This window comes from Netta rufina, assembly GCF_964035555.1.
Source record: "Netta rufina genome assembly, chromosome: 3".
Taxonomy (NCBI): domain Eukaryota; kingdom Metazoa; phylum Chordata; class Aves; order Anseriformes; family Anatidae; genus Netta; species Netta rufina.
In genome coordinates, this window is record NC_140125.1 from 83,216,240 (window position 1) to 83,360,418 (window position 144,179).

General features: G+C 40.0%; 2 protein-coding genes across 4 annotated transcripts; one reads left to right on the forward strand and one right to left on the reverse strand.

Moving 5' to 3' along the window:
• The first annotated feature begins 1,390 nt into the window (after positions 1 to 1,390).
• On the forward strand, positions 1,391 to 88,619 carry AKAP7 (A-kinase anchoring protein 7). 3 transcript variants are annotated; one of them, XR_014618312.1, is made up of 9 exons: positions 1,391 to 1,594; positions 3,629 to 3,784; positions 4,760 to 4,905; positions 9,366 to 9,502; positions 14,663 to 14,823; positions 28,589 to 28,701; positions 39,656 to 39,800; positions 86,355 to 87,069; positions 87,308 to 87,436. XR_014618312.1 is itself a non-coding variant. In XM_084284687.1 (9 exons), exons 1-9 carry the CDS (start codon positions 1,441 to 1,443, stop codon positions 87,318 to 87,320), a joined length of 1,224 nt encoding a protein of 407 aa, XP_084140813.1. In that variant the 5' UTR covers positions 1,391 to 1,440; the 3' UTR covers positions 87,321 to 87,456. The 3 variants fall into 3 exon arrangements, 2 of the variants coding, with proteins under 2 accessions (XP_084140813.1, XP_084140814.1); XM_084284687.1 differs by having other exon boundaries at positions 86,355 to 86,553; positions 87,308 to 87,456; XM_084284688.1 differs by lacking the exon at positions 86,355 to 87,069 and having other exon boundaries at positions 87,308 to 88,619.
• Positions 33,185 to 35,620, reverse strand: MSH5 (mutS homolog 5; the record flags this gene model as incomplete). Its single annotated transcript, XM_084284686.1, has 1 exon — positions 33,185 to 35,620. The coding sequence occupies one exon, from the start codon at positions 35,618 to 35,620 to the stop codon at positions 33,185 to 33,187; it is 2,436 nt and encodes an 811-aa protein (XP_084140812.1).
• Positions 88,620 to 144,179: the final 55,560 nt, after the last annotated feature.

Consider the following 144,179-nt stretch of genomic DNA (forward strand, 5'->3'; position numbering starts at 1 on the left):
GTTGCATCCACTCTTTGGTTTCCACAGGCCCCATGAAAACAGTGTGAAAGACATTGAGGGCAAACACAGCATGAGATGGGTCAAAAAGGTTGTAAAGTATTTCCAAACAAACTTTATCTCCCAGAAAGGGAAGGCACAGACAAGCCAAATACAGAAACTCATTTAATTTTCCCTAGTCTCTCAGGTTTGAACATCCAGAATGCATGCAGCTTTGCAGCTTCCTCCCTAATGCAGGCGCCTTTTTTTTTTTTTTTTTTCTCTTTTTTTCCCCTCCAATCCTACTCCCTTTAAAAGCGAAAGTAAGAATTTGTATATATGGATAAACAATCAGCTCCTTCAGATCTGGTCTATATGCACAGGCTGATCCGCAAAAACAGAAGGCGAGATTTGGCTTGGCTTCGCCCACAGAATGTAGTGACAGCGTTTGGCTTCCAAAGGGCACAAAGTCTTTATTTAAGCAGGAAAATAGTGTCTTGCATTCCTCGCCTCGGAGAAACAGCCTCTCGTGTACACCCAAGAGGTTGATTCCCAATAGGAGATTGTACAGCCACAGTAGAAGCATTATTGCCAATGGGAAGGGTGGGCCAGAGCTACGTTAGGAGACTGGGTGACTGCATAAAGAATGGATGTTTCAAGGAAGATGATGTTTTTCCCTGGACCGCAGCTAAAAGGATGAAAACTAGAGCTTTGGGTGGTATAAAATTTCTCTGGTGGTCCCAAGATACAAATGATTATTTTGAGGAGTCTGAGGAGTAGTCAGCTCCAAGCACTCCCGTGGAGTTACAGGCGTCCTGTTTAGCTGAGAATTGTTGGTAAAACAGAGTGAAAACAACAAATGGACATAACATACATGAGATGTATGTCATGAGATACGTAACATATATGGGATGTACGTGACATACATGGGATGTACATGACATACATGTATATGGGATGTAGGTGACATATATGAGATGTACGTGGCATATATGGGATGTACATGACATACATGTATATGGGATGTACGTGACATATATGAGGTGTGTGGAATATATGAGATGTATGTGGTATATATGAGATGTATGTAATATATACGAGATATACACAACAACCAATGTACATCTCGTATCAGGACACGCTATCTGGATGCCTTCACTGCGTACAGGGCAGCTGGACAACAGCACACCACAGAGTTCAAGCTGCAGGCAGACCATAGGGCAGAACACACACTCAAAACTCGAGCGGAGAACCCTCCGCCCCCTCAACACCGCCATGAGGGCCACCCCCTGGGCGGGACAGCGTCGAGAGCGGGAGCACCGCCATGGCGGCCCACCCCGCCCCTCCCGCCATGCCGCACGCGGGGCTCCGTGCGCGGGGCACGCCGGGGGCTGTAGTCCCGGGGCAGCGCCGTGCCCCGTGCTCCGTGCCCCGGCCGTCCCGCAGCGGGGCTCCCCGCCGGGCATGCAGCGGCTGCTGCGCCGCCTGCTCCCCGCGCTGCGCCCCGCGCCGCGGCCCCGCGCCCTGCTCGCCCCGCCGCGGCCCATGGCGCTGCTCCCGGCGGCGGCAGCGGCGGGCGGCGGGGGCACCCCCGGCGGGTCCCCCCCCCGGGAGCACGGTGAGGAGGCGGCCGGAGGGGGAGGGAGGGAGGGAGGGAGGGAGGCGGCCGGACTGGGCTGGGCTGGGCTGGGGTCGGCACCCCGGCGCCGTCCCTGTAACGGGACCGGGGGGCTCCCGGGCAGCTCCGGGCCTGATCCTCCCCCGGGCTCCGGGGTGCGGGTGGGAAGTAATGAAACGTGCCTTAGGGCGCCCCGCTGGGCGTGCTTCCCTGTACGAGCTAGGGGGATCTTCCTTGTCCTTATCGCTGTTTCCTGCTGGAACAGATGGCTCGTGAAGATCAGGAACCACTTAAAGACACATATAGGATCATGCAGGTTCCTGCTCGTTTATAAAACCCAGGCGATGTCATTAAACTTGCAATTAAAAAAGAGTTTCTCCTGCAGTAGCGTGGTGATCAAGGCGCTCCTACTTCTTGGGTTGCCTAGGTCTCAGATGACCTGCATTAAGTCAGGAATCCCTAAAAGTTCTGTTTTCACCTTGTTTTAGAGACCGGAACACACTTCTCGGACTCTGTTGCTGCTGTCTTCAGCGTGTTGTGCCAGGGATCTTGATAACTTCTCTGCCCTGGTTGTCAGTTTCATGGATTTTTGTCTTTTCCTTCAGTTCGTGATCTCTTTGAAGGATAATACGTTGTTTTCTGTGTGCTGGTGGATCACCAGCAATAACCTCTGTTGTGTACACTTTATATGTTAAGTAATAAATTTATGATTGCTTTAACATCTCTTTGTGGCACATAGTTTGTAGTGTCTACAGGGGGTACAAACAACCAGTCTAAATAGCTTGCTTCTTTTTACTCAGCCTCTGGCACAAAGTTAGGTGTCAGATCACAACCACGGAGTGATTTATGCCTCCCTACTTCAGGCTGGAGTGAATTAGCATTGAACCAACTTGTTCTTTTACTTATCATCCCTAGCATAGAGTGATACACGCACACAAAAAAACAAAACCCACTCTATAGGGCTCTAATAGCCCAGGCTGGGTCTGTACCATTGATTTTACACAGATAGTGCAGCTTTGCAGGGCACAAGAAAATAATACACACTTCTGCTGCCAAATTTCCCCCTTGGGCCAGATTTGGGCTATCTGCACTGGTCACAAGAGGAGCTTTGAAAGCGTGTTGTCTGTAGTAATGAGCTGTCCTGGGATAAACTGCAATTCTGACATAAGGCTTCTTCCACTACAGTAATCCCATTGTGGACTTGTCCCAGAAGAATATTGCTGGATGTTTGGTTACGTGCACATTTTCTGTTGCTAGAGGAGATTTTGATTTTTATCTTCTTACGGTATAGCTTAGTACGCAGCTATTAGCATTTACTGATGAAGAAATATGAAACAAGTATAGGGAAATGACTGTGCATAATTAGTACTCTTGGGGGGAAAAAGGCCTTTTTGAAAACTTTTTAGTGGAGTTCCTTCTGTCATTGTGGTATTTCTCTGAGATTCATGTTTATACATGCAAGATGAATTTAGATTTGTAGTGATTCCTTCTTAAATGTCATTAGTTTCTAGAACAGGTTGAAATTGTTGCTGTCTATAACATGTTAATGCTGTGTGGGAGATGCAGGAATAGAATAATCATCTCATTCTTGCATGATGTAGTCAGCTGAGAGTTCTTTGTTTTATGTGGAACTGTAGGATTCCCTTTGTGCTCCTCCATGCCTTATTTGCAGTGTGTTTACACTGCAGGTCATTTGCCAGTGTTCATCTGCATTCAATTTCATATGCCATTGCTGTTATCTAGAGTGAACTTCACATGATACGTAAAGGCTTACTGTTTTATACTTGGTCATAACTGTCCTCTTTGCACATAATTGCATTTACTCAGTACTGAACAAGAACAAGTTACTAAACGTAGAAAGCTAAATTCACTTTTTATGCTATTCCACATCGAGTGTTGAAGTCCTTTTGCTGATATGTTGACAAGGAAATGCTGGTAAATAGAGAAATTTATAAATTTTATATTGCTTGTGTATAATGCCACTTGGCTGTTTGTATTGAAAACTCAGACCCAGTGTCTTAAAATATATTACAGATGGGCTGGAAAATGTACAGGAAAAGAAGAAAATCTTTGCCGAGATTAAAAAAGCAACACAACAGAGAAAAAAGCCATGTCCATCTGCTGAATCAGTAGACTCTCTGATGGCAGAAATGCCGTTTGCCAACACAGATATTGAAGATGAATTTGCTCGTAAGTAAATCTAAACAGAAATTGTGTTTCTGTTCCACATGTGTTTCTTGGTTCTGCCTGTTGGAGCTCATGGGTGGGCTCTGTGCAAGGGGTGGTAGAGCTCCTGCAAGCAGTATCAAGCCTGGTGTATCCGTTGTTGGTAGGCAATCCTGTAGGTACATGAGCGTATTAAAAATGTACTATTTTATGATCTGTTTCAAGATTTAGTTGCAGAATAAAGACATCTTGTATGTCTATTTGCATTACTACATATGAACTTTTCAATTGATGGCTTCCAGCTGATGGTTGGAAGAGCTGTCTTGCAACGCCTGTGTTCTCAGCACATGGCTATAAATAAGTGCACCTGTCAGCGGACAGTGCATGACTGCAGTCTGGTCAGCTTGTGGATGTGTATACCTCCATGTGGTGGGAGAGGGTCTGCAAAGTCTTGAGGAAGTAAGCTGGGAGGGAAGTGATTTATGGTACAGAGAGAACTGAGGACATGCGCTTTTCTTCCTGTTGGAAGGAGCCTTCGGGAAAGGAGCCAGACAGTAGGTCTTGTTTGGATTAAATTTTCTTCTGGGCAGGGTTCGTTCTATGAACTATAGGTTGGCCAGTCCTAGTCTACTGCAATCTTTTCCTTTAATAATCCTGTGTATTACCTGGTTTTGAAGTCATGTCCATTTTCATGTGTGGAGAGTTGCAGGCCAAGTCCATTGCAGTGAGCTGACAAAACATGGGAGTAGCTTGGAAGCTGTGTTAGCAGTTGATGAGCCCTGCTTGGATATACAGGCTTTTATTTCAAGTATGGTATTCCACCTGGGTGACTGTGTTAATTCAAGTTGGAGTAGGATCCCAATCAGACAGTTCAGTGCACGGGCAGATCAGATGCTTCAGTCAGTTGACTGAAGGCAGCTCCTGTAGGCATGATATTATTTGTATCTTTGTTCCGATTTGTCCGTATGCTGATCTTTTTAATTCTTTTTTTCTTTTCAGTGCATGCCACCTCCGAAGTAAATAAGGAAAAGAAAAGAAAGAGGACTACTGGAAAGGAAATTCCAGAAGGCAGTGAGAGAAATAAGAAAAAGAAAAAACAGTATCAGCCAAATTATTTCATTTCTATTCCAATTACTAATCCAGAGGTGATGTTCTTTATGATAGTAATTTGGTATAACCAGAATTACTTCAACAGCTACATGTGTTTGTAAGAAGAGAGGTTTATATTTATCTTTTTATTCAGTTGTATGGGTTTCATACTGTTTTAATTGAAGCTGGCTTAAATTTCCCCTTTGCACTTTTCCAGTATTACATATTTGGTGTTTCATTTAGAATAAGGAAAAGAGACATTTCATTTAATAGGGAAAAACTCTGCATTATTTTTAGCTCTCCTTATAGGTAAGAATTTAAATTTGGATCTGTTGTTGTTTTAACAAGGCATTTTGTAGTTTAAAAAGTTTCCAGTAAAATAGATGATCTTATTTAAAATTCAAACAAGCTGTTGTTTTAGTGACAAGCTGTTCAAATGGATTCAAGAAGTGCAGTGGACTTTTAAAGAACATGTATTTTCCTATAGTTGGCATATGTTGTCTCATTTAACCTAACAGTGAACAAAGATGATGTTTTTATGTGCTGTGGGATGTGTCTGATACAGCTTTGGTATTGAGTTTCTTCAGCAAGGAAAGTAGGTGTATTATGTTTAAAAAGTTAAAAACAACAGTTTACCACCATTTCCAATTTTAGATTTATATTTTAATATCAGAAGCTATATCTTTCAGGTGACCTTTAACTCATTCTACATCTGTAGTGTTTTCAGAGAAAGTCAAAGATTGAGATAATCTGAAATTAAAAAGATACAATATAGATTTGAAAGTTACGATGCAGTCTTCGATGCTTCAAAAAGCACTGTGTGAAGAAGAGATTGCAGAGGCTCTATTCTTCGTCTTCAGAATAGATCAGGAATAGCCTGACACAAATATCTTTTATGCCATCTTGGTCTGAAGTGGCTTTTCTTTCTGTCTCTTCCATGATTTAACAGCAACAATTAATGCAAAGGTTACATAATCTGATCTTTGAGAATTGCTGCTCACAATTGTTATGTTGAATTGGTGGCTGAGTAGAAAAAATCTTAACTAAACATCCACTTTTATATGCCCTGTATTGTTTACAAAGGTAAAGAAACAACTCTAAATCTCAGAGCATTTTAGAAATTCCAAGACTTTGCTAAAAAGTTTTGTTTATACTTGCCTCAGATGTAGAGTTGTTATGAAAGTAGAAAATACACGTTGGAATTTGTATAGGCAACATTAGCCAAAACGTAGACTTAAGACACCTGGCTTCTTGATAGCCAGAGGGGATCTGGTAATTACTAGTAGCATTTCAGTTAGGAAGGAGGGGTCTTTCCTTTGTGAGGATCTAATTTTACTCCGGTGAATTGTTTTAGGCGTTAGTACTCTTTCTTCATGTTTTATATAGGCTTTTAGGCTTTACACAGAGAAACATTTTGTAGTAAGGAATATTTCTGGAACATTTAATGAACTGTTCCTGTTGAAAATTAAACATTTTCCTTGCTTTCATTTTAATCATGTTCCAAATCTTCAGAAGTAAAATGAGGTATTCCATTAATTTGGGATTTATATTTAATGTTTTATTAGTTCTGTAAGAATACTTGAATGTTATCACTTGGCAGGTTAGTCTTTCGGGCTCTTCCAGTCTTGATTATAATTTCAATTAATCTGTTAAATCTTTAAAGCTCACAGTAATCACTTCCCAGTAGTGTTCTTGCAGTAAGCAGAATCGTTATTTTATTACTCTTCAGAATAACATATCCCAGGGAATGGGAGAGGATACCTTGAAATTACTATTTGAGTCCTTATTTAGGGGGAAATTTTATAAATAATCTGAGAGGAGAATTATTGAGTATGATCTGCCCTCAGCCGTTTCTTTTTGGAAATGGATATGGAAGTTAGGAAATCTCAGATTAGATGAAGTTGTTGTCAGCATGACAGCAGTTGAAATTTAACATAAAATTTCATAAGGCAATGTAAATAGCAAGTAAAAACAATATAAAGTTTTCATTCATGCATGGGCTATAACTAGATATTACTGAGATTCAGGAAGAGTCCTGGCTAGCTTGATTAAAATTCAGTGCTCTCAGCTGTTAAATGCACATTCGATTTACCGAAGAGAACAGCATCAGTCTGAAGTAGTGGCAGCATGGCTAAGCTCTAGCTGTTGTGTTAAATTTTGATCACATGAGTTCTGGGAAAACACACTAAAAATAAATTGCTGAATTCACAAAAATGGATTTGAAAAGTTCTTTTATCCCTTCTCTCTGTACAACCTCAACATCTATCATACAGAATGTTGTTGCTCCAGCCAGAGAACACGATCACTCGTCCTTCTATTTTGCTGTTATCAAGAAGGCAGCACATTTCTCTGCTGGGTTCAACAACAGCTTGTCTCTGGACCTGCTAACTGTCCATCTTTGGAATTAATCTTCTTCCAAAGGTGCGTTATTCATTAGGTTTTAACCTGTCAGAGGTACTAATTTTCTACGGTGTTTTGTGGAATTTGTGGTGGTGAAAAGAGAGCTTTGAAAGAATGTGCGTGTGTTACAGGCTGCAGTGTGAGTATGGCAATTACCTGCTCTTTGAGATCTGACAGATGATGAATAAAAATATGCATATTTTTTAGGCAGTCAACCCCTGATAACTGAAAATCAGCCACAGCATGTGTTCTTTCTTGCCTGAGCTAAAACTGAGCTATAGGAGGGACTTGGGGGTAGTGCAGGGAGTTTAGGAAATGAGTAGGAAGGGATTTGGAAGTACTACTGAAGGGAACTGTATGGGCGAGGGAAAGTGGAGTGTTGGCTGAATAACTGAATGCTGAGTAGCGCTGATCTTTTTCTGAGCAAGGATATGGTTTTATCACTGTGATAACACAGCTCCAAACCTGTCTAATGTATTCTGAAGGGCGTGTATGCTTACACGTATCTTTTTTTTTTCTTTGCCAGCTCTCAGGTACGAATTAAATTTAGAAAGACTAGTCAAAAATAGTTGAAAATGGAACGAAACTGTAATTGTTATGATAGAGCATTTCATTTTTTTTTAATTTACTGGGGTAACTGCATTTGCTTTAGTTTATAAACTTAAATAATTATGCAGTCGATACACTGTAGCTATCAGGGATTGTGTTTACCAGTTTCTTGTGTAAACACGGATTATGTTTCTCCTGCATCTGAGACTACGATAGAAGCATCACATATTTATGATAAGTTCTGACTATGAAGGAAATGGTCTTATATTATAACAAGAGTTATAATCAGAGTGCTGGTGCAATTTTCTTCATGTGTCTCACACTACTAAAGACATGTCTGAGTTGTAGATGCCATATTACTTCTGGCAAGTGAGTTTCATTTCCTTCTCTCCACCCTTCCTGGAGTTGGTCCTCTTCAGCTATAACTAGTTTTTATTTATATGGTGCTTTACCTTAAATAAATAAATAAAGTGGTACTAGATATATTAGGTAAAACTCCTGCATGGCAAACCTCATCATAAGGACGTGGGTCACAGAAGTACTGACCACTCCCATTATAGTGTACTTTTTATGGAAATTTGTGTGTTAATTATCATCAGCAGAGTAACTAAATTGTAGCTTTTTATTTTAGCCTAACAGCTACTCAGCGTGTTATAAAAATTAATATATACAGTATATTCATTAAGCATTCACCAATGGGTTTCAAATAAAAATCAGATTCAAGTTTTCTACGTGCTTCTTTTAGACTATATACCCCAAAGCTAATTTGTCTGTAATATCTTTGCTTATCATCATTTAGAAATAACTCATTTTGTCATGTGGTCAAGGTTACTGGATTTGATTTAATTTCTACTAATATACTCAAGCGTTCTTGAAGTTTTTTTAAAAAAATTACTATAATACAAGTATTATAACTGCAGGCACAGTAAGCAAGTTGAATACAATTTGTAAAGCATATATAACTATACAAATAAATTTAATTGAAGAAAAATGTGAACCAAACACTTTTATAGAAAAAGACTGGTGGTGTTAGAACTGTATTACAGAGATTAATTAAAACGTTTGAAGAGATTATATAAATTATACAATCTTTTGGACAGTATAATCAGAATTGTAAATCTCCACAAATAGCTTACTGACTATTTGCCTGTTCCTTTTTTGCCTGATACTGTAAAGGCCCCTTTATCTTTTCAGACACTTGTCTGCACATAGCAGTATACATGTTTAGCAGACAGTAGAGAAGCTCCCTAAAGAAGCCTCTGATCTGGACTACTGGCAGTGTAAAATTGGATGATTTTAATCTGTTCCGGGAATTTATCATTTTATGGAACCTAGCTCCTGTTAAGATGTGATGGGAAGTGTCCTGCTACTTGTTAATCACTGCATTTGTACCCACTATGAGTTTACTCAGGCCAATTAGCACAGCTTTATCAGAGGATAAAACTTCCTTCTGCTAGGATGATTTCTACATAAACATTTGACTTCAGTTTGTGCGCTTTTGTGTTCACTTGCATTATGGGATGCAGTAATTGCTAACTGCTGTTTCTGTGCCTGTCTGTCTTTCCAGATTACTGACGGTATTCGGGCCGTCCAAGATGCAATAATACAAAAGGATCATAGGCTTTCCAAAGCAATGGTTCGCTGTGCCTCACTGCACGTCACCATGTTGGTGATGCATTTATCTGGAGAAGAAGAAATTGGCATGTAGGTATTTTGGTGTTAAATGTATAAAAGTAGTTTTGTTGGAGGAGTTAATAAAAAGACTAGGAGGGGTAACTGATGCTTGTTTTTTGTCATCCCTAAATTACTAGGGTTACTGAGCATTTAATTCATGTCTTAAGCTGCTAATCTTAATATCAGCCATTTTCCTAATTTATGGTATGTCATAAATTCTGCACAAAGTACTCTTTTTGCTTCCTTACATTTTTCATAACTGTGTGCTGAACTTGCATGCACAAATCTCATGTTTGCTAAAGTAGTTATTTCAAAACAATGTTTTGTTGTAGGGGATGTTGAGCAGATCAACAGAGAAGCTTTCAGAATTTTGTAGCTCAGCAGATACTATAGGCCAAATTAGTAACTTTCACTGAAAGACTTCAATGAAATAAGCCTTAGCTGCAAGGTAATGCCTCATGCAGTTGGCTTTTAATGCCTCTAAATGAATTTATTATACTCAAACTATAAGTACATTTTTAAAACAGAGTTCATTAGGCCTTATCAAAAGTATAATTTTTATATTGCTTCAGTGAAATAGCTGAGTTTTTGCTCATATAAAAGTTCTAACAGTCATGGAAAGGGCTATGTGTTACGTGATGATACCATGTATAAGTGTCAAATGTGACTATTTGCTTTATAAAAAGTGCAGTTCTTGGATGGCTTTTACTGTCTATCACATGCTGTATAGCTCTCTGACAAGCCTACTTTAAAGTACAAGTTCCATGGTTAATATGAAGAAATTCAGACTTTTAAGTCCATACAGCTATCATTTATGAACCTTTAGAATAATAGTTTGTGTGTCTAGCTGTACGTTTGACTTGAAAACATCCTTTGTGTTTCATAGTCCTACTTCACACAGACTTTCCTGGCAGTTGCTATTGAGATGCGGTGCCCAGTAGCCTACATATGTCATGTCTCTCTGTATGTGTACGTTGTAATTGCAGGATGGAGATGACAAACACTTGGGTACCTGTAACAGTGTTAATTAAAATACTGATAAATGGCCTGCTGGCGTTATACAGACATCTGGGAATCCTCCATTGCTTATGTATCAATTTTGAAGAGAATTAGTAATGAATCAAAAGTCCTTATATTGTAGTTTTGTGAAAGAAAAACGTTACTTATTCATCTACCCAAGATGAGTTATTTCAGGGGACTTCCATGATCTATATATTGTAGTCGTTTTCTCTGCAGTATTAGAAGACATGCAGTCCATATACTGAATTACATAGATCAAATAATGAACAAGTACAGTGAGACATTGCTTGCGTTTTGGTCACACAGTTACAAAATGATGTATATAATAAGTGTGTGCATTGAATCATTTTTCCCCCAGAAGGTTTTGCTATTGAAGTACAGGTTGCTCATAGGAAAGCCAGAATCCAAGGCGGAATGTGAGAACAATTAGTAGAAGGTATTTTGGCTGAAAACATTTATCACACCTAAAAATAATGATATCAATGTATCTAAATCAATTGCCCAGCTTGTTTTTCACACGTTTCCCTGAATGTTGTAATATTGAATCCTTGAGGGATCTATGCTGTCACCTCTTCTGTGAGGTTACAAATCTGTTGGCTTCTTCCTCCAACACTGCTCTGAAGGGAGACACAGACAGCCGGGAGCAGGGAATCGAAACGAGAGGAAAGGATTCTAGATTTGCTGGGCTCCCTCTCCTCTCCACGTTCTTTTGTCTCCTAGAGTTGGCACACAAGCTTCCTCCTTCTCTGGTTGATGAGTGAACTTTGGTAGCCCCTGAAAATCGTAGAGAACAATCACCAACTGTGTGAGCACTTTTTTTTTTTTTAAGGGTTTTAAGTATGAACTTCTGAAGAAGGCAGTATGAGAGGATACCTCAAAGGCAAGTATGCCTCCTCATGACTGGAGTCATGAATTCTGTATCAAAATGAATATTGCCAAGTTCAGTATTCTCAGCAACATCCTTTGCAGCTCTCTCTGTTCAGCTGCCACCTGGGCACTTACTTATGGAGTTCTTCTCTGCCTCTCCCAGCAGAACTCCACAGTCCAGGCATGCAGGAGCTGTCTTCTAGTCAGCAGCAGCTTCCCCAGGGATTCACCCCTTTCCTGGCCAGGTGCCTACTACAGGTGTCTAGCTCAGCTATCCTCAGGTATTCTAGGTTGCATTTCTATTATATGGAATTCTTATTTTTCTCATAACTGATGTTTTCTGCTTAATATTCTGTAAGTACTTGAAGAGTTAAAACTTGAATTTTCTTTTCCTTGCATCACCAATTTTCGATACTACATTAATGGAATTAAATCAAGATCCAGACTAGCAGAAGAACCTGTGAGTAATTTCAGATGACAGTAGTCTCTCAAACAAAGGGCAACTAGTGAACTCGATGTCTAAGAGTTCACAGATCCAAAAGTTTGGATGTGTTAAGTTACTTAGATATCTACAGTTTTTCTACTCTATATGCACAATAGTACTTCTGTCTGTATAGAAAAGAAATGAGTTGAACGCTATTTGAAGTCCAAACACATGATAAGAATGTTCTAAACATAATACTCAGTTCAGCACAAAGCTCTTTGTATGATGTTTTAGTACATACAGCTTTTGCCTTGGAAATAGAAGATCTGCATTTTAGGTTTCTCCTTCTAAGGGAATCCAGACCTACAATTTGCATGGGAATTTTCTAACTCATGGGCTGTAGTCTAGCCTTCATGAGGACACGTTACAACTGTTTTTATAAGACTGTATGAAATCAAGAATGTGAGGTTTAAAATAACATAAAGAAAACAAGCAAAAAAGAGTCATGACAGCACTCCCTTCAAGCAAAGCAGTTGTAGTCCATGCTAACAGCATGTCTTTTATCTATTTACTTTAATGTCAAATGCATTCGTAGCATACTTGGGATCTGGTATTGGAAATTAGGATACCAGCCTTCACAGTAAGTGCCTTTATTAACAGACTATAGCTTAAAGTTCCTTTTGTAACTTGTCAAAGACTGTGAATCTAACCTTTTTATTATAAATATGAAAGCTATTGAATTCTAAACTAACAGTTCAGAAATTCCTGAAAAGAATTACACCAAACAAATGCTATAATGTTTACATTAGAACAGTATAGAAAACGAGAAGCACTGCTTCTGTAACCCTTGTTTGTATACACTGAGAACATACTGCCTTTTTTATTATTATTTTTCCAGTTTGGAGCAAAATGCATGTAAGCTCTTTTGTTATGTTTGTGGGGTAGTTGCACTGAGTGTAATTACTGTTTGGCATTGTAAGTACTATTTGGTATGGAATAAGAAGAAAATACCACTGTTGTGTTCATTGCTGTTGAATTCAGCGGAAACGTTTGTCCTTTGTGCTTTATTCTTACAAAGCAATCGTCAGTTGTTATAAAATGATAGATGGAAAAGAAAAATACAAAATATTCTCAATAGAGATGACAGCAATTTAAAAAAAATAATTTAGTGTATTTAAAGATTATTAAAAAAAAAAAAGTAGAACTAAATCTTTAGCGACAGCAGTGCTAAACTGAAAACACACTGCTCTGTTTGAGTTGACCTTTCATAGACCTCATCAACTGGAATTGGGCTGGTCAGTGAGTTCTGCAGCACACCCTACAGTATGGAAATACAAGTCTGTATTCAGTTGGGGACCAGAGCTTTCCATGGCTGTCTGTGTACCAGTTCTCAGATGTAAAAAGTCCGGAGAGGGATTTTAGGGCATGATTTAGTACTTAAAAGCCCACTGAAGTCTTTGATACTGTTTATTAGTAATATCTGTATCTGTTTTGGAATGATTTTCAGGTTCGTGTCAGTAAATAAATACAGAAACAATAATCTGTGAAATAATCTGACAGGTATAATCAGTATTAGATGGTGTTTTTAAAAAGCCTTGAAGTATAGCAGACATGGAAGGCATTCAGAACAATCTTGTCTTAAGGTGATGAAGGTGGCAGAGATAATGCTTAAAAATAAATACCTTTGCCAAGGAACAAGTAATAGCATTGTTGCTGAAAGTGATCATACAGGAGCTAAAATACTTCCAGTTTGTAGCTTAAAGTCATAATAAAAAACTCAGGAGAACTATATCAATCAGAGATGCTTTCTTAATCTGGTCTTGATTTCAATTAACTGTATGGTTCCCATCCAGACTCTGTCTTGTTAAACATAATGGAAAAGTGAGTAGAGCTGTTTGTATGTGTACAGGCTTAAAAAATAGATTTCAGAAATCATGGTGATAGCTTTCATCCAGTTACTGTAGAGAGAATAAAATAAACTCTTGAGATTTTTTTAACCTTTTACTGCCATCTAGCGTTGATAAAGTCAACATTGGTTTAGTGAGCAGTTTAAATTTAGTTTTCACTGAGTAGAACTAAAAACTTGGAGCATGCAAGAGATTTTTAGAAGACACTAAGAATATATATATATATACATTTTTTTTCTCATGAATCATTTCAAAACAAGTACATGTACTTAATGGGGCTAATTAAAATGATTATTAACAGGTTACCAGGCTTGCTACAGTTTCTTAAATTACATGTAGATTATATGTGCGCACTACTTCTCCCTTAAAGAAAGTAAGCATTAATTTAGTATGTCTTTTCCTGATAGCTCTCAATGAGCTTAATAGTAATTTACATCTAATTACATCTAATTTTATCATTATATATATATATATACATTACATATAAAATGTCACTAACTTCTGTTTACAGTAATAAGTAATATTCTGTAGCAGGTTTGAATGAAGCAGCATCTTAGAGTGTCCCATTGCAATGTCAGGAGAAGAACAAAAGTAGGCTACTTTCAGAATGGAAAACCCAAATGCTTCTGAATTAGAGTCTTACTTAAATGGGATGCACAGAGTAATAGAAATATTGTCATCTTATTATCTAGTCACGTTGAGAATTGAGATAAATTCTTTCAAGGAATTGTACCTGCTGCTAAGTCTGCCTTGTAGTTTCCATGTTTTTACAGCAGGGCATATGAACCAGTTTACCATTATAAAATGATGAGAACGGTACTGACTGCATTGATAGGGAGTAGTGCAAAAGTACCTGAGTAGCTAATAAATTAATACTAACAGAGCTTTCTGAGACTTATGTATAGAAGGATTAATAGAAATGTAAACATTAATATTTGACTTTCACACAGGTGTTTTCTTTCTTCTTGACAGAGCAGTTGATGCTCTTTCAGACAGCAAGGATTTTGTAGAAGATCTCCTAAAAGGAAAAACTGTGGACTTGTCTTTTCAAGGAATTGATCATTTCAAAAATGAAGTTGGATTTGTGAAGTTGACAGAAAATGATCATACAGCTGTACTTACAGAAATAGCAGGTAAAAAAAAGTTATTTCTTACACATTGTGAAGACAGGCTCAGAGAGCTGGGGTTGCTCAGCCTAAAGATGAAGAGGCCCAGGGGAGACATTACAGTGGCTTTCCAGTGCTTAAAGGGGGCCTACAGGAGGGACTCTTTGTCAGGGAGTGTAATGGGAGGACAAGGAGTAATGTCTTTAAACTAAAAAGGATAGATTTAGATTAGATATTAGGAAGAAATCCTTTACTCTGAGGGTGGTACGAAATGTGAGAACAGGTCATCCAGAGAAGCTGTGGCTGCCCCATCCCTGGAAGTGCTCAAGGCCAGGCTGGATGGGGCTTTGGGCAACCTGGTCTAGTGGAAGGTGTCCCTGCCCATGGGAGGGGGATGAGAACTGAGTGGTCTTTAAGGTCCCTTCCAACCCAAGCCAGTCTGTGATTCTATGATTCTGTGATGTATTTGCACCACCTGCATGTGCACTAACTCTCAGTTCTGTCTTAGCAGTGGAGCTAAGGCTGCTTCATTTGCCAGTCAGGTAAAATACATCCAAAATATAGTTCTCAAGTCAGTAGGAATATATAAATTAAAAGGCATATAAATATCAGCTGAGTAACAGTAGAAAGTATTTAGATCAAACCAAGGTACAGTGGAGTTTTTTTTATCTGTTTACAAGGCTGTACTTAAATTATGTTGTTTACAGATATTAAAGAAAAATTATCAGTAAACAGTACTGTCTGTAATTCACCAGTGTCCTTTAAAACTATTCCAGTAATTCCAGCTATTCTTTGAAAAGACTCTTTAAAAGAGTTTTTCAGTATTGATGAATCATCTTTTGTGTTCTGTGGAATGTGAGGTCACACCATTTTTTAATAGTGCAATAACCCATATCAGGCATTTTGCGGAACAGCAAAGACTACTGTTGTCACGCTACATCTTGTGCAGTCCAGTACAGAGAAAAAAATGGAGAAAGTCTTCGTTAATACAGTGCTTTATCTAGCAGTTCACTAGGTTAATTTCTGAAGTGCATTTCCATAATGTTTAGTATTTTTTAACTTACATTTTGAAGAGACGTTGAAGAGAAGAGTGTGAGAGAGCTTTCCAGCTTACTAAATAAATTGCTTGTGTTGTTATTGGGCGATGCCTTCTTACTTTAAGCAATGTTTGATAGAGAAGTATTTTTAATATTTATTATAGTAGGAATTGAGCACTACTTACAGTTCCAGAGAGGCTTTGGTTGTCAAATAATACCATAATTATTTTAGGGATTTAATGTACCAAGTATTTTTTCAGTCATTTGGAAGATGCGCTTCCTCATCCTTGTCTTTGAGTTTGTCTTTACCTTTCTTTTAAAGGTGATTACTGTGTGTATGCTGCTTTATGAACAGTGAGAGTTCACGTATAAGCTGAGTTCCCTTTCAGTACTTCTTATGAAAGGAGATGAATGGTTTCTGTTAGTCACTGACTTTTGATTTTAAGGAATTTATAGTGAATTATTAATAATTCTAAAATAACTGAAGTTGCTGGACTCAGCTAAACATCTTCTGGCTACAGGAAACAAAGACATTGTTCTAAGTGATTTACTATATATTATAGTATATAGTAAATCACTTAGATTATATACTTAGTATATAGTTAAACAGATTTTTATCAGAATATTTGGTAAAAGATGAGGTCAGATTTCAACTTCAACATTGAAAATTTTTCAGATTTTCAATGTTGAAGGTCCTTCGCAGTGGATGAACTCATGGTACAGTCAAATTCAGCAAACAAGCAAACCTATGTTTTCTTAGTAAAGTATAACTGTCAGTACTCATTGGTGAACTTTCTTTGCTTATATTAGAACTACAGCTGTATCTTACTGTTTTCATTTAACATTGCTCTTTAGTAAAAATGTTTCTTATTTCAGTGCTTACTTTTGACAACTGAATGGAGTGTTTCTTGCCTTAGGACTGTCTTTTAGTTTGTTGACCTATGTAATGATGTATGTTTCATTCAGATTTAATTCTGAAACAGGGTAAGGAGCTGAACATTACCAGAAGAAAATGGTAAAATGAAATGGCTGAAAGTGTTAAATGGATATGACTTATCATATTCTTTCCTAACACTTCTTTACTGGCTGTCAGAACTGTAACTTCTCAATTGCTGCCGATTCCAGAATCTCTTTTGATGCTTTCATGGAAGTGCTAGTATTATTTCATAACAGGTAGCCTATATTTTGTGAAAGCAAATTCAGCTTTATGTTGATACTGAAGCCAGGAAAAAGTTTTCAGGTTTATAATCACTGGATATCAAAGATTATACAAGTTTCAAAAGTTTTCAAAAAGCTTTCAAAAGTTAGCTTAGTTGCATGTTAAATTAGTGGAAAGACCAGTTTTAAAGAAGACCTCCAGGGGTGTTGACTGAACCACTTCCCTGGGCAAAGGGAAACATCCCCATAGGTTCTGCTGAGACTTGAACTCAGATCACTGGATTCAAAGTCCAGAGTGCTGCCCATTACACCACAGAACCAAATCTGTGGCCAAGAGTAATTTTGATCCTGTAGCTCACAAGACTGTAACTGCTGTTTGTCATTTACTACTGTGTAGCCAGGCGAGGATAAGCAATTTAATTGATAAGTGAAGGCACCCCACACAGAGTACTTTGCAGGAAAGGGCTTGTTACTTCAAGGTAGTGCAATTTAGAATAGTAAATAATATGAAATAAAGGAATCTCTGTGAACTTTTCAAAACTGATGAGGCAAATGGGAGTCATTAGGGTCCCCCCATCTCCCAAATGTATCACACATATAGTTCCTTTAGCATAATGATGCACTTAGAGGGCTAATTACAGCACATTTACTTTGCAAGCAGTTTTTACAAAGCATTAGCAGACAGTCCTCTAGTGGCCAAAACTCCTACTATGGGTAGTGTATTTTGGAAAAGATGATGGAATTATAACAGTGTTGATCTGAGTGTTTTTAAAATCCTGCAAAATTTAAATAATGATGTATACATTTTTTTCCATCACATCCACAAGTTAGGAAAAAAGTAAAAATGCCATTGGAAATTAGGATCTTCTTGTGGTCAGTGGAGGATAGATGTATTATAAAAAAGGTATTTTTCAATTTTGCACTTCCAATAGTAACCAACTAGGTATGATAAGAAGGGAAATGCATTATAATCATCCTTCCTCTGCCTTTAGATGAGCCATTAGACGTGAATGAAATGAAATCAGATGCTATGGGCAGAGTTCAGGGAATTTTAGGCTGGCAGATTGTGATTGTCTAAAATATTATCCCTATTACTATGGAGAATCAGAGAGCAAGGTAGAGACATAGTAGAAGCTGAATGAGAAGTCTGTGTCTTGTTACACATAGAATTTTCCTGAGCTGGAAAAAAGGCAATCCTGGTTTGTGGGTTCTTCGTCTGTTACATTTCATGGTTGAGTTTTGTAGCACTTACACAATATAGTAGAACTACTTACTGTCAGAAAAGAGCTTAATGAACTTTCCCTAACATTTACAGCAAACAGTAATTTTGTATTGACATTGTTGTAACAAAACAATAGGCTTACATATGAGGCAAATCACAAAGCATCTAATAATGTAATGAACCCACTTTTCTTACTGTCCAGCGTTTTCTGGTTGACTATACAGACACTAAGCATACAGCTACTAAAAAAAAAAGTATGAATTCACAATTGTGCTAAATAACTGTTTTTTGAAAAAAAGACTAAATTCCTTGAGGCACAGTGACATTTTACATGATCCTTCACAAGCAGCAAGAATTGTCTTGCCTTTAAAAAAAAATAAAAATAAGAATTGTGGAACTTTCAAAATATAGTAACACACCATATGGAGGCTAGAGCTGAGGTATCCTTTTTTTGGCTGCCAGGAAGAGTTTTTAGTACTTGCACAGAAAGTTGCAAGTACAGTAAATGAAATTATTATTTGTCTCCATTTAACATTATGGTTTTGTAGATGGCATGAAAGGAAAATATCAATGGTTTTCTTTCAAATCTAAGGAACCAGAGATCTGATGGTACAATTTCACATACTTATGAAAGAATTTCTAATGTATCATTTTTATAACACTTTGAAGATAAGTTGGTGGAGTTTTAAAAATTCTGGTAAGCTTTAATTCTCTTTCTACTTGGAAGCTCTTACTTTAGTGAATGTTCATTTGTTCATTCAGCTTCATGCTGCACATAGTATATGACTTTTTTGTATGAATTGTCTTATCACAGTGTGAGTGCTCTGCTTCTCTCTTTCTGAAGTGGAAACACCTTGGAAACACCTAACACAGCCTTTCTTTATGACTACGGAAAATCTGAATTTTCTTGTCATTTTTCTCCTGGACGTGATTATACAGCTTATAGAGGGCTTTAAGAAGCATAAATCCACGTTTGATTCTGTGATATACCAGCTTCAATTTTTCTCCTCCTGTATTAGTTCCTCTTTTGTTGTCTTCTCTGTATGTTTTTCATGCCACTTTTCTTAGCTTGGCCTTCTTTTGAACCATCATTTCTAGACATCACACTTTCTGCTTTAGACTCTAATCTTAGAACCATTGTCTCCCCCATCTCCCTTTGTTATTAAAAATCTCATTTCCTAACCTTCATACAGCAGTTTACAATTACTTAAATATTTTTTCTCTTTTTTAGCATTTTTATCTACTTGTGGCATGCATTTTGTTTGATCTGGATTGATTCTTGGGCTCACCTGTGTGAGCTTTTATGTACAAGTGATAAAATTGTGCTCTACTATCAAAAACTGTGCTCTGTTGTACTCTTGCATGTTTTTGAGTTCAGAATGTCCAGAACACAATGTCTTGAATTAAATCTGAGTATGTTCCGCGTATTTTCTGAGTTTGTGTTTAGCTGGAATTTTGTGATCTTGGTGTTGTTTTTCAAGTCTTTGCGATGCTTTCAAGATCTGAAATATAAAGAGAAATCCTGACACAGCTTATTGACAGAATTTATAATGGGAATGTTTTTTCTTTGATGTTTTTCTACAATTTCTTGGCTTTGATTTCTTTTGTTTGAGCATGGCCTATTTTTGGAATATGCTCTTTCCCTCTCTAATACACTCAATGTATTCCAGTCATAGTTGTTGACCTTTGGCTCATATCATAGCCATTGAAAGGAGTGGATGAGTATTTTTTTTATTATTTTAACTTCTGGGACTGATATTACCCTTTGCTGGTTTGGATATATTGGATGCTTCATCTAACAGGTTGCACAGGTCCAGCAATGGAGTTTTTTAATTCTTATGTTGTCAGCAAAATGAGTCCAATAAAAATGATCGCATATTTCATCTACAGTTGTTTTCCTTGTATATTAGAGATTATATTTTGGTGCACTGCTCTGCTTGTAGTACTTGTAGTACTTTCTGGACTGTACTTAAAATAATAAATACATTCTAATGTAAAGAAGCACATCAGCAAAAATGTACCACTTAGTTTGTTTTTTGTAATACATTTCATGTATTCTGTCAAAAATATGCCTAGCATTCCTGCTTTGTGGTTGTATCCCGAGTACGTGATTTTATGGGCACAGCTGCCAGAGACAATATCAGAAACTCTTTGCTGCTGGGCTGCTGATACCAGGATCTGTATGACGAGTGCTGCTCACAGCCTACTGCTGTGATGCTATACGTGTATGTATGTTTGACGTAAACTAATTGTTGAAAATTTATTCTCTCTTCTAGTACAGCTTGTCTGTGATACAACTGGTGTCCCTGGAAAACTGTAGTTTTAAAACTGAAGCTTACAGAAATTAAAAAATATACAATATTGCTTGTAGGTTATTAATCATTTTGTTGTTGTCTGTGGAGCAGTAAAGAGAGATTGCTCCTGTAGTTGGTTTGATTTTTGGGAAGAACTAATTTTAGTTTATTACAGAATCACTGTTCTGCAACTTCAAAGTTATATATAGCTTCTCTTGCACTCTAAAGTGAATTCTGACTTAACCTGTTATTTTGTCTTCTGTGAAGATGTTGAAAGAAAAATATTGGTACAAGAGAAAATGTATTAAGTTCAAATCAGCTTTCTGTAAGATACCACTTAGTTCCATAAATTACATGGAAATTTATCATATCCAGACATTATCAGTATCAAAATATTATAATGATAAGTGCATGTCTGGTAGTACCAATGTAAATGCAAGTTTGCCAGAGACAAAAATTAAGGAAAAACAGGGTTAATATGGATCTTCTGTTGTAATTTGCTATTTATTCCTTAGCATTTATTCCATTATTTTATTCCATATATATATAGCATTTATTCCATTATTCCATATACCATTAACAGCATCCTGTAATTATCTACCAGAAATAACACAATTAGTTCTAAAGTGTTAAGTCAGAAGTTTGAGAAGTATTATCATCAATTTTTGTCCAAGACTTCATAGAAATCCTGAGCTAAAAGCTACGCATACAGTGATTTAATAAATAATTTCTTGTGCTTTTCTACACCATGGAATATTTGAAATACTAAGTGAATTTGAGAAATATAACAAATTCTTCAGCTTAAATTTTCATTTTTATAATTACATTAAAAATGCTCTTTGAAGCTGATAAAGTGAGTAGGTGAATCCCGTTTCCTTTTTTTAACCATAGGCTTTGCAGTGTTGGTTATATGAATGAACGATGGAGTTTATGCTCTGACCATTAGAGGGAGCCTGCATTCCACGAACAAGTTACTCTTCTGTTTATGTGGATAACCATTTCGTTTGCTTTTGATCCCTTTTTTTTAGTAAATATTGATTTGTTGGATTAAATATTTTAATTAGAATTACAGAAGGAAGACAAGTAGTCACTTCCTCTAACTTTTCTAAAACTGACATTTACTCTAATCTCTCTAAATTGGTTTTCTTAACAGTTGCTACTAGAGGGAGAAATGGAGAGCAAGTCACACTGCCTATCAGTTGCTTTAAATACATTACAGCTTTACGCAAGCGTAAGTTGGCATTGCCACCATACCAAAGCAGCCTTTATCCCTGTTGTGCTGGGGATTTCTGCCACCACACAGCGAATTCAGATGTGGTTAAATTAACCATTTGTCCTTTGCCAGGTAATTTTAACCTATTTGGTTCCCCACTGCAGTTTACTGAAGAGGTGCATGACTGTCAGCACAAAGAACAGGAGTGGTGGCTGGCATGGGGCTAGAGAGAAGCAGCCTGTTTTGGCAAGGATGGGGGTTTATGCACTTCTTTAAAGATTATGTAACCGCAATATTTAGCATCTGTTTTAGGGTGAGACCCTAGAGAAATAGTTTAATTTGGTTAATTTGGTTCACTTCAGTTCCAGATGGCTGAAGCTAAGATAAATGAATTTTGCTTCTTGTCAGTTACTCTTAAGTCATGTCATATGATGTAAAATTGAAGAAATTTATTTATGTACGAGAGAGATTGAAATATCTTTAGTTTGTCATGGTTTCTTATCTTTGCACCTTAACCTCATGGTGACTTTTATTGTCACTGTAACTGTAAAATACATGAAACAAACTAGCCATGTGCATTGCTCTGAATCTGCACGTTAATTTCTCCTTTTTCATTTATTGTGAGGTGGTTTTGATTGTTAACATCCCTCTGATGTTGTCTGAACACAGACAATTATCTGGTAAAGGCTGCTGAGCACTGCTCGATAGTTTAATGAACTGGATGTGCTGTTCACTGTGTTCATTACCTTCATTCCTCTAAAATACCTTTTAGTGATCTCCACGCTGGTTCTTTAATGCTGAAAATGTTGAGTCCCACGGTCCTTTGAAAACAAAGACAGCAAATGCTTTTTGGGTTTTCATTCACATTATTTTATGTAGAGCACTACCAAACACAGAATAACAGTCACTGTGATAAACATCTTATTAAAATGAAGCAATACAATATGTTTTTGTGAGTTAAAAGAAGCGATGTTCACCTACTTTTGTGATGGTGACAAACATTTAGGAAGTATTGAGATGACTTAAAGCCCTTAGGAGAACTGAGTTTTATCAAGAAATCTGATGTAAGTTTCTATTTCAGTCTATCACTTTCAGCCTTCACACTATCACTGTCTTGTAAGGCCTACCTTATTTATTGGCATCTGTGCACAGTGTGGATTGCTTGGTCCAGGTGCTCCTTGGATCCTACCTTATGAATGAGCACGTTTTTAATCTATGCTTCTGTGTGACAATGGGGTGAAAGAGAACAACCCACACATATTGATGATATGTGGTTGAAAGAACCATGTAGCTTGCTGATACGTGATAGTGGTATGGTATGTATGGTGACAACTCACTATAGAAAAGCCTAAACAATATATAACCAAGTAACCATGAAGAAACACTGGGAATCATCTTGACTGTGGTTTGCCTTCTGGCACAGTGCAAAGCTGAATGAATATTTGAGGAGAAACTCTAGGGATGATGGGGAGTAAAAATAGCCCTTTTCATACAGAGAAACAAGGTCTTTCTTTTTCTTACACCTTGGAGACAAAAGCACATCAGGTAGTTACTGACCCTGGTTTAACCACCGTATTTTTCCACCAGAGATCAACTATTGCTGAGCTGCTCAAGAGTCAATAGCTCTTGTCTGACAATAGCTAGGGTCACTCGTCAGTCTAACGCAATCCTTCCTGACCCTGTTAAGGGTCTTAGCAGTAAGGCAGTTGAGAGCGTGGTGCTTGGTGCAGTGTTTGACTATATATTCCAAGGATAACGTGATTTCTGAAGTAATTTATTTTATCACTTGGTACTTACGTCTCATGATTTATTGATGAGGTTGTGATAAATCTTACCATCTGAAGTGGTTGGTTTAAATTTCTTCGTTGGCTTACATGTTGGGCCTTGTGAGGCTTTGTACTTTGTTATGCTCAGTACTATTACAAAAAGTAAGGATAACTAAAAAGCTTCTTTATAAAAAAAACAAATTTCTGCCAATTGGTAACCAACACTCTATACTCTTAAATGCAAACAAACAACCGAAGAACTTAACAATTTTAACATGACTTGACATGCTGAAGTTACGATTGGAAGTTAGCTATGCTTAGCTTCCTCTCTGTCTTCCGCTTTGAGCGTATAGTCAGAAATCTTTCAGTAAAGAGACAAAATGCTGTTTCTAAATTCTAAATCTTTTAATTGACGTATGAGCAAAAATTAATAGACTAGAAAAAAAGTGTGTACATAGTAGTTTTTCATATTTAATGAAATCTTGGAAGATAAAGCTACTTGCTACTTACTTATGGAACATTGCTCAATATGCAGCTCTTCTATGAATCATTCTGTATTGATCTAGCTGTTTAAATTTTGGGCCTTTCCAGTATATAGCTGTTCTGAGCAAGCTTCATTCTGTAATATATCACATTTCAAGTCTAATTATGGGAAAACAGTCGTCTAATGGATTCAGCCACATCCAATGTAAGAGATGCAGATGACATTCAGTAATTTTGACATTATAAAAATAACGTACAAAATGGTGTTGCAGAGTACTTCAAATTGCATGAAAGATGCTCTGAAAGCTGTCCAAAAATTTGTTCCAGGAAGTCATTGAGAATGCAAAAATAGCCTTAATTTTTCAAGGGTGTACTTTGAAGCTGCAAACATCGGTCAGCCTGAAACTAATAAGGGAAAACACAGATTCTGTTTTGTTTTCCAGTCCAGCTAGTAACGTTGAAATCTGGTGTAAGGATGGCTGATCCTTATCTGTTAAGACCAGTCTATCATTCTTATAACTGGCCTCTCTCATTTACTCCAGTTTGGGCAATCTCCATCACAGAGTTTAACCTTCATATAGTTGCTCAGTTTTCAAATTGACTTTCATGCTGTCCCATAAACCTTCTCTGGCCCACAATATCCATGCTTCCTTCCCCTGTTCTTTTAAAACCCTCCTTGTCACCACCTCTTTAAAGGACTGCATGGATATTAATAGCATTGCATTATCTTTTACCCTTCCTGTAGTCTCAGGATAACATTTCCCTTTGTTTCTTCCCTGAGCCCACCACCACCATCCCACCCATCCCTTCATATTTCTTTCTATTTTCATTATCTTTGAGGAGGGGAATACTGGTAGTTACTGGTTTATTTATCACAAAGTGAAGATACCCAGGCCGTGTGGTTGTGGTTCAGCAACATGAAGTGTAGGGGCCCTACTGTCCAGCTGTAACACATATTGTATACCATAGGATTACCATCGGATCGTTCTACCCTGTTGAAACTGCCGTGCTTAAAATCCCATGATCAGATGTGTGGGGGCAAACCACTGGTCTGACACTGAGCTCTTTCTTAAAGGAGTTAGGGGGAGACCCCTAGATGTGGATCTTCACCACTAGAAATCTTAATTGCAGAGGTGAGAGATAAAGCATGCTGGCCATAAGACATGCTGGCAGAAAGAATTGAGCTTTTTAGGAGGAAAAAAACCTACAATTCGTTAGATCAAGAGTATCAGAGGGTAGCATGAACTTTTTTTTTTTATAAGACTAATCCTTTGCTGGAACATCAAAGTCAATGAGTCCCCAAATGATGCTGTTAAGGGAATGAAAGAAAGGGACCAGAAAATGGGTTTGTTACACATCATTTCAGTTTTAAGTAAATGTAACACTTTATTCAGCATTTACTCAGCTACCAACATCAGAAAATAAGCAGACCATCTGAAGCATAGAAATACATGCACAGCATTACTAAATGACTTGATTTGAACTTCTGTATCTCAATTTGAAGAAGCAGCAAACATTTCTTTATAGTCTTCTCTTTTGATATGTTAATCTGTTGTTCAACAGCATTTGTGTGCGCAGCTCCACAATAGTTTAGTGGGGATTTAGTGCAAATTTAGAAATGTTTCTTGCAGGCACAAAATAAACAAGTAGGTAAGCTGTATTTACGTATAGACATGTACCTATAGCTACAGGTATACAGTAGATCTAGATATATAGATCTAGGTATCTGTGGATCCACAGATCTACAGATGCCTGTGTGTTGTAAGTTATGCCTGCATATACATATATATGTAGATATGGAGAGAGAGGGAGGGAGGGGAGGAAGGAAGGAAATGGGCACAAACTGAAACATGGGAGGCTTGGGCTGAACATCAGGAAACACTTCTTTACTGAGCACTGGCACAGGTTGCCCGGAGAGGCTGTGAAGTTTCCCTCCTGGGAGATCTTCAAAAGCTGCCTGGATGTGGTCCTGGGCACCTTGCTCAGGTGATTTGGACCAGATGGCCTCCAGATGTCCCTTCCCACCTCAACCATTCTGTGTTTCCTTATTATATGCATATGTATATATACGCACACATATGCTCTTTTATATAACCCTATATTGTAAATAGAGGAATAAAACCAGAGGAAAGCATAATGACATCCATTATAACACAACAGGTTTGTTTCATTTGTGTAAATGAAGTCTAGGTCAGTTTTGAGCCTCGTCTCTTGGGCTGCATCACACCTCCACCTTCTTCTGTGTTACATGCCGTGTATACATTTGTCCTGCAGAGAGAGAGATCTTGCAGCTGAATTTGAAACCATGCGCTTAAAAAATAAATGTTGGTGCTCTTCTTCATCTCTGTTTTCTCAATGTTTATCACAAAACTTGTAATAAAAAAACGTTTGTTTACTCCATTGACTCCTAGATTGTTGTATATTACTAGGTAGTATAGTAAAAACTGCAAGAAATAAATGTAGATGATAAATGAGTGGAAAATAAAAACAAGAGACTGAAAACAAGTCTAAGTGCACTGACTAGCTCGGAGGCAAGTGACTGTTTATAGCATATGTTGTTACTTGTGCTTTGAACAGTGTATTGTGGATTTGCCTGAATTTATGTAGCTATGGAAGAAGGTGGTTTCAGTGCTGACAATTCACATTGTCCTACAACCAAATTCTCTTCTGTTCAGCTGTTCAGTTTCACAGCAGAGAAAACTAGCTAGAAATACTAGCTTCAAGGAAGGACTGAAAGAGCTTCATGAGTTCTCTGTAACTTTTTGTCTCTTTTCAATTGAAGTGTATCAGCTTTACTGTTTTAAGACTTCTGTTGTTTGGCAGGAGAGAGAGGCAAAATGGTTTTGATGCATTATATATTCTGCTCTACTGGTAAAAGGCAAAATTTTATCTTCTAGTAGGTCACTTTCAGTGTTTGTGATGGTAGTGTGACCCTGTTACCATTGTCTAGATGCTTCATGGTTTTTAATCCTACTGACTTTTCAGCTTCTTCTGAGGTAGAAAAAAAAGGGTATACTTTTTTTTTTCTTCTTCTTCTTTTTAAGTTGCATCGGCATCTTTTAAGTGGAGAACGAAACTTGAAAGAGAATCTTCAAGTGGGCTTCTCTAGGAAGTGCTGTTTGGGTCTTTGATTTCCTTGGCATCTTTCAAAATCCCAGCCTCAGCTGCATAGACTGTGGAGCCTAGGTTTATAAATCATACGCAGCAGAGAACAAGAAGTGAATTTTGATCTCCGGGCCTAAGGAGAACACTCTGAGGTTCTTTTAGAACTTTTTTTTTTTTGTGAAGTAATGCACAAGCCTGTAAAATCTTTCTTACTTGTGATTTCCAACTACCTCACAAGTACCTCACTGAAGCAATGAAAAACAAGGTACAAGTAGGGACTCTGGAACGATGTGTTACACGAGCATGAGCTGGCAGACTTAGGCTAACCAGCTTTATATGCCTGAATTCCTCTTCCTTGGGCCATCCCTATTTTTTTCACCCATCTTTGCTGTTCACTTCCCAGTGTAATGCATTTCCTTCCAGCCGAGAGAATAATGCACTGGTTCTTCCTGTTACAGCTGAAATATCCAGCCAAAAAGTAATACACTTTAATGCAAACACATCATTATAGCAAGGGTTGATTAAATTCATGTGATAGGATTGATTTTTTTCCCTATTCTGAATTTAGCTCAAGGACAGTGTGAGTCAACTAGACTTAGAGCCAGAGAACAGTGTAAGTTGTATTTGCAAAGAAGGAAAAAAAAATGCAGTTTTTCTGTTTCTCAGTAACAGAGATAGTCTATTTACCATTATTATTTTTGCCACAGGTTTTGTTAAATTTTATCAAAAACATTTCAAAATTACAACAGATACTTTTCGTGTAAAGTATTTCAGTTAAAAAATGAAACATAGTTCAAAAATGACACTAAAACTTACTTCCAAGAAATGAAATATTGTATAGGGTAAATAAGCTGCAAAATAGTAAGCTATGTCTATGCAGTAGAGTTGCTTAGGCCTTTGCTGAAGATAGGTAAAAGTGTACTTTAAAAATAGGAAGTGAGCTTCAAAGGCAAGTGAAGCTTAAGAAAAGCATAAGAAAATCATCCAACTTCAGTATACTTGATGTGTCCTCAAACTCTGCCATGTAAATGGCAGCTCAGCACCAGATTTTATAGCTTCCAATTTCAGATTTCCTTTGGTCTAACTGGGAGATTACCCAAATACAGAGTAGAGCTTGCCACAGAACAGGGTTTTTGAAGAGGGAAATTTCCATTATATACTCAGTTTTCCTGAAGTTTGCAAAATTTTTTCAGTGAGAGTAACTCCAGAACCATTTTATTTTGAATTTCGTAATTTGATAGCAAAAGCAGACAGCATGAACAGCTTTTTAATTGCCATTATTTTAATAAAGCCAAATTTGTGACCCATATTAACTGCAAATGCAAGAATATTTTCATATGGAATAATATGCACCTTTGAAGCTAACTAGAAATCTCTTTGCCTGATAGTACTCATGGTTGTTTTTTTGTTTTTGCTTTTAATGTGGTGTGGCTGTGACTCATTCTACAGTTGCACATTTTAAGCATTCTATCATCTAGTGTCTGAGTTCCTCTATATTTTCCTTCTCTCTTCAGAGACTATGAAGAAGATATTTCAAGAAAAAGGCATCTTGGCAGGAGAAGGAAGAGCTTTTAAACCCCATCTGACTTTCATGAAGTTGTCAAAATCAACGCAGCTACGTAAGGAGGTGAGCTCACATTTCACATAGCTCAGCAGCAATCTAGAAAGTTTAATTCGGAGACAAACACTGGAGTTGCTTATGCTGTAGCATCATAGTTATTATGTCTTTGTAACCAGCTGAAGAGGTAAGACTTTAAAATACTGATACTTTAGAAAAAAAAACAAACATTAGTACATCTACTGTGTAAGCAGTAGTCCTGTACTGTACTGCACTGCAGGTTAGTAAACTTGACGTTCTCAATACAGTAAAGTCATGGTCTCTTCTGTAAAACTACGCAAAGCCAAAGGATGTAAGTACTTGCTCAAAATTACAGAATTAGTATTAGGGTATAGATTATATATTTATAAATGGTATCACACTGTTTGTATGCAGTTTGTTTGAATAGTGTTGTTTTGTTACTGTATGAGAGAAAGTAAGCAAACGAACAGTAGAATTTGTATTTAGATGATGCATAATATGCAGACTGTCACTTCTCTCGATTGAATATGCTTTGGTGAATTCCAGGGTAGTGATGAAACACAGCATTTATATTCTTTCTTGCAGATATAGTATTTCTTGAGCATTTATTAGCTTTTTTGACAAGAAAAAGACAAATACAAACAAGTTACAGTAACTTTAATGAGAAGTACATAGACTCAATACTAGTATATCTAGGGTTTTATTTCACACTGGTTTATCAGTAATATAGTATTGACCATAAGGTATATCTCCATAAAATTTCTTTGCTGACACTGCATAGAATGTTTTATGTGACCCTTTGATATTGACCAGGAAAATAATTTTCAAAATAAATATTTTTTTAAAAATAAGAACTAAAGCACGTAGTATAAATATTTTAAGTTGAGTTAGCAACCATTAAAGATAAATACTTTAAAATTTTCATTATAATAAAAGAACTCTAAAATTTAAAGATGTAAATTTTAATTAAAGATGTAAATTTTAATTGTGAAATCATTTGGAAGAATGGAATGAGTTCTGAGATACATCAAGAAACTTCAAGGACATAACACATATCTGCTCTGAAACAGAAATAAGGACTTGTCCACAGGTTGTAGGTGGTATGTTATAGCTCTCAAAATTGTAAGTTCAAATAAGCTTTTGCTTGTATTAACAATTGCTTTTACAAGTACAGCTCTTCTAGAATATTAATTTAACTGTTTTTTTAAAACCTCTCAGATAACTAGGGTGCTTTTTTTTTCTTTTTTAATAGCTGTTTTTTATTATTTTAATGTTGATCTACCTTTCATGAACTATTGCTCAGGATAGATATTTTCTGTGTTCTGATATTCATGGCTACTGACAGAACCAGGTCAGTGTCATTCCAAATCATCTTCTTTAGTCCTCCACAATACTGGATAATGCATATAGTACTCAAAAGATAAACTGTTTGGAAAGATATTATATATTAAAAATCTGTAAATTATTTTAACAGGAGTTTTTCTCTGTCAATCCACTGTCTGTCATAAACATCATAACCATTATTTCTAGTTGCATTGTGCCTATGCATTCAGTAAGACAGTTTCATGGATTTACTGAAACAAGCCTGAAGCACAAAAGGTATAACTATTTTGTAAAACATTTTAACGAAACATTTAGTTGCATTCTCAGATCATTCAACAGTATGAAAAACAAGAAATGGGGATGGAAAAACAAGAAATGGTAGATGAAGTTTGAATGAAAACACATGTAAAAGAGCAAATAGAATGAGTTAGTTGACTGCAGTTCACAGCTACAGCTTCATAACTGTTTTAATATTTTTAAAATGTGTGTTTTCTAATTTGAAACAATACCTTAAGACACCCTCCCAATAATGACATCTGAGTTCCACCAACGTTTCCTTTTGGAAAAAAATTAAAACTTTTTCAATGCTTAATATAGATAAACACATTTAGAGATGCATATGTTCTGAAAAAGATTTTAACTTTCTGTAGTTGATACTGGTATTTAGAAAGAAAAGAGTGTGAGAATTCAGAATTAATAAAAGAAAACAGCTTTCTACTTTGAAGGCACAGCATTAAGCTAAAAATAGAAAAATGATAAATGGAAAAAAAATCCTTGGAAATATAAATTAATAAAGGGTAAAAATTTCAGATAATGTGGGTGAGGAAAAGGGCTGAGTACTCTTAGCTTTTCAGGTTAAAGAGCCATCTTAACTGCTCAGAAGTGGGAGCAACTCACAACTCAATTTGACAGTTCCAAAATCTCAATTGCCACGGAAAACTTCCCCACTTGCCACTGAAAATTAAGAAGGCACAGTGTGCCTGTGGGTGTCCTTGTGGAAGGAGATAAAGGGAGATAATTTACTTGCATGTGCTTAGCTGTTTCCACACTTGACTGGATGATAAGAATCTTGGATTGGTTCATTATCTTCTGTACAAAGAACCTAATGAAACAGTGAAAGAAGCAATTGGAGTTTTCCACTTAAAGAAAACATTCCTATTCCTGCTTCCCCTATGAGCCTGCTATGTTGCTGGAGGTCAGTCACAACCCCTCTGTTTTTCACTCACCCAGACTGCTGTTTATTTCAGGGAGTGGTGTGAGGCACATTTGATACATGCTGTATGACATTCTGAGATCCTTTGATGCATAGTGCTGCCAGAACTGCAGATAGGGTGAAGTGGATTTTGTAAGTGGATGACTGACAGCTACACTGCTCAGGTGGCATCTACTTGGTCAATAAGCAGTGTATCCTTAGCCTAGGCAGAGGCTGACAAGGAGGTATTCAAAAAATATCTTGTATGAATATTTATCATATTTAATATATAGTACATATTTAGAGTGCTGCATGTATAATTAGTCAAATATATCAGTGAGAAAAATCCTTTTGTATTTAAAACACTTCTAAGAGTTGTGCATGGCCTGTACTCTGCTACCGTTCAACTTCAACAGTAATATTGCCAATATGTTAGATAGTATCTTGCAGACGGTATTATTACGATTGTGCCGAAAATAGCAGGAACTGCATGATTCAGTCATTTACTCATGTGTTTTTAATGTGAATTATGTTAAACCTTTGTCACTATCCTAGTTTCATTAGAGATAACAAAAGCTACTTATTTTGTAATACTAAAGCACATCATAAAGGAAGAAATTCTGCACTGAATCAAAACCAAAGCAGTGTTTCTGAATTCACATTTTTTGGTGGACACATTCGTCTTTTTGCTATCTTCAGTGAAACATACCAAGCAAATAAGATGCTTAATACTGATAGTATGAAGATAATTATTTTTTCCTCATGTATTTTTTCTCTCACTGTATGTGACATTAATATTTTTGGTTCTTGAAATCTGATACAAGTGAAGAGAGATGTAATATATCTGCTGATGTCTTTTATGGGCCATATTGTGAGCAGTTATAGCAAGTTTTGGCAGTTGGTTAGAAATCTAATGTCTCTTCTGTCTTACTCTTAGATAAGGAATCTCAGGCACTTATCCCATTGCAGGGAAGGTTATTACTTCTGTGGTACTTAGATATCATGTCTGCTGCTTCATTAATTTGTTCCTGAATATTTTTGGCATACTAATTCATCAAACGCTGTGTTCAGTAAAGATCATGTGCACTGACAGAAGTGAAGGGGAATGCTATGGCTCTGGTATTATTCCCTTAACCATAACTTTTACTCAATACTTTAAAATAGACTATAAAATGTCAGTTCCTGTTTTACGTCCTTAGTATAGTTTTCCATTTCCTAGACTTGTAATTTTGTTTTTATTTATACTCATACAGTATAGATAGTAGTCTTACAATAGTCCTACAAGTCCTATAGATAGTAATATAGGACCTGAAGAGAAGAGAGTTATTCGCAGTAAAACCAAAGTGCTTCCCCTGTAATCAGTCCCTGCTGATTCTGACTTCCAGTATTCTTTTTATAGCAACTCTTGGGATCTCTGGCATTTTAGACAGAAATGCTGTTTTAAGAAAAGCGTAAGAAAAAGCCACAGAGCTCATTAAATTCCTCTCTATATTTCCATTCATCAGCCTTTACTTCAGAGGTTTGTATTGTGCCAACTATTACTTGCTGATCTGGGAGTCTGAGGCACTTATTTGTAATCTTTTGATGCTGATCTTAAAATAGCTGAAACAATCCCTTTGACACAAACACAAAACAATAAACACTTTGCTTATACAGTCTCTTGAGACCAGCAGAAATACTTTGTGATTTTTCTACAGTATTTTTTTCAGTCTGGGGATCTAACAAAAGGGGCTCAAAAAGCACAAACTGTATAATCCAACAGGTGGAAGAGGTTCTTGAATTCTCTTTGTTCAGCCTTCTTGTTTTCATATCATACACCATATTGCAGAGATATCCAAGATATATACACATCTCCAATACTTTTTTTTTTTAAACAATAAGAAAGGACGTACACTACAGACATTTTTTTACAAGTGAAATGTATTGTAAGGTGTTAGTCATTGTCATCATTGCTTAAATTACTGAACTGTCCTGCTAAACATGGTGGATACCATGTAATTCATGCTTTTACATGTGTTACAGAACTGAGGCTGCAGAAGGCAGCACCTCTTTACGCATGAACTCTTCTAAGTCCAGATTGGGGTCATCAAGGTCTAGGCAAAGAAACTTGTCCACAACAGACTTGCATTTTTCCATCTGGTCTCCTTTTGAAGGATGATCGATACGTTTGATAGCTTTTCCATTGCGAATCAGTTCCGATACTTCCACTCCTCTTTCAATAATTTTGGCTGGCATTCCAGCTAATGCAGCGATGTTGGCAGCATGACTGACAGTGGACACGCCTTGTTTGATCTGATAGAAAAATACCAACTCGTCTCCATCTTGGTGGGTCTCCATGGTCAGGTACTCCAGCAGAGGTGAGGCAGGCAGGAGTTCTAGCTGCATCAAACTGTGAAAATTCGTGGAGACAAAGACCTGCGGACAGCGGGTTCCTTGATTGATCCAGTACCTCAGCACGGCAGCCAGAAGGGACAGCCCATCCAGTGTGTTGGTCCCTTTACCAAACTCATCAATAAGCACCAAGGATCTCTCTGTAGCATTGTTCACTGCCTTGGCAACCTGGTTAAGATCAATCATGAAAGTGGAGAGCCCTACAGAAACAGATTCCCTGCTGTGGATTCTTGTGTAAATCCCGTCAATTGCTCCAATCTCTGCCTCGGCTGCAGGGACATAACTGCCAATCAGAGCCATAAATATTATAAGACCTACTTGCTTTAAGTAGACGCTCTTTCCAGATGAGTTGGGCCCTGTGATGATCTTTATTCGCCTGGCAGCCTCACCGCTGTTCACAGGATTGGCCACAAAAGTCTTTGCGCATAGTTCCATGAGCGGGTGTCTCCCTTCCTTGATGTGGAAGCCGTGGCGGTGAGTAAAGCGCGGCCGGCAGTAGGAGTTCTCCCGAGCCATCACTGCCAAAGCCAGCAGCACGTCAAGGTGTGCAGTGTACTCGATCACGCTGCTAAGCACATCAGACTTCTCCAAGATCTTTGTCTGCAGCTGGTGCATAATTAGTGTTTCCTGGTCTCTTATCTCACAGTGCAAGTCACCCAGCAGGCTGTCTAGCTCCTTAGTCCTCGCACTTCTGTAGTGCAGTTTATCCTCTGACAAAAACATGAAGTCCAAGCCTTCAATTTCAAAGTCACTCTTCTCCACCATAGTTGGTAGCCGTGGAATGGAGAGAAGGAACCCAATCAGAGGAATGTAGATCACACAGCAGGAAGGAATATGGTCGTCCAAGGTTTCCAGTTCTTTCCGTGCCACTTCTGTAAGGAAGTCTGACAGTCCCATGAGCCTTCGTTTCTTTTCATCAATGGTGGGATCCACATTAGGTCTAACAGTGAAGCGGTTCTCTGAGATGCTGCCTTCAAAGTCCACCACTTTGCTGATGAGACTGGCGATGTAGTGCAGGTCATCAGTGAAGACACGTGAAATAGTCTGAAAGAGTTCGATGTTAGTGGGCAGAGAACGGCACGTGTCTCTTAGGCACACTGCACTGTACAGTGTCTTATAGAGAGCCTGCCAGTCACTAACTTTTGTATGGGAAAGAGTCATTCTTTTTAGAATAAGAGGCACGTTTTTTATATTCCTGAGACAATCTTGAAGGGTGAGGACTGTTTCATGGTTCTGAGCCAGCAGGAAGAAGTGGATAACATCCAGCCGTTTGTTCAGCTCTGTCAAGTTCCGAGTAGGTCGTGTAAGCCACAGCTTCAGTAGTTTTTCTCCCCATTTGCACCTGCAGCGGTTTAAAATTCCATATAAACTGAATCCTTCTTTTAATCCACTAGACAGCTTGTACACAGAAGGATGGATATCACTTTTAAATATCTGTAGGACACAGTAAGCGTCTTGGTCCATATTCACGGTATCTGACAGCACAAACTTTTTAAAGGCCAAAATAGGAACGACAACACTGCTTTCTTCTAGCTCAATTCCAACCCTTCTCCTGTCTAGGAACTTAAGGAGCCCCCCTAGAGCTCGTATAACAAGTGGGCTTTCAAAAGGGATGACCGAGGACAAGTAGAGAATTTTCTCTGTTGCAGTCATATGGGATGGGATGAATGGAAATTGCCTAGATAGGATTCGTTGTTTGCTGACTTCTAGACCAAAGTCTGTGTTAGGAAACAAGACAATTTCTGGTTTTTCCACATCTTTATCACTATCACTAGCTGTTAGGTCAGCCAGGAATTTGGCAATATTCTGGTCCTGTTTTGCACTTGTCACTATGCATTGAGGATGAACTTCCTCAATTACTTTTTGCAGTAGGTCAAGGTCTTCATTATCAGGTGTGTCAGGCATGAAGTAAACTGAGCAGTCTTCTGTATCATAGTAAGTAACTGCAAACTGCCCTGCGTACCACAGAACAGACATATGCGTCTCAGAACACTCCTGGTCCTCTTGTTCGGGCACAAGCAGTGACGGCAAGGGACAGCTTGTGGTTGATGTCGAACTCATTCTGTTGGTGAAGAAAATTTTTATTCACGACTCATCCTAGCAGTCCTGGGAACTAACTGTAATTGACAACAGCAAGTTAACACTCATTCTCCCAACCGTGGAGAAAGTAATGTGCTACCAGCAATTAAAGACAGATGTTAACAGTTCCAGTGAAAGGATGCAGCCAATATCTACAGATGCATCTTGATTCTAAGCAAGCTGTAACTTGTAACTAAGTTTATATTTTTTCTTAGTATCTTTTGGTACTATCACACCCTTCAAACTCCTCATAATGCTGTTTGAACCCTTCTGCTACTGACTTGCTGTTACAAGCCAATAGATGGAGAAACTCCAAACCACCTTCAGGTACAGAGCTTGAAAGCTCATAGTAAATCCCATCTACCTTCAGGTTGTGTAGATTGTAATTAATCTAATCTCATATCTAATATGTAATCCCAGCAGGTATCTAATAGCCTGCTGTATAACTCGTTTCCATAATAAACTATAGAAATAACTGTAGAAGGTAAAAACTTGCTGTCAGCCATGTGCTGATGGTTAAGGTACTGAAGCAATTCACATGTGAGATGCCAACAGATCTGGGATTGTTTAGCCTGGAGAGGGCTCTTACCACAGCGTATAAATACCTGATGGGGGGAGTGCAGAAGGCAGAGCCAGATCCTCCTCAGTGATACTCACTGACAGGCAGAGGCAGTAGACACAAAAAGTACAGGAAATGCCACTAAAACATGAAAAAACAAACAAACTTTCACTGTGAGGGTGATCAAACACTGGAACAGGTTGTCGGAGAGGTTGTGGGGTGTACAGCTTTGGAGATACTCAGACCCTGACTGGACACGGCCCAGCTGCTGCAAGCGATCCTGCTTTGAGCTTGGAGTGGACTGGGGGATTTCCACAGGTCCTGCCCAGCCTCAGCAACTCTCTGATTTGTATCCAGTCTTTCAGAGATGCAGCTTTACTATATGTGTGCCCAAATACCCATCAGTACAGTAAAGTACGCTCACCAGTTTGCCCCTATGAAGGCCAAAGTCACCGTCAGCTCCCTGGCTCCAGCCCTCTCCCTGCCCAGTACTCACCCTCCTCACTCACAAATGGGCAGCTCCTCTCAGCTGCTGCTACTTCATGAAGTCCAAAACTCTGATCTCACCCCCTTTTCTCCCCTTCCTTCCCCAGACTGGAGCTTGGCTCCTGATCCTGTCAGGAGGGAGACACGCTCTGGGCCGAGCCCTCTCCCCATGGCCTGCCTCTGCCAGTGACTGCCACAGAGGCAGCCTGGCCTTCCGCAGGCCCATTTGCACAGGCCCGTCCCTCCACAGGCATCCTCCTCCTCCTCATCCAGCACCCAAGTACAGCATCTCTCTGTAAGCAGCATCTACAGCTTTCCCAGATGGGAATAGCTCTTCACTTTCTTCCCCACTGCTGCAGACACTTTCAAATAAATGAACTCTCCCATGCACCTGTGTTGTTTAATCATTTCTTTCACCATCTGCATCTCATTGCAACCATTGCAAGCAGTGCTCCATAAATTGCTCCAAACTCAGTTTTCCTTTGGCTGCTTTTCCAAATGTCTTTCTGTAGTGCATCAGAAACATAACTAACTCACTTTGGACCATTCAATATTTGATTCACACATGACCGATCTGTTTTTGACAAGCAAGTTCCCTGCCTTGTGTGAATGCTATTATTCATTGTAGCATATATAGGTTATCTTAATCTTTTCTTCATTTTTTTTTGATGAGTATTCAAGGCTTCACATTTTGACAAGTGTTCTCCTGTCTGAAAGGGTCTTTTTTATTACTAATTGATGTCTAAATGCATTTCAGAGAGCTGTCAGCCAGAGAGCACCAACTGATGATTTAATTTCAAAATAACTTTAGTACGTAGAAACCAATCTAGCCACAGAATATCATATTTTAAATAAAAATGACTATGGAGTCTTCCAGTGTGATTATTTACCCTAAATGAAAAACATCCACCACTAGATGTCATCATTTCAGACATTAAGGAACTGGAAAGATGGTTTTTGACCTCTACTAAATTAGAGTTCAGGGGAAAGAGAACCAGCTGTGTAGGTCGTTACTCAAGCATAGTGCTTCTGAATTTTATCTAAGTAAAAGCTCAGTAGAAATACCACCACTGAGCACATATTGCATGTGACTAATTGTGAAGCATCACCAGAAATGATTAAATGTAATGCTGAGATCAACTGAGGTAGAGTAAGGGTATGTGCAAGGGGAAAGCGTATGTCTACTTTATGGCGCCTGGTTGAGGACCTTTCCAGTGCAGAAGGGGATAATAAAAGAAGGGGGAAGCCACAGACAGCAGCATATAGAGACACAAACCTCCCTGTCATACAACTGGGAGATATAGTGGGGGCAAAAACTGGTCAGTCACACTGATTGCTAGGGTTCTGAAGAGTGTAGGAATGCTTATTTCTGTAGCGTCATCTGGTCGAGGGCCTTGTCAAATGGGACAATAAGGAAAGATGTATACCGAATATATGGAGTCACAGAGCTGTCAGACAAACCCAACAGGGACAAAAACAAGAAACAAACGTTATCCGTCTCACTAATTAACGATCTATCAGGAAACTGCAGGCAAAACCATACCTTTGCAACTGTTGGGGACATAAACTTGAGGGTGCAGGGTGTTTGCAGTCCCGCTGACCAGTTTGCAGGTCAGCGGGACTGCAAACTGATGGGGCAATGAACAGTGGGGGGAGATCAAGGAGGAACAAAAGAGGAACAGACAGAGGGTGTTGTAAAGGTGGCCAGTTGTGTGTAAAATGGAGCTTGTCTGACTTTAGCCCTTTGGCTGACCACTGCAGACTGTTCTGTCTTCTTACAAAGCCTCTTAACCATCTCTCTTTCTTTTCTCTCCCAATACTGTGCACATGGTACAAGGACAAGGTACCAGATACTGGGGTCTGGTGTGGGTGGATTTGGAGTCAGACTGGCTCTTTGGGCATCTCGGGCCTGGAGTGTCAACGGCTGGAGCCAGTGGGATCTCTGTGCCAGGCGCTGGGGTGGGTGGGGGTCTGTGTGCTCTCAGCCCTGTCCCTGGGGGCTGTCTGTGGCAGTGCCTTGTCTGTGGCGATGTGTGTGATCAGACATATCCACGTCCTCAGTGCTTGTACCTGTGTCTCAGGGCCACGTGCCCAGCTTCTCTACTGTTCGCACCTGCAAAGAGGAGAGCAGCTGGCACATCCACCAGAGACCCCATGTCCCCACCAGAGACCCCGCGTCCCCGGGGCACTGGGCTGGCTCTAGCATCTGGGCTGGAGGGAGCCCTGGGTGGAGGTGCTGCAGGCTGCGGCCCTTGCTTACATCCCTTAGCACACTGTAGCAATTTTTAAAGAGGAACTGCCATTATGTTGAAGTACACTGAAGGAGAAAATATAGTTTCTACAGAGATCATAATTTTTATTGAAAACATGATGGAATGAGGAGCATTAAACTGCTAAAACACTATTATTACTGCTGATATTATGAATCATTAATATTTATCATTAGAATTGAGTCAGTCTTTTTGATAGGTAAAGTTCAGAAATATAAGTAAGTTTTTGGATTTGCTGACATAAAAAGCCTCGTGTTGGTTATACAGAAACATGTTTTCCTGTTTGGTGATTTTAAAAACACAGAAAACTTTCCTTGACAAACATTTGAGATTCCTCTGTGTAATTACATGCCCGGTGCTGACAGAGAATTATTTCCAGTTACGTGTTCCATGAAGACTCTTGCAAGCTACTTGAAGTTAAAGCAGTTATAGTGTTGTACACAGCTGTACACAGGATTGAAGAGGGATGAGTAGACAGGAGGCGTAATGACACTTCTATTTCCATGTTTAAGTTCTGCACCAGATAACTGCTTAACTGAGACAGAAGATTTGGCACAATGTTGTTTCAGTATTCTTTTTGCATTTTGAAGCAATTTCCCATTCTAATTATAACTCTGGTTAAAACAAAAACTATAGGAATTAAATGTGAAAATTCAGTCTCCTAGCAGAATGCCTGATTGAATTTTCTGTTGATATTGAAAGGTGAAAAAAATTGACGCAAGCCTATATGAAGATTTTAAAAACCAGTATTTTGGAGATGAAGTCCTTCATCGCTTAGATCTTTGCTCCATGTTGAAAAAAAAGCAACCCAATGGCTACTACTACTGTGAGTCCTCTGTTTTTCTTGGTAAGTACATCTTCATTTTCTTCCTGTATCAATCATGCCTGTAAATTATATGCCTGAAAAGTCATTTTTTCTGCGGTGGATGTTAGGCAATTCTCTCTGTTGATTATAAAGATAGCCTGTGTGACTAAGTAAGATTAGATGCAGTAGTTTTCGATTATTAAAGCTAAATGAAGTGTGTGGTTTGGCAAAGATGTGACCTTACTCAGACTGTATTCCTATATAGAGAAAATTTCAAGGTACAACAGATTTAATGATAACTGTTCAGAGTATCATCAACACTTCAAACATTGTACAAAATACCTTGCCTAGATCATTGCAATGCTAGAAGTTACATTTGTGTCCTTCTGCTTTATCTGAACAGAAGTTTCACATCCTGGTGATTGTTCTAGGCTTGTCTTCTTATTTTTGCCATTTGTATACAACTGGCACTTCAGTTGGTGTGCATGGAAAGTCTGTGCACCGAGATTATGGGATAATTGCTGTATAATTAATTAACCACCTCTCCAGGGTGGTTAGCTCTCACTAGATGATAGTGGAGCTTGGAGTTGGGGTTAGTTGTATTTACAACAAGAGTTGTAAGATTCTTCAATGAAGTAACTCAGGAATGTTGAGGATTTTTCTTAATGCAGCCAGCCCTTTAAACCTAGGAATGTATTGTGCGATGTGTTGGGAATATCTTGAAAGATAGTATTCACCTTGGGGATCTTTAAGAAACCAGATGACATGGGAAGACAGGCAAGTAGTAATACTGCAAAATAAGAGCTTTTTTACATTAATTTTATTTTTTACTTTACTAATTTGTCTGGTTCTTTATATGTGCCATGTTAGATGTTGAGTCTTAAAAGAGGTTTATAGCAAGGAATAGGTCATGGTCTCAGGAGGTCAGTTGGTATTTTTTCTTATTTGTACTGAGTACAGCTTGATTTTTATGTTTTGGGCATTTTTTTCCTGAATTTGTGTCAGAGGTTGAATGCAGTGGTGTTGGAAGACATGCGATACTGACATTCATGCCAAAAGTTCATGTGAACTCTTAACTTTGTCTTTTTTCCTTAAAAATCGAGATTCAGAACTCTGTTGTGCATGTTGTCAATGAGCAATAGTTCCATTTCAAAAAGAATATGGACGGTCTTAATAAATCTGAATAAATCAAAGTCTTAACTCATACTCAAGGGAAAAGAAAACATCTGTTCTTGTATGGATTCTCTGACAAAAAGAAAGAAATATAAAAAATCTTTTTACAGGGAGCCTCAACAATAAAATACTTAAAGACCATGATGCATTTCTTCTCATATACTTTGCAACATTTTCCAGATCTCTGCTAATAAACAGAAATATTCATAACAAAAATTCACCATAAATCATTTCAACAAGCAATCATTCAGTGGATCTAACCTTTCCTACTCCAAAGCATACTAACCTTATTAATGAAAATATTAATGACCAAGGAACGATCGTATCCTCAGAAAGAAAGAACAAAACACGCAACATTAGGGAAGTTTTCCAAGACCGTTGCCATCCCAACTAGTTGAATAGAAACATCTTCACTGGAGTCTTTTCTTGTGCAGACAATTTAATAGAAAGACACGTCTTCACCCTTGAAAACTAAGAAATCTTTAAACAGATGAAAACAACAATTTGTTATGAAGATAACATCCTTAAGGACTAAAAAATCTTAAAAAGATGAAAACATCTATTGGTTTTGAAGATGCATCCTTAAGGACAAAGAAATCTGAAAAAAAAGAGGAAAACTTTACAGAAGTGCTGTGTCCACCCCCAAATTCTGCAAAACCCTTAAAGGCATGATGAGCATAAAATAAAAGGAAAACTGCTGATCCAGATACCTTTTCTGGTAGAGCTAATTTTGATGGAAAGATCCAATTTTCTAAGGCTTATAACTGATGGGATCAATACATTATACTCCATTTTTGCTTAGCAAATACTGTTCTCTCATCATCATAAAAACTGTACCGGGTTCACGTGCCTCATCTACTGTTTTTCAGGCACTCTTCGTTCAGCACCTGAATTGTTTCATTCTTAATGCTGTGTCAAAACTAATACTGTAGTGGAGACAAAAAGTGTTAATGAGCAACTACTACCAACTCTGTATTTCTGTAGTTTGGACCAGCTTTGCATAAGCACTGCTATTAAAAGGTGACTCTAATTACCAGGACTCCATGTGGGGCTTTGGTGACAGCTTGCTTTGTGTCTTGTGGTGCCTTGCTCCTCCTTGTGGTCCCCCTTGTAGTCCTTGTTCCCACGGTATTACTGGTGGGATATTACTGTTTTTGAGAGGACTGTTTTGAGGATTTATTATTAAATACTTATACAAGAATTTCAGCATTTCAGGCACTTTGTAAATGCTGAATATGATTTCCTGTTAATGATTTTGTTTGCACTTAGGCCCCCTTTATTTAGAAGAGGTATACTGTTACAAAACAAATAGAAAGTAGTTGCCTGCAGTACAGAGGAAAAAAAATTGTAGGATGGCTATTTAAATTTGTGACAATATTGCAAAATCCAGATCAGTCAAAACCAAAAAGAGATTTATTTATACATCTCTCTCTCTGTATATAATATTTATTGCCGTGTGTTATGTATGTCCCATATTTATATCTCTCTGTGTATATATATATATATATACGACGTTTTCTGTACACATTTGTACATTCAGTTAGGTATTTGTGTGCATCCAAATGCTTAGAGAAATTACAAGATGATTTAACATCATATATATATATATTTTAATTTGGATGAAATTAAGGCTCAGCTATTCACAAATACACTTGTTTTAGAATCTGTATCTGATTAATGAATTTGGCAAATACTCATTACAAATAAAGATGTTTAGTAGTATATTTGGTAGATATTGACAATGTGTTTTTGAAACATTTGTTTAAATCTCTCTTCTTGAACTTTTCTTGTTACTGACATTTCAGAATGCTAAAATGAGATAGTCTTTCATCTGTCTTTTGAGTCCCATTAAATGGTTGGTAACAGCAGTCAATCAACTGGTATTCAAAGCAAGAATCAGATGCTTGTTTGGCTTTGACTGAGTGGTGTTGTGACAATGCCTAAACAATTTATGGGAATTGTCATCTTCACAGTCTGAGCAAAATTCTCTGAATTATTTTTACATTAGTACTACATCTGGTTTTCTCAAGCCAAGAATATTTGAATAGATGTTCTTCACTGACACCACATTAAGAAAGTGTAGCTTCATTATCCTCGCCTCCCTCAACCTTACATGAATGTGGATGCATCTTGCTAAAATATATGCATCTTGTTTTTCTGGTTTTGAATACATTAATATATACTTATCTAAAGCCAAAAGGAGAGGGAAAACATCTATATTGGAACAGAGTTTAAATGACTTCTAGTTTAATTTCAGAGAAGGAGAATTGTTTTTTTTTAAAAAACCCAATATATAAAATATTTTAAAATGTTCCATGAACAGGGGTTTTAGTAACTATAGACAATTAGGGCATTAAAATGGGGAGAGTTAACCCAGTTTTATTAATACATCAGAAACAATAGAATTTGAAATCTACTTTATACAGACAAGAGCTGTATCCAGCTCTGGTTCTTTCTACATGCACATGGCACTCAAGCACTTGTCTTTTTTTTTTTCCTTGAAGTGCAGAGAAAATGTAACATCAGTATTTACTTTTTGTTACCTGGAGTTTGGGCCACATTTCAGGGTTATGCATCTAATACAATGAGAAGATCTAAAAAGGGATCAGATGTAATGTTAGAAGAGAAACAGAAATCCATGCACAATGAAGATCTATGTACTACCATTGCTAAGTGCCACAACACGTATCAGCTTGGTAGCTAGACATTTTAAAAACATGTTTAAAAGTATAGGAAGCACAAAAGCTCGATATAGATAAAGACAGAGGTGAAACACCTGCTGAGCTGCAACAATACGCACAGCAGGTAAATAAGCTTTGACAGCATGTTACAGAGAAACATCCACTATCTTCAGCAGAGCCTACAGACATCTGCACCAAAAGATTTCTCTCCATCTGCATGTCAGCCCCACAGGGTATGTATTCAGGAGTTAAAATTTGACTTGACAGTGACAATGGGGAGAAGCTTCATTCTCAAAGCAGAAATCAGTTTGTTCTTTAAAGCAAATAAATCAGCAAGCTGACAAAAAGTCCTTTAGACCACCCACCTCATGGCAGCTGTTGTATGTCACCTTGAATCCCAAATAGCAGTGAATGCTAGAATATGTTGAGCTTCTCAATATATACGCTTTCACCTGAATGATGAATGAGTTCTTTATGTCACAGTAAAGATGTTCAGTAGACCCTCAAAGGGAACATTATATACATCTTCTTATGTTAAACATGCCTTTGACATTATGTACCCCTCTTAAATATTTTCTGGATCCATGTATTAAGATTTTTATACAAATCTGTTTTAAAGAAAATGTGTTTATAGTAATATAATGTAAAATCAAATTATATGCACATTAAGGAAAGTTGTCAGACGCTAAGCTGTATTCAGCCTGTAAACTGCGTTAAGTTTCTCCTGCATGGCTGGTATGGAGAAGGTTAAATATGAGACTTCCCATGTGCCAGGTTGGAGGTTGAAGTGCTATTATGGTTCCCCTTAATCCTTGCAATCTAGCAGTAGCAATCTAGAAATCAAAATACCAGACCACAAACATCTAATTTATCTGAATGAAAGCGTAAAAATATGGTAAAAGTTAATGTTTCTTGCTCCTCAAATAATAACTCATACAGATGGGTTTTAAGTAGCAGAACATCGGTGTGTCAGTCTACATTTCTATGGAGCCACGTACAAGTTATGTCTAACTTCATCATCCAGGAACCTTCTGAAAGTCTCTCTGAAATGGGAGACACCTGCAGACAGTCATTCATCCCATCCTAAAATATGCGTGTATGACAGGCAAGATCTAAGAAGTGTCTAAGATAGGCAAGATTAGAATCTCAGATATATTACGTGAACGGTTGTTAATATTTGTTAATTAGTTTGCTTGTTATTTTTTTATATAGAAATGCGTAGATTCTCAACGAAAGGATGCATTATATTTGCAAGCTTCATGTTTCTGAGGTAGGGCAATAACCATACGAATGGAATGTGTTACAAGCAAAAAATATTCTTGCAGATCTCTGCTGTTAGGCCATCTGAGTCATTTAAGTAACTTTTTAATAGCCTTGATTTAGGATTTAGTGTTGCAGTTTATGCTTCCACATTACATTTTATGGTTCTAGCCAGGCAGCTACTCAGCACTCCCGTCTCAAACAAGGAACAAGATGCTCCTGCTGGCAGCTTATAGAAGAGCTCTCTATTTTGTGGATAAACTTGCCAGGAATAGATTTTGGGAATACTGACCAAGAAGAAAGGAATTACAAAGGAGGAAACACATCTGTACTGGATACAGGAAATAGATATGATAACATCACTTTTTGAACTCAAAGTAATACTGAAAAGAAATAGTAGACTTAAAATGAAAGAATTGGTGGCCAATGGACAGCTGGGAGAGATTGTCAACATCCCTTGGTTTGCTGTTTTAAAAAAATGCAGTGTCATGCAAGAAGGATGGTGATACCTCACCTTCATCAAGGAAGAAATGAGTTCAAATACAGTGTGCAATATGAATTCTTCCCAATTTGTCTGACATCTTTTTAAAGCAGCACTGGGTCAAATGAAAAGAAAGACTGGCATTTGTCTGCTTTACATACTGTCCTACTTCCCTGTCTACAGATGGTTTGACCTGACTGTGACTGATTTTACTCGTATAGCAATTAAACATTTTCTCACATAGGAAGCAGCAGTAGTAACGAAGTAAATGCTGTTTTGATCATCCAGATTCTACATGCTCCAAAAATATGCTTCTCTCATGTTTCTTTTGCTATCCATGCCTGCATGGCATTGAATTACTTCTAAAATGAATCATTCTTTGAACTTATCTGATATCTGTTCTTATTTCTGCTTCTTCTGTAAATTCCAAATATGCCTGTTAAATTCACTTCTTAATTTTTCTTTTCGTGATAATGTGTTTAAAGGCTAGCTTCTAACTTCTCTACTCTATATGGCTGTGATTAACCACTCTTGCGTTTCTTGCATACCTATGACACTCATCCTAAATTTTAATTAAAAACGATAGTCATACTGCTTATGGATAAAATGTCTTGGGCAGCTTACCAGGGGCTATTTCTTAACATTTGTAATTAGCAATTCATTCACTGTTTGTGATGAGTTTTTCCACAGCCGCTGCAATTTTGTGCATATAGTATGCTAAATAACTCTTTGCCTTACATACAAAGCAACAGGTATTGTGGGTTAATCTGTAGTCTTTCCCCAAAGCACTAATTCTTAACAGCATAATGTGGTCTAATACTGACTCATAAAAGTGATCCTTTAAACGCGGCAGAGAAACACTCATATTTTAGTTTATAATGTAGAAGTCAGACTCTATTTAAGGTGGATAGAAAATGGTGATCCAGTGGTTTCATACACAAATCAAGTATCTTGTATTGACTTCTGAGGATAGAGTGGTCCCCTATTGCTTCCTTCTCTCTGGTCTTACATTAAAACTTGATAGATGTTCTCTTTAGCTCTAGTGGTACAGCTCATCTTGTATCAGTACACTGGACAGTTTCTTCTGTACTTGGTAATTTTGTTATTGAAACATTAACCATCGGTACAGTATTTTTCTTCATGATAGAGCATTTTTATTTTAGTTTTTTAATACCAGTTTAATAATACCATTGTAACTTAGAAGTTACAATGGAAAATTCTGTGTAGATACAAAGGAGAACAAGTTGATTGAAGTTAAAATAACCAATGTAAATATGACTTGAAAGTGGAAATTTTCATTTCATAGTAATATTCAGTTGTTTTGAGGGCAACTTCTAATATCCACGACTTTGAGCTTTAATGTTGGCAAATGTGTTAGAAGCTTTTCATTGGAAAGTGACAATGAATTTTCAAGAAAGAAGCATGCTTTGTATTCAATCATGCATCTCTTAATACTGATGGTAAGGAAAACTTTCTCATCACCTTCCGTGATTGCAATTTGTGATTCAGTGATTATGGGGTATGTATTATTTGCTTTGTACAAGGTAGTTTTTGCATTTTTCTTTTAAGAATACCATATTGTAATTAGAGGGCTATTTAAAGACTAAATGCTGATATTTATCTTTTTATTTTTCAGCAAAAAGATGTTTGAATAGTGATGTGTTTTCATGCCAGTGCTGTTATCAATAGTTGAAACTAAATGAAAATATTTTCCACAAATGACTTTCAAAAATAAGTGCAGACAGTGGGATAAAATTGGTGAAGTAAATCTGAAGGAAAACACAAAAGCGTATTTCAGATCAGTAAGAATGTGACTTGTGAGTGAAAATTCTGTCAGCTATATAAAACAAACATTGAATTTTTTGCCCATGCTGTAAAGTACAATTTAATATCATCCAGCATCTTTTTTTGGTGCATTAAGTATTTCTGCTTGAAAGACATTTTTCCTCAAGCAGACTTTGGCTTCCAAACAAGTAATTTATTCCTAATTTTAATATATTTAAAATACTTTGAAAATAAGTAACGCATTAATGTCAAGATATGTTCATTGCATATATTAAAAAAAAGACTGCCAAAGTGGTGAGGAGCATATTAATTATTTGGTATTCTTTCATTGAATAGATCAGTAGAACTTAATTATTTTTTATTATTAAAATTTTCCAAGCTAGAATGTTGCTCTTCTTGATACTTATTTTATGCACTCTATTTTATTGTCGTAACATCAAAAGGAAGCTATGTTTGATTTACCATAATTTAATTATGCTCTTCTGCAGTACTCGTGAGAAGTGTTTTTCAGTAGTTCAAAGGACATGGACAGAAAGGAAAAACATTATTCCATTGTTATAACGTCAGTATTTTTCAGTTGTTGATGGTTTATATAGATCTGAAGAGTTTACACAGTGTGCAGCATTATTACATGGAGAGATTCTGCTATGCTTGCTCTAAAATAAAACATGGTTACAGATCAGTCCAGATCAGTACTTCAGGATAATACAAGCCATGACATAAAAGTTTAGTTGTTAAATAAAAGTGCTTTGTTTTGCTTATTACTACAATTCACGTTTGTCTTTTCAGAACACTACTCAGCAATGAATAGACACAGATGATAGTTTCATTTCCAGCACTTTCTTATTTTAGACTGTATTAAAAATATTTTTGAAGCCCCTAAAATTAATAATAATAATAAAAAAAAAAAAAACAAACAACAAACAATCAAACAGTTTTTTTCCAGTGGAGATAATTTCAAGATAAAATGTGACTGGTTTTAAAGAAGTTAAAGGTTAATGTGGTGTATAGCATCATTTTTTAATTCCTAGAAAGCAGCAATGCACTGTTTCTTATGGAAGTAGTAGACTGTAACAGCACTTTCCATTGCAAAATCACAGCAATCACAAGCTGAAACATACCACTATAGTCTTAAGAGTAGTCTGCCAAATCATGTGAAGTTTTAATCTGTTCTCAAACCCATCAGAAAGAACAATCACAGACCCTGCAGAAGGCATAGTACATTTTTATCAAACATTTAAGATCTGAGTAATGACAGGAGTGAAATCTGAAACATCCCTCTTCATAGGAGGGTTACACAGATCTGTTGGGTATGAACGGCTGGAGGCTGTTAGTCATGCACCACATAGAATTTCTGGGAAGGAGCAACATAAACATTGCTTTGTTGTACACAGAATGGTTTGGGTTGGAAGGGACCTTACAGACCATCCTGTTCCACCCCCCTGCCATGGGCAGGGACACCTCCCACCAGACCAGGTTGCCCAAAGCCCCATCCAGCCTGGCCTTGAACACCTCCAGGGATGGGGCATCCACAGCTCCTCTGGGCAGCCTGTGCCAGGGCCTCAGAGTAAAGAACTTCGTCCTAATGCCTAATCTAAATCTACCCTTTTTTAGTTTAAAGCCATTACCCCTTATCCTACCATTACACTCCCTGACAAAGAGTCCCTCCTGATCTTTCCTGTAGGCCCCCTTTAGGCACTGGAAGGCCACTGCAATGTCTCCCCTGGGCCTTTTCTTCTCTAGGCTGAGCAACCCCAACTCTCTCAGCCTGTCTTCGCAATGCGTAAGAAATAACTTTACACAGCCTTTCATGCTTTGTGAACTTTCCTCATCTGTACCACTGCAAGATTAAGTGAGTTAACCACTGAAGACATAAGCTATCTGATTTCACTTGAGTGGTTTTAGGTGCTCTGCTTGCATTTGCTGTGCAACAGACAAAGAACAATCAAGATTATGAAGAGATGACAGTGCCTCAAGATGTCCTTCCTGCTTCTCAAGTGCTGGCTGTGGACTTTGGGCTGATGCTATAGTGTTTAACTATGTACTAATTTGTACACAAATATCCATAACTCAAGAGACTTAAGTGACCAAAGCTGTGGTACCAGGCCTAGGTCATACATACTTACAGCCACCTAAAGTTAGGCTTCCAATTTTTTATGTTCCTAACCATGTCTACACGGTATTTTCCGAGTCGGTGTGAATTCACACTGCTTGCATTGTGAGCAGGTTGTCTGGGTGAGCAAGGTCGGCACAGCGCTGAGCGTGACAGTGTGAGTTGTCACCACAGGGTCTGCTCACCTGGTCTGCCTCAGCTCTGAGTACGGGAAGGGTGAGCTCCTCCTGTCCTCTCTGAAGGGCGTGGTTTTATTTTATCTTAGGTAAATACCTTGATTTCTGAAGTGCTGAGGCACTCCAGTTGAGCCTCTGGCTCAATAAGCTTTAATAATCTGTGCTAACTTTGTGTTTTACAAAAAGCAGATTTGTTTTAAAGAGTTCAGACTAACCGTGCACAGCCTACCAATTACAGCAAAAAGTAATTTCTGACCGAAGACTGTTTAAATAACCTTCTAAATTCAAAATGACTTATTTAGGGAAACAGTGGAAATGCATTTTAATACCTAGTCACTGTTTCCATAGCTTGTTAATTTTTTAAAAATGTTTAAGTTGTTTTGAATCAGAAACCCTAGATACTGAACTTCATAGCTTTAATCAAGAGAATAAACAAAAGGCTTCTTTACACATAAAACTGTTCCTCATTAAATACACTTGGAAAGTGGGTCAAGCTGAACAGGAACAAAGCACTCTTATTCCAAAGTAAGAGTGTTCACATATGGAATTATTCAGAAATGGCTCCTAGTGCTTTAAAATTCCCAACCATTGTTAATCTATTCTGTCTTTCAAATGCAGGCAAGCCTTATGCTTTTCCTTCTCCATTACTATCTATCATATCAGAAACACAAAACATTGCATGTTAAAACTTAACGTCACTTGATTAGGACATATGCAATCCTTGGCAGAAAAGGAGGCTTGTTAGAGTATATTTAATATTATAAATGCTATTTTAGTACTGTATTGAAGTTGTATTGGATCATTGTGAAGACATTTTCAGGATGGAACCTTTGCTTTTTATAGCTTTTTTTCTTTTTCAAGAGAGATATAACCATGCTTTGGTGAAAAAATATACTAGGAAGAGTTAATATAATATTAAAGAACAAAACAAAATGACATGATTGTTAAGATATGATAATATAAGCACATGAAAGCAAGTGAAAGCAATAATTACTTTACATGGCAAGAATAGCTGTTTCTCATGGATATACTCTTTTAGAAGCATACACTGAATTCTTTGTGATCTTTATTACTGATGAATTCTATTTACTGTAGTTTGTAACTTCCTTTCCTGACGTTACCCAAGACGTATAGATGCTAATCTCCAGATCTCTCAGTTACCATCCATAATCTGGCTTAGCTATTTGCATCATGTTTTGCATCATTGGCATCGTCCAGTTGTTTTGCAGTTATCTAGTCAGAGCTTCTCATGTATATTTTTTCTTTTGAGAAATACAGAGAACACCTCGATAATCTTAATAATTCACTGTCTGTATTGGTTTGAGTGTACTTAGGCTAGATATATTCTCGGGATAGTTACATTAATTATGAAGATCATACAGGTATACTGTTTTCCAAATGGTGTTTAAAATATTATACTACAATTCCTTCTGTATAAGTATGACAAACATATTTAAATGTAAACCTCACTTCATAATTTGAAATACAGGTATGTAAATACTAATGCCTTACTATTTTTAAATTTGTAAATACTTTCCTGATAAAGAGCCATCTGTATTTTTACTGCTTTTCTGTAGTATTGGGCTTTAATTTTTGATGTATATTACCAATTTACAGAGTGATGCTGCAATTATTGAAGTTGTTTATGAGGAGAAAGGGCTAAGAGTTTTTAAAACTTGAGTTATTTCTGATTTTTCATCTGTCCGTTCAATTCTAAACTCTCCAATCACTTTCAGTTCTTTTTTTCCACATCATTTTGGGACTTCAGGGCTAGCGGTGGTGAGATATACATAATGAAATTCTAAAGAAAAAAGAATATTTTGGGAAAATATTGTGTTTTAGGATAGATTTCAAGGTAACAGTTAAAGTGGAGTGCAATAGTCAAGTACAAAATATTTCTGAAAGATGAGATGCTAGTTAGTATTCCTTTTGTCTAGAGTCTAGATGAGTTGTAACTCTTAAACACATAGAATTAGTCAGCTGTTTATATTTAATAAATTCACCTTTTGTAACTGTAGCTATTCTAACATTTTTTTTTATTTGAACACTTCAGTCTTTATTGATTAATGTAACAGCAGAATCGGCAAGGGTTTGCATTCTGTCACACATACATTTTTCAATGTAAATTTACATAGAGGCACACAAATTCAAATGTAATGGTCTACCAGTGCAATTATATTAAAAATGTTGTGCTGTTAGTGCAATTGTAGTAACAATTCTCTCTACAGACTCTCTCGTAGGGTCTAAGGCTCCCTAGAGTCTAAGGGCTGTTCTCTAAACAAATTTGTACTACTAGTCCAGTCTTTTTTGTCTACCCGACTGAAAAGTGCATTTGATAGGTGTATCATGTTGAATAAATACATTTTGCACAGTCTTTGACTGGGATTGTTATCACCTTGACATATATCAAAGCTGCTGCCTTCCAGTTGCAAAGTACAGATTCCCCACTATGTATAGGCTTTGCACTGAGTACAGCCCAGATGTTCTTTTTCGCATGTGTTGTTAGTACGTGATTCATTGAAATGTTCTTTTACTTGGAAACAGCTAGGAAAGTCTCCTATACTGACGTTTTTAGGAATGTCCATTTAAAGGAGCATCTTTAATTATTGCATGTTATTATCTTTTGTATGTGATCTTATTTTTCCAGCTATGAAAATAGCTTTTTCAAACTATTGCATCCTTACATAAAAGCTTCATTAGCACATAAATGAAAAGTTCATGTTCAGCGTTATAATTAAAATAAATATATAAATCCCATTTTATCAACTTGGGTAGAACAGCAATTTAAAAATAAAAGCAAATACCTAAGGTGTATAACCACTGATTTCCACTACATAATTTTTGTTGCCAAGGATGAAAACAAATCTCTCTTTGCCTTCTCTAGGAGGTAAATGCAGTTTTAGTTTGTACAGTACACAAAAAATCCAGAATAAAAGGAACCATTTTACTTCTTTTAAAGGCTGTTTATACATGACTTCATTTTGTAAAAAAATATTTTCAATATGTTGAGGAAGGGAGAAAGAATTTGTTATTTCACATAACAGGTATTGTATCATCTCCTTGTTCTGATTGCAAATGCTGAATCCCATTCCTTTTTTGAAAATCTTTATAAATACCACCGTGTCCTTGGAGTGAAGAAATGTGTAGGAATGTTCACTCATTTACTTGTTTGTGCAGGGATCTCAGTCAGAAACCCCAGTTCTTGAATTCTTTTTTTTTAAGAATTAAAATATTTTTCTCAAAATGCTTTAATTTTTACACAAATAGAGCAGGTGTTCATATAAGAAACTAAAATTCTAGAATGCACTTTCCTCATAAATCTTAAAACCAGATTCAAAAACAATAAGCATGTTTCTACATGAAGATACAAGAAATTTTTACAGGTGTGGTGCCAGATGAGGCTTTTTGAGAATCTTCTAGTAAATCACTCCTAGCTTGGGGCTTACTTTTGACTCCATAGATTTCTCTTTTCAGATTATGATCTTTCTGTATTAACAGCCTGATATTAATTAGATAACACTTCTGCATCATTTGGTAGAGATGTGATAGAAAATCTTAATGGACAAGTGCTGGACTTAATGGACTTGTTCTTTCCTTTTTACTTTCTCCAGGTATAAATAGCATTCAGATTAATTGTTGTCAACATGCTTACATGTAATGATTTACAGAATAATTTACAGGATTGAATTTGTTTGAAAATATATGTATTTTGATTTTAAGTCTGTCAGTACATTCTGTTAACACTTGAGTCTCTCGAGTAAGTAGTGTAATTAGGTTTACATTATTTTAATGAACTCTAATGTTTTATCTCATCTCCAATGGAAAACAGAAAACCAAGTGTAACTATTTGTTTCATGCAGTATTAAACTGAGGCTGATGATCTGTAGCAAAGGAATGGCTGGATTCCAGCAGAAGTTTCTCTTAACATTGGAGCAGGGCATCATTTTTGTTACACAAGTTTTTCTGTGAAGAGTATATGGGAGGAATAAACTGAAAAGAGTTCAAAGGAGGGCCACCAAGATGATGAAGGACCTGGAGCACCCCTCATGTGAGGACAGGCTGAGAGAGCTGGGACTGTTCAGCCTAGAGAAGAGGAGGCTCAGGAGGGATCTTATCAATGCCTATAAATACCTCAAGGGAGGATGCAGAGGATGGGGCCAGGCTCTTTTCTGTGGTGCCCAGTGGCAGGACAAGAGGCTGTGGTCACAAACTGGAACACAGGAGGTTCAATCTGAGCATCAGGCGGTGCTTTCCTGTGAGGGTAACAGAGCAGTGGCACAGAGTGCCCAGAGAGGCTTTGGAGTCTCTTACACTTAGGGGTCACCTGCAAATGAGAAATTCAGTTTTCAGTAGACTTCCTGCAAAGATCTAGTAGTAATGAATGCATATTTTGCACCTGCTTGTGAGAGCAGATATTTTAATTCCATGCTGTTTTCCTCTCCCTTTTCATAGTTTTAAATAAAAGAGGGAGAAAAAGTCATAAAAGGAAAGCAACAGCTTTTAAAATTATACGCAACAGATGACTGCTGAAATAATGTTTAAAGTATTCTAAAATATGTGGGCTAGATCTTGAAATATTGTCTATTGCCCCATTTCTGTCTTTTTAGAAAGGACTGGGAGTAAAGTTGTTCCCGGAATAGGTTTGATTTCACTGCTGTACTCAGGGTAGAGTTTTGTGTATTGGCCACCTGCGGAAGATTTTACTCCAAGTACCAGTTTTAGCTGGTATAGATTTGGGCTTAACTTTATAGATATTGCCTGAAGTTACATTATGCCTCCAGATGGGAGCTCCAGAGCTGTACATAAATCAGATAAAAACAATTCAGGAAGGCAGCCTGAAGTCTCCATATGCGATTTCTCTTCAAAAATCTACATGGAGACTGCTGAATTTCTGAAAAAAGTAGCTGCTGAAGCTGTGTGATGTATAAAGCCAGGGATGGTTCCATAATCCAATCTCAGCTCATTTACAGCATGGGCTCTAAGCCTGCTTGGCTCTTCGGGGAGCTGAGTGAATTTAGGCAGTCTGAAAGGACAGTGCTCCTGTGGAACCCCACAGGTGCGTGGTACCGGCATGGCACAAGGACATCTCACCTGCAGGCAGTGGTCAAAGCCTTGCCAATGGTGGACGATTAATTGCTGGGAAGACTAAGCTGCTTTCTCATCTCATCAGAGTAGAGGACACTGCAATTCCTCTGGGCATCAATTCTTGTTGTCAGACTCCCTTCCTGCAAGTTCTGTATGTATGCACCAGTGAGGCACCCGAAACTGAGGATTTTCTGTACTCAATTCAGTCACTGGTCATGGCATCCATCTTTCTTCACAGACCTTCATCCCACTGTGTTTGACTGTTTTGAAGGCCTGTTGGCTGTGAAAAAAAAAAAAAAAAAAAAAAAAAAGGATATATATGTATTTAAGGATATATTCAGATCTTGAGATTTCATTTCTGGACAGTTACAAGGTGAAATGTGTTAGATATTTCAAAGGAGGGGGAATCAAGGGTTAATCTCTTTCTTTCAGAATATGTTTTTCTTTACAGTCTAAACAAACAGATTGGTTGAGGTGTGTTCCTTGCTTAGCAGTACAGGTTACTAAGCTAATTTACAGTGCACAGGTAGATTTCAGTGAACCATATTAAGGTGCAGAAGCCAAGCAAGTGGTATCAGCTGACAACATCAAAACCTCATTGTATGAACTGCGGGGTTTTTTAATACATTTTACATGGATTGCTTTGGTGACTTGGTGCTGCTTCCCTGTTTTTCCTCCCATGAATCATGAAAAGCCTTTGATACAATCTTGAGAACATAGCTCTTATCAGAGTAACTATCATTGGTCTCTTCATTTCTGTTCTCTAGAGCTAAGTGTTATTAGTTGCACTGCACCAAACACCACATTATCACTGATGTACAGGAAAAATATAGCAAAAGGTTGAAAAATGACCTAAAATGCTGGGTCTTTGTTCTCTCCAGAAAGTTAGCAGAAATAACATATTAGTACTGATTTCCACAACTTCTAAGAGCATAGTGCAGCTGTCTATTCAGCATTGACTTTTTCTTCCGACTGCAAAAATACACATTTAAGGAATCTCCTCCTGTTGCACTGTCAAGTACCTTTTGAATTACTGAAAATTTTACGGACAGTATTACATTAACTCTCAACCCCATGCTGTCTTGCATTCTTATCAGCTGCTTTAACAAGGGAGAGCAAATGAGCTTTGTAATATTCTCAGAAAATTAACACATCTGTGCTTTGGAGCTCGAAATGTAGGAGACTAGGAAGAAGTTGCAATACACACAGGTGTTGCAACAGGAATGGAGTGGGGGCTGAAATCATGGCTGTTCTGTGCAACCTTAGCAAGCCAGCTAAGTTTTGGGCTTATTCAGTGAGCCTATTTAAGCATGTTCCAAATCCCAGAAGAATTCTTCATACCCAGAAGAGCAGTAATGAATAGCAAGCAATGCACCAGCGATAGGATGCTAGCACTGAACAGAATGACAAGGGTCAGAGATACTAACAGTGGGTTGAATACACAAAACTGTTGTGCAATGTCAGCATTTTATTTTCTCCTTTCTTCACAAACTTTGAAGGGAAAAAAATTAGTACTTGCTATTTAAATTTATTTTTTTTTCGGTTTGCGTGTTCTAGTGGAAAATGCATTCTGATTTTTTTTTTTAACACGACTTGTTCTTCTAGGCTGAGCACAGTAGTGTTCCAGAAGCCAACTTCTAACATTTTGTGATTGGTAACATATGCACATTGCAAAAAAATATCTCACTGTTCATGTTGCATTTTATTTTTAATGTAAGAGGTTGGCATGTTCCAACGGAGTTGAATGGAAGTATGGTAAGTACTGGCAATTTGGTAGCCAGGTTTTCCTGTTCATTAAAATAAGCATTTAAAAAGGCTAAATGTAATCAGGAAAGTAAAGTAAATATTCAGAATAATATTAGGGGAAAAAAAAAAAAGTCCTCTTAAAAAATGCAAACAACGTAGAGATAATCTGTTGGAAATGAAAGTATCAATTCAGATATCTGAACATAGTCATTAGCATCTTTCTACTGATTTTTTTTCCTTGTTTCATTTCCATACACATAAAAAAAAAATCTGCTATTTTACTATATAAGTTAAATGTAAAGGAACAGTTTTACTTTCTCCTTAGAACTTTTTTAGTATCCTCACAGTCAGGTTAACTCTCAGTAAACCATTAGCGGACAGCGATAGCTGTCTCCAACTACGTGCAGCATTGTGAGATTGCCATGCTAGGAACATAACTCTTTTCAAGCCTCATTATCCTCAACTGTTCAAATCACCTTTGACATTTTAGAAGGAAAAAGTATATAAGTACCAGCATTTTTGCCCTGAATTCGATTTCACTCGCTTCACATGGCATTTAGTAACTTTTATCGAGCTAATAGGTTCAGTTTCTTTTTGTGTTTTTGGAGAGTTTTTTTCCCCACAAAAATACAGTAATTAATATAAGACAATAATTAAGTAGCCTTCAGTTCCCCCTCCTGCTTTTATATGTTCCTTAATTTTTGTCTTTTCCACACCAGCAGGAACAAAAATAAATCTCATTATTAAGTTACTGCGCCATTTCTTAGTTATTATTTAAAGATGCAGCATGATCAAGATACAAACATAAGCATCTCAGCACCCAAGTGGAAACAATAGGGGTTTTGAATGAAATGAACACTTGGTAGATCTCAGAGGCTTGGGCTTGTAAGGTGAGCCTTGGGAAGACCCTCAAGTGTCAGGTTTGCCTTGCCCCTGCTTTTCACATGGTTGCACTCTTGGTGCTTACATGCACATCTCCTATGTCCAGGGGCTCACGTTCTTGTGTGCTGGCATTCTCTAGGAAGTCCATCTCATAAACCCACTCTCAGTGAGGCAAAATCACCGCCAAAGCAGGTAGGATACTTACCTAGACACCACTGCAAAGAAGGGTGCTATGAGTACTCTGCAGAGCTTGAATGTATTTGGGGTTTTCACCCAGAGGTGCTGTTTGATTTATACTAAATATGGCTCTGAATGCATTCCTGAGGGTAAGCAATCTGGACAGTTGGCACATTTGGTCTTGAGCCTTGCCTTGAGGTTGCACTTAAAATAGAAGGCAGGCATATCAGTGGCTGACTTCCCAGCCTTTGCTGAAAAGGTACAGTATGTTCAGCAAGTGGAAGTACGAGAAGGAGTAATTTACAGTGAAAAAGAGCAAGATTCTCTCTCTAGAAGGCAGTGTTGTAAAACACAAATTAGTGGTGAGACTCCCCTTAAGTATTTTAATGTGCTTTAAAAAGGCAAAGCTAAAATAGGCACTTCTATTTTAAAATGCAAATGTCAACTCAGTATCTCTTTTCCCCTGCTGTAGATGTTTCTAGGGATGTTCTTAAACCATAGGAATAAGAAAATCAAATACTTTAAAATGAATTTAGTGTAGTCATTTATTTTTTTTCTCCATGAAAAATCAATTGGAATTGTTTTCAGAAGGACACAGTGGAAAATCCGATAGAATTAAACAATGCATTATAGACCAAGTATTGAAAAGAAACGAGAGCATAGTCTGCACTGTCGAGCACAGTAAGATGTTTGCATTTCAGGCAGTCCAACAGAAGGTATGTAGTTGCAAAGGCTTCCCTCATTTATTTCTGTTCTCTCTTCTTGACGGAGATTGTAATTCTGAATTGGTAGGTACTCCCAAAACAACACTTAGAGTGATAACACTGTTTTCTGCACTGTGGGGTGTGTGTGTGCATATATATATTTATACACACACACACATATATATAGATGCACAGGCTTGGAAACAGCTTAGGTTCTGAGTGCAGAAATAATTTTAAGTTCAAATGCAAATCAGCTTTTCTTCCTCACCCACTTTTTCCATAATCTGCACCACAAGCATCATCCAAGAAAAAGCTTTGCTAGGTTCCTTCTGGATCAACGCAACAGTATTCCGGATCATAAAGAAGGCTGAAATTCTCTCTGCTTACCTTTAAGTTTATTTTAGTCTCTGTCTGCTCTGGAAAGAGACACTTTCCAAGATTTGAAACTGGCCTGGGGTGAGGCCAGTAGTTCTACTTGGAGGTTTTGTACAGGTTTAACTTGGTTAGTCTGAGTTATCCTTGATAAAGGACAGTTATCCTTGATAAGGGACAGTACCTTGCCGTTCCTTCCCCGGAAAAATGCCACACCTCAGCTACAGACCCAAGGAACCCTCACGCTTCTCTGTCTCCCAGCAAAATACATACCAGCATATCTTAGGGCTTGTTCACCTTTAGTAATACTGTGGCTGTTTAGGCCTCATACAGCTTGGGTGGCTGTAGTTATATATCCAGTCAGACTCGTGCCTGTAACAGCTGAAAGCTTTGCTGCTGTGCCATAACTTCCATCAAAATGTACTTCATGTGTCTCACCAAAATTTCAAGAGGTATCAAAACAGAGTGACTGGAGGCCTTGAGCCAGCAAAGAATGAAAATGTGATTAGTCCCATTTTTGTGAGTGAATACATATTCAAATACTTAAGTTGGGCCATAGCCACCTGTGAAGGTATCCACTGACTTCATGGTCCCTGCACATGGTCTCTTGCACGTTAGAGCAAATACACTGATCTGCCCAGTGCCCTTCTTGAATCCTCTGTTTCTTCTCTTTATCTGCATTTGTGCATATGTGCTTTGTTAGGTTTGGCTAAAAGATGGCTTGTGGATGTTTGAAAGAGATCTCTCACTGGTTGGGACTGTTCCAAAATTGCTTAGTAGGATACTGTCAACCTGATAACCGCGAATTGCCAGGACTGCTTAGAAAGAGATGACTACAGAAAGCTATGGTTGTTACATTTTAATAGAGGATGCTTGGTTTTGAGTGCAACAGGACTTTATGCTTCATAAGCTGCTTTGTATAACATGTTTTCCAAAATATGACAGCACTGGGAGTTTTCTGCTCATGTAGCATAGGTGTGACGTACATGTATGGGGATTGTGCCTACATAAAAGTGAAAAATGTATGTTATTGTTTTGTGTATTACTTGAACACTTCTGATTTTTTTAACTTTTGCTGATGGAGAACATTTATTTTCCTTTATAAAATATTGCCTGTGTTCTTGTTTTCATTCTGAAAAGGATGGAAGATACCGCTGACTCTTAGAAATAGTCTCTCTATGCTTTGATGACTGGCTTCATGTATACCCTGTAGTATTCATGTTTAATTCACTCATCTAGTAGAATGTGGGTCATATTCCTTTCTTTTTGGTCTTGATTAGGCTGACAGAATCTCCTCAAATGAGGGAACTGCACAGCTAAAAAAAAAATCCTATGAATATAGAACTTACTAATTTTTATAGTTATTATTAAAACGTATACTGTCCTGATTTTTTGTTTCTACTACTGTAAGAGAATAATTTTTAAAGCAGTAGATGATTTAATTACTACTAATAACAGAGTAGTGATAGAAAACAATACAAAAATGACAAGCTGGCAACCTTATTTTAATGCATTTTAGTTTTGGAGTTGTACTTAGCTTAAGGACAATCCATTTTTCATATGGAACAATGCCCTACAAACATTTGCTTTAAATATGTCACACATGTTCTCAAATAAGCTGACATATCTCTATAAGGAGTATGAAATATTGATAGGATTCTCCAGTCTGAGATTTTTACGTCTGGGAAAATAAATATGTAAGTTCATGAATCAAATAGTGCTTTGAATATGAAGCACTAGACATTTTTGTGGGAGTTTCTGCCACTGATTAAATTACTGCTTTTCTGGGAAGTGTCTCATGCTAACTAGAACCCTTAAAAGGTGCTGGGTAGTAGTAGCAGAATTCAAACTCTCATTTTGTGGTAAATGGGTTCTTCTTACAAGTGTAAATGTTAGTCTTCAGAATATAAATAATTTTAAAAATGTCATTTAGTTCTAATAAATTAGTTTATTGGAGTGATAATAAATGCAAGTGCATGCTTCATCCATCCCACATATTAATATTAGATGTTGTAGGTTCTCTGTTATATTCATAGATGTTGTAGGTTCGCTGTTATATTCAATGGGGACATAGTGTGTCAGTGACTGCAAGTATTAAGGGAGAATGTCTGCAAGATTAGGTCTTCTAATTGAAAATATTTGTAGCTTTGGCTTCTTCTGGACTTTCGTTTTACATTCTGAATAGAGGAAAATATACTGAAAAGCAGAGTGAGTGCAGTCGTGGAAGAATGCTTTTCCAGTGCACTCAGATGATCTTTCAGTAGAACACCATGATTTTTCTGGGTAACCTGGGCAGGAAACTGTGTGTGGATTTTCTAGACTGCAATTTCACGATTCCTATGTATACCTGCGCTCCTTAATTATTAGCCAGGTTTCCTAATGATAGCTTGTGGGGTCATGCTTTCATTCTGTACGTGTGCTGGTGTTAACTGGCCATTACAATAACTTCTAAAGTTGTTGGCAAATTTCTGCTAAATTAAACAGATGTAGAATTTTCAAAATTTTAAATACTTACATGATAATGGAAATACACAGATAGAAGAGAAATTTATTTATTTTTAATTCCTGTGGTGAAGGGAAAATTGCAGCATGAGCTGAACTTGTAAGAGACGTGGGGTATCCACAGTTGTCCTGAAAGGCTTGCCATGGGTCAGTTGTCAGCGTGATGATTTCAGTGGACACCAACGAGTTACTTCTCAGCTGTGTACCTCACCTGTAGTGTTTGCTGCCTGCAAAATAGTCTGTGATGACAGCCATTTCCAGTGAAAGCGGGGATATTCGCAATCTGCTTGTCCCGCAAGGATGCTGTGATAGCTAATAGCCTGTGAGCATCCCAGTGGTGTTTGTCTAATGCCATTAAAAATTCAGTGAACTACAAGACAAAACAAGTAGGAGGCCAGGCATTTTTAATTCGGGTGAGCACAAGAATACTTAAGCAAAATACACATCTTTACATTTGGTTTTATTAACATACTTTGCACAAACAGACTGTATGGGGGCTATGCAGGATGCTCTCATTTACCATCCTATCCTCCCTGTATACACCAAACTTCCAGTCTTATTTATGTGTTTTATTGCTTATGTTCCTGTGATTAATTAACATGTTGGTTCATGGTGGGACTAGTACTACTGTCTTTGATTATTTTTCATCTTTAATCCCAGATGCAGTCTTTACTGACGTTGACATAGCATTTTGACATTTTGCAACCTAAAATCTCACTGTTTTTTTTGCTACCACAGCGGAGCCCAAGCTCCAGGTGTCCACTCGGTGCCCTGTCCTGGCCCCTGCTGCTATACAGGCCGTGCTGGGAGAGGAGCCGAAGCCTTGGCTTTGCCTGGCATGTGGGCAGCCCTACTGACCTGTGTGTTTTGGGGTGGCAGCCTCCAGCACCTCAGCTGAGGAGGGGAGAAGCAGGGCCCCTGTAGAAGGTCCCTCAGCCACCATTCGCCCCTCTCTCAGCCCACCCGCCTGAGGTGCAGGAAGGGAGCTGTGCCCCGGGGGCACCGGGCCACCCTCCGGGCGACTCGCTGAAGGCAGCCAAGTTGTGCCCGGCTATTTTAAGCTCCTCAACGCGGGACAAGGGCACGCAGGGCAGTCGCCTGGGGGCTCAGCTGGCTGCCGGCGAGGACAGGCGGGGCGGGCAAGGCTTCCAGCGAGCCGAGCCGAGCCAAACCGGGCTGGGCTGCAGCGCCGGGACCGGGGCCGGTGTAACCGGGGCTGGTGTGACCGGGGCCGGTGTGTATGGGGCCGGTGTGTATGGGGCCGGTGTGACAGGGGCTGGTGTGACAGGGGCCGGTGTGACAGGGGCCGGTGTGACAGGGGCCGGTGGTGCCGGGTCAGTCCCCGCTGGGAGCCGCCCGCGCCCCGCCTCGCCGCCCGCCCCGCTCCGCCCCGCCCCGCCTCGCCTCGCCTCGCCGCGGCCGCCGGCTGCGGGAGCAGCGTGAGCGGGTCCCGGCTCGGTGCTGGCCGCGCTGTGCTCGGGGGCGGGCGGCGGGTGCCATGGGGCAGCTGTGCTGCTTCCCCTTCTCCAGAGGAGAGGAGAAGATCGGTGAGTGTGGCGGCTCGGCGCTGCCCTGCGCCTCCACCGGGTGTGCCGCCGCGCCGGGGAGTTTGCGGCTGAGGAAGGCAGGCTGGCGTGCCCGGGGTGCGTTTCTGGGGGGTTTGTTGGTTTTGCTATCTTGAAGATTAACTGACTGCTTTTAGAGACGTGATGGGAATAGGTGGAGACGGATCGAGCAATATTTCCACCGAGTAGATGAAGATTTCTTTGTAATACAGCTTATTATTAATTATGCCTGATTTCACCAGCATCCCGGCGGTCCCTTTCCGTAAGCAGCAGTAGCCGGAGTGAATACTTTAATCCTGCTTTCTCACAAGGGCTGGACAAGCGAGGTTCAGAGTAAGAGGTGAAGAGGTTTGGGGGCCGGTGGCATAGGCAGGGCGGCGAGCACCAGGTAGGAGGGAGGTGGCTGGTGGCAGCGGTGCTGACAGCCGGTGAGGGAAATCCTCAGGTCCTCGTGCATTTTGGGTGTTGTTCGGTTGTGGTGTTTGAAGCTGACCAGATGAGGGAATAGTGGCACTTTTACAAATTCATTCACCTGCTAGTGTCTGGAGGGAGTAGCAAGCGTATCTCCCTGGTTTTGCTTTTGGTCGAGTACGTCCAAGTTGCATTAGAGGAAGCGGGTCTCATTGCTTCGTCCTTCGCTGCTCCGAGTCGAGCGAGCTGCCTTGGCAGGGTTTGTTGTTTCTGTTAATTTCTCTGCTGAAACTGATGTGTGCCCGAACTTGGGTTACACAATAAAATGCTTACTCTCAACTTGCTACCAACTGAAATATTTTTCAACCTTTCTTCTAGAAAATGCAGCCAAATTTCGGTCACGTTGTTTCTGAAATCAGTTTGAACTGAACTCTCATAATTCATTAGCTATAGGCTAGCAAATCAAGTTCTGTGGATCCGGCTTATATTTTATTCTTGTTACTCAGGAAGCTGTCTAGGCATAAATAAAATTAGAGTTCATATCATTAATTAAAATAAATGTACACACCAATAATGCAATAAATCTAGAAGTCAGCCTGAAGAAAAGAGTTGGCTGTTTTAAAATGTTTTTCCTTTACAGGTCATGATAGGAGGATAAATGTTACAAATTTGGCTTGGGGAAAATGGCTAGGAATATATTTCCAAAGTTTGTTTCATCGCATAGTCAGTACAGAATGGCTTTTTGTGCACCTCATTTCTAATACGCAGCAGAGGCGGGGACAGACAGCAAACACAAATTGTTCTTTAGGACAGCTCTGTTGACACAGAACAAAAGATACAAGGGTGATTGAGCCTGCTGCATCCGGCTTCTCTCAGTCCTTTCACTTTGCTGCCTTTTGACTTTTCCTCTGGCATCACCTGTCACGTACCAGGATTTTCCCTATGTGCTCCTGTGAGTGCGCGTAACATACAGCGAATATAGCACGTAGCGTAGCATGACTTGACACTGCTTGTAGTCGAACACATCGTTTGGGGGATGTCACACTGCACGAAACACCTTAAAAAGGGGAAGGTACAGGAAATATTTGATGAGGATGGTGGATGCTTAGCTTTTTCCTCAGTCCAGCACGGTCGGGTGAAATGTGAGAAGAAAAGAGCAAGAGCCTTCCTTCCCTGGAGCTGCTGGTGCCAACTCACTTGTCCCGCAGCTTCCCAGAGCCTGCCGTGCCACACGTGGGCAGGCAGAAGGGAATGACTTGTACGTCCATTTGTTGTCTTCCTGTCATATTATCACGATGGCCTTTAAACTGACTGTGCTAGGAAGTGAACCTGGATATTTTATTGCCCCCGCTTTAAATAAAAGCAGGCGTTTGCAGGAAACAGCAGCTCACCACGCTACTCACTTCAGTCACGGTGAAGATGAAAGTGCCCAAACATTGCTGTCTTTCCATAGGTGTGTTTCAGCTGATGTTCCTCAGGTTAAACAAGCTGGCAAATGCCAATCGTGATATCACTGTGAGTTTACTACTCAGTAAGGCATTCACATTCACACGTAGTGTGTATTTCATACCCAGTCTCTCCAAATACATATGCTATCTTGGGAAAACACTTAGCCAAGCTTCATGGTTGTAGTAAGATTTTAAGAAAGGCAGTTCTGGCCCAGATTAAAGACCCCTCTACCCAGCATCACAGGCATGGTGTGTCTAATAAGACCACGAGAAAAGGGCAATCACCAGGTTTTTTTTCCAGAAGTCCAGCTCAAGTGCTCAGGTGGCTGGAGGCCTCCTGAAGTGGGGAGGCATTCTAGTTTTTGAAAGTTAATTTTTTTCCAGTCACCTCTTGAATTTATGTAAACTTCTGGTATCTATACTATCTTCCGCTTTACAGCGTAAACGCCTGTTTTGTGAAGAACCTTATTAGTCACGCCAACAAACACATTTTGTTTTACCGAGTGCTAAATGGGCAATTTTCCTGGCACACTTCAGAGAAATCAATTCACAGAACGTCCCTGGGGAGCAAAGAGCTGGGGCATTGTTCAGGGAAGGAAGGAAAGAAACACCTGTCCTCATCACTGGTTGTGGGACAGAGATACAAGTAAAGCCTAAGTAGAAGCTGTTGTAACTTACACATTTAGGACCTTCACAGCCTATTCTTGGCAGCTGTCTCAGTGGATGATCTTTTAACCACTCTAACGCTGGTAGGCTCTCTGTAGGGATGCAGACGCCTGATTCAGCATCTCCAAGCACTGCCTTCCTATATATTCATCTATGCATCCGATGTTGATTCTTTTAACAGGCAACCCTTTTTAAATAAGTGGTGACTTAACTAGTTTTTCTTAACTTTTAGGTACATAAATTGAGTCATTTTTCATGTCACTATCCTGATCCTGTGCAAGAGATCCTCAAATTTCTATAAATTTGAAGTTATATTTGTGAATGGATATAATCATTCTAGAAATTACATACATTTTGATAAAATTTGTGAAGAATTTTCTTTTAGATGGAAATTATGAGGGTAGAAGTGAGTTGCTTTATACAACAAAGCAGAACCCAAACACATGTTATTTCTGCCCTCATTTAACAATGTTACATCTCAAAGAAATCAGTGGGGATTTCAAAATTTGGCTTTTTATACATAAGAAGAGACTTATTGAAAGAGTGTGAATTCCAAAAATGTGTTATGAAATATATGTATAGGCTAACAGTTTTTGATATTTCTGTGGCCGTGGAGGAATTTGCTGTATGATAATCTGGCATTATCATATATTATATCATATATCATATATTATATTATATTATGTATTATCATACATAATCATAACTGATTATCAGTATGATAATCAGTTAGCCTTGGTATTGATTTGATTGTGTCAGTGCTAAATGTGTGAGGTTTTCTTCCTCTCTTCTTCCATGCTCTGATGTGCAATTAGAAATTAACTACAGTAAATGTGTGAAGCCAAAGGTGCCAATTCACTGTTTTTAATACAGTTGTTCCTTACATACCTTGAATTCTATTTGAAGTCTTATCTTTGGTACATGCTGAGAAGTTGCTTCATTATGTGTGTGTATTTAATACACACTACATACTCCTAAACACACACAACATATAAAACATCCAGCACTGTGGGGGCTGTAAATATCATCAGGATTACGTATGTTACACAAAAACATATGTAGCATATACTTCTGTGTTTTGAAATGATCTTATTGGAAGCTTATTTTTGGTCTGAAGTTTGGGTTTGTTTCTTTTTTAATTTCCTGGTGTGACACCCTTTAATGTGGCATGAAAGAAAATATTTTCCAAAATGATCATTGTTACACTGCATTTTATCTATGTACATCTTAGCCCATTTTCTACTTGGCTCCAGACAGGAAATGAAGGATTTGGATCTTGTAGTGGCATGAAATTTTTGTTTGAAAAAGGCTGTTAAATATTGAGCATATCACTTACTGTCTGAACAGTAATTTTGTATGTGAAATAAGGTTGGTCATAGCAAAGTAGCACATGAAATGTGTTTGCACTCTAAGAGAAGAACAACTTGAGAGCAGAGCAATTTGAGCACTCTTATGTGTTTTGATTTAATGAGATTAAGCACTTAATTTATTATTTCATAACTACTGTACAATATTACTTATGGTGCAGATCGAATATAATACATGTAAATTGTTGGGGAGATAATGAAGGCAGGGACTGGGGCTGTGTACCATGTGGCCAGGAGCAAGGGAAACTCAAACACACAGCCAGGTGAGCGAAACTCAGTCCCCATCTTGCTCTTCCAGCCTCACCAAGAATTGCCAAAATGCATCAAACCAGGGATCCTTTTTTCAGGCTAAATGAGAGGACAGTGAACAAAACGCAACCATTTTATTTAGCTCTTGAACTAATTCTGAAAATCCTGAAAGTTACATTTGTAAGTCAATGACTTGGTTAAACTTACAATTTGTTGGAGGTTAACCTCAATTATTTTGTGTTTGTACAATATCCACATAACAGAGCCATTGTCTGGCCTTCCGTCATGAGAGACAGGACAGGTTTGCCTACCACAAACAGTAAGTCAGTCCCTGTTGTTAAACAGTCCTGGTGTGCTTGCCAAGCTGTCGAACTAGTTTCCAATACTGATAGGTCCCTATCCAGCAGATTGTGTGTCATTTTCACTTCTGTTTTCTGGGATTTTAATTCCTAGCTGCTCCAAGTGATACCCATTCTGGTATCAGAAAGATACTACCCTTTTCCCATCTTCTTCTCTGTATGTGAAAACACCCACTCATCAGCTGAGCTTGGTAAGCCCTACACACGCTCCATTCTCCAGTGCCTCTGTTCTTTACGGTGTTGCTAATCTCCCCGGGCAGTTTTGTTTCTTCACTCATACACAAGGTATGTGCAGACAAAGCAGTGCAGGATGTGGATGAAGAACCAAATAGTCTGAAGGAAAGATGCATTCCTCAGAATGACAACTGGAATAATCGCTAGCTGTTGTTTGTCTTCTTCCCACCACAAAGCCCATGAGGAGGCTGCTAATGTTGCTTCCATTTTCTTCTGGGGAAAAAGAGGCACAAGCAACAGCAATCCCACAGACCTTGTTGCAATGTAAAGAAATATGGGGCTGACAAATGGGGCATCAGTAGTTCCTTTAGGATTTGGTGGTCCTCTCCAAAACTGCATGTTCAATACTTGTCAAAGTATATCAAAGGTCAAAGTTTCACAAATCCTTCCTGCGACCAGTGATGCTCGGTTTAAAAACTGAGGCAATAAGCCTTAACCAGGGCTTGATGACAGCCAAAGCTGTCATTTATGTGTGTGAAGCATCAGTATGTGTCTGCTTGTTTGTCCATTCTTGGGACTGACATCGGCTTAGAAAATAGTCCCTCATTCATTAGTGCAACCATTTTGTACATTAATGCCAAATTAAGGTTGCAGTAGTGGGGGAGTTGTAGGTACCAGTGAAGATGAAGAGAAAACAGAGATTTAGAGAAAATCTGGGAGATAAAATAGGGGAGTTAGTTAACTGTTAAGTTCAACTTACCAGGTTGTCCTGGAGGAGATGATAAAAGAACAGGCTTTCAAATAGGATGAGATAGATTTAGGAAATAAAATAAAAATAAAAATGAACACACACACACACACATCCAAGCATTTATGGCTTAAAAAATGGAAGAATATAGTCATCTTGAAGTAAAAAGAATAAAAATAATGGTGACTATGAAATTGGGGTGTTCTTACAGTGACCCTTAGATATACCCATATGCCTTTATGTAAGCCTCCTTGAAATTGAAATGTCTCTACATGGTATTTATTAAATTAAAATTACTTACTGCTTTTATTAAATAGTCCTACAAGTTGTTAACATATTGCTGTATTTCCTCCGCTGTCTGATCTGTAGTCATTTTGGGTGTATTTGACTTTTAATTGAAAAAAGAAAATATTTCTCCCTTTATGTTTAATATAAAGATAAAGAAGTCAAATGTTAAGTCCTATAAACATTTGTATCCTATGGAAAGAAATGAAATTCTTCAATTTTTGTTACAATTTTTATTTGGGTATAAGGAATTCTGAAGCACAGAAGTCTATAATTTTTAAAACCAGGCTACATTTTCCTGTTCCACAAGGATACAGCAGCCTATCTTGTTCTATAATGTATTAGACTGCAGATGTTGGGATCTCTGCCACCTTTCTGTCAGGATGTTTTATGTAAAATGAATTGCAACTGGAAATTCTGGAGATGAGTCAAGTCAAATGTGATTGCCTTGCTATTAAGTTATGTTACTGATGGAGGAAAGTAGCAGTGTTTATTATAGAATTTATGTAGAGACACGGCAGAACTGCTTTTTTTTTTTCTGAAAAGAAGCACAAACAAAGACAGGGAGTTCCCTGGTACATAATCTAAAAAAGTCCAAGCTAATAAGCTCTAGAATGCACAAAATTGTAGAATCAGTTTAAAGTCTAAACTTTTATGTAGCACGTACTTATGTGCAAAATGAAGATGTACGTGGAGCTTAGGACCTTATGTGGAAGTGCTTTGGACCACAGTGATCTGTTTCTGCTGAATACTGAGAAACTTCAGTGATGCCTTTAACCAAACCTGTTTGTATTAAAGGACGTGAAGAATTACCTGTGAGAAGGTAGGAAGAGATTTCACTTTGTTTTAGTTGAGGCAAGTGGAAGACCAGGACAAGCTAATTGGTGTACGTGACTGCTTTCATGGTAGGACAGGTGCATTTCTTCCTGATCACACTGAGAAGAAAGTTCAGAAGAGCCTGATGAAAAAACTTAAGGATCCCATTTTCAAGAAGTATGTTGGCAGAGAACCAGCCTCCAGTGATTTGTGACCCTGTAGCAAGATGAGAAGTGCAGAGGTCCCTGAGTGCAGCACACTGTTACTGCAATATATTGGTTATTTTCTTTCTTCCACTGACCCCACTGGGAGCCTGCTGCAGAAAATGTCTCTGATGGTGGTTTAGGCCCTTTTAAAATTTCCCTCCTGGATTTAACTTGTGGGCAGTTTGTTCCTGGCTGGTGTTGTACCAGCACTGACCATCAGCTTAAGCATCTAAGGGTAAATAAATAGGTTAATGTCCATTTTATGACAAGCATAATCGCCAAACCATCACTTTGAGTAGGTGGAAAAAATGAGGACATTTTTGGCTTTTGGATGATGCACAATATTTTGCAGCTATGTTTGCACAGATTCCTCCTGTAGTGTTGAAATCATGTTTGATTTCCATATTGAGGCCAAGCCCATCTCTGTGCATGCTACAGTTAATTAACTGTGAGTACCTCCACAGCTGTGTTAGGCTTCGAAACTCTGCTTAAATGACTGACAGAGAGGGGTGTAAGATAATTATGTCTTTTGCTCTCCCCTTTGCTACGCCTGTATTCATCTTGGCCCCGTATATGGGAATTGTGTGATACTTGGCATGCCCAGCTCTCTGATGAGACTATAGAGTTGAAAACTGGCCCCACTTGTGATAACCCTGCCAGTGCTCTGATGTGGGCTGGTGGGAAGGAAGAACCTTCCTTCTTTCCTAGAGAACTCCAGTGAGAAATACGTGGTCGTGCACAGCGCTAATTAACAAAACAATTTAATGTTGATATTGACAAAGTTGTTAGGCTGGCAATTGTTAGGTAAGCAAGGCAATAATGGCTCCAAGGCCATAAAACCCCATCCTCTTCTCGATTCAGAAGTACTGGCCTAAGAGTTTACTGATCCCGCATGGTTATTTTTGCCACCTTCATCAGACCATACCCTGGTGACATATGCTGTGCATACCAGTCCACAGCAGAGCAGGTTATGTGAGCTCTCCTTTAAGGCAAAATCACCTCAGGGAGGTTCAACACTTCTTCATTAAGCAAAACTAACCCAGCAAATTTTGATTGAAGTGTGTTAAGGAATTCTACAAAACCCAGAGGACAGATGATGGTAAGAAGCAGCTCGGCACCGTAACTTCTTCCAGTGTAGGACTGGATCAAGTAAAAAGTATCTGTATATTGCTTCAGAAATATAGGGGCTCAGTCTTGCAAAGTGCTGAGCAGCCTCGATCCCTTGTGTACACATACAGACACAATAATGCTGCCAGCAGACGACGCTGGGAGCATTGACCAGAACAGTTTGGTTATGGTGTCTTTCTCAACAGACTCTTAATAATATTTATATTGAGATAAGGTTTAAATAAAACTGTACTCCCTTGGCACAATTAGAGGGATTGTGCTGTCTAAAATATTAAGCTTTGCGTCTGTGCAGATTGATCTGCTGATACTTGTGGATCAAATATTAAACTGAATAGACAAGAAATGGGAATTGGAGGGAGAGAACAACCGGAATGCACCTGATTGTAGTCCTGATGCTTTTTGGGAACGGCAACAAGAATAGCTGGAGGGGCAAATCTCCGTGAGAGGTATATAGACTATGTATCTCCCTCTTGTCATCCTTCCTAGCTGTGTTGCCTCATAGTTGTTGCCCAGCAAGACAAAATGCAGTACTCTTCATCGCGTGGCTGACTTGCAAGGTGCTGTAAGGTTTATCAAACTTACATTTCACAGAAAGGTTATCTTCATACCTGTATCCTTCCCTATCCTCTTCTGATCTGCCAAATGGTAATTCTCTGAGATATAAGTTTACTGAGAAAGAAATGATAGTTAATGCCCATCTGGGACTGCTAAGAGCCATGGAAGAAAATGAGGTGGCTGATGCAAGTTTATACCACATTCCTGCAGTGAAGGGCATTCTGTGAACCGTTGATGGATTTTTAGGTAAAATAATCTAATTATACAAGAGCAAATTCTTCACTGTTCTGTCATGTTAGTGCTGCAGCAGATAACTCAGTTCCAGGTTTTTTCATTGAGTAAAGATGAGAGACAAGATTAAAATTGTTTTGTTTACGGCTGAAGGCTTCTTTGCTGATTATGGGAATTGAGCCTATGGTCTCAGTCAGCCGATACAAAGGTCACCACTGCTGGAACTCGTCAGTGCACTCGTCAGTCCAGCAGTGATTGAGTGGGTTGAGAAAAATGTACTGTTTGTTATACTGTGGCTGTACAACTCTTTCTGGGCAGAAACAAAACACAGTAAGAGACCATGATCACTGTCATTCAGTGTTGCTCCCATTGTAGGTATAACACTATAAAGAACAGAAAAACAAATTCTCTGTCAAGGCGAAAGGCCTTCCTTAATATTTATTTTACTGCAGGTTTATGCCACGAATTATTTCCGTGACGTGTTTTCTTGCATTTGATCACTAGTTTAAAATTTATGAGCAAGTAACTTTTTAGCACACTTCTCTACAAGGTCAGGCAGTCCATGTGGAGAGGTAATGCACTGGAAACTTGCTTATGTGGAGAAATTTCTAACAGTGACATTAAGCAGATGTTTTATTTGTTGTCTCCAGTAGGTATTTCATTCAAAGAACTGCACGAATGAAAGAGCAGATTCCAGAAGAAAAGTATTCTTGATCTCTTTACTGAGCACACTGGTGCTCCTTCAATTAAATCGATTTGCGAATCTTTGGTGCAGCATGAAGCTTCTGTAGATGTGGAAATAAGCCTTAAATTTCTTCGGTTGTATAGACAGCAGTTTGAATACCATCCACAGTGGGTCATTTCCTTGCCCTGTTGGGAGGCAGGAGGGAAGGTCCAAGACTATATCCAAATATGCAGTGTGTCAGTCTTGGGAGAAGGAAGCTTTAAGATGGCTTGCAGTATGAAGGAGTTCTGCTGCAAGAGAATTCAAACGGCCCTGGGCACTTCTGTTGGCCAACAGCTGCAGTGGCAGATTTTAGCTGATAATTGCATTTAATATTCCAAATTATGCTGCTGCTTGCTTCAAAGGACCAAAACAACACAGACCAAAGAATGGTGAATACCATCTCTCATGGGGCAAAATCTTTTGACTGCAATTAATTTGTGTGTTGTAAATCTCCAACATGAAGTTAGAACAAAAACTTGAATGGAGATGAATCTCTCTCTACTGTAATGGCCCTTTTCTATTTTGTAAAGGGGAGATATCCAGTTAACTATTATTTGTCAATTTGCAGGGTTACATAAATAAGAATTTACACTGCTTTTGCCCAAAAACTTATTCTGTATAATAAAAATGATTGCTTTCTACTAGTGATAAAATCTCAGATAATTTTCCGGTGTACATTAAAATTCCCAGTTAGTTAATAATGGTTTATATATAATATAAACCATTAAATTTATATTAAAAATTTATATTATATTAAATATAAATGAATATATTCATTTAAAAATAATAATTTTGATAATATACAGTTTAGGTACTGCAGTGCTTGGAGGCTGTCTAAGAGGATACTTCAGCTGGAGTATTTAATTAGAAGCAAGTTAAGTGTTTAAGGATATTTGCTAAACATGCAAGTAAAACCATGAAAGTGAGACAGATTATCTGGGGCGTGAATAAAGCGGTAGTGAAATGTCAAGTGAAATCCTTAGCAGCTGTAAGCAAGAATAGTGCTGATTTATACCAACCAAGGACCTGGCCTGCCAACTGTCATGGCTGTGACAGTCTGCTGGCAGTCCCTGGAGTCAAGGACTGCGGCGAGATGGATGGGAATATCAGCGAGCCCATGTAAAAGGGACTTGCTATAAATAATTCCAGGGAGACTGGTTCGTATGGCAAGCCAACAAATGGCCAGCTTCATCTGGAATCTACTTCATAAGAACATAGCAAGAAGAGGAGGACAGGTGAAATACTGTTCTTTCAGCCCTGGGCAGAAAAAATCAGGCTCCCTTTGAAGAAGCCTGGTGTTCTGCTCACGCGGCTGTTGCAGGAGACGTCCAATGTGATTTCTTCAAGGGAGAGGAGAGTGAACCCGTAAGGAGAATAAGATCACTTTAAATGTTCTGCATTTACACCAGTTCCCTTAAGCAGCTTGTTTACTGCTATCCCGTATCGTCTTGGGCTTGAAAGGGAGTGTAAAGGATAGCAGACAAAGTAAATAAATACCAGTATATTCTAGGTGAGCTGGAGCGAGTAACTTCACTAGTTGTCCCATATGCAGATGTTTCATTTACACAGAGAAGCAGTGTATCGGATTTCTCATGCTTCTGTAAGCATGCTGGTCAATCCACACTGAGTACTTATGATAAGATGTATTCTGTATTTACCACGTACACACTTAGATATGAGATATTCTGTCTTTTAAGCTGTTAAGATGGCTTAACGATAATCTTAGTAAGACCATTGCTGCAGTAAAAGGAAGATAAGGTGAGACTAGCTTCTCAGAAGAACTGTGCTCGCTTCACGCTAATGTATTATTGAATAAACCAAAGGCTACAACTTAATGCTTTTATTGATTTCCTGAAGTGTAAATTAGAGGCTCTTGCTATCATGGATACTATTAAAAGCTGCCTTATATTCCCTGTGAACGTATGAGAACAGCATCCAAATATTATCCTTACTCTATCTGAGGGAGGTCCCCTTGCTCGGTACTGTTTCTCATATTCATATTCTCATATACTCCTTTCTCTGTTTACTGAGCTTTATGTATGCTCTGGCACGATGCCCCTAAACTCACTACGCAAATTGAAAAAAAGAGCTCATGCTACTTGCTGCTCGCCAAACAATAGAAGGAGCAGCGTGTTTTTCTTAGGTCCTGTAAGACCTGCCCTGAAAAGTAGAAAGTGTCAGAAAGTCTCAGGGGTTATGAATCTTACCTCTGTGCTTCCTCACTTCTGAAGATTAAATCAGAAGTACCGCAGGAGGATTTCATTGTGGTGGAAGAGGAAATTGGCTGTGTTGTTCCCACAGTTTTATTGGAGTCTCAAGCCAAATCCTGTCCCCTGTCACTTGTGTTACTCCAGCTGCTGCTGCACTGCGTTGTGAAACTCTTCTTGTTTAATATTCTTGGTTGCCTGTGCTCGTAAACTGTTACTATGGACCCTGGTACAGTTCCTCCCTGGAGAAAATCGCTTTCAGAAATAGTTCCTAGAAACAGTTTGGGAGTGAGCATCAACCTGAATCCAGTCCCCCAGGCAGCTGGGAGGCAGCTGTGCTGCTGCAGAGGTGAGCACGAGCGGGTGGCGTGGACCTGAGCTGTCTGCTGCTAACTGGCCTCGTTGCCAGAGAGCAGATACCGGCTCTGTGTAGCTCACCTGTGTCAGCATAGCCCCGTGTGTCTGAATGAAGTGCTGGGCTTCAGAGATTACTTTCACGTTACTTTAACGACAGACAGCTTGCCAAACGACAAAAGGGAACCACCTTAGCTGGATGCTCTGAAGTGATGCGTGAGCAAACCCGTGTTACAGCCAGATGAGCAGTGTGACATGCTGAGCTCCAAACCCCGCTCTGGTAGCGCCAAGCAGCCACCCCAGTTTGGGTGCCCACATACTGGGACCTGTTGCGTTGCTCTATGGCAGGTCGTACCGGCACCGCATCCCCGTAGGCTCCGAGCGGAGCCAGTCACAGTGTAGAAATCGTAACATACGGAGAGAAACGTGTATTACAGGAGTAGAATAGCCTCACTCGGGAGGGGGGAAGTGTTATATGCCTGCTATGTAGTAGTTGTCTCCTCCTTCCTAGCCTGACTTTTTAAATGTGCTTTTTTCTGCTCTTATACTGCCTTGATTGTAAATGCTTAATGCCTGCTAATTGTGTGCTTTGTTTTCCAGTGGAGAGTGGTATTCCTGGAAGCAGGCAGGCGTGCTTTAACCTTTCTTCTGGAAACATTTAAAGTATTACAATAAAAAAAAAAAATGAAGGTCTGCACAGCGTCTCTTAAAGATTACTTTTTTCTTCTTAATTATATATGGTATTTCATTTTGTTTTATTAAAGATCTCTAGGAACTGAAATCTGGACAAATAATTGGACTGTCACACCTGACATTTCCCTACTGACGTGGAGTGATCAGGAGGCTGTACCCTGATCCCTTTGAAAAAGGGGAGAAGCCAGGTTTCATCCATAAGAAAGGTTCAACTGTGGGAAAGAAAAAAACACCAAATGCTCTCTCTTCCCCCTCCCTTCCCAGCAAGATAGCGCATCACCAGACCTACGTGTTAGCATAAATGATGTGCGTGTGGTGCCAATTAAGTCTGCCCCAGACAGATCAGTGTAACTTTTGTCCTGGAAGTGCAAGAGGCAAAATAGGAGTGGCGGAGGGTATGGCCAGTGTTGCACGGAGAAGGCTGTGTTCAGCTGGGGCTATCGGAGTTAGGGCTGGTAATGTGGAAGAGGTTTGGAGGAAGGGTTGCTTCTTCTACAGAAGAAGATGCTCCAAAAGCATTGTAGGAGACCAGGCTGCACTTCCAGAAAATGGCTGAGGATCCATGGAGCTACAGCCGATGTGGTTTTTGAGTAGAAGTTTAGAAAATAGCTACAAAGCCAGAAGGCAGGAGGAGGAACTGGTTAACATGATTAAGCGACTGTTAAGATATCATGGGATTAATTCTATTACATCATGCAAAATAAGAACAAGAGAGAACATTTTGTATGTATTTTGGGAAAAGCTTCCTGACAGTGACAGATGCTGGACTGCAGAGCAGTCTCTACATCTTGCAGTATTGGGACTGAGATTTTCAGATGAATGCAGACAAGTAAAGCAAACGAGGCAGACAAATAAAGTTAGCAAGGCAAACGAAGGTCCCTGGTCCGGTGAGTGGTTCTTCCTTAGATAACACTGGTCTGCTATTATTTGCTAAACACCAGGCAAAATGGAAAATAAGGTGTGTTGAAAATTATTGTAATAATTTATTGTAATAAAGCATACTGTCACGGTGTTCAGCAGCTAATTATTACTGGTTAAGTAATGTTACTAATTGTTCTTGCTATTCCTGAGACATGAGTAAAGCTGTTCCTGTTTCTGAAAGCTTGAGTTATAGGATTAACAGAAGGGACTGAGATTTAGTGAGAAGTTTGGGGTCTTGGAGGGGGGTTGCTTATGCTATGAAAGTCAGACTGGGGAAAGGGATAGGAAATTATCCTGAATTAACAAAAGGATAATGGGCTAGATGCCATAAATATAATTTAAAATCTGGTTACCTTCCACCAAAGGAAACATTTGAATATAGACTAAGTCCCTGGGCCTTAAGAATCTAAAAGTGTAACATGCCAGCATGCTTCTAGGGGCTGCCAAACTTTTGCAACTGTTGATGCTTTTAGGCTTGTAATTCAGCTATTAGCACACACAGCTGAACTTCGTCAGGCTCATGCCCCTGCTTGGAGCCCTCCTGAACCTTAGGAATTGCCATTTTACGTTGATACAGAGAAAATTTGCACTTTATTATGTATCTTGTCTGGATCCGAATCCACAAAGTCTCCAAATCCACCATTAGCTTTGTCTTCCTGCAGATGACTTATCTCTCTGAATATCTGCCAATCTCAGGTGAAGTTCACCTGGCCACTTGCTTAGTTTCCCGTGAGTTAAAACACTGAGGCACAGATAATTCATTTACTCTCGCTAGAGAACTTGTATCCTCTTGCTAAGAAGAGAAATGTATTTTGTCATGGTCTATTACTGTGTTACTCATTCTGTTTCACATAATAGCAATAATTTTTTAAATGGCATTTTATTCAATTTTCCACTTTAGTACAAAGCACAAGGATTGAACAAAGCCATATTAAATATCAGGCATGTTTTTTTGCAGCACTTACTGTGGCTGAGGAGAATCAGCAAATGCATAATATTTTTTGCTGTCTTAAAAATCCATTACCACTCAGCATAGACTAACGCAATCAAAAAGGTTTCTTTCTTCCTCTCTTCTCCCTGCTCCTCTTTTACTTTTCACATATACAACAGTAATAGAATGCAAGAGTTTTTTTCAGCACAACATGAAAGTTTTTCTTGTTGTTCCTCTAAACATAATCTGAGGCTGAGGTGAGTTCCATTGATCAAACTGAAGTGTGGGGTTATCTTCTTTTTGTTAATGTAAAATTAGATGCAGCGCGTGCGTATTTCAAACCACTCGATCCTCTAATTTAGTGAAGTAAATGTTACTTCATGCTGACCCCACTGTGTGCGTTCTCTCTCATAGTGGGGCTGGAAGATGTCGAATGAAGGCCGGGTATCGTAAGGACGAAGGGCCCAGGCCACTGGACATTGCCCGTCATGCTCACTCCAGTGCAAGTGAATAGCAGTAATATTAACTGTGTTCCAAATGAAGCTCAGCATTTTGCTCTGAAAGATGAATTTAATTCCCTTGATCCTTTTTTTAGCCATAATCTCTATACAAGGTGTAAAATAGGAAGAGATTAGAGGATTAGACTGCGGATAAAAACCCGTTATGTGGTAAGATGCATCCAAGTGTGAGGTCCTACAGCAGCAGCAGAACAGCTGGCTCCAAGTGGTGCTGCACCCAGGCTAGGGGCTAATTCTCAAGAGCTCTGGGTACTACGATGTGGTCGCTTCACATAACCCCCCAAGGTATAGATGTGCTTGCATTCTTGGAGTTGGCACCGCATTGCATTGTGCCGTGTGACTGAAATGTGTGTTTACCCATCTCAGGAAATCTCAAAGCCATGAAAAATATGATCCGCTCTTACGGGGAACTGTTGCCCAACTTCTGCCTTTCTACATATCCTACTGAACTTTTCTTGGCACTTCTATCCAAAAATAAAGTGGGGGAGCTTTTTCTGTGTGGAAATATAAAGGCAAAGGGAACTATGGAATCAAATGCACTGGTATTTAGCTGGAGTAAGGAAAAAATGCTACTTTTGTTTCCAAGGCTAGCTCTGAATGTAGTGAAGAGAAACGCAACAAATTTTTTGCTTGAATATCAAACCTTTATTCCTTCACCTTGAGTTGAGAAAAGACCAAGGAAAAATATTACTTTAAAATAGAGGGGAGGAAGAGGCAAAGACGAAACTCCAAATGAGAGCTGTTTAACCTAATAGAAATAAAGGACCAGAAGAATAGGACAGTTACAATTATTAGGTTGATAAGGATGAAAGAATAAAGTTCGGAATGCCGTGTCAGTAGAAAAATATAAAATCTGAGAATGAAAGAAGGAGCAGAAAGAGAATAGAACAATCAAATCTAAGGCATGGTAATCAGCAATCAGTTGCACAGTGTAAGCTGGTAAAAGTTGTGATGGTTAGTTCAGTTTTTGGCATTGCAGAGGTATTTTTCCAACTTGATTTCACTGAAGTGCTAGTACAATAGGCTTTGATTCACTGAGTTTGAGGAAGTAGAAATATGGGGGAGAGAGTGAGTTACTCTCCTGATGGAGTGCATTTTTGAAGCTGTAGGGAATCTTGTGAAAGTGGCGTTGCTGTTAGGTAGAGAAATATTGGCTATGTTCTTAACAAGTTTTGTGTTGTTTATGAAGAAAGTGATTTTACAGCTATTTGATTTTCCACATAGGAAGGATGTGAACAGTAAGGCCCACTGATTTAAACAAATAATCAGGACTCAATGATTCTTGATTTCTAACAGACTGCAGAACAATGTTATGTTTGATTAAGTGATGGTTGATCAACTTCAGATATGTGTGTTATTCATACATAAAATAGGAAAGAAAAAGAAGTATTGTCTTCTAGTATCCTTATTCTGTTTTTTGTATGTGTGTGTATACGTGTCCCCTAATCTGGTTATTTTATATGAAGGATTGATTACATTAAATTTAGGTTTATGACACAGTAAACTGTAAACCATTTTTTTCCATCCGTAGATTTAAGTGGTCTCTCTTTACTCTGTGCTCTAGCAACAATTTTTAGATTCCTGTGAATTAGATTAACTGTGGTTGTACCTTCATTATTATTAACAACTCTTTAACTAACAGCCACTCTGATACCATATGGCTAAGATGACCAAAAACCCCATGACAGAATAATTTATGACCAAACATTTGTCTGAAATTTTTGCTTAAAATACCAGATTTCTTTTTTATTTGACATCAAGATTGTGTTCTTGCAAGTGAGTATATTTAGACTTCGAGAGAAATTAAAGCTGAGGAAATACTTATATGAAACAAAAGTCAGCAACAGTACTACTCTTACATTCAAAAATACATAACTTCATGGTTTGCCCAAGAAGCTGATGAAGTGGGTTCAGCTCCTTCATGCAAGATCGTGGGAAAGGGGTGAGACTCATCTCTTTAGACAACTTTGGGTTCATAGAATCAGAGAATCATTAAGGTTGGAAAAGACCTCCAAGATCTTCTGGTCCAACCATCGCCCTACCACCAATGTCACCCACTAAACCATGTCCCTAAGCACCAGGTCCAACCTTTCCTTAAACACCCCCAGGGACGGTGACTCCACCACCTCCCTGGGCAGCCCGTTCCAATGCCTGACTACTCTTTCTGAGAAGAAATTTCTCCTAATTTCCAACCTGAAATTTGTAGTGGTAGTGGTAGTTACATTATAGTTGGGTTGTAGTTACATTGCCGGTTCAAGCTTGTGTGAGATGCTCCTACCAAAAGAACTGCCTTTAGCCTTCTGTTAGATTTAGATCCTAATTATGATTAAAGAGATGATAAAACCATCTTGCAAATTGCATTTTCCATAAAAATTGCAATTAATTGAAGTATTTTATGGACACTATTGGACATTCTCTTTAATAGCAATTATATCTACAAAATGGTTTTTTTGGACGAGATTTCACCTTCCTTCTACAGTTCAAGTAGTATGCAGCTGTTTCGCAACTCATGTTGCAGTAATTGAAATAATGAAATGTTAATGCTTGTTGATTAAAATTTGCCTTTTCTCTCCATAATTTACAAAATATATTCAAAATTGGTTTTCCTGAGGAATGAGATATTATGTGAGAGACTGTTTGATAGCATGAGTTTGTATGGAGTCTTGGTGTGAGCTCAGGAGCAGCAGCCCCATGCTGAACAATGCAGGAACAGCTTGCTGACCTTCGCTTGACACTTGGTAAGATCCATCCATCATATCTGAAAGAACAGGTTGATTTTTGTTTGATTTAAATCTACTTTATGATAGCATTAAGAAGTCCCAGCCAAAACAGGGTCTTCAGGAATCAAAACCTGTGTGTGCCGTGTCAGTTGCTGCATGTGTTGGGCCTACGCCCCACGCAGCCTGGTGACCTGGCTGAGTGATTTTTCAGCCTTCAGGACCGTCCAGCTCTGTCTGTGGTCACTGACAAACTTGGTTGATGGGGGAGCAACATATGCTGTTTGCACAGTGCATAGCATTTCTTGAGGGCTGCTGAAGACCTAACCTGTGCCACGTTGAGCTTTAGACAAGCCATGCTTCCTGAGAGGACAGGAAGGCCTGGTCTCTCTCGACTCCCTTCATGTCTGGCATGAAGCCACTGGACATGGCTATGGATGGTGAAGAGGGGTGAATAAATCCATCCGGGGAGCTCAGTTCTCCTGTGGTCAGCACACACAATGTGTGGTTGTGTAAAACCACTTTTGTGACTGTGACCTGGGCTGTTTTCTCGACCTGCCTGTCAGTGAGAAAGTCGAGTAAAGCTTAGAGCTGTTTAAAGCAACCTTCTTTCCTTCAGCCATTACTGTAATAGCAACGATAACACAGACTTGCTTAAAATTAATGAATTCATAAGATTTTAAACTCCATTAGGGGAATCAGGAGATTTATCTGTCAGCAGGTCTCATTTAATAGGAAAATAAGGAGAGGTAGAGACTTAGTTCTATTTAGTTATGATTTAGGTTTGTTTTTGTTTTGGAAGACGCATGTCTGTGGCATTGCATCCCTCAGTGCTCGTAGGAGGATGACTAGGTTTAGCAGAGCATGTTCTGTGTTTCTCCACTTGTAGTTAGAGGTGTTTCAGAAACCTTAGATCGCTGAGCTTCAAAGGGTTTTGTCTGAAACAAAGCAAAAGTTTTCCAAATTATCCAAGCCTCCAAATCCAAGGCCATCTGCAGGTATTGTTGCTGTCCTGCCTGAAACTGGCAAGAACATCATATTCCCTGAATAGGTACAAGAATTTCCTCTTCACTAGAAATTAATGTTTTTGTTGGCTTTATTCCATGATGGGTCAAATCAAATAATAAAAAAATTAAAAATCCAGCAAACTAGAAATCCATTAATTCTGCCTAAAGAGATTATTTATATTACCCTGTTAGGCAGTCCTATATGTACAGAACAATATACTTAAAAACAAAAAAGGGTTTTCAGATGTCCAAGATGAGCTAAACTAATGCTGCTTAGCATCATTTATGGGAATATGCAGCAATGCAAATGTCCTTACCGTAATGTCATAACATCATTATAATTTCACCCTTCCTCTCAGTGCTTTATTTGTGCCAATTTCTTAAGTGACCGCCTGAGACATTTTGTGAAAGTCTTTCCTAATTAACAAGGAATTGTTTAGGGTTGTGATTTTCCTGCTGATGCTTATTGTGCTGATTAGATATGGGCACATGCTCGTGTTTGTGTTCATTACATGTTCTTGACTGTGCTGGATGATTCACAGTCTGCTGCAACAGGGAGAAGTATACGGTCTGCTGACTGGATGTAGCTTGTAATTCAGTTTATTACGGACTCTGTCTTGGCAGGATGAAGGTGATGGTATTTTTCTAATGCTAGAGTTTTGTTACTATGTATAGCCTATCAAATTTATATGAAAGTCCTCAGTAAAGAAAATGTTGAACACATTGTACTGATGGGGTGAAGCGGGGCATGGCAGCCTTGCGGTAGCCTACATCTGCCTGGGTGTTGTGAGTATAAATAATGTCTTCAGTCTTAAGTCGTTTCCTGATAACATGGAGATAGTGAGCCATGGTAAAGGCACAACCACTGAAGTCACAAGCTCCATGGATTCACGTGGCTGAAATCTATCTGGCAATGGTTTTATTGGCCTTTCCCTGTTTTCTCTAACCCCATCATAGACAGAAATAAATGACAGACATCTGCTGAAGGTTTCTTAGTGTGCCAATAATTAGGATAGTGTCTCTTTCCTTCCGATCTCATCATACTACACACAAACAAAGCCTTCCGCTCTCTACAGAGGAGATAATAATAAATTATTTTATGGCTAGTGGTTTTTATGACTTAGAGTGGACTTCTCAGTCACTGAGGGGTCACCTGCAGAAAGGGAGTCTTGGTGAAATTGAAAGCTTTGCACGTATACAACAGTGACTTAGCTCACTGTTTGGGTGTCAGCAAGAGGTACAGTGTAAGTAGAAAAAATAAGTTTTCTAGCATTTCTTCCTTTCAGAAGGAATTTCTTAATGTTTAGTTTTTTGAAAGATGGCTGAAGTCTCTTGTGGGCTTTTTATTTCTCGATTTTGCAAAGAGAACATTAGAAAATTGATGAACTAAACGGGAGATAGAGGCGTGTCTGTTACCACAGTAGTCCCCAGGGCACTGCCTGTGATCTCTGCTTTCACAAAACAGGCTTCCCAGCTGGTCTTATTCACCTATTTAAAATACCAGCAGTCTCCTTCATAATTTGCCGCATTTTTTGTGATGAAAGGTTGTTGGAAGCAAAAACAAAACCACCAAGTATATTAAGGCCATGAGACAAGGACGGCCGAAGTTTGTCCTGGAATGTAGCTGGTAAAAGGCTGTAAGACTGGCTTTTCTTGTAAAATGGAGGTACTGTTGACTCTTTCACAAAAGAATCAAAGTCACAAAAGGTAAATCTCACAAAAGCAGACTAGTAATATAAACAGGGATAAACTGTCCTGCCTCTCCAAACAACAAGGATGCCTAAAACAGGCTGTATCGGGACCATGAAAAGTCTGTACCAGGACCACCAAAGGTGATTTGTTCCAGTGCATTATTTCAAAATCCAGATCAGTCTTGTAAAAACATAAGGGAGTGTAGAACTGGAGAGTAAACCTAGTCTAGCAGGGAGATGCAACAGTGAATTTAAATCTAAATGTGGATTTGGTTGCAGGGCTCCCATTTGTGTCCATAACAGCATGTTGTGGGATCATAAATCCCCTTTCAAATAATTCTGTGCACTTGGTAGTTCTCTTATGAGAAAGAGAAAAAAAAACAACAAACAAAGCAATAAAGAAACAAACAAACAAAAAACCAACAAGTTGTTATTTCAGGACAACAGGTATGCTTTAGTTTCTACAAATAATAAAAAAGGATGTATGAATTTAAATATATTCACAGAATATTAATTTATTTCCATCTTCTGAAAATTAGAGAATTCTGGGATAAACAAAATGGAAGCTTTATTTAATTTTTCATTTTTATTTCATTTATTTATTTTTGTTCAAAGCCATATGCAGGAGAAGGCAGTGGAAGTTTTTTTTTTTACAGTGGTAAAGTAAAGTACAGTTTTATAGTAATGGCATGGTCCATACTAATAGGCCTACTGTAGATGCAAATACGGTGCACTGTTCCCGTTTTCAGAACAGAGTTTACAAACAAAGTAATTCTGAATTTTTAAACCTCCCTTTTAAATCCAAAACTTCCTTATCATCAATGACTTCATACTGATATTAAGATAAATCATGTAATATAAGACAATCTACACAAAGAAGCCTGCTGCAAAGCTGTTATACATATAAGAAGCAGGCAAGCAGCAGGTGCAGCATGGAGAAAGATACATGAAGAAGACATATACCTTAAATATTCTCATAAATATAGATGATCAATACTTGTTATTTTTAACCTGACCTATTTTGTTTTGTAAATGGTCATGAATAGGGATGATACTACAGTACAACACTGCCTTGCCAATGAACTCAGCATTGCGCACGCACACACACAAGTGCGATTTAGGGAGTCTAAACATACAAAGAGATGATAAGTGAATCATATAGTCCTGTGTGCCAGGTAACAAAAGTGACTGGAAGATAAATCCAGGGTTACTCTTCACGTAAGGATGTGCATGCAGTCACACATCAGTCAGGTCCTGTGTAAGTCCTCCCAGCTGGAATGCAGGATGGACTTACAAGGTACTACAGACTGCTGGTGAGCCATGGAAGTCTCAAATATTAGAAATAAATAAAAGCCACAGAACTCTTTTCTAAATTTATAAACTGTACTTTTGGAAGGGTCATTTTAGATATTACAGATTTTTTTTTTTCATGCTTGAGAAATTAGTGAACCATCTACTTAATATGAAGTTTTTAAATGCCGTTTATATATATATAAATATATATATGGACTTGCTATGTATGTGGAAATGACAACTGTTTTGTAAGAATGCAGAAAATGCTTGTGAAAGAAGAGCGCTGTCCATACTTACAATATAATAATACATAATGTACTAAAGTAAAACAGCATTGTGAACAAACACAATCACAACTGTTTTGTGGTATCTGAAGGCCTCTGTGCTGATTGCTCATATTCTGCATATTGAGTAGGGTCAGGTGGTGGAGTTGCTGAGCACCAATTTCCCATTGATTTTGTTTGGAGTTGCTTGGACAGATCATTAGAGCTGTGTGAATAATAATTTCAGTGATTCACTGGCAATTCTGAGAAATCTGAAACTCCTAACTGGAAAGCACGGTGCTAGTCTGTTTATTTGCTAGGAAAAAAAAAAAAAAAAGTGTCAACCAAAACATCTTGTTTCAGTTCTGAGTATCTTTAACAAAAGCAAAGGAGGTTTAGAATCAAAGGGTTGCATTCAGGGGAGCCCGTGGGGTCAACTCATAAAAGCTCGGAGGAGCTTTTCCCAGCTTTTTCCAAAACCTAATGAAATGCTGTGTCCAGGTCTAGTCCGATCACTCTTCAGCTGGAGACCCCAGTTCTTCCTATCCCACAGTAGCAGCACTGCAGAGGCCCAGAACTGGAGGAGTTTGGTCCTGCTCTTGTTCCAGAGCAGGATGCTCTTGCTAATAGCTAATAAAGGCGCAGCCTCTGAAAATGAAGGCTTCTGCGTACCTCTCCCTCTTGAATCCCCATATGATCTATGTTTTGTCAGTGAAATTGCTCACAAGTTCTCCAGTCCCCCAGGAAGACTAATAAAAGTCTTTGATATCTATAATCTATATGTGCTGGCAAACTTGAATAAATTTACATATATGAAAAAGAACAAATTGAGATAATTGAAGAGTACAAAGCTTAGTGCTGAGAACATACAATAGTATCTCTTTCACCAGATGTGTGTGACTAAGCAGCATCTTATTACTGGTTACAGAACGCGAATTCCAGAAAGGGCCATTAAAGAGATGGCCTTTAAATGTACAGGGGGAGAAACAGTTACTTACCTAGTGCCAGAAACTGCAAAGTGGCAGGCACAAATTATATGGCCGGTGGAAATTGGACAGTGAAATATGCTTTTCCTCAGTTACGTTGTTCATAAAAGGAGGATGCTGTAGTAGGCTGTGTAAGTCCTTAGGAAAATGATTCATGGACAAGTACAATTTCAAAACGTATGTAATGTTATACGGGACCCCTTATTATGTGTACAGTTATTTAGTTGTGTGTGTTTACTCCTGTGAATTCCTAACAAAGCAGGGAAACGCCGGCTTCTTGCTTTTATCAGTGGATACCTATGAATAGACTCAGCACTTGCATTCCTTCAGTGTCAGAACTTCAAATCAGAAGACTGAAGGGGGATTGGGAGTACATGTGTTTTCCAACTTTGATGCTTTGATTTAAAATAACAATAGTAATTTTTAACCTGCTCTTAGGGTATTTTAACCATTATTTCCCCATGAGAAGCTCTTGAATGATAAGCAATGGTTAAGTAAGGTAGAAGCTTTCAGCTTTATTAAGCAAACTCACAAAACAGGGGCAGCTAGACTTCAGAATTTTACTGAGATGTAAATTGTGTGTCATATCCCTCATCTTTGCCCAGATGGCATGGCTTATTGGTGACCAGAAGAAATGATGTCTCTTACTCTTCTAAGCTGACTCAGTGCTCCTAATGTTAGTCAGTGGCTTACAGGAGTGTTACAATAAAGATAAGAAGTGAAATATTTTTAGTCTGATCTACTGCGTACATCTCATGAAACACTTGATTTAGAGCTCGTGGAGGGGGAAATCATTTTTACAGTCAGGAAAAGGCAGTCTTAAATCCAGATAATAACTTGAAATCTAGATGTCCAGCTCAGCCAGAGGCTTCTGGTACAATTACATTTGGCTGCTGTCTTTCCGTGGCAATGAATTCCTTCTCTTGTCTGTTGTGACACATAGGTGAAAAACATGCAGCAGAGCCAGATGATGCAGAGCTGGTGAGCCTCAGCAAAAGGCTGGTGGAGAACGCAGTGCTCAAGGCTGTACAGCAATATTTAGAAGAAACGCAAAACAAAACCAGACAGACTGATGGAAGCCCTGTGAAAACTGAGGAAGCAGCCAGTGGCACTAAGAATGAGAGCGACAATGACAGCAGCAAGTGAGCACTGTGCAAAAGCCCGGGAGCAAATATCCCACCGAGAATAACCACAGAAACATGTCCCGGCTCCCTGCTGAAACTTGCTAAGTGGTGCTGGGTGACAGGCACTCTGCTTTGTGAGTCTCTTATCAAAAGTTTGTTCTGAACCGAAGGACACTGCCGACGAGCCTAACAAGTGCTTGCGTTGCTGAAAATCTGTTGAATGCTGAGAGGGATGGACTGCAGAAAAAAGGCAAGAATGGTGAATCAGACAGCTCCAGTCTTCGCTGGCTCTTCACCAAGAGCCCCTTCCTTGCTTCTGGAGAGAAACTGAGCCCTCTGTGTTTGCCTTTTGGGTTGTAATGAATGGCCACGGAAGGGGCCTCGCCATATGTGGAAACAATGCCCTCCGTGCTGCTTGGCGCTGCCACAGGGCTGCTCGCTGGATGTGAGAGCACATTCTGTTTCGTAGTCAGCAGCAGTCATCCCAGGCTAAAAATTACCACTACAGATATTCCTCGCAGATACTATTACACAGTATGTAATATAGCAGGAGTTTCTCTTAAATGTGACACTGTTCTGTACTTTTTGGTAACATTTGTTGATGCAAATTGTATTATTTTTTTTTTTTGTCAGAGTACCTTTTTATAAAAAATCAATATGGGAAAAAGCACTGAATACTGTCCAAAACAGATATGATCTCTTTTTCTCTGTACATTAATAATTCTAAGTGACATTAGTTATTATAAAACGTTATATTGTTCTTCCCCTCTAGGAAAGAACCGTGAAGCAGACTTAGTAAAGGAAGCTTTGCACAGAGAAACACAGGCCCTGTTATCCAGGCTGAATCAGATAAAGGAGCTGTTATCCAGTCCAGAGATCCGCATGAAAATTAGCAAAGAACTGTTTGAAGACAGGCACAACTCCAACAGTAAATGGAAAAGTTGTATCAGCTCTGGATCTCCAAATGCATGATTGTAAATTGCTGTGATGTGAGATCTCACCGGGTTGTTAGAAGATGAAAAACATTTCTTCAAGAAATTTTCCTATCTCTGTTCATCTTTCATTTTATTTTTTTTTTACTGAAAATACAGTTGGTGTAAATGGCTCATGAGGAGTATACTAAAGTACTTGCACAGAAGGAGTATAGTTCATCATTAAATACAACTACTCCTCAGCACCGCTTTGAAAACACGTGAGCATACAGGTAGACAACATGATTCCGAAGTGGAAAACTACTGGCGTCAAAAAAAGCTGAGCAAACACTGTGCCCTTCCTTTAACATTGTGAAAAATTCAGACTTTTCTCATAGATTCTTTCTCTAGCAGTGATATACCGATATTAAAAATATTGATGCTTTTAAATACTTTAAAATGTGTATTTGAAAAAAGCTCTTTTAATTATCTGCCTTTTGTATACATATTGGCATTTTGGGTTAGCACTGTCTATTTTTAATTTTTTTTAAACAGCACTTGAATACATGTATAGATGCTGATATGCTGTTTCTGCTGATGTTTACACTAACACAAGAATGTTTTAAATTTCAGAATGAAATTCAGACTCCACTGATCTCAATGTCAAACTCTTGTTGGCTTTAATGGAGTCAGGATGCTGCAATTAAAGCCTCATGAAAATAGTAATATTCCTCGGGATGATATTTGCCTTTTCATTTTTGTAGAACAGTGTTTTATGTCTTCTGTTTTTGATGTCTCCTCCATCTCTACCTTGGGTAGCCTGGGGTGGGGTGTCAGTTTGCTCTGCGGGGTGTCCTTGTTCCCTCCATACACCCACAAGATTCAGTGAAGCTTTGGATGTACAATGCAGGAATAGGTCCAATATTTGAACTTTTTATAAATACTGTTTTAAATTTCCGCTGATGATAAAAGTTATTTAATACATGTTGTGATTGGTATCAGTTTTGTGCTGTTAGAACAGCTGTGTGCATATTCTTCATTGGTCTCAAGCACTGGTCATTTATCTCATGCTTCATGGTTCATTTTTTCCCCTCATTTGATAAATAGCAGTATATTCTGAAATGTCTCATACATTTCTCAATCCATGCTCACAATAAAGTATTTCTTCCTTTGCACTCTGTGTATGTTTTCACCCATCTCCAAATGGATTTTTAATAAAATGAGGTACTTTGCAAGTAACAAAACTGACAGGATCATTGCTTGTATGAATCACCCCCACAATGCTGACTGCGGGTCTCGAGCCAAGACACTGAGCTAGAGCTTGGATGCTGAAATCATGTGAAGAAATTCATGCAGATAAGTCCCAAGTCAGTATGGATTTTAAAAAGCCACCAGGAATTACATTCTCTTCTTTGAATCACAGAATCATCTAGGTTGGAAGAGACCTCCAAGATCACCGAGTCCAACCTCTGACCTAACACTAACAAGTCCTCCTAAACCATATCACTAAGCTCTACATCTAAACGTCTTTTAAACACCTCCAGACTTCCCTGGGCAGCCCATTTTAAGTGCTAGTTTCATCAAAAAGTTCCCAAGGCAAAATTTTAAATGGTAAAACTTCACCATTCTCTAGAAATTGACCTGTTGTTTGGGCTGACTGATGTCTCGGTCTAAGAAGTACAGCTACAGCTTCCTTGAGGTCCATATGCAATCTTCAACCTCAAAAGTCGAGATTAAAATTAAGAAATGGTCTAAAATTTTCTCTAGAATTTAATAAGTAAATAAATAGATAAATAAATAATCAGAATTTGCCATCGTGGCATGGGTCTGGGAAAAATGACAAACAAACCCTACAGGAGACCTGCATTCTTCTCGATCAGGAGCTGCGGGTTCGAGGCTCCCCCAGAGCCTCTAGGAAGACACTAGATGTCCCTGTTTAAGCAATTGAATCCCACCCTTGATTTTCAGATGTTTTGACCTGTGAAAATCAACAGGGCTTTTGTTTCTAAAGCACTGTTTCTTCGAAAATGCAAGCCATAGCCTTTAATTCTGGGTTTGACAAGGCGCCACTACTAATTTACTCAAAATTGAGCTCAAAATAGGGTAAAACAAAACAATCCTGCATCTAGATTCATGCTCTTACAACAGCCCTTCTTCCCCTCTCTCTGGTTTTGTTTTGGTTTGGTTTTGATTCTGTTTGTTTGCTTGTTTTTGGCTACTACTACTAGGCAGTGGAGCCTGCTTGCCACATTAAAGCAGAAATCTCTGGTATGGAGCTGCGAGGTGAGCACTGAAGAACAGGGATACACAGAGACTGAACCTAATATAGAAAGGTGTGAAGCTCTGAGCAGCATATGACAGAACAAATATGCTGCCTTCCTCACACTCCTAACTAATTTTCAGATAATTCTGATTTTTAATTAAGTTCTTCTTTTGGAGAATGTCTTGAGGTAGTGATGCACAGGTTATTCTGGGAAAGCGTTGGCAGATGGTGCAAGTTTGTCCATGTTCTGTTTTCAGTTCTACCTTCTAGCTCGTGCTCGAGAGTATTTCTGTGCTGTTGGTTGTGGAGATGTCTGTGACAGCTCCAAAACAGCTTCCAATACTACTGTAGCTGGAACTGCTGTGACCCACCAAGAAACTGTCTGATATCAACACTTGCTCTGGGTGAAGACCACAAAATTTGCAGAAGCTGTGCTTTTGATACCTGAGCAGCCCATGGCATACTTTGCCTGCACTGTTGAGCTGTGCATCAGAGATTAGGGGTTGACAGAGTAAACCGAGACATCAGTAAATCAGAGGATCCCAAGTTGGAAGGGGACCACAAGTATCATTGCTTCCAGCTCCTGAAATCTGTGCGAGTCCTGCCCTATAAAGATGCTAATTCTTGTTACGTGGGAAGAGAGGTTGTTTTAGAAACCAATGTCCATGAGCATAAGTAAACATGGCATAAGGATGCTTGGTCTGCAAGCTAGACAGTAACAAAAGATGAATGTGCAATGAGCTCTTTGTAAAAAGGAGACTAAATAGTGTTTCTGTGCTGACTGAAGGTGATATAAATCTAAAGGGACTGGAACTTTTAAGGTCAGATTCAGGCACTGCATATCCAGATACACAGATACTGGGATCCACTTATACACAGATACTGGGATCCACTTCAGATAATACCCTGTATCTACCAATAGACTTATTGAAATAACTATGCTGCTTTCAATGGTAAAGATGCACCTTCATGTCAAAGTTATACAATCTGGAAGTTAGGATTTAAGAGACCTCATGTTCTGTATTTATGGAAGTTTCTGATTATAACCACACACCTCTACCTGTGCTTTTTTAACCTAAAGGCCATGTGAGTCTGTGAGGGCTCAAGGGGTGTCAGCCCTACTTCATTCCAGTGACAAGAACAATACCATTTCATTTTTATGTCAGTCTAGACATGTAACTCGTGTCTTCTTGTTAGAATTCTGATTTTGTAAAGGTCTTGATGGATATCCTACATGTATATTAACCAGCCAGCAGGAAAACTAGAAGAGAATCAGCGAAGTCACCGCACTCAGCTGAGCTTGTAAGTTGATCTTCAACAGAAATTTGCATTTTAAATTCAGTTATGTCTGAGAATATGCTGGTGTAATTAAGTGTAAACCAGAAATTTTCCAGTGCAGATGCGACACCACCTGCAGAGGCAGAGCCAGTCCTGTGGAAACCAGGAGCGTGTCCTGTGGCCACAGAGGGAGCTCAGCTGCCAGACACCTGGGGCTTCACTCTGCTCCTAACCTGGGTTTTGTTTTACACAGTCTTTTTCAAACAAGCCTTATATCCATGAATTCCCCTGCCTCTGTTCAACTCTTAATGACATGTTGTCTTAGCCTTAGCAAATGAGCGTCTGAACTGGCAGCATGGCTTTCTACAGTTTCTCTCCAGAAAGAAGAGGGGAAATCTGCCACCAAAATCCCAAAGAAGTTGTCTTTGCAGAGCCACTCCTGATGCTGTGGGAGGGCAGAGAAAGCTGTCTGCTAAAGTCTTGACCTACAGGTGACTGCTGTCTGATCCTGAATCAGCAGGGACAGCCTAAAACCACCAGGCAAAAGCAGCTCCTGAGGAGCTCACCCTGCCAGAAGCCAGCTGGCTGGTGGTTCAGCCATGCGGGCAGGGGCCAGTCGGATGAAGTAAGTGGTGTCGTCTAGCCTTGTGAAAGTTGTTCCCAGCAGGGCTCACCCAGTAACTTAACACGTGAGCATCTTTTGGACTTTCAGTTCTTCCATAAGGTTTCACATAATGATAAAGCGTGCTGTCTGCGATTGGCGAAGACTGCATTTGCTTGCAAAGAACTCCTTGGAGCCATACAACAATGGTCTATAATAATCACAGGAAACAATTTGCACCTTCTATTTCAGTTAAGTAAAACCAGCAAGTTGACCTGCTTTTAGAAGCTAGGAGTCATGCCACTCCTATGGGAAAGGAAACTATTTGGACGCTGCAAACAGGAGCGCATTAATGCTGGCATGTGTTTTACTCTGCCACTCCTTTGATCAATACAATTCCTGTATAAGCAAGTTCTTAGTGTGCACTCATCCTCTCATTTATATTCTCCTCATGTTAAGTCTTTATAATGAGAACATTTGTACAGAATGAAAATCAGTCCTGAGAGACAGCAAGGCTGAGAAGTAAAACACAGTCGTAGTGGAGCAATAATTAGAACAGTACCTAGGAAAACAAAAAGCGATACGGCTGCCATTCCTGGCATAGCAAAGGGGGCACGCTGGCATTGATAAGCAAGTAAATGATACAGCAGTAGGCTGGAGTTCGACTGCTAGGGTCTGCTCTCTGCTCCCACTGCTGTTTCTGTTTTGTTTAGCGACTTTTGGATGCAAAATGCTTTAGCAGAGACTAGGATGTGGAACTATTTCTTCCAAGTGTCTGTCCTCATTATTGGAAAATAGTCCCCTTTTTCTCATGGTGATTAAGGATTATCCCAATCAAAAATGGAGAATTAGGGTAGTTAAAAGAGTTGATTAAGAAACGACACATGAAGATTTCAGCAGAAGCTTATTTGAAATAAAAGGAGTTTTTCTTTCAGATAAGAAAGGCAGAGATGTTTTGAGGTCAGGATAGAGTCTAGAGATTCTGTTTTTTGTTTTTTTTTGTTTGTTTGTTTGTTTTTCCAGGAAAATTGCAATTTGAATTAAAACACATAGAAAGCACTTTCAGAATCTTTTTTTTTAAATTATTTTCTTTCCCCAGCCATACAGAGAACTTCAGACACTGAAACCTTCAGAAGAAAAGAAGAAAAAAAACAGGTGCTGGCATGATTTTACTTCAGTCATATCTCAGACAACCAAAATGCAACAGAAAAACAAAATCAAGAAAAAATACCGTCAGCTACTGGTAAAATCAGAATGTAGGTGCCAGAGTAAGAAAGGTTTTATAAGTCAAAATGTTTGGAAGAATAACTGGTGAAAGGAAAAGTGTTCTCTGCATCTGGCCAGTCAAAGGATGCACACCTGCGTTTGTCACTCAGAGGCACTGTTATAGGCAAATGTCACAATTTCCACTCACATTTTCCAATCAAATACATCAGAAAGGAAAGGCTGAATGATCATGTTGCTGTGAAACACTACTCTGGCAGAGCGCTGGAGTGAAGTGATATATGAAATATTGCAGGATAGTGGCTAAATCAAGACAAAGCAGTCTGAGATTGAATCTGCAAGCTCAAGGCAGTGATCTCTGGGGAAGCAAAGAAACAGAATTTACATTTGAAACTCCTTTTACTAATAATTTTTGCCATTGTGCAAGTCCACTGAAGTTCTGTGTCTAGAAATCAAAGGGGACCAAGTAGTCAAATCCCTAAATGTGCACAGAGAGCTACAGAAACGAATTGTGAATGATCTTACAGTCCTGGGCTGCCCATGCTCCCAGCCAGCAGAGCAATGGCACAGAGCAGAGTGGGAAACAAATCTCCTTTCTCGAGGAGCATGTTTATGACTGAATGTTTATAAGTGTCTGGGTGTGATGACTGCAGCATCAAGCTTCTAGTTGTGTCATGTTATGCTTGTGAAGCACTGAATACAAGAAGAAATTAAATGTCTGTTCCTTGGATAGGTAACACCAGCAAACCTATTTATGTTACCAGTCACTGCACAACCAGGCAGAATCATCAAGCAAATAGGATAACTAGATAAATTAAAAGACTCCTTACCATTATGCTGTAAAATGGGCTACATCATTGCACCTGGGTGCAGAGAACGATTGCTAACAAAGGGAACAATATAGAGAATGGCTAAACCACTGTACTAAATGAATAATACTGCAAAGATAAGGAAGAAATTTCAAAAGTAAAGGTGCAAAAAGGAAAAAGCAGATTAATTTTTAAGTAAATATATTTTATTATATTCATACCTTAACCCTGTCAAAACTTCAAGTGCAGGACAGCTCTCAAAAAGCTCCATTAAGCTAAAACCATAAAAAATCTCTAATGTGCTAATCAAGGAAACACAACTGAAACTGTTTTTAGAATTAAATCTGGCATACATGTAGAAATAGATTGATTGCTCATCAAGGTAGCATTTATTGTAAATTATCTAACATTTTCTTTACATATGTATTCTAGAATTTTCTGAGTAGAGACAGTAATAATCTTTCTTGAAATACAGGAAAGGAACTGAAATACAGAGGACAGTCAACTTGTACCTTAAAAGATTAAAAGTAGGAAATGAAGTTATGCACTTTTTTGAGAGACTGGAAATGAGCTTATTCAGTTATGTACTAGACACTTCTCCATTTTCAGTATATGAGGATTTATTAGTTTCAAAATAACAGAGGTTAAACGTATTACTGGACATTACTGGATTTAGTGAGTCACAGGAAAATGCATGGAGAACTCACAGATCAATTTGTGTCATTTTGTCTTGTTGCTCCCATGTAATTTCAGACTGTTGGAAGACCACTTTCATCTGTGGTAACTATGGGGATTCTCCTTCATAATTATCTACCGAGCTTCTGGCTCTTTTCCTAGTGTAGCATTTCTGGACCACCGATATGAATTAATAATTTATGTAAATTAATAATTTACAGTAGGGGGGTCTGATGAAATAACAGCGCCTAGAGGCCATGGGATCAAAGTGAAGATCTTCACTGTAGTCAATGAACTCATCTGGGTCATGAAGAGGAAATAAAAAGACCTTGTGTGGGAGTTTCCCATCTTTGTGGGGAAAAGCAACGATGTGCTCTAGCAGGCTGGATGAACAACCTACCCCACCAACATCCACTTCAGGGCCCACCTGGGGGCTCAGCACCAACCCCCAGGCCGGCTGGGCCTTGCCGTGCTGCTGCCACGTGGGTCAGGGGACACCCACAGCCTGTGCTTTGGGGCCTTCGTCCTGTTGTTCCCACCCTACAGGACACCCGCAGCCACACAGCAGCTGGCGGTGTGGCCAGGTCTGCGGCTGTAATGAAAGTCCTTCTCACTACCAGCAAACATTTCTGCCCAAATACTGCATTAGCTTATGCATGACTGCATTAATGTTACTATTAATATTCCAGGCTCAAGCTGGTCCTCGCAAGAATTAGGAAAAGGAGGTTTCAGAGCAGTGCTAGCTAACATTTGTTAATCATTATTCCTTGAAGAAATCCCTTAGCGCTTTGCTCTGCCAAAACTTTAGGGACTTTCTTAACCCATCTCCTTTGCCAAAGGGAAGATTCCTTTTGCTGTGGCTGGCCCCAGGAGGTTAGTCACGATGGCACAGAAGGCATGTGGCCAAAATCAACCAGAAACCCTGAGGAATGGGTGTTGATCACATACATAAAACCCCATATTGCATGTAGCCTTCTTTGTGCCTTCTTTTGTCCAGGAATCACATTGCAGAGTCTCTAGTGGGGGCTACACACTGTCATGGAAATGCTCATGTTCAGCTGCTTTATGTAATTCATCCCTGACTGTGATATTTGCATTTGTGGGTTTGTATAAGACCAGTTTAAAAATAAACACCTGGCACAGCAGAGACCTGGCACAGACCAGGATGAACATGTTGCTTCGGCTGACTTGCACTGCCCCAGAACTAAAGAAGCTTAGTATCTTACCAGCACTCTCCCCAGAAACCATACAAGTAAATTAAGAAGCTTTAGGAAGAAACCATTTCTTAAGCAAGAGAGAGAAAGGCTTAGCAATGGGCTAGCTGCTATCCGGACATTTCATTAAAGGTATGAGTGGGTACATTAGGATAGTTCAGAAGGCATGGGCCACAGAGTCTCACTTCATGGTTTCTGTTGAGACTCAACACATGGCAACATTGGAAACTAGGTTCACATCATCACTTGTGTTCCCTTCACTTTCCAGTGCAGCAGTAGAAGCCCATGTCATGTAAGTTACCTGTGTGACAAGTGGGTTATGCCAATATGTGTGAGCACCATCAGGTTCTTCCTTTCCTGTGAACATTCCTAGTGAACATTTTTTAAATTGTTGTTCTGAAACTCTGGATTAAATGCAGTTCAATCATGGAAAAGTAAACCCACAAACATTTTAATAAATGCGTTCCCCAAGTGACATTGCTGTTTTAAGGGCTCAAAGATCATTAGGCACAAAATTATGCATGAATAGTCAGCCCAGCTCCTGTGACAAACATAACATTAGAGAAGCGTAACATTTTGAGTCTGTTCAAGGAAATAATTTTTTCTCTATTTTTGATAGATTCCCTGCCGATAGACTTCCAGAGCCAAATGAGAAAAAGTCTATCCTCTGCCCTAGCAGGTATTCCACGTATCAAACTGTATTTTACATGAACAAATGCATTATTTCACACCAGAAATTTTCCCTGTATTCTTTACTCATGCAAATGTAATAACTGAGTTAAAGCAAAAATCCACCTTTAACAGTAGCCAGGAGCAGCTGCTTAAGTAGTGGCAGCTGAGTGTTTCTTCCCCTGGCAGATCCTCCCATTTTCCAGCAATCAACTTTTCAGGGATTTTGTGAGTGGGAGCTTGCGTCTGGAACTAGAGGCTTTGATTATGAGTCTGATTACCAAAAGTGAAAATGATTTGCAAAGAGCAGTGAAGAAATCTAAGAGAATAACAAAAGGCAGTTGGAGGTATAAGTGAATTAAAGAGCTAGAGAGAAACCCAGCTCTATTTAACAATAACAAATTGAATATTATTTGGTATTGTCCCAGCTCTCACTGAAGGTGGGCTGCAAAATGCTGAGAGGCCTGGTTTGTGAATATATGCTACTACTTTATGCTGTAGATGTGTACATATAGCATGCACAGGAAGTGGCAAAGCACATTTTAACACAGTCCTTAGCACCATATAGCAAGCCTTGGCCAAAGCATTTAAATACTTAGACTGAAGGCTGTCTTTATTGCCATGCAGAATCAGAAATGTTCAGCTGTTGGGATACCAAGGAAGTTCTAGCAGCAAACTGGTGAACAGTTCTGTTTTTCAAACAGGACAGTGTAAATCCTCGCCACCTGGATGAGAGGCCACTGCTACCAGTCCTGTAGTCCTGTAATTCTGCCTGGAATGGATGTGGTGCCATTTTCACAGGTGAGCAGTTTAGGTAATTTACACTCTCTTGGGTCAAATGGATTTCAACTAGACCTGAGGGTCAAATGCAGTATATTAGGCAAAATAGCTAACACAGGATAGGTTTTTGGCTACAGGAAATACAGATGTACTTTGACAGAAAATGTTCTTACTGCACTATTAGGTCAGGAGAAATGTCACATGAAAAATAAATGTAATTGAAATTCAGGCCTGATGCACTTTTGTTTTTCAACTTGGTTTGAGGGTGGAATAGCATTTATTTTATTATCATAGCATTTATTTATTTTATTATATATTATTATTTTTATAATATATAAATAATATATATTATAATAATATATATTTATTATATTATAATATAATTATAATATATAAACTATATATATATTATATTTATTTTATTATCATAGCATTTATTTATTTTATTATATATTATTATTTTTCACTATATCTTTCTTTCTTTCTCAGAATTGTAGGGGTTGGACGGGACCTCGAGAGATCATTGTGTTCAACCCCCAGAATCATCACAGCTAGCAGAAGAGTCTAATTCTTCTTGATGTACCAAATCTGCTAACTGGACAGAAAGTATTATTCAGAGTCCTTTTCTCTTACGTGCCTTTCCCATTCACATTCTTTTAAATTAGTCCTTTTCAAACACATGGCAACAGGCTGGGGATATATTATTCTTTGGTGCTTCAACAGACCCTTTCTGTACACTGTGTTGTAGTGAGGGGCATCAACAGAAGCTGGCAGGAAACAGTCTCAAAACAAAAATAAGGAGTTTGTCATGCAGCAGATAATTGACTTATGGCATCTATTGCAAAAGGCTCTTGTTAATGGAAAATCTTTATGTGCCTCAAGGGAACAACTGGATGAGTACTTGGAAGGGAAATCCATCATGGATTGACATGGAAACCATAACCTATTCAATAAAGCTCCAACAGTAAAACTAGTTGGAGGTTGAGAGAATATTGGTGGAAGAAGATTATCTCATGTTCTTGCCCCTTTTCTACTCCTTTCTGGGTATCTGCCTGGCTCGGAGACACAATGTTAACACACTAGACCATTGGTCTGACTGTTCTTAAAATCCTGCTCATTTGAAATGTTGAAAGAGGCAATAATGAAGAACAAAGTATGGAGGTTCAATTTCCATCTTTTAAAATATTCAATTATTTAATACATATTTTTTACAAATAAATACAAAAATATTTAGGCTTTTAATTCAGCCACTCTGTAAGTGCTGTGGGCTTTGTTACCCTGACTTCTTGGACTTTGGAAAGTGCTATGAATTTGAAAATCTATTGGAAAAACATTGCTGCCAAGCTGCAAAGAGATTACCTGTAAAAATATAATCATAGACTTGGCAAATTCAGGACAGCCCATTGAAGGTGTTAATATGTGCAGATCCCTCTTCTACAGCTTCAGGGGATTTTCACGCTTCAGTGGTATCTGGCACACCACTGGCATGGGGAATTATCCTCCTTCATCCCTTTCCACTTAGTTCAGTTTAGAGCTCTTTACTAACACAAGTAACCTATTGCTATTTCTCTTTAGGAGCATACCCAAGTACATCAATGATGAGGGCTCCATGCCCAGAAAAGACTTCTCCTTCCTCTATTCCCTCCCTCTGTACTTTCAGTTTGTGCAACAAATCGGACAAGAAGGGCCTGCCATCCCTGCTGCCATGTGAGAGCTACGATGAGCTACAGAATCACAGAACAGTTGAGGCTGGAGGGGTCCTCTGGAGGCCATCTGGTCCAACCCCTTCCAAGCATGGACACCCAGAGCAGGGTGCCCAGGACCACGTCCAGGCAGCTTTTGGAGATTTCCAAGGAGGAGACTCCACAGCCTCTCTGGGCAACCTGTGCCAGTGCTTCGTCACCTGCACAGTACAGAAGTGCTTCCTGATGTTCAGACAGAACCTCCTATGTTTCAGTTTTTGTCCATAGCCTCATGTCCTGGCACTGGGCACCACTGAAAAGTCTGGCCTCATCCTCTTTGCACCTCATGTATTTATAGATACTGATAAGATCTGCCCTGAGCCTCCTCTTCTCCAGGCTGAACAGTCCCAGCTCTCAGCCTCTCCTCACAGGCGAGCTGCTCCCAGCCCTCGATCATCTCAATGGTCCTTTGCTAGACTCTCTCCATGTTTCTCTTTCTCTCATGGGGGAGTCCACCACTGGACTCCATCTGTGGCCTCACCACTGCTGAGTAGAGGAAATATTCATAGTGACACCAAGATGTTTTTCCTGGGTAGTAACAGCTAAATTATTGTGCCATTATTATGAAAGTTCAGTTAGGGTTGTTTTTTCTCCATTCATTAATTTATATTTATCAGGATTGAATTTCATCAGCCACTGCATTATCACTGACATTCTCACAAAATCCTTTTACAACTCATTTTGGACCTAACTTTGACTACTGTGACTAATTCAGCAAAAAAAAATCTCCAAATTCCTCATGTTCTTATGTTCACTTACAAACATTAATGGAATTATACAGCTATTCCATTTTCTATTTACAAATTTTATACTCAAAATTGTTTAGTTTCTTTAAGGCTCTTTGAGGAGACACATTGTTAAAGTGATTTAGTGATTAGCTCATCCTTAACTGTGTGTTTTTTGATATCTTCAAATAACTCCAACAGATTTTACTCTAAAAGTCATGTTGATTCATTCCCTTTATAACATATTTATCTACAAAAGCACTAATTCTAATTTTTAATATTGTTTCCACTATTCTGCTCCTCATAGAAGGCAAATTTATCTCCCTGTAATTCTCTAAATTTCCCTGGAGGTCATATTAAATATTGATATGGCATTTACTGTTTTCCAGTCCTTGGGATCTGAGGTAATTTTAAGAAAGAGGTTGCAGATGGCATTTGACAGCTTGGTCATTTCAAACCATTGTAGTATTGAGTCAGGCAGAAATTATTCATGGTCAGTTAGCTGGGCTTCATAGTGTCTTTTTTTGTACCATTGCTGTGGGAAATTTCAGAGGAAAAGCAGTGCCATGCTGGAAATTTCACCACTTGTAGATGAGCACCACCTCATCCACCTGCAGATGAGCATACCTTTCATTTATATTAATTACTTATAATGGCTCAACAGGAAATGCAGAATTCACCTGTTGCCAGTGTCCTTAACCAAGTATAAGACATACTTCTAATGGAAAGGTTTTAGTGAGATAAAAGAGATGAGTGGAGGCCAAATTGTGTGGGCCTCCCCTTTCATCCCTTTGCAAAGACTCATGCAGGTAAAAGTTAGGGTAAAAAACTCAGACAGCACTTCATTGTGTGAGAGAGAAGAAAAGGGATCATCCAAGCATTTACAATAGCTTTGGTCCAGAGTCACTTTCCCCTGACTGTATTTAGACTTAGGCAATTTGAGGGGTGGCAAATCAGGATGAGAGAAATGAAATTTAATAAAAAGAAAACCCCCACATACAGAAGGTACATATTTAATAATGTTTCATAAAAGAAAGATTATTTTTGGGCTTCTGAAAGAAAGCTGCATTCAATTTTCTGTCATACTCAAGCCATTTTTGTACCATCTGGACCTTCAATCCACTTTTCTGGCAGGAAATGTTTTTGATGCGGTGTAATCATTGTGTCCTAGTTGCAGTGATCTCTAGAATACAGTTACAAAAATACTGTAGGTAATATAGAAAAAATACTGAGCTTCAAATATTAGATTGTTTCTCCAGAGATTCCATTTCCTTAATGTGCAACTCATTATGTCTTTGCAAGGAGCCTGTTATAGTGCTTTGCCTTCTGGCAACACCAGAAACAGAACCAGGATTCCCCCTACGGCTTGCTCCTGAACCCACTAAGTGGAGTGCAACGCTGCCTGACATTTTGACAGTAGAAAAAGAAAAGTTGAAAGATCCTGTCCTGCTGTCAGCTGTGATAGATCTAATTTTCTTATAGCAGCTGTTATGGTGCTGTGTTTTGAATTTAGGAAGAGCACAGTGCTGATACCAGAGGGATGTTTCAGGTAGTGCAGAGCAGTGCTTGCACAGAGCTGAGGCCTCTCCTGCTCCTGGTGCTGCCCGGCCAGTGAGGAGGCTGGGGGTGCCCCAGGAGCTGGGAGGGGACACAGCCAGGACAGCTGGCCCAGGCTGCCCAAAGGGATGTCCCACACCGTGTGGCATTGTGCTTGCTGGGTTAAACCACAGCAGACCCAAGGTCCCACCAACTTTCTGAGGGATATGACAAGAATAACAGATGCAAGAATCTAATTTATGCTTTTATTTTCAAATACAAAACTTAGCACTAGAGCAGATCTTTGGCATATGTCAATGTAATTTTATTGACTGGAGTTTATTCTACATCAGTATAAACCCACATGAATATGTATTTTTAGGATTACACTTTCCACACTTACAAAGAAACAGATCTATACAGGCAAAAATTTTCTTGTATATTCAGACACAGCTCACAACATACAGGACCTCATTTGTAAGAGTAAAAATGTTTCAATTCTGGTTCACAGGGTGTGGTTGTCTTAATGTTCAAAATAAAGTAATGCTGGAAAATCTGCCCAGAGTTAACAACAGGTGATTAGATATGCAACTAACCAAGGACCTAAAGCTTGTGGCAGGATTAGGAGAAAGTTTTTCCTATCTTCACTGGGGTTTTCTGTTTCAGTTTGGGCTGAAAATACTTCGGGAATAGTTTGAAACAACAATGCTGTACTTCCAGTCCCAGCAGCATCTGAGAACTGAGGACAAAACTTTTAAAGTAACAATTAACAAAAGTCTAAGCATTTCTATAAAGTCTGTTTCGCATCAGTTATTTTTCTGAAATGAATATCTGAGGCAGAAAGCTCTTTTGGGAAAGCCTGCACTCGCATTTCTTTTCTTGGAATGATCTGACTTTCCTCAGAAAAACAATAAAAATATCCATAAACAAGCATAAAATCTTCATAAGTTTTTCTAGCTGTGTGTCTTTGGTTAAAATATTCTTAATCTCTTAAATGTGATTTTATGTCACTTTGTATGCTACACAAGTACTTTTCCAACCTTGTAAATTGAGTTTTAGATGTACGCTTATCTACAACCCTCATTTGTAATGCCAGAAGCAATTTAATTGTTCAATACTTTCATTAGTCTGCTATTGACCAGTTCCCTTTCTTCCCTGCTGCATAGAGAAAGGTACATTTCCTGTTGCTATTTACTATTTAACAAAACTCTCTCACTGTTTCTTTGGCATTTTGATGATATTTGATGCTAATCTTGCCCAGTGGCACTTCAAGCAACATGTTCATTTAAGATTTTATTTAAAGCAACCTCCCAAGCAGTTTTACCTGGCCTGGCAAGCTCTTTTACTCTGGGCCCTCAGTAACCCACTTCTCCTCCCTGCCTTCCTCCCAGCACCTATTAAACCGAATACTGGGCTGGGCCGGGGGAACCTTTCCTCAGGTATCTGAAGGCATTCATTAGCTGGTATTAGTTAATGAGTGATGGCATGCCCTCTGTGGCTGGTCGCCAGTCTATACTGGGAAACAGAGCATCCTAACAGACTGTGGGTGTCAGCAGCCATGACTTTGGGATCTCCACTCTCAGAGCAAATTCTTCCACCACCATGCACTCGAGCAGTGCCATTGGAGCTGGGCCTGACCCGTCTTATCGCAGCCAGAGGGTGTTACACGAGATTGTTACCATACACTAAAAAACACTTGATTATTTTTTATACAGGCCTAAGCTTGCTTTCATGGCACGATGTCCCCCTGGAGCAGCTGCTCCCCACAGACTGGGCATTTCAGGTTTTTGGTGATGAAAGAATGAGAAGAGTGGAAAAAAAGAGTGATTTACTTATCAAATGGTCTCGTAAGAGCTAAAGGAGCATACACATGTTTTAGTATGCCCCATTTGGTGGCTCACCCTCAAGTACTGCAGGTGGAGACAGGCTGGTATCTCTGGGACATTGCCAACATGTCCTGCAGGTGCTGCAGCTGCCAGGCACGGCCAGCCTCTGCTGTGAGATGGGGTCACCAGCATGGGGACAATAGCTGCTGGTGGTTGCCACAGTGTGGTACTACAGACGCCTCACGAGACAACGAGCAGCTGTAGTATATCCCTGTATGGTAACTGCCAGCAAACAAAAGGGCTGTAGTTGTTTGACAGCATCGTGGTCTTCAGGCTGTTTTACAGATCTATTCATTTAATGTTTTTGATGAGGCATAGAGGCACATAACTCTCATAGTGACCTTAAAAGTCTCTCAGGTAAGAAGCAAGACTGAGGCCCACAACATATTTTTGGAAAGGAGTGCTACAATTTAGGGACAAGGGAGAGTTGAGCTTGCTAGCAAGGCTTGCTAGTGGGCTTACTGCCATGTTCTCTGTTTCCTCACTTCCCCCAGCCTGTGCAGAACTGGACCAAAAGTCACTGGAGGTGGTAGCAAGCCACTACATCAGTGTCAAATCCTTCAGCCAGAATGACTCAATTTCTGCCAGACATTATTTAAGAATAAATAAATATATAAACAATAATAATAAAAGAATAAGCCTTGACATTGATTCTTGATATTAAATATCAGATCCTGAAATTTGAATTTTCATTACTACACTTCTTATTATAAAATGGAAAAGCTGAAAAACTTAACCATTTCAAAGGCCTTTCCTGAATGCTGGCAGAAAATTTCAGCCAAGTTTCTGTCCTGGTCCAACAGAGCAGTCCTCCTGTTAAGGTCCAAAGCTCCAGCATGGAAATTCATGAGTTTCGTGCTGGTATATCACTGAGAGTTTAGCATTGATATGGAAATGCTGTTGATTTATGCTTAATGTCTGGCTTTTGCCCATGCTTCCCTGCAATTAACAGTGGCCCACGAGGTTTGTTTGCATGGATTTCTTCTCTTGCCTTCTGTGCTTCATGGTTCAGGTAAGAAAGGCAGACAGACACACAGAACTGTGGTTCACCAACCCACAGATTTGTGCTGGGGTGCTGAGCATCCCTTCTGTCAACGTTTGTCATGTGCCAGCTAACAGAAGAAACAACTTCTCCTGCTGCCATTATTGACCAAACTACTGCCTGATGCCCTTCATCAGGTAAAACACCTTTGCAAACAGGGTCCATGTCATGCTACAACCACTTTGGTGGAAGGCATGGGGTAGATGTCTGGAAAGAGCCCTGTTACATCTCGTTTGTGTACCAGCCACGTCTGGCAGTAACAGGGACTGAGCATTTAGCAGGGGAGGGGGAAATCAGAGAGCAACGTTTAAAGCAGCAGGAGGCTCAGAGAAGAGACATCAGCACAAGGCCCTTTTGCCACGGCTCTGCCCGCAGTGACACAAGCAAGTTTGGGGACAAGTTCTTCATTCAGGGAAGCTGTGTGTCCTGTGTGAGCCACAGCCTTTCTCTGCCCTGGGACGCAGGCCTGCCACCACCACCCCTGCGCCTTTCTGCAGAGCCTCGTAGGAGCAAAGTGAAATGGGAATAGTTCCCAAGAAACTGAGTGCTTGCTGGTCCCCGGAGCCCCAGGGGGATGTGACTGGAAATACTTCTATGCCCCAGGCAATTTGCAGGTGATGGCATCCAGCTGGATGGGTTACGGCCATGCAGTCCTCGGCATTTCCAGTCTCTAAAGCACATGACCTTCTCCCAGCAGCAGTTTGTGTGAATGGGGAGGTTTTAATGGTACCCAGAGCAAAAGTGGGATGTCCTTCACTTGTCGTGTTTTTCAGTGCCTCAGCCCCTGTGCCATGCCACAGGACTGCCCAGGGGTCCTCTATTTTCTGTCATCCTGAGCCGAGGAATCTCCCCCCTTGTCCTGGGCAGAGCACATTTGGCTGGATGTGATGCAGAAGGAGGGTGCTACCCAAGAAAAAAAATAATAAAAAAAATCATCCGAGGTTGTTTTTGGGACCCTGCAGAATCCTGAGCAGTTTGGGGGCATTGCCCAGCACCCTGGCTTTGTCCCCATCCACCCCAGGTCCCTTTGACCATATTGTAGCAGTATCAGTGACGTACCTGTGAAGGCTGCATCACCACTGATAGGACAGGGCACTTCCCAGCTCCAGAATACCTATCTACTTATTGCTTACCTAACTGGGCTGTCTTTTAGCTCTCCAGATCCAGCTTCTGCCCTGGTCCTTCAAACTGGACCCTTCTCCTTTCAAGACTTTTCCTTTCTGGGATCTGCCAACCACCTCCTTTCCCTGGACACTGCAGCCATGTGCTGCAAAGCTGAAGTCATCCAATAACCCTGATGTTCAATGGATTTTGAAGATTTAATTGTGAAGAGCATTTGGTCTTCAAACCTTATATTTTGCAGGTAAAAAATGATATACCTTTAGATTGATCAAGTCTCAACCGCATTTCCTGAAATCAATACCAGGATCAATGTTTGTAACCTGCTGTGGGACAGCAATGATAGCACAGAAGTGTAATGTACTCTGAAATATTTATCTAAATAATTATGGATGAGTAAACAACTCGCCGATCACCTTTTAAGCTTTTCAAGAACCAAAGAGCATTTCCAAGTACTGCTCTTTGAAGATAGCCATTAAACTGCAGATTTGAGCTCTGACCTTGGGATTATGACATATTAATGTGTTCCCATCAGTCACAACACCTTAGGAATACTTTGTGTGGGTTAGCTATGATTATGATAATTTGCAAAACTAAATGAAACCCTTAAATTCTGAATACACCATTTATTTCCATCAAATACATACCTCTCTTAGAGTGTGCTAGTTTTTACGTGCAGCATGCAGAGTGGGTGGACCTTTTTCCTAATGCCTGAAAACTATGAAATACACACAAAAAAAAAATATTCAGATGAAGTCATTAGCAGCATTACATTAGGCTGATCCCCTAAACAAAAACGGTGACAAGAGACTCCCTATAAAAGGGTGGCTGCCATAGTCAGGGGAAGTCTGGGTTTGGCACAAACAGGGCTTACTATCCCTGGCTAACTCCACCTGATGCCCTGCTGGCTCACTGATTCAGCACAAGAAAGCTCTGCTGCACAAAACTCTCCATCCTGCCATCATTTGACTTCTACTTACTTCTCCCTAAGTCTAAGAAGGAGGAATGATTCTACCGAAAGAGTCCACAAGTCTTCCCTTCACAAGCTACAGATTCCCATGGCACATATGGTCTAGGAAAGTGAGCATAACAAAAATCAACCAACCAAAAATAATTCATATACATGAAGATCTTCTGTTCACCCTCAGAAGAGAGGCAGGAACGTCTGTAGGCAAGCATCTCCAGCTTTGTTAATATGCTCCTTTCCACTCTGATCATGTTCTGGAGCCTGAGTCAGGATTTAAGTACGTGTTCATTGCATTGCTTCTGTATTCATATTGGCCCAAAATGAAAAAAAAAATCTGCTTCAGGACACTTTGAAAGTCAAATTCAAACACCTTTTAAAAACTGTCACTTTAAATTGGAGCTATCAGTAAAAAGAATTAACATTTGTCAAGGCACATCTACAGCTTTCAGAGTGCTTTAGCTCCAGGATGTCTGTTGCAGCGTTGCATTTCCTCACATTTGGACTGTTCCTCCTCAGCAACGAGGTGGCTGCAGACAACTGTGAATGAGAAGGGTAAGGGAAAGGCAGAGCAGGGCCTGGGGAAGCCACAGGAGTTGGGAAACTCTGTCCCCAGGCATGGGACTGTTGCTTGTCTGTGGGAGATTTTGTTTGCGAACCCCTGCTGCTGAGAGGGCAGGATGGAAAGCAATTTGGAAGAGTCCATGAGATGCCACCATGAGCTCTGACAGAAAGAATACCACTCTCAGGAGCTGGAAACACAGCCTCTGCTGTGTGCCCTCATCCCAGAGGGAAAGGCACAGCTGTCATAACCCACATACAGGCTCACACACACACAGCATGGATGCAATGTGCCCCAGAAGGGTGTCTTACACCGTGCTCAGGCCAAGCTGGGCACACAGTGTGACTTTGCTACACCTCTAGTTCCAGGCTGTAGAGGAATGCAAAATGATGGAGTCTAATTACTGTGAATTTATTGTATTGGTCATTTAAAATGAAATGGCAAAAGGGGGAAAAACACAACATTTTATTCTGCAAATGGGCGAGTATTGAATTAAACAGACCTAGACTCTCACCATTACTCTCTAATTGTGTTGATTTTTCTGTGCCCACTGCGTAGGGTAAGCTGAAAATGTTTTCAAGAGGCAGAAAGACAATGAGAAAAATCTGAGAAAAATCTTGTTGTTTTGGTCCTTGCCACATATTATGACTCTTACTGGTGCTGTATTGACAGAAGAATACAGACAATATGTCCTGAAAACACAATTATGCCCTGCAAGTCCTACTCCTTTGCTGCAAGAGTCAAGTGATCTGCTCCGAACTGAACATCCATGGCAGAACAAAAAAGTTGAGTTCTGCACCCAGATGCCACCCACTTGTGGCATCTGGGTGAAGAAAAGACACGAGGGACTTTCTCAAGGAGGGACTTTAGTTATGCGGCTTTTTTAATGCAATCTGTGCACTTCAGGAGCAGAGCTTCACATTTCTCCCGGTGCTGACTGGGGGCATAGCACAGAGCAAAGCATCACTGGGCTGTCTCTTCTCTCAGTTACTGCACTGTAGATATTAAATAGCATCCACTTACTCCCTCCCAGACATCTCTCACCACTCAGGTGGGAGCTGGCAGTGGGAGACACTGCCCTTTTAACCCCTTTCCCCCTCTCCTTTGGAAACATGAATTTTCATCCTCTTTAGAAGACACATGTTGGTGATTTCACCGGTTGGTTTCCTTCCCTCACCAACCTCCTACAGTGTGACCACAATTTCAGAGCAAGAAACCAAGAAAACAAATGCATTAATGGCTCTCAGCTCAAAGGAAAGCTCTGCAGCACTGGAGGAGCGATGCTATGAAAGGGCAGGGTGCAGAAGGCAGCCTGCGGGGTTACACAGGCTGAATATGAGGCTCATTTCTGGAGCCTCTGCTTGCTCTCCCTTGTGGCAGTGCCTGCCCAGTCCACGCTGCAGAGCTCTGTGTGAGGTGGGAGGTGGGGCAGGGGCCAAGGTCCCTCTCTGCACAAACCCTGTAATTAAGGTTTCCCCCTCACTGAGGTATTTCCCCTTCACTTGTTCAGGTCGGGCTGCTTGGCTTGACAACCTACTTTTTGGCTAAGTACCACGTTTTAACTACAAGGTTCCCAAATCTGCAGATGGAGGGTATTCTTAGTTCTCACCAGACCTTCCCACGTAGAAAGTAATTTGTATTTCAATCAGGGTAGCAAATGTAGCGTATGCGCAACAAAGCTACTGGAGGCAGGCTGAGGAAACATAAATGAGCTTCATTTCTGCTGCTTTCAAGTCACTTCTGTACAATCTCTTCAGTTCTTATTTACTGTAATCAACATCCATCTGATGGCAATTTGTAGGTAATTGTTCGCTACAGTTTGTTCAATATTCACAACAAAACTGCAACTCTCTGAAACCTGGAGTAAAACCCTGCAAGTGCTAGAGCTCCAGACAGGAGATGAAAAGGACTCAGCACAGGACACTTTTTGTTCTGCTCCAGAGAAAGGCACGGAGGCAGAACACACAGGCACTGGGGCCTCAAAGCAGCTTTTACACCGAAATTACTCCAAAGACAAAGCAGATCGAGAGCTGGTGCTCTTCCCTCCATGAGGGGTGTCTCAGGCTGAGTCGCAGGGTGTCAGCATGGCTGCATACAGCTGGACGATGTTGGAGAGTTTTTCTGCTGAAAGCTCTTATTCCTGGTGGCAGCATGTGAGCGAGGCAGAGTTTGAGCTCTGCAGTGATAAAGTCAACAAAGTCATCTGTGTCCTTCCACATGTGGCTTCTCTCTGGTTGTGCTCCAATAGCTCATTAACCTTGGTCCAACTGTTCTCATGGCACAGCCCTTTCGGAACTGATAGGGGCCTTCCTTGGAACAGCAATGCTGTATTTATGTTTGTAAAGTGCCATGTAAATTTATAGCGCTGCCTAAGTGATGACCCATAATAAACATACCAAAGGTCAGCGCAGCTGCCAGCCTCAGCATGGCTGCAAGCGATAAGCCTGGCATGAAAATGCTGTTTGTGTTTCACAGAGATAACATAATCCTCTCAGGTAAACCCAGTGAGATGCTATCCTGGGAAGAAGATGGAGCAGGCAGCATAAAGCGCAGCCTCTGACAGGGACTAAGCAGCATGGGCACATTTTAGGCAGTGGCTGCAATTCAAAATGCCTTTTCCCTGCAGCGGTTGTCATTGCTGAAAATGGTAATGGACTGAACTGGTTTAAGATCTTGGGGCAGGCTGTGATTCAATTGTCCTTTGCCTCCACGTAAAAGGTGCTTAATTTCTGTGCAGAATCTTTATCCTGGAGCACAGGCCTTCCTTTGCATTTAGATGACTGGGGAGAGCACTCTTTGTGATAAGCCTGAAGCAAGTCTGATTTAATTTTGAATAAACCTTTATTATCAGACAGATCAGCTACTGCTTCTGCCCCGCTCTGGTGAAAGGGCTCTTTTGCTTTGCAGCCAGTAATGTTTTAAAGCTTCTTTAGCACCCCAAATACTTAGATCCTTGCATAAACAAACCAACAAAGCTGGCTTGTGTGAAGTCAAATTCTCCACAGAGGTCTGCTCACTCTGCAGCTGAGAAGTGTGTGTGAAAGCTGCTTTGGAATAGCTAAACCCATTTAAATCCATTAAAAGGCTTCACAATTAAATTTGCATGCAGCCAGTGCCTGTTCTGTGTCTCCTGAGTAGCAGTGGGCTCAGCAGCCTGGAGGAAACCAGGCCCACGTCTCACTGCCTTCATCTCTGTCATCTTGGCCTCCACCTGGCTTGGTGAGGCAAACCTGCTTGCTTCCAAGTGCTGTTTTCCCACAAAAGCAGCCTCCCCATGGTGAAGATGGGGTGCAGACGGATGCCAGGGCTGCCTCTGAGGAGGCTCGCTGGCCACCCAGCAAGGGGAACCCACAGGGGCTTTGGCTGCACAAGATGAGCCCTAAGAGGCTGCAGGTTTGGGCTTGGTCATATCCTCCCTCTGCAAGTGGCAGGACCTGGATGCCTTCATTGGAGAGGGTCTTTTCCAGACAGGCTTTGGGAAGATGGCACTGTTGCTGAAGCAGCTTGGTGACAGGGAAAATTCAAAGCAGGCAAAGTGCAAAGGAGAGAAAAGGCCAAATGTTGGCTGTCACGGCACCTTCAGCAGTCACTGCTCCTCATTAAAGGACTAATGATGCCAGGGGGGTCATGTGGCAGCTCTGCCTTAACATGCAGAGCAGAAACATTTGCTCTGCCATGCAGATTTAGGGTGACACTTCTCTCTGGGTGCAGGGAACCCTTACTGAAATGGATGGATAAATTGCTGAGGGTTTGTGTGTCAGGGTTAGGAAAAGCACATCTTCCCACAGCCACACAGAAATCCTGGGGATGGGTAAGCGGGCATTTCTGTCTGCTTTCAAATACGGGCCAGCGCCATGTGTAACAGCAGCTGTGTGTTCCCAAAACATTTCCTTGCAATTAGGTTGCAGGGAGACAAAATCAGCCAGCCCGGCTCACTTCTCCCTTCCTCTGCTGCAGCCTCAGGGAGCTGCGATGTGCTGACACCAGGCGCAGCAGAGATGAGCGCCTGAGGCTTTAATCGGTTTCTAATTGAACCTTGCTGCCTAACTCCTGGAGCAGGGCAGGGACACCCTCCTTTCCTGAAAGTCATTCAGGGGGATGCTATTTTTATTTTAATGTTTCCTGGCTATTAGGAGCATATTCATAGAATGTTATTCTGGGTTTCATTCAGGGAGAAAATATGAAACACTTTTAGTCTGAACAAGGCTAATGAGTAAGGAAAGCTCAGTGACACACTGTGTATTCATCCAAATCTGTGAATTTTTAAAGCTTTTTTTTCATAAGATTAAAATGCAACCATGCTTCCTTTTCCTTCCTTCCTTCCTTCCTTCCTTCCTTCCTTCCTTCCTTCCTTCCTTCCTTCCTTCCTTCCTTCCTTCCTTCCTTCCTTCCTTCCTTCCTTCCTTCCTTCCTTCCTTCCTTCCTTCCTTCCTTCCTTCACATCCTTTTTCCCCCTGTACTGCATGCCCTGCTGTTCCAAGTATCTGCAAGCAGACATGTAGAGCTGGCTGCTAAATGCCTGCCATACTAACAACTCGTGCAGCAAAACACTGTTTGTGCTTTGTGGAGTAAGCTTTTCTTATCCTGGTGGGTTCAGCCCTCTCTCACCACTCTCAAGCTGGTTTGGACTTCCAGGAGGAAGACTGGCTATAAGCCGATGGATGAGGAGGAACAGAGCTGGGAGCTGGGCACTAGCAGCTGGCAGCCCTGGGTGAGCTGAGAGCACCTAGAGGGAAGGAGAAGCTAAACTTTTGAGTATACATGACCTCAAGGGCTTAGTTCATTGCAGGTGCTAAAGACTGGCTCCTGTTCCACTGGAAAAAAAGTAGACCCTAGCTGACTTTAGGTATGACCAGCTCAGCTGTTTGGTATTCCTTTTCCCACTGTAGAAGGCAATAATATGCATCTTTGCCTTTTTAGTCACTTCTGTGTTTTCAAGTAGTCTTAAGAGAACCTTTAAAAGCTTTTTCTTCCACCAGGTTCAGAAATAGTTTGGTTTTAAATTCCTGCAGTAGAATTATTATAATGCTGGGGCATGTTCATTCACACAGTTTAAAGTGCAGACTGCTCAGGAACAAAGATTTGGTGGTGGAGGTGTTAAAATTCTTCCAATAAACCAGAGAAATGCTTATTAATCCTCCAGCTGCTCAGCAATGTTGTCAGAACATGCAGATTTAGCGGAAGAGAGCAAAGATGAGTGTGCTTGCAAGTGGATTTGCAGCATTGCTCCTTCAAATTCTTCAGGCATGAGCACATTACATGTCTAATGAAGTGGCAATTACAAACGAAACGGTCCTTATTAGTCCCTTTGGCAACAAGGATATTTCTAGATGATTTTCATCCCACCTTTTGCAGATCCCACTGAAATTCAAGGTGAATTTCTTGCAGTTTTACCACAAGCCTCAAAGGAGTGAACATTCAGGGAGGGTTCCTGTGCACAGGTCTCTGAGAGGCTGCATTGCCTCTCGAGAGGCAATAACACCGTCACTGCGGACACAATTTGTGGAATATATTGCCAAAGAGATGTGAAAAATACTCCTAGGCTTTACAAATGGGTACCCTAGAGCTTTCAACTGGGATGGGGAGGAGTTGATTTACACTTCAAAAACTGAAGTCTGCCCTTGGATATATTTGCCCAGCTCCTTCAGAAGTTAACAAGGACCATGAAATTTAAGGAGATATAATTTAGCTTAACTGTGTCTTAGTAACTACACTATTTATATGGCTAATCCTTTTTATTCTGCCTATTTTACAACTTCCACAACCCAGTTTTTCAAATGAGTTTCTGAATGTTCAAGCTGAGCTATCTTAGGAAGAATAGGCAGTCTGGAAGCATCTCCAAAAGATGCCAACAAAAATAAACAATCCCCAAATCTCCAGTTTCTTCTAAGACTAGGAAGAGGTTTTATATATTCAAAAGCTTATTTTCCTCCAGCTAAGCTACTTCATTCAATAACATATTAACTCTACCTAAAAACTTTGTCTTATCAACATGTCTAAGTTCTTTTTTTTTTTTAATCACACTTTAAAATGCTCCAAATTCTGCAATTTTTTTTTTTTTTTTTTTTTTTTTTTGTCTGAAATGAAATGTAAGCAAGGTTTTAGCTTTAAAAAAAAAAAAAAAAAAAAAAAAACAATATAAAAAAATCTAAAATAAGTTCAGATCAATAAAAAGAGCAATGGAATGTGATGACAAAAGTTTGCTTGTCTTTTTCATTTAATCTGTTCCCACACAATGAAGTAATGTGGGGCAGGGATCAAATATTCCTCAACTCCTGGAAACATGTGTCAGGTTGTGCCCAGCTGTAAAACAGGGAGATTTTTTTTAATTTTTATTTTTTTTCCCGACAGACACTTAATATCAGTGTAGGATTTTCTAAAGCAGCAGCAGGTCTAACCTCATTAAAAACAATTACGGATTATTCTTTAATCAGTTTGTCTCAAGACAATTATGCTGCCTTACATTGGCATACTAAATATACCGAGGTCAGTTTAGTTTTGTCTACAGTAATTAAATAGAAAAGTCCATATAAAAAGAAATCAATTTGATGGTCTGACACAAACTGGGAGTGCAGGCACATGCCAAGGCATGGCATTCACTTGCTTTGTCCTGCCTTGTTCTTCAGACAGGCAAACATGCCATTGACACGGGCACTATGGAGGCGTCCGTAATGCATGGAGGCATTACAAAACCAGAGGCAGAAACAGGGACATGAACTCTCTCTCCTTTATTTTTTAAACAGATCAGATCAGAGAAAACATTTTAAAACAACTTTTGTTTTTGTTTTCTTTTAGTGGTTTTTTTTTTTTTTTTTTTTTTTTTTTTAACCAAATGATTTTGTACCATTCATTCCTCTTCCTTCCCCTCTGCCCTTTTCTGCCTTGTTTTTTTGGGGGGGTGGGGTTGAAAAGCTGCTGCTGCCACAGACCTTGCAGAACAACTCAGAGGGCCTTCCAGATAGCATGGGAAAGTGGGAAGTAACAAAGGAAAGCCTCAAGGCATGATTTCAAAGGTCTGGTAGGAAATAAAAGTGCCTGGATGCTTGAGCAACCCTCCTGGCTGCTGGTCTCTGCTGCTGGCTGCACCTTCCCATTCCTATTTGCTGGAAGCTGAGTCAACGTTGCTGTGCTTTGGCATCTCTTTCCTCTTCTGTGCAAGGACCATCACTGTGACTGTTTGCCTATGTCCTCTCACAGAACAGCTGTCTCCTCTTAGAAATTGTGTGATGCTGAGGATAGCAGCAAGATTTTGCGTATGGCTCCGATGGACTTTGCCTTGCACCACTTTAAAACCTAAGACAGGTGAATGTGATGGCAACGATGAGGTTAGAATTTCTGGATCAGTAACAAAATAATTGATTTTCAGCATCTCTATTTCTAAACAAACTATGGTCATTTGCTATATTCCGGGGCATTCAGAAAATGTGTAATAAAGAAAAACAAATGAAATTAAACCTGTATGAAAGCAAATGCTTCAATTACAGGAACATAACAGGAGAGGAAAGCTTCCGTCCCCACCCCCAACAAGTTTTTAGGCAGGTCAGACATCACTCTTCTTGATGATGAGTGAGAAATGTTACCACCAAAGTGAGTAGGTGCAGCATGTACTTCTGAAAATGTCTTAGATGGAAAAAATGCTTCTCATATATACCAGCTACCTGGTCATTGGTTGTTTGAGTTTCAGAAGCAGCAACAAGCCCGCTGCTAGGTCTTGGCTTACTGGTGCTCATTCCTGTACACACCCAAAGCACCATGTCTGTCCAGTGCAGCCTGCCAGGTCAGCCCATGGTCAGGCAATCGACTCACAGTGGTTTTCTCTGTGCAAGGTCAATAGAAAGTTTTCAGCTCTATAAAGTCCCTGAGGCTAACGGTACATACGTTATTCTAAAAAGAGGAACAATATGGGCAGGTTGAAATATGTAGGGTGTGTAATACAGCCTTTAACATATAACTAAAAATCATGAACCTGGTGGGACATGCTGCTTCTGTAACCATTCGATGAACTGTCACTAGTAATACAGCAGGAAAATCATGACATTTTTGGTCAAAACCAATGAGAGAAGTCTAGTCAGTTCACAGCTATCACTTAATTAGATGTAGTAAAGTTGTTGATTTTCCCCTAAGAAAATATTTTTCTATTAAATTGAAAAGCTGAGACCACTGATTTCACAGGATCACAGAATGGCTGAGGCTGGAAGGGACCTGTGGGTGTCACTTGCTCCAACCCCCAGCTCAAGCAGGGACACCCAGAGCAGGGTGCCCAGGACCATGTCCAGTTGGCTTCTGAAGGTCTCCAAGGAGGGAGGCTCCACAGCTTCTTTGGGATGTGCCGTTTTCTCAGCAAAATACTAGTCCACATTTACTTAGTCTGGTATAATAGTACCCACTATTGTGTCTCAGTGAAGAGCCATAAAATGTATAAAAATGTATAAAACGATGTGAACAGGAGCTCATTCTCTTAGTGGAACACACAGTGTGGAATACGACTTTTAAGAAAGCCGTACTGTGAAGTTTCCCTTTTAATTGTGTTGTTGACTGACAGCTCCTCCTGAAAGGGAGAACCCTGTAACCTTCCAGGGTTCACATCAGCATCTGTAACCATAGAGACTGTAACCTATTATCTGTCTTATCTCTTATCTATGAATTATCCTGAGCTATAGGATTACAGAACAATTTTGGGTGGAAGGAGCCCCTGGAGCAGCAAAACATAGATAAGGTTGTTCCGTGTATAGTGTGCAGTCTAGTTGAAAATATCTGCAAGAACAGAGGATGCTCAGCCTCTCTCTACAACAGGTTAATTGATGATCTGATTCTGAAGAGGGCTAGGTAAAATTTTGTATTGTCGCATACCATTTGCCCTCAGCACCCCCAGCTGCACCCTGCCTGGTTCAATGGCCTGCTCTAGGCTCCTGCACCAAACTGAGTGGTATCAGCCCGCAGATTGTGTGCAAAGGGAGGGTGCTGCTGCCTGACAATGAACTGGGAAATGTTTTCCCAGGCCACGAGAAAACATGACATGGTTTTTGATTACTTAACATCATAATCTACTCCTCCGCCTTGATGGACTCCATGCTGCAGATCTGTGATGTCCATTCCAGCTTTGGCCCTGATGTGATCCAACATGCTCTGGCTAGGAGGAATAACTCCTCCTCTGAAACATTAGTAGTATCTATTGCTGGCAATGTTTGGCAGCTGTAGGAAATAAATCTATTGTTGCTGCAGAATATTTGCTTCCTGAATAAAGTGAGTAAAGGCAATAGATACCAGAAGTCCCACTGCACTTTAATAATCCCGTGGCTCAGAAAACCCACCTGGATCTTGTGATTAAAATTCTGATGAGCCTGGTGAATTAATGCTGTGGTAGCACAGCGTTGCCTTTCAGCATTTAGCTTGACTGCTGGGTCTGGTGTATTTACGGTGGGCTAATCCCCAGTTTTACAGATGAAACCAAATTCCCTGGGGCAGTGTGTCTGTGTGATATTTTTTTTTTAATGAGAAATGCTGAATGCAATGAAAACAACCGGCTGCACCTATAGGCTGGGGAGACACAGAGGGCTCTTATTTACATCTCCAGGTGTGACCAGCTTGCAGCCAGCATGGTCAGCAGGGTCCTTGTTAGCTGGCATCCCTCACCATGTGTTATGAATGCAACAGTGGAAGATGCTTCAGTGCATGCAAACCTTGAATTGACACCAGCGTGATGCCTGTGTTGGTGTCTCCAGGATAATAAAGCTGGCTTCCCACCAGGGGAAAGCTGGACCTTGTCCAAGCCAGGCTTCAATAACATGGGAAATGGAAGCAAGGATAAGAGATATAAGAGATAAAACAGGGCTGAGAGCAGAATGTAGAAGACAGATCATCAGATAGTGTAAATTTTGCTGGCACCATGGATGTTAATGGCTCATCAGGACATTTTCCTCCTCCAGACCCAGCCAGACCTGAATATCTATTGCTTTACAGTAAATTCTCGCTTAATGCAGTCTAGATTCAATAACAGAGCTCAATGATAATGTGGAAGTGGAGTTAGAAGTTTTCTAGGAAAATAATAATAATAATAATAATAAAGTCGGTGGGCTTCATTTCCATACAGGCATATTCCATTTTAAGGCATAAACCAGAGCAAAAAAAAGAGAACAAGATGCGAGATATCCTTGTTTATCATTAACCCAATTACTCCTGGATGCACTGTTTAAAATGACCTTAGATCTTACATAGGATATATGGAACACAGTTCAAGGGAAGGAAACCTTCCAAATTATCACTGCCTGGTCCTCCCTTCCCCCTCCATCCCTCCCTCCCCCCCCCCCAAAAAAAAATAAAATCTTTCAGAAAACAAAGCACAGACATTTCTGGTGCTTTTGTCTCCGTGTGTACTGCCACAGATATCCTGCTACTTTAAAAGACCCAGAGATTAGAGCTGCAACTTCAGGAGCACATCAGATGTTTCAAAATGCATCAGTCCATGTGCCTGGCAGTGTGAGGCAGTTGTCAAAGCCAAGATGTTGAATGTTGTTTGTGGGGCTACAAGTTGCTTTTTCCACTTGCCTTTTTGACATCTGAATGGGTGACCAGAAACTGGAATTTGGCACAAGGGAGACAGAGCAATGGCTTTAGTGTAAGGAAAGGAGGCTCTTTGGTGCCTCAGTTTACCCTAGTTTAAGCTAGGAAAATTCCGCTACTTCACAGCTCTATTGCAAAAATTGAAGTATGTGATGTATTTGCACATTTCTGCATGTAAAATGCCATTGTTAAGACATTTCTTCAAAATATTCCCAGTCAGTGCTCATCCTTCTTTCTGATGGCATGCCTCTGCATAATGGAAATGATAAAACATTCTTGAAAGCAGGGCATCCCCCACTGCATACTACCTGACTTGCTGGTTCAGGCAAATTGTGTGCACCTGAGGAAGGAGCTGCCATTCAATCTGCTGTTTCTGTTTTCTCCCTCCTGAATTTTCAGTTGGCTCAGGGCACTTCAAGGTTATCCGCAGTCACACAAACAAGAAGCTGTGCTTTGCATCAGGAACCTCTGAGGCTCAACATTAAAAAAAAATAATAATATGAAGAAGCCAATAAAAAGATGAAAAGAAAAGCCTTTAGAAAGGTCAATAAGCTGCTTTTAGGCAGCTAGGAGTAGAATTTTAACCATGATTATTTTTTTTTTCCCCATGAATTATTAACGTGTGCCATAAAAATGCTATCAGCAGAGGACAAACAGGACATTCTGAGAGAATTTTGGAGTTTGATATTTTCAGCTAGAAACCGGAAAGAAACACCATTGATGCAGCTATTAAAATACGGCCAACCATAAAAGCTGTGAAACTGTTTTACTCTCTTACTGCTACCTCATAATCCGGTAGATGTAGAAACTGAAACATGTCTGCCCCTTATGCACGAGTGACAAAGTTTATCACCTTACCACCATGACCAAGAAACTAATACGCAGGGAATTAACCATACTGCTTCATCATATAAATGTCTTCTCCTATAAATGATATTCTAAGATACTGAAAGAATACAGATCTGCCAGAGGGCAACAGTTTTCTTTTTATAGTTTTATTTCCTGTTGTAATTATTTCTGAGAAAAAAAAATATTATTTTTGTTCCCCAGAAAACCATTTCAATGCATGTTTTCTGAACCTCAGAATGAATGGTGGTGGTCCTGCCTGGCCCTGTTGTTTTCTAATAGGCTGAGTGACACAGCTTTTAGCTTCATCTTGGTACAGAAATTTCTTTAAAGAGGTCATGTACAGAGGACTTGCGTGTTCTGTAATGTTTCCAGGTTTGCCTGACTCTAGGGCAAAATATGAATAGTTCTATGACTAATCTGGAATAATAAAGGAAGGGATGGGTCCCTGCTCCAGCACATGAAGGTTTCTGACCCCCACAAATAACACTGTGAATCTGCCCCTACCAGACACTGTCCAGGAGCAGTCTGTTTTCCCAGCGATGCAGATTTCCTAGCTCCAAGTTAAAAGAACCCTAACCTGAATAACACATGAAGGACCAGCAAGAAAGTGAGAGAACAAAAATGTTGGCTTGCCAGCTCCTTTCCTCCTGTAAACTCCATTTTCTCCAAACTCCAGCACTGTCTTCAGTTCTCGAGGCTATTGATTTTCCAGCACTAATCAGTACCCTGCCCTTCAGTCCATCAAGGCAGAGAATTACACTTGAGAATAGAAGAGTGAAAAGATGGGCTGCAATTGAAGGCAGCTGCCTTCATAACCCCTCAGGTGCTGCAGACTTCAGTAAGCATAGATATTAGATTTTAGAGGACCTGGACAGCTATGAAGAGTGCAGGTGTGGATAATTTGGTGAGGCCATTAGTCCCTGTTCCCCACGGGGTTCAGCCCTAAATTTGTGATTGGTTACAGGACCACTCTTGAGGTACTCCACAGGATTCAGTCTGCAGAAGGGGAGAAAAGAGCTTTTGTATCCATGCTGTGCCAGCCTTCCTCTCTCAAACTCCTGCATAATAAGGCCCTCAGCTGGGAGGCAGGAAGCTCTGGGCTGCTTAACTCAAAGACCAGACAAAGCTCTAGCCCTAAGCTGAATGTCAGCCTACAGACCCACCCAAGGGCGCATGTAACGAACCCCCTCAGTTAACCATCAGCCACATTCCTAGTGGCATTCAGAGTCATATGAAATTCATGAAAAAATAAAATAAAATCTGGGCTTTTTGCCATTCTTAACTCAGCATAACTCTGCTGAGAAAGAAAAGCAAAGCCTTTGGCACCTAAATGAGCTCTCTGCTTCCCACCACCTGGACATGGGAGACTGCATCCCCAACCATGATGAGGGCTGCCTCCTCCAGGGCCTGGTGGGCTGGGAGCAGCCCCAGAAGAGGCCTGAGGGAAACACCTTTACCACCTTGCAGAGGGAATAGCTGTGGTCAGGTTTCTCATGAAGGCTACTCAAAAAAATAACCCTAAAAGCAAAGAGAAGGGTGCAAGTTGGGCTGTGATCAGGTGTCTGGTCTGTCCAGGCTCTTTGAGGTATGTGTTGTTAGGGTTAGGGTCAGGAGATGAACAGGCTGCAGAAGGCTCCAAGGTGATGTAAAAAGAAAGCCAGTGTTGCTGAGAGCCAAGTGTTTGCTCTCCTTGCAGAGCAGGGGCTGGTTCCCAGTCCAACCCTGCTGAGGGGTGCTGGGAGGACAGCCAAAACCATTCCCTCTGAGGGCTGGACGGATGGTGAGGGTATGTGCTTATGCTAGCCTAGGCCTTTCGATTGCTTGATTTGGGGGAAGCTCTCGGCAGGCTGTGATTGAGCTATGCCTAATGGCGGCCTTAGGCTTACCGTAAGAAGTGGAAAGCGTTTCCAGAAGGCAGATGGGGGTCTGCTTCTTCAGGATAAAGTGAACAGTGAAGAGGTCTGGTATTTTGGGACCTCAAGGTTATTGCCTTAACACTAGTCATACAACAAGTCAGAAGAGTATACCTCACACTGTGTTCTGAATCAAATGCTTTTAGAATAAGTAGAGCCAATGGATATATCAAGTAGAAAAATAACACATCTGTGTTGTGCAGGCTGAACACACTGTGGATGTAATTAAAAGCTCAGCACCTGCTGCTTAAGTGATTGTGATACAAGCAGCATTAGAGTGGTTAGCAGAGATGCCCATGGCTGGGGATTTCTAAAGGCGTTTGCTGTATTCTTGTCAGGAATAACAACGGGAGTGGGACAACCTGCTGAGTAGAGACAGAGCTGCGCCGAGTTGTGCTGGTGGGGAGGAGAAGGCGGCCATATGCACACCCGTGGCCTCTTGTGGGGAAGGGGGAGAAATTGTTTTCAAGAGAGGGTTTAAGCACATGCAGAGGAGGGGGGGGTGTCTAACCCAGTGGTCCCCAAAGTGGGCAAGCCATTGCAGTACAGGAAGACAATACTTTTTATACCATTAATAAATAAAATTTCAGTAGCTATTATTTCACCTTTATCTCATCCTTTTTACTTTGTTTTGTCCATGTTTTATATTATTGATGATATATTAGTACAGTGGTACATATATGTAATTCATAAGTAAATAAATACAAATATGTGGAGGATGTATGGTCAATTATTTTTTTCTTACAGATAGGGGTGCACAATCAAAAACCACTGGCCTAAACTGCCCACCAAAAATTTCTAAGGAAGGGAGGTCTTAAAATCCTGCCTCTCACCTACAGTAAGGTGCATAACATCAGCCCTGCACTAGAAGCTTATGTGAGACTGAAACCCATGTCCTCACCGGGGCCCTGCCATTCTGTTTCCAGTCAAGGTATCACCTTCTGTTTTGTTGCATGTGGAAGTTTGCAAATGACCTAAATTAAGGGTGCTGTTTTGTGCTGGGTTCAGTTGCCCTGTAAGGCTTTCCCTGCTCTGTGGTGTGGGTACAGGTCAGAGCTCCTGGCTGGCTGCTCTGCCTCCTCACCCACAGAAACAGCCCTGGCAGCAAACACAAATTGTGAGGCCCCTGTGATGGCATGAGCAGCTTCCATATTTTACAGCAAATGTTACATAAATAGGCATGCAAGTTGCTGCTGGCAAGTCCATGATATCCATAACTGGCACTGCAATGGGTCATTAAATGCATGATTTACACCCCCTGGAAACTGCAGCAGGTGCTGGAAAGGGATTTCTTGTCTCTGGGTGAGGAATGCAGGAAAAACAAACCCAACAACAAACGCCACACATCAAAACTTGAAAGACACTTGAGGAAACTTCTAGCTAGCACCTGAGATTAAAAATTGATGAATGTCTCACCAGGGGGAGCAGAGGCCATTTTCAGCTGGGGGACTCATGCTCATGCTGCAGGAGCTGCAGGGAGGAGAGCCCAGCTGCTGGGACTGCCTCCGCAGATCAGTGAGTCACGGTCAGAGCCTTCTCAAATCCACAGTGGCAGTGGAAAAACAACCAATTCAGTTTTGTTTGTACGGATGACGATGGCAGTAGGGCTCCGTTTTGAAGTGCTGCTTGCGGCGTTGCAGCATTTTGTCTTGCTGGTTCTTCCAGCACCGTTAATAATTCCTCCACCTTTTCCTATGGTGATATTGAAGGGATCCATTTAGGGGTCTGTGGTGTGTCAGTCTATGTCAGTCATTCTCTCCCAAATGAGAAAAACTAACCGCAGACTTCTTTTTTTTTTTTTTTTTCCTCTTTCACACCCATCAGTCCAATATTTATGTCTCTGTGAAATACATTTTCACACTCTTTCTGATGAAAGCTCTTCATTTTTTTGCTCTTCAGGTGGAAAAAAACCTGAGTGCCATTCCAGCAACTTCAGTGAAATTAAGCAAGCTGTCACGAGTTCATGAGCTACTCTTGCGTATTTTTCACTCCACGTTGCACTCCTCAACTGCTGCTGTCATGCACACATTTCATTTATAATTTTCATTTATAATCTGATTTTGTTAACAGATGAATCTCCACATGGAAATTCACTCTACTCCTCTCTAATTCCCTCTTTCCCAGCAGAAAAAAAAAATATAAAAATAATACAGATGAACTTCAGTGCCTAATTTATGCATCTTATTCTCTCTTTGAAGCCAGAAAGCAGTAGTCACATTTGAGACGCTCTCAAGCTGGTGCAGGAGAATCAAAAATGTGCTGCCCAACTTCATAGGACTTAAATCTTTAGTTACAATATTAAATTTGAGAAAGAAACAGTTTTTACCTAGCTGTCTTCTGTTCATAATAGAAGCCACAGAAACATCTCTCAGTCCTGTCTAGAAAAATTAAATTAAGGCTTTTCAGTGGAACTAGATGATGCTTACAGTACAAAAATAGACTGTTTCTAGTCAGCGGGATTAAAGGAAAGAAAAGCTCAGCAAGAATGAAGTTTCATTGCTGAGTTATCTCTATCTAGGCAGCAGAATGCAATTTCCATAAACTAAAGAAAAAATTCCCTTCTCATCAATGTCTTGCAGGTCAAAGACCCATTTTGAAATTCCCTTATCTTTTCTTTCATTCCCTTAATTCCCTCACTGCCTACTCATCTGTGCTTCATTTGAGAACCCAACAACAGCAAAGTGCAGAAAAAATGACCCTATGATTTTATAGTGGTTTTGGTTGTCTATGGAACAGTGCTTTTTGCAGGAGTAAATATAACAGAGGAGAGGGTGGTAGGAAATGCCCTCTGACAGCACTAACTATTGCAAGCCACTCTCTGAAAGGGTGTTATCATCCCCTGGTCATTAAAATCAATATGTGATCAAGATTTTATTAAAAAAGTTGGTCCTCTAGACCTCACTACCTTCTCCTGACTCTTCTTAGTGCTTCCTTTGCACCACCACTACCTTTGCCCAGCAAACAGCTGAAAATAACTTGTCAGTGGCAGTTAGAAAAGTAAAGATTAGCTTTGACCCAGATAAATTGTGTGATCCAGCTCATTGCTGGCCATGTGAATGCCGGTACCCGTTTGAGGGACATGGCAACAACATGAAGCTTGTGGCAGACTGAAAGGTGACTGGAGAAGGATAAAGATACCTCTTCTGACACTAGTCCACCCTTAAATCAGCTTCATGAGATTTCAGAACAGAAAATTCAGCCAAGCAATGTGAAAGCAGTCAGAGAGCTTGCTTCCCCATTAAAGCTGTGGCTTGTGCTGGGTTATTTTCTGTACAGCACAGTGTAATGGGTGTCTGAGCTGACCCTGACAATTACTTGTCCTTAATATAGTATGAGAAGAAAGCATCATTATGAAATAATGAAGCTGTAAAATAGTGCCAGTGGTTTCTTTACTCTTTGATTCAAAATCTCAAGACTTTGAAATGTAAAAGTTGAAGGGTAAAATCCCAGATCTCTTACTGTCTGTGAAAGTACCAAGACAGAGCAAGGTTTCTACCCTTGCTTATTGTTGTATTGTGGACATGGGTATTCCAAGGTATGAACCCCGTGGGTTCTCAAGAATATACTCAGATTAACCAAAAAAACTGAAGAAACGGTAAGAGGTGAAGTATTTCTCCCAAAGGTAAAATTGCAGGAGGAATTCCTGGCAAAGCAAGCTGCTGCTGGCTCCCTTCCCCTTGCAGAGCAGCCATCCAACAGCGGTTGTTCTCCCCTAGCAGCAAGATGCAGCATCCTTCACTGCTTGGCAGGGGATCCTCAGGATGCCCTGGCCCTCTCTGCATTATTTACCAATATTATTATTGTTGTTATTGTTATTATTTATTATTTCTATTACTGTTACTCTTATTATGGCAGTGATGTATTTTTCATGCCTCGGTCCTCACTAAGTTAGCAAATAGTACCTTTACCAACATTTGAAATTCCATACCAAAGTTCAAAAGAACAAAGACAGGAGAAATTTGTTTTTACTTTTCTGTACTAACAACAACAACAATAAACTCAAGTTTTATTTATTCCTTCAAACACAATATATTTATTTAGGCTATTCAAGCACACACACACACACACACACACACACACACACACCAACAACAAACAAACAAAAACATAGGCCAAAGACTGGTACTTTTGCTTTGGGAACACGTAAAATAAGCATTTGTTTGATGAAAAATGTGTGCAGAATACCTATAGTGGGTGCATACTTAGTATCTTAGAAACTAATTGTACATATTCTCCCCCAGAACAATATACACACAAACAAATACCTAAATATGTAAAATGTTAACTGTAGTGTGTACGGTTACCTCTGTGGACAGCGATCTAAGAGAAATACCTAAGAACAGAACATAATGAATAACATATATTCTGAATTTATTTATTCTAAATCTATTTATCCACATGGCTTGCTAACTAAATAACTTATTTAGTTCATATACTCTTGGCTTGCCAAGCTGGCATGTTTTTCAACTAAATTAATAGCAAAGTTTATGGGCTCTGGTTCATTAATCTATTTAGGGATGGTACTTAGCACCAAAGGAAGGAGAAAAAGAGAAAATCATCCAAGCAACATGGAAGGCTGGCTATTTCGGAGTCCCTGTATGTTTGTTTACAGCTCAGGGCAGCTACCATGCAGCCTCCAAACCGAGCTCCATGCAGCCGAGCAAGGAGCTGACTCTCTGCCTGCCCTATGCAGTCAGCAGGCAGTGCCAGCCCTTTCACTCTCATGACTTTCCATCCTCCCACCACCTCTGGTGGAGCCATGAGCTGGGTTAATGCCACCACATTTTTTGCCACTGCATGTTTTTGCACATCTGCCTCCACCATAGGAGGGGGCAGAGCTGCACGGGATGAGCTGCGGCACCACAGCTTGGGAAGAGCAAGTGAGCAGCACCCGCAAGGGCTGAGGAGCCCATGGGGAGCTTCACTCTCTTGGACTGATGCATGGCACATCTCAGGGACTATGCTCCCTGGGAGCCCTCCAGATGGGAAGGGAAAGCTCGTTTTGCTATCACTCATGTTACATTTAATACTGAAGTAATTAAAGGAAATGAAGATGGAAAAGCAAACCATTACAGTAATAAAAATTCAGAAGAATAATTAGACACTTTTTATACTAATGAAGACTGGTGGGGGAACTCATTTGCATTTACCAGCAGTTTTAAAATATTAAAAATATTGTATTGTGTTTTATATTTAGCACCTAATTTCTGCACATACACACAATTTTTACTCAGTGCTTGTAATGAAATTCCAACACGGTTATCTAGGGCTTTCGATGCATATTCAGCTGTGATTGACTCACTGCTCCTGGGAGTCTGGAAAAAAACACATGCATGGCAGTTTTCTTAGCTCTTCACTTAAAGCACAGTTACAGACTCCTCTGCATGTTTGTATCAGTGTGATTGAAGATGAATGCAAAAAAAGGCTTTATTCTTATGCTAGATCTCACCACTATAAAGACACCACGCTCTTGTTCTGCAGTGAAAGGGAGGACAACATGACACATTTGTAGGTTAAACTCCAAGCAACAAGCATGTTTGATACAGCTTTATGCATAACAGTTGTAAATTCTGTTTTATTCCTGTTAATTTTTTTTTTCTTTACTGTTGACTAAATAATAAATCCCAATTGTGTACATGAATCTTTAAATTCTAACAGGATTTGCTAAGAGTGGTATACCTACTGAGTTTGCAAGCTGAAAAGAAACCCCTTTATGCTGGGTAGCTTAATTCCCACTAAGGCCTCCTCTCCAAAGCCCTTCTGAGGCCCATTGCAGACACTATTGCTTGAGTTAAGGAATTCTCCCTAGGCCACAAAGCTAATCAGAAGCAAACTCAGGCGAAGACCTGGGAGTCCTGGTCCCATCCCTCATTAACACACCCCTGGGGCAGAAAGAGATGTGTCCTTTCCACAGAGAAGGATGACTGCTTTCAAAGCAAGTCTTAAAATTTCTGGCTCCCAGAGAAAAGCAGAGCAAAACTTGAGTAGTGCCTTCTGCTCTGTTGAAGTCACAGAGAAACTGGTGCCATCACGACTATGAGCAACATGCATATCACCAGCCTTTCCTTCTCCGTGCACAAGTTTTTCCTCAGCCAACATCTTTGACAAGAGAGCCCTGGAAGTTCAAAGCGGAGAGTTTCCAGGGTCAGGTTTAGTGCCTTTTAGCAACTACAGAAAATTTGGCTTCGGATTTTTTTTTTTTTTTCCAATCCTTCACTTCAACTTTCAAAGAGCAGCTGGTATTTACTTCTGGAGAACGTGTGGGCATAGAGCAGGGAAGGCAGAACAGACTTGGATAGGAAAAGAAAACACAAAACACAGAAGGCAGGTAGCAGAGATGAAAGAGTAAAGGTCAGGACCATAGGGAGGAAGATATGAAAGAAATTAATGTGATATTTAAGTCTGTAACACTATTGGCTGGCTGTGTTGATTCAGTCAGATATAATGCTATTAAAACCTTAGTCAGTGTTTAGAGATCTTTTCTGCACCATCCCCCAGAGCTTTATTCTTTATTCCCTGGAACAAGCCCTGTAAATACCATCTTCTACTTGCACTGAAACTGGACTCTGCATTATCTTCTGTTTTCTGGGCTGCTGTGAGGCCTTTTAAGCTACAGTTTCTTCAGAAACAGCCATCAGCCCCTTCCCTTTGGTGTCTGCAGAGGAGCAGTGCAAGAAGAAGCAAGCAGTGTCAGGACAGGGGCTCACAGGCCTGTGAGCCTTCTTTTGAGGCCCACCCTGTAGGCTGATTAGTTTTTGAAACAAGCCTTGTCTGTGTTGGGTCTCCAGGTATTTAGGGACTGGGATTGTATTGAGATGGCAGAACAGCTACGGCATTGCACTGTAGTGCTGAAATGGAGAATTTGGGCCGTACCCAGGTTCAGTGCTAAGGAGGTCCCAGCAGCCTGCACTGGTGGTGCTGGGCTGGTTGCACCAGAGACCTTGGGCCCACAGGGGCACTGCAAATTCCCATTGTTTCCAGTGCAACGGACAACTTCTTGCAAAGTTCCTTACATCTATCCTTTTTTTTTTTTTTTGTACATTTATAGGAAAAGGAATTATGCCCCCGCAAAAAGGCATTCTAGAAAATGCATCACACAAAATGACCCTGACATTCTCCAGGGTTCAGCCATTGTTTCACTCAGAAGATGATGATACAGACTGCCTTATGAGCAGTGGTGCCACACCATACACAGCTGGACAGCTTTTGTCTTAGCCTGAACCTGAGCTGACAGCTTCCTGCTCCAGTCCCACACCAGCCTACCCAGAACTGCTGCTGCCTCATTTCCAGCCTGGCCAGTTAAAGTCGGCCAGGGGAGAGACAACGCTGTGGGCACCTCCCTGGTGTTTCCCTGGCAGCCCTGCTCATACAACTCTGAGCAGCAAGAGCAGGACACAACTACACCCAGCTGGCACTCGTAAAGCTGGAGTGGGGAATTAATCTGCTCATTTTTCTCTGACACAGCTATTTTTCTTGGACAATCCTACAGTTTAAGCTGCTGGGGTTTTGTTGTTTTATTTTGTTCTGTTATGAGTCAAGTGGGCATGGAATCAGAGACTGTAAGACCAGAACTGCTGCCACTGCCATCTCATCTGACCTTCTATAATACACAAGCCACAGGCCTGCTCTGATTCTGTCTTTGTTACTCTTGCTCAGGCTTTCAGAAAAACCTCATCTGGACTGGCTGGCAGGCCAGGCTGCATGTGTGTACCAGCTGGCCAGCTGGCACCTGCACTCAACAGCATAAAGCACCATTGCAGCTGCCTCACCCCAGCAACTTTTGTCATAAGTGGGCAAGCATATTATAGATATTTTAAACTTGTCTTGGTAGTGGAGAAGGAGGAAAAACAAAGGGAGGAACTGAAAGATGGAGGGACATCCCAGTTGCAGAGACTTTGCTATCCCTAGGAAAGCAAGAAAAAAAAATACATTTGGCCAACTCTATTTTCCAGCTTTTAATGGTTTCATAGCTTGAAAACTGACTATCAAATCTTTGTTCCCCATGTTTAAAAAAGAGTACAGGTTCCTGGCAAACATAACATAATAATAATAATAATAATAATAATAATAATAATAATAATAATAATAATAATAATAATACCTTGATTTCTTTCTCAAGAGGTGAATTTTCTACCCCATAAATAATTTCTGTTTTTGTTTGTTTTTGTCTGTTTATTTCCTTAATCCTCTCTATTTTCATCAGCATCTTCCTTGAATTTGTAGGTGTCAGGCTAGACAAACATTTTAGCAGCAACCTCCCTGTAGGCATGAAACAAGCTTTGTTTCTTTTGCCTTGTACTTTTAAAAGTGAGATAGAGCAAAGATAATATAAGGTGGTCATCATCATTTTGAAGCTCATGTTCAGCAGGACCACCTTACTGCAGTCCTCCCCAGATCTTAACTTACAGCCTTTGTAGAGACATATCTTCCACATTCAAATACCTACTGTTTGTTTGCATCTCATTTACTTTCAGATACTTTCCCCTACATTTTAAAACTATTAGATTTCTCTAGGCAGTTAAGGAACAATTTCATATGGCATAATGTTAAAAATTGATCTCTGTGGGAATCAGTAGAAATCCAACCATTAAAACAGAAATCCACATTAAAATTTGAGACATACCTGCCAGTTTTTAATCCATTCTGCCTCTTAATCAAAATGCCATGCTGTACCTTATAAAGCACCCTGCAGGGTCTATGACAACAGCCCCAGTTAGGTTTTGCAATCAGTCTTGTAACATTATGAATGGATAAAAAATCTTTGTTAGTTTTGCATAATTGCACTCTGTTCACCATTAAATATACCACTTCCTTTTATTTTATTTTATTTTATTTTATTTTATTTTATTTTATTTTATTTTATTTTATTTTATTTGTTGACTCTCATATCAGCTGCAGAGTATTTTACCTGGGATTAATTTCAGGCTATCGGGCTTATATTGTCATGAACTGTTCTATTTGTCTTGTTTGAGAAGATTGGCAAGATATGGCTGATTATTATTATAATTATTATTTTCCACATGTGCAGCAATAGATACTTATCCAAAATATAACATGACCTCAGTCAGACTGTTTCCAGAATATTTCAGATGCAAGATCAGTTCATGGGGCATCAGCCTTTCAACTTGGAAAGTGGTGGGTTCTGGTCCACTGCACAGGTCCTGCATTTTTTCCACACTGAAGCATTTAGAAACTAAACATCTCCTCCTCCAAGTTCAGAGAGTTATTCAGAAGGAAATGAGATGGGGAAACCACTGGCCTAATGCCAGAAGAGCAGTAGGAATGAGTGCTGGGAGGCTGATGGAGCACAAGGAGTGTGTTGTTGGAGGTCCCTCCACAGCAGCACTGCCTCTGGTGGCCCTGTACGGTGCAGAGCAGGACCTGCCCACAAGCAGCCGGGAGGACCCCAGTGTCTTTAGTGTGGCTCTTCTGCTGTTTTGCACTCTTCCATCCAGGGAAGAAGCCAGGAACACTTCATATATGAGGAGGTTTGAAGTTTAAAACACTTCAAATATGAGGAGGTTGATGGTCATAAGGCTATGATACCGTTGCTACTGTGACTATTCTTAATGTCCCATATATTTATCTGTGTGCACCCGTAAATGCTGTTTCTTCCTGTGGTCAGATGGGCTCCTCAGAAGTGCCAGCCTTCACCATACATTCCTCATCATAAATGCTGTTTAACACTTTCTCTCTTGAACACCAAATGGAGCCGTTGTCTGGTGGCTGCACAGTTCCCACAGGCTGGAGATGTAGGGGAGGAGGTGGAAGGCAAGGGAAGCTCTACCAAAGGATCTAGTCCATTGCCTCCCTTGCACCAAGACCCTGAGTAGACTGCTCTATGTTCTGTCAAGAAGTGCAAATGCTACTCAGATTTTACACAAAGAAATTTGCAGCATCTGATAGGCCTGGAGAGAGGCTGGAGCCTGCTTGAGTTTTGTCTGAAGTGACAATGCTGCTTTTCTATTTCATGTACAAATTAAAATGAGTCCCAAGGAGGGCCACAAAGATGATCAAGGAGCTGGAGCACTTCTATTATGACAGGGTAAAGGAGTTGGGGTTGTTCAGCCTGGAGAAGAGAAGGTACTGGGGAGGCCTTCCAGTACATAAAAAGGGCCTTCAAGAAAACTGGGAGGGACTCTTCATCAGGGAGTGTAGTGATAGGACAAGGAGTAACTGTTTTAAACTTAAAAATTGTAGATTTAGGATAGATATTGGGAATAAATCATTTACTATGAAGGTGGTGAGGCCCTGGCACAGGTTGCCCAGAGAAGCTGTGGATGCCCCATCCCTGGAGTTGTTCAAGGCCAGGTTGGATGGGGCTTAGAGCATCCTGGTCTGGTGGGAGGTGTCCCTGCCCATGGCAGAGGGGGTAGAATTAGGTGGTCTTTAAGGTCCCTTCCAACCCAAACCATTCCGTGATTCTATGATTCTATGATTCTATGTTTCTATTTTTCCCTTCTGTTTTCTCAAAAAGATTTTGATGTGCATTAGAATTGTAATGGGAGGGGGCTTCTATAGAGTCTGAAGCCAGAAACAATAGCTTTGGAGAATCTGCAAGCCTGTGTTCATTTTCATTAACGAAGTGTGGAGTAGACCCATAGCTGGTACAAATCAGGACAGCTGGTGTGTCTTCAATGGACCTGACCCTGGTGACATCTGTTGTGAGTGTGACTCTAAAATGAAGGACATACTGCACAAGCAAGTATGGGAGCAATTGTTTTTTTCTTATTTATTCAAAATATATAGAGATAGGTTCTTTATATAGCAAGAATGAAATAAAATAGCTGAAATAATAAATGTGCCCTTTTTACTTTCACGGGCAAGTAGAAAATAAAATCATCCTTTTCATTAAAACAATTTGGCACTAGAATGGGATTTGTTGGATCCTTGCAGTTATGCCCAAGACCTTGTCCCAGTTTCCCCCTTTCCTTCTCCACCTGCTCCTTTAATAGCTGCTGAATAGCTGTAAAACAAGGACAGTGGAGGATATCAGATGCTTTTTTTTTTTTCTTTTCTTTTTAATAAAGCAGCAATTTAAAATCCCCTACATGAATAAACAATCCATATGTTGCCTGAATTTTTTATGACATGAATTCCAAAAAAAAACAACTTAAAAAGCTTTCTCTGTGGTTTTGGAACTGGGTCAGGAAACTCACTCAGGGAATTTTTAATGAGCAAGGCAGCCTCTCAGCTCTGGGTTACTGGTTCAAACGTGAATCAGGTTAGTAGGGACCAGAATTTGTCACTGCAGTTGAAGAAGTTAGACCCACTCCTTAGCTCAGATACCCACTTTGCCATGGGCAATAACAACATGACAAGCACAAAAGCCCAGGATGGAAACAGAGCCTGTCTTATCACAGTCACTGAATATCCTTCCTCTCAACACCTGCTCTTTAGCCCATGCCCTTGCTTGGACATTGCCCTCCTGCCCTCAGTTCCTTCCAAAACCTGCTGTACTACCTCTGGCTGTGAGGGGACCATTATCCTCAGTCAGCACAAGGATAATGAAATATCCACCTGTCTGAAGGGCAATCTTACACAGTTAGATTTTTTCCCCTAGCTTTCAGGCATTAACCATGGTGAGTCTCCCTGCCTTTGTCATTCAACTCAACTTTTAGATCCATCACTGTCCCAGGCATCCCATTTTACTACTCCTAGGTGATAAAAGCAGAAGGGAAGCACTGGTACTGCATGGAGCTGCCCCATCAAACCAAATGTCTTACATGGTCTGTCTGCCCTCCTTAAGTGCTTCCTCCAGCCCCAGCACTTCTGTGGCAATGAGGAAAACGTTGCCAAAGGGTCAAATACAGATGGGGAAATCAACACCTGTTTTGTGTACTTATGTCTTTTTATTATGAAGGATCAATAAATATGTAACAGATGAGCTTTCACACATTAGAAGAAAACAAGTAAGAATTTAACTGCACTGCAGATGCAAAATGACATTTCTTTTTTATCTTCAATTTAACAACCAGTGTTTTATACCACTGGTGCTACTTTACCAATCACAGTAGAAGAGCATTAAGGAAAAAAAAGGTAGAAAAAGAAATGGATCATGGAACTGTAGTTACATTTGGCCACATTTATTTGATTGGATTTGTACTTTATGGTATTTTTAGGCACATCTACAAACATACAGGGAACAGCTTTTAGGGCTCTGCCTCCTTCTGTCTGACTGAGATATACATGTTACAAAGCCCTGTAAAAATCAATAATAAGACTTTCAGGACATAGTAGACAGCATCACAATCCACTCATAAATTTCATTATCTGGTTGTCTGGCTGCTGGGAATGAGAAGGTCACCAAAGAAAACAATATCTGTCAGGTTTAATCATATTCTTTATGTATTTTTGTGGAAGTAGCAAAATGGAACCAATTAGTATAGGGGAATAGCCAGTAAAGATTATTATTATTTTTTTTTTTCAGTATGGAAAAGAATGAGAAGTATCTTTCAGACATCACAGCCAGAGGGAGTTGCTGCCTGCAGGACCTAGCCCAATTATTAGGAAGCCAGTGGAATGGCATTCTTCATGCATACATCAATGGAGACTGGGATTATGCCCTAAATATCCAAACACAACATTTTTTGCATATTGAAGGGAAGCTGTGAATTGCACTGGACAAATTTTATTGAGTTATTGTAAAAGAGAACTAGCAATAAGAAAATTATAGAAAATATAAATAAAACAGAAAAGAATTTATAGTTTATTTTAATTATTTCTTTGATCAGTTGAAGAGCAACTTCAGCTGAACAACTTACACAAAAGTTGTTCGTTTGTTTTGAGAATACTACAGCTAATACCAAAATATACACTCCAAATGCAGTGGCCTGTTTGCATTAAGGTAACCAAGTGCTATTAGGGGTGGAGTAGAAAAAATAAGTCTCCTATCTCTCCCTGCTAAACCAGAGTCAGGCACTTAAGATGCTTTGGCTTACCTATAAAGACAAAAGTCAGGGTTGGGGTTGGCTGGCTGACTCAGAAAGAACCATTTCTGGAGGAAGGAAGGAAGGAAGCCCTAATGAGACAAGTGTTGGAGACCATCAGCATAAAGGAGAGTTGTTGGGCTGGGAAAGGCAGGGTCAGAAAGACAACTCTAAGAGGTAGGTGGTGAAGTCTTGATTCTACTCACTCTAGGGAACTTCCTACACTAAATAAACTATGCTCCAAGCAAAGCAAAATGTTGCTTGGACAGACCATGGATATGAATAGATTATTTCTGGAACTCAACAAGGAATGTTCCCTGATTGTGAGGTCTTTTTGGCACCAAACTCAATATTATAAAAACTTAGGGGACAAAACCCAAACCAAACCGAAATAAAAGTATAAGCTTAGAGATAGGTTACTTAGACCCATATGGCTTAAAGAGAGCTTAGTTTACTTAGAGATACAGAAGATGGTTGGTAACAATCAGACATCTGTTTGCTGGGACCTGGAAATAATACAAGACTGAAGGACTGCCAAGGTCACTGAATCGCAGATCCCAGCAGATGCATCAGGTGATCTTCTTCTGAAGTGCTTTGTTCTAAGCCTAGGTATGTTCAGGACTGATATGCATGTCAGCCATTCCCTGTTTATCATTCCTCTGTGACTTGCAGGCAAAATTTCAGTAAAGGACATACATCCTATTCTTATGTGTGTCATGTTTTGACATGATTTAGTCCTGAATCAGGTGTGACAGCAGCATTGTATCTCAAGTGCTGGGAGTGGGAAGAAATATCCTGGGAAGTTATTACCCAGAAACATCAACTTCTCTGCCATGAAAAGAAGCTGTGGATGCCCTATCCCTCAGAGTGTTCAAGGCCAGGTTGGATGGGTCTTTGAGCATCCTGGTCTGGTGGGAGGTGTCCCTGACCATGGCAGGGGGGCTGGAATTAGTTGGTCTTTAAGATCGCTTCCAACCCCAATCATTCTGTGATTCTGTAATTCTAAAAGGTGTAGAGGAGACATTGGACTGTTCTTGACCTGGGTTAAAATTCCCATTTCTTTAGTTCATACCTTCCCTTCTAACAAGGGAGAAATCTGTTTCTAGTCAGTAAGAATTAGTACTTCAGGTAGGTATGTGGCAAGAGAATTGCTTTCCTCTAGTTCAGCTCTCTCAGTGTGTCACCCAGCTCTAAAATAAGTAATCACACAAAAGAGTTTGTGACCGCAACTAGTTAGACACCACCAAAATGTGGAGCTATCTCTCTTAATTTTGACTTGACTGAATGTTACTGTTTTTTTTTTTTGTTTTGTTTTGTTTTGTTTTGTTTGCATTTGAGTTTTGGAGGGCTCCAAATTTCTGTTCCCAGAAAAGACCTTGAAATCTGATAAGTACAAGTGATTTGTTCCACTACTGATCTGGCTAAACATGCCCATTTTGTTCTTTATATTTCGACAATGAAGGCATTGTGCTAGCACGTGGCTCCTTGCCACTGAGAAAGAACAGAGAGAAAAGAAAGAACAGAGAGAGCCCCGCTCTGGTGCTGGCATGTGGCCGAATGCTCCTTTGGTCAGAGCTTTCTGGGCACTCTGGGGCGTGTCACTGTGCCAGACATCAACGCATATCACATCGTTAAATCCATAAATACTACCTGCTGCTGGTGTGCAGTCATGAATTTTTGACAGACTGAAGCGTGATAGAAGGAAATTGCATTGACTTGCTCGCGGCAAAATTTTTGTTTAAGGAATTACAAGCAAAGTCTGTGAAATCCTTTGAGATCTCCATCCTCACCATTACTTTCAGCTGCTCTGCAGTCCCTTGTGGATGACAGCAGGCTCCAAGACAGGAAGATGACTACACTTTACACAGCCTTACTGAGCTGCATTTACAGCCAGAGCTGGGAGACAGTCAGCCCCACAGACACTTCTGTGACTGTTCTTCAAAGGGAATTGTTTGCAGGAGTTTGCATGCGGAGAACAAGTCATTGCTTCTTGGAGAGGAAGGGATTCAGGGAACATTTCTGGGTAAATTCCTGCCATGTAAACTTAACTTCTAAAGCTCAAAGATTTTTCCAAAAGAGATAGAGAGAGGAGGAGAGAGAGAATTTATTTTGAAGTTTCGTAGTGTAGTTCAAGACTGAAAAATCAAAAAATCATATCACCAAACTCAGAGACTAAATCACCAAAAAAGAAGCACCAGAAATGCTCAGTATTCCTGTGGGAAGACATACCATCACTTCACAGCTTTAATGCTTAGAAATCTGGTCTCCATGCCATGGTTATAAATGGCTTGTTCCTGTCTGTATATTCTTGTGACAATGTTGTCCTTTACCTTCTTGAAAAAGTAACTCTTTTCACGGCTCTATCATTTTGGTATTTCATAGTACAGCCATGAGTAATGAATGCACCCAGGTCTTGCTTTTGTTGGAGATAACATGTAGTGGAAACACATACTTTCAGCTTTAAACTTGTATAGCCGAAGAGTAAGAGTGCCATTTAAGTACTAAGGGATGAGAGTGCTGTCAGTGCTTTTGGTTAGAGATATCTCAGAATAGACACAATTAACTTAAAATACTGTATGGTGTCTTACAATGGTATGCCCTATTTTATTAAGATCCCTTCACCTTAAAATGAGAATTTTTCTCTTACTTTACTTGCTTTTCCTTTCCCAATATGAGAATTTCTTAGACATTGTTCATGTCCTTTTTATATTTCCTCTTGCATCTGCAATAAAGATCCTTTCCTTTGTATTTCTTTGCATCTGCAATAAAGAACCATATTAATGTGCCCTTCCTAAATTTTCCTATCAGTAACAACAACAGCAGCAAAGCTAAAGATGAAAGAACAACAGATACAAAGAAGAAGGAAGATGAAGAATAAATATAGTAGAAAGCAAACACAAAAATTTCTGTGAGAATCATTAGGACACAGCAGTGCCATATACTTACATAAAAAATAAAATAATCAAACACACATAAAAAGAATGGCTCTGTACCCAAACAAATCAAGGCTTTTCAGAATCTCAGTTCAAAAACTACAATCCTCATTGAGGTTTCCATTTTTTAATTTAAAATATTGCATCAGCTAACAGCTGCACTTCTCAAGAAATGCACACATTTGTGCACCCAAACCCATGTAGTTAATGGTCAGCAACTCATGGTGAACACAACTCTTCTCTGATGCAAAACTGCATATAAAAGATCAAACCGTAAGCAACCGAAATAGGAACTAAAGCAGGTTTCTTGCCACACAACCTTTCATCTTTGCTGCAATGAGATGGACTTTTAAGCTGGATGATAACTTATTTTGCATCAGTCTGGGGGTCCAGCCTAAAATGAAGAATAGAAAACACCTTTGGTGTTTCACAGAATCACAGAATTTCTGGGTTGGAAGAGACCTCAAGATCATCGAGTCCAACCTCTGATCTAATGCTAACAGTCCTCCACTAAACCATATCCCTAAGCTCTATGTTGTTAGACATTGGAATGGGCTGCCCAGGGAAGCTCTATGTAGAGCTTAGGGATATGGTTTAGTGGAGGACTGTTAGACCTCCATGTAGAGCTTGGAGACCTCCTTGTAAGACCTCCATGTAGAGCATGGACCATGTAGAGCTTAGGGATATGGTTTAGTGGGGACTGTTAGCGTTAGGTCAGAGGTTGGACTCGATGATCTTGAGGTCTCTTCCAACCTAGAAATTCTGTGATTCTGTGATTCTGTGATTCTGTGATTCTACATCTAAACGTCTTTTAAAGACCTCCAGGGATGGTGACTCCACCACTTCCCTGGGCAGCCCTTTCCAATGTCTAACAACCCTTTCAGTAAAGAAGTTCCTCCTAACATCCAACCTAAAACTCCCCTGGCACAACTTTAGCCCATTCCCCCTCGTCCTGTCACCAGGCACATGGGAGAACAGATCGACCCCTATCTCACTACAGCCTCCTTTAAGGTACCTGTAGAGAGCGATAAGGTCACCCCTGAGCCTCCTCTTCTCCAGGCTGAACAAGCCCAGCTCCCTCAGCCACTCCTCGTAGGACTTGTTCTCCAGGCCCCTCACCAGCTTTGTCGCCCTTCTCTGGACTCGCTCAAGCACCTCCATGTCCTTCTTGTAGCGAGGGGCCCAAAACTGAACACAGTACTCGAGGTGCAGCCTCACCAGAGCTGAGTACAGGGGGACGATCACTTCCCTAGCCCTGCTGGCCACACTGCTTCTTATACAAGCCAGGATGCTGTTGGCCTTCTTGGCCACCTGAGCACACTGCTGGCTCATATTCAGCCAACTATCAACCAATACTCCCAGGTCCTTCTCCGCCAGGCAGCTTTCCAACCATTCCTCTCCCAGTCTGTAGCTCTGCTTGGGGTTATTGCGCCCCAGGTTCAGGACCCGGCACTTGGCCTTGTTGAACTTCATACAGTTGACCTCAGCCCATTGGTCCAGCCTATCCAAATCCTCCTGCAGAGCCTTCCTACCCTCAAGCAGATCGACACATGCACCTAACTTGGTGTCATCTGCACACTTACTGAGGGTGCACTCAATGCCCTCATCCAGATCATTGATGAAGATATTAAAGAGGACCGGCCCCAGCACCGAGCCCTGGGGAATGCCACTAGTGACTGGCCTCCAACTGGATTTGACTCCATTCACCACGAGTGTCTCTGGTGCCTCTATTGCACCCATGCTCCAATCCTTCTGTTTCAGGAATTTGTCATGAAATATGTTAAAGAGTTAAAGACACCTTTGCACCTACAAGGATTTTGTCAATGACAAGCATAGAACTGATTATTACTTCAAAGTCTTTGAAGTCTCTCTTTTTTCTTTTTTCTTTTTTCTTTCTTTTTCCTTTTTTTTTTTTTTTTCTTTTTGACTATTAAGCTTGTTACTTAGACTTCTAAAATAGACTGACTAGACCTTACTGACTAAAAAAATCATTTTGACTCCAATGGGATTATTTTCCTTTGAATCAGTGCCACAGAATTGGTCTGGCGTTAAGATCTGTGGAAATTCCAGATAGCACACTTATCTGTCCTCCCCTCCTGACAGCTACTAATACCATTTGCTTTTTCTAGAGAATCAGCAGTTTAACTTAGTAGGGCACAGCACTGGTTTCTGTAAGATGTGCATAAGCTGCAGGGTATTTAAAAACATAAAATAAACAATCCAAAACAAAACAAAAAACAAAACAATAAAAATGACCTTAACTTCAAATGACCTTAACAGTCACAAGAACAAATTTTCCCTGGGATATTCTAAAATAGTGTTCTTTTTTGTTTCTGTGGAGAAGTTACACATCCATCTTGACCAAATCATATCACTGCTAGGTTTCAAATTATGAACTTATATGGTTACAAATTTTCTGTCTCTGAATTGAAAAGAAATGTAACATTGCATAGTTTTCAACTTCTGCTCTTACTACACCTTAAGAAACATTTTTAGTATTAAATATTGCATAACAAAATCATCCATGTCACCTGTCTGTGTAACACCCTCTGTGAATGACATGCTGCTGAACTCTTCCCCAAAGGAAACCAAATAGCCTATTTGCTTAGGAATCTGGTATATGACTCAATCAGTGACTCTTCTGTGTTGTTCTCTTGACAATTCATTAATTCTAATTAGAAATAAAAGCCTAGAACAGCACACTGGCTCTGCTCAGTTGGTTTATTGATTCAAAAAAATTAAAACAATAACGAATAAAGGAATACATTTTTGTCATTTCTATAGACCCAAGAAACTTCATTGCTTCTAAGGGATGCTGCTCGGTATGGCTGTTCATTAACCCAGACTCAGTACTCTCTTTTCTAAGTTATTAATTTCCCCATTACTTAGGGTAACTGTTTGAAATAGCCCAAATGATTTGTGCTACCAGCCATGAGCACTCAGACCAGACCTCGAGCTGGTTGTGGGTGACTAAAGTTTGAGGGTTACCAGCAGAATACTCCTCTGATCTCAGTTCAGTACACGTTTAACATAAATAATAGAAACATTCTCAGACTATGACCTGTACTTCTGGTGTTTATTTTTAATGCAGAAAGTTTTTTTTTTCTGTGCATATCCAGGGAATTCAGAGAAAGTAACACTGAACTATTGAATGCTAGAAAGCAAAAGACAAATGTAAGTGTGAAAAATATTCAGCATACAGGAGATTTGTCAATCTCTAACTCAACTGAAAAGTTCAGTGAAATTCATCTTATTACTGGAAAGTCAGGAATCTGGGAGGGAAAAAAGAAGTATTAGTATGTCCCTTGTAACTAATTTATCTAGCTGAAAATAATAATGATGATGATGTTATTTTGTTTTGAAAGCTTGGATACCAGCAGAAGATTTTGACTTCAAACAGTCTGAGAAATTGCATATTCAGAGCCAAGAATGGAGGAAGAAAAGTACTCCTACATGAACCCCTATTGGTTAGTGGTTTAGAGTTTGCTAAATCAGAATATATATATGTATATTCTTTTATATATATTTATACATATATATTATTATATATATATATTATATATATATTCTTATACATATTCTTTTAAAGTTAGTGCTATCCTGGTTTTTAATGTTAGCCATCTAAAACATTTCAAAGTGCATCAGTCAGGTGGGCTACCCATTAGGGGGTTGACCTAATCAACAAATGTCTATTGGTGCTATGACATCAGTCTGCCATGGCCACCAATATATTTTTTAATAGTGCCTACTTTAAAATGTGTAGCCCTGTTCTCTAAAGAGAAATTACACCTGTTCAGACAGCAGGTAGAGCAAAGAGTACATATGTATTCTCATAAGTAACAAATAATTGTAATTGTAATAAAAATGAGGCAATAAATAAATAAATAAATAAAAGAAAACACCTAAACTAGAAATAAGTTGTCAGGGCAACCAATTACTCTGCTTTGGGTTTGGGGCCTTGCACAGAAAGCAATACAAATGGACAGGCACTGGGGAGAGTGGAAGGTTTCAGTCAACCTTCACACCAGGGACATTTTAGCTGGAGTGTGAAGGCTAAAACCAAGGAGCTGCAAGTTAGAAAATAAAAGTCATATGTTTACAGAAATGAAGGTCCAAACTAGACAGCCTTCAGCCTTCAACACGGTAATTAATTGCTTCACAGTGCCCAAATTATAAAAACTTGGGGAGAGTATGTAATGGTGAAATAAAGTGCTCTAGCTTGGTGCATTTTTGTTAAAAGCCCCATCTCCAGAGTATTTTCAATTGATTGTAGAAAACACTGTAAGAAGCCAGAGGAGAGGGGAGTAAACTACTGCTGTAGTGCTGTTATCTTTTATCCTGTACCTACTGCAGCAGTTTTCATGCAGCTTCTTCCTTGCTCCTGCCACACTGGTCCCCACACCAATTTTGTCACCAGGAGGTCACATTTCAATTTCCTTGTCTTTAGCCCCCAGCACATGTGCAAAAGCTCAGTAGTCCTGTGGGCATATGTCTAGCCTTCTGCACCTATCTCTGCATCTGGAAAACAAACAGATTGCAAGGCTTGGGAAACTGCATCAAGAAGGGCTGCACATTTCTTTTAGCCCTCAGACAGGACTCAGTGGCTCCCACCTTCCCAAAAGCTTTCTGAATGTGGTAGGAGCCTGACTGGGTGCACTCCTCTATGTAGTGGAGGAAAAAGTTTCCTATGTATTTGCTATTCAGGCTGTGCCTGTGGGAGTCCTGATAACAGATGTGAAGGAATGAGGGACACCTCCTTCCAAATGCCCCTATTGCCAAGGCCTTCGGAGCATCAGACCCTTCAGCACTCGTGGTAAGCGTGTTGGACACATGCGTGCCTGCCCACCCAGGGACAGGACAGCTTGCGAGCCACAGTCACATCCTTCAGTTACATCAGCAAATATTGGTTTTGGGTGGGGAGAGAAATAAGAGATGTAATTCAGAGCCCTGGGGGAAGACAAAGTTTCCTGCTTTGCCACAGGGACTGTGCATGTGCTAGTCCAGCCCACAGCAAAGGCTCTGCCTGAAGGTGCACACAGCTCACAGCAGATCGCAGACCTGAATGGCAAAAAAAAGGGGAATGAGTATACACAGGAATTACATGATCTTTAAGGTCCCTTCCAACCCAAAGCATTCCATGATTAAGGAAAACACGGAGGGTTAGTCAAGAATGGAAATCAAGATGGTTTATGTCTCTGATCGTCTGATTCTTGAACATTTACACACGCATGCACACACCCCCCAAAAACAAAACAAAACAAAACAAAACAAAAACAAGCAAAACAAACAAACAAACAAAAAAGGGAGAGCAAGGGAAAAAAAATCTGGAAATGTGTTAATGTCATGACTTTTTATCCACGTGTATGAACATCAGCCCTTACTGAGCTTTGAGCTGAGGATCAGAAAAAATGCTGGTTGCTTGAGTTTTTTTTTGTTGGAAAGACAGGAACCTTGCATTGCACAGGAAACCCTCCCCCACTTGCTGGCTTGGCAAGAAGCAGAGATGCACAACCACAGAAGAGGGTAAACACATTTCTGAAAAGTCTCTTAATTAAAAAGAAGAGAAAAAAAAAAAAGGATTGTATATTTCATCCACATGACACTGACACATTCAAATTTGTATTATATGACACATGCTTTGAATATGTACACAAGTGATAAGCATATTAATGAGTCAAGCTTTGACAGGAAAATATATTTCAAAGCTTGGATTTCTTTGACACAGAGTTATTCCACGCTAGAGATAATTAGTGCCGCCTGCTTTCCCCTTGCTCAGAGGAGAAATTTTTCCCTACTATAAAGATTAGTCAGAGCTCTTAAAAATCCTGTTCAGTTAAATCCAACTAGTAAAGAATGGTACAGCACATGTCAAACACCAGACAAAGAGAAAATCAAAATACAAAGTGATTAATTTAAGGAACCCTTTGAAAATCAAATCTGCATTTTGTTTTGAGTATGAAATAGCTCATCATGAATATTTATTTTGATGACTATTTTTACTATTTTTGCTAGACTATGAACTGCATCCAACGTTCACCTCTAAACAGAGATGAGAAAACCAGTTTGCAGAAAGATGTATCTGCAGCTCTGAGCACTCTCTGAATCCTTGCTTATTTACAGGATGAAACCCAGAGCCTGAACTTCAGCATCTATGGCAGGCTTTTTTAGTCCCTATAAAAACTAGATCCACATCTGTTCTTACATGGTGGCTCTTTTAATTACCAAGTGTTACTAGAAGAGTGTGTGTTGTTGCAAAAAAGGGGGTTCACTGACCTTTCCACACAGTTGGACCTGTAATCTAGCTGGGGCTTCAGGGTGTGCTGTTTATAAATATGTCTTTAGAGGCTGAGGTGGGGTAGTACCAGCATCTGTTGTCTCCACTATAGTGGTGATGGAGGCGTCCCACCTTTAGCATGATTTTTCTCTATTGCAGCATTGTTGCTCAGGGTGACCACAACAGTGGAGGTCAGATATCTCATTCTGTTATTATTTTTGCAACTCCAGAATGATTGTCATAAGTTTTCTGGCTCATTTTCTGCCGTGCAGACTGGTGGGGCCTGCACTTGGGCTGTTGTGCAAAACCCAGACAGATTGTGACAGAAGACAAGCGCATGTCAGAAACATTTCTGCAGGTCCAGCTGGGAGTAGCTGCAGCTAGCAGAAACGATGTGGCAGAAAGCAGCAGCAAGCCAGGCAATCCTGTGGGAGGGTAAAAGGAGCCGGTCTTTCTCAGTAACTTTAAATCAAGATAACAAAACATATCTCTACAAGCATGAGCACGGATTTAATTTATAAGCGGTAGTGATAAAATAAGTAGTTAGTACTTATTAAACTATCCATATCTTTATGAAGTGACATCATCGTGTGCAATGGAGCAGTATCTGTTAGTCTGGAGAACACAGAGATGATATTACTTCATAACAAAATGATAGGGAGTTATGGTTTCTTTTATCAGACTTGATCCTCCATAATTATGAAACTTTGCTCATAATCTGAATATGCATAATGCCTTCCTTATTACAAGGTACAGCCTTTTTAGTCCCGTCCCTCCAACCCCCCCCTTTTTGTTTTAAATGGAAAATGAAAGAACAACCAGCATTATTTATTTATTTATTTTTCCCACAGTTGAAGCTTTCCTTTAGCATTTTATAATCTTGCAGCTATTTTCCATTTCTCTGATGGCTTTTCTTTCAGCTGTGTCCTATGGAATGGCTTCTCAAAGGAAAACCCAAGGTCTCCCACTGAAGTTGGCATCAGCCCAGACTGATCTTTCTCCTTCCCATGACTTCTCCCTCTTTTGTCTTTATAATGAATTTGCTAGTGTATCCCAGCCTCTCTGAGTAGTACAACAAAGTAAATGGAGCCAGGGCTAATCTGTGAACAATGAGGGTCTCTCAGGGTCCCCATCCCTCATGCCAGGCCTTGTCACCAGCCCAACTGCCTCCCCAAAGTCTTCCTCCCACAGCAGAGAGCAAGCAGGCAGTACTAGCAGCTGCTGGCCACCATGTGCACATTTCTCTAAGCACCGCCTGCCTCTTTAAAACAGGCTGAAATAGAATCCCACGTTAGGTCACCAACAGCTACAGTAATCTTTCAGGTTTGCTTCTATTTTTAAAGAGAAGTGTGACTTAACAGGAAATTATGGTAAAATTCTTTCACAGGACTGTTTGGGCTGTCAGGGATCTCAGCGGTCTCTGGTCTAGCCTCTGGCCTCTCAGCAGTCCCTGCCCCTGCACAACTGTCCTAATAGTGAAGAAACATTTTCAATGTGTCTCTATTTTCTCTCTAGCTCCCACTATGCATGGCTGGGAACAGCTCAGATCCCTCCTCTCAAGCAACCCTCACAGGTACCCAGAGGATTCTTCTTGTCAGGGGCCTTGATCTAGAGGTGGTTCAGGGAGTACAGAGAAGCCCTTCTCACAACCTCCTTTCATGCTACAGTGTACTGTTGGCTCATTTTGACTTTGCTGTTTACCAGGACCCCAGGATCTTCCTTGCAGAGCTTCTATCCTGTCCCTGGACTACATCTTTGCCAAGGGCTCTTTCTTCTCAGGTGCAGGACTTTGCATTTGTCCCAGATGGATTTCATAGTATTCCCGTCAGCACATTCCTCCCTCCTGTCCAGATGCCTCTGAATGGCAGACCTTCCCTTGAGGGTATTGGGTTGTGCACCCCCACTATGAGTTAATCTACAAAGTTGATGAAAGTGCACTCAATCAGCTTTGTTACCTGTCTCCAGGTAAGGTATAACATGTTACCATTTGAGCCCAATCATTCAGCAACTTTTTTTACACAGGTGTCTGTCCATCTAGACATTCACATTCTAATTTGGATGCAAGGCTATTGTGGGAGATAAGAGTTGAATGTCTTGCTAAAGTCAATCCTCACTGTTCTCACTTCACCTACAAGGCAGTTGGGTTGTGCAGTCATTTACCAATGAGTTATCATTGGTAAATCTAT

Bases quoted from the DNA above. Each gene is read 5' to 3' on its own strand.
- AKAP7 (XM_084284687.1), top strand. From the start codon at position 1,441: ATGCAGCGGCTGCTGCGCCGCCTGCTCCCCGCGCTGCGCCCCGCGCCG. The intron at 3,785-4,759 runs GTAAGTAAATCT...TTTTCTTTTCAG, and splicing joins TATTGAAGATGAATTTGCTC to TGCATGCCACCTCCGAAGTA. The intron at 39,801-86,354 runs GTAAGTACATCT...TGTGACACATAG, and splicing joins TGAGTCCTCTGTTTTTCTTG to GTGAAAAACATGCAGCAGAG.